General features: G+C 39.4%; 2 protein-coding genes and 1 long non-coding RNA gene across 5 annotated transcripts; 2 read left to right on the forward strand and 1 right to left on the reverse strand.

The window, feature by feature from the left end:
- The first annotated feature begins 6,918 nt into the window (after nucleotides 1–6,918).
- LOC131960657 (amphoterin-induced protein 2-like) lies at nucleotides 6,919–12,430 on the forward strand. Of its 2 annotated transcripts, none has more exons than XM_059325919.1 (2): nucleotides 6,919–6,988; nucleotides 9,177–12,430. In XM_059325919.1, the coding sequence occupies exon 2, from the start codon at nucleotides 9,260–9,262 to the stop codon at nucleotides 10,772–10,774; it is 1,515 nt and encodes a 504-aa protein (XP_059181902.1). In that variant the 5' UTR covers nucleotides 6,919–6,988; nucleotides 9,177–9,259; the 3' UTR covers nucleotides 10,775–12,430. The 2 variants fall into 2 exon arrangements, with proteins under 2 accessions (XP_059181902.1, XP_059181901.1); XM_059325918.1 differs by lacking the exon at nucleotides 6,919–6,988 and adding an exon at nucleotides 7,128–7,140.
- A 19,056-nt stretch (nucleotides 12,431–31,486) lies between these two features.
- On the reverse strand, nucleotides 31,487–99,569 carry LOC131960496 (anoctamin-4-like). 2 transcript variants are annotated; one of them, XM_059325726.1, is made up of 27 exons: nucleotides 99,517–99,569; nucleotides 74,522–74,725; nucleotides 68,678–68,826; nucleotides 68,423–68,572; nucleotides 64,229–64,329; nucleotides 61,604–61,648; nucleotides 61,384–61,515; nucleotides 61,122–61,228; nucleotides 59,710–59,765; nucleotides 59,498–59,619; nucleotides 58,871–59,005; nucleotides 57,508–57,604; nucleotides 57,226–57,286; nucleotides 47,696–47,778; nucleotides 46,769–46,909; nucleotides 45,692–45,856; nucleotides 45,552–45,588; nucleotides 45,318–45,429; nucleotides 43,542–43,599; nucleotides 42,275–42,372; nucleotides 41,896–42,038; nucleotides 39,841–39,993; nucleotides 39,598–39,745; nucleotides 38,362–38,481; nucleotides 36,432–36,537; nucleotides 35,057–35,260; nucleotides 31,487–33,137 (listed from the first exon to the last, which is right to left on the reverse strand). In XM_059325726.1, exons 2-26 carry the CDS (start codon nucleotides 74,580–74,582, stop codon nucleotides 35,069–35,071), a joined length of 2,772 nt encoding a protein of 923 aa, XP_059181709.1. In that variant the 5' UTR covers nucleotides 74,583–74,725; nucleotides 99,517–99,569; the 3' UTR covers nucleotides 31,487–33,137; nucleotides 35,057–35,068. The 2 variants fall into 2 exon arrangements, with proteins under 2 accessions (XP_059181709.1, XP_059181710.1); XM_059325727.1 differs by lacking the exon at nucleotides 61,604–61,648.
- On the forward strand, nucleotides 49,647–58,709 carry LOC131960497 (uncharacterized). The gene is made up of 4 exons (XR_009389687.1): nucleotides 49,647–49,983; nucleotides 52,785–52,886; nucleotides 54,247–54,390; nucleotides 55,546–58,709. It is a non-coding gene; the product is annotated as an uncharacterized LOC131960497 (long non-coding RNA).
- Nucleotides 99,570–129,748: the final 30,179 nt, after the last annotated feature.

The raw sequence follows: 129,748 nt of genomic DNA on the forward strand, positions 1-129,748 counted from the left end.
GTGTAAGTAAGCATAAACCTTTGGGACTTTAACTGAAACCAATGCAGAAGTGCAGGGGGCAACTCGACGGGTTGAGCAGTCCATGGCCTTCAGGTTATATAGGCTTGTAGCCGGAGAGTCGCCGGTTAAGAATCCCAGGATGGACTGAAGTGTGCAGAAATGTGCTGCCCACTACCCCTGAGCATGGTGTTTTCACTCTTCAAAAGCATTCATTTCCAACCCCTTATTACAAAAACAGAACTGATAGTGCAAAAACTTAACAGGATTTGTTTGAACGTTAGAAGTTGTTCTCTCCATTACACACTCAGACACACACACACACACACACACACACACACACACACACACACACACACACACTCACTCTCTCACTCTCTCTTTGTTGAAACACTTTGCATTGCAATTATTGCCATCATTGTAGTAAGTGCAAGTTAAATTGATTTATACACCACATTTAAACACAGCTTAAGAACTCCAGGGGCTATAAAATAACTTGAATGAAATTAAAAAGTACAACACACACAAATATATTTGCCAACACTAACTGATATGGGACAAAGCACAGAACATATACATTTTAACAGATTGAAAAATTAATGGGCCAAAAAGGGCTAGTGAATAAAAACGTGTCTTTAGTCTTGCAAACTATACCAGCCTGCTTTACTACTGTTATTAACGAGCTAACGCTAGCTTGTCAAGCTGGATAATGAGTAAACACCAGCACCAGAAGAGTGCTGATTTTTATCTTGGTAAGAACCAAATCATTTGCAGTGTGTAAACCCACTCTCTATAGTTGAGGATATTTCCGTGACTTTTACTCAAAGCCTGCTGGGGTGATAGGATGGTCTCCTCATCACCCTGAAAAGTAATAAGTGGTTAGAGCCAACAGATGGACAGATAGATGGGTCGTTGAACTGCAGCTAAACTAAAAACCATCTAGACCAGCTCTACAACCCTTATCCTCAGCCAACTCTCAGAGTCCTGCTGGCGTTTGACGTAACCATTCAATCAGAAACTGTTTTACACCTGGAATGCGAAATAGATGCAATTACTCGACCCAACTGCCAGGTAAGATCTGCAGGCAACAGTAGGTGAAGGGCTGAAATGTATTTATAGAGTATGTTCCACATTCTGCACAGTCTTATCATTGTTCATTACTTACCACGGTATCCAGAATGGGATCTGGATTGAAGGAAATGGACACATCTTGCTCCTTTCAACCCTTGCACATCAACGACACGACGGAGATGGACATGCTGGCAAAAATCCCAGGAGGACATCCCCTTTGATGGTCGGCACCATGGTAACCTACAGCCACTTGTCTGTCACCGTGTCCCGGGTGGAAACCTCATAATTACAAGTGCCTCGTGATTAGACTGAAGTCTGGATTATAAGACAACAGGCCTTATACTCACTTCGCTCACAGCTAATGGAGTTGACTCATCTTCTGTAATGAGAATTCAATTGATTTCTTTCCCCCTTTTTTGTTGGGTTCTGAATTTGCTCTATATGTGAGGATAAGTGATCGAACGAGAGAAAAAAAGGGAAAAAAACAGTTGAGCTGAGCTTCCAGCTCACAGCTTACAACCTTGACAAACTGATTAGGTAGAAGAATACTTTCATGTGGTATGAAAGACGCCATCTGCTAGCACAAACACACACACACACACACACACACAGTGGTAAACAGCTCCTGAAGCACGGATAAAAGGCATATTAGAAAATAAAGCTTCATGTCACCATAATGAGGAACACTTAAGACCAAATGTGGCCACATTAAGTGAATCAATAAGGCAGCAGACTAAATTTTGTATTCCAACACTACATGGATAAACACATGTTGAAAAATGAGGGGGATTATGTAAACCCTTTGCACAGCTTAACGCCATCTGAAATATCTGCCTCAGCAAGCAAATCCTAAAACGTTGCTCTTATTTTACAGGGAAAAATGGCAAAGGGAATTTTTGTAAGCTCTAACAGTGTTTGTTTGCTTATTTCTACAACTCAATCCGTTTTCTCTGGCACATGATTCGGCTCGTGTAGACCTTTAACAGCACATTGCACAGCAGTGCTGAAGCTTGGTGAAAATGAAAAAGACATGCTAAGGTCACAGATGTTTAATTGCAATGATGTTATCTCTAATTAAACCAAATCGTCCTTGCTGAGGCACCATTAACTGCATAATGCTGCAGTGAGGGTGGCTTGGTAATCTCTCCAGGGGTTATGAGCCATCAGCTTGCAAGAATTATATCTAAACCTTTTGAAGTGACAATATACATATACATACAGTAAATAGCAAGTTATATGATTACGTTATATAAATCAATTTGGTCAAAAAATGTTTATGAAGATGGCTGATATAAAGGGTAAACTGCAGAAGAAGGCAGATTCATCACTACATACAACTCCTATCACGTTAAGAGATTACTCCTGATAGACTTTGTTTTTTTGCAGAACAGATGAGAGGAGAGTAAAATCCTTTTTATAAATGTTATAAATCCTATTTATTTAAGACAATAATGAAAGAGTGAGCATGTACATTGACCTTCTCTGTTCAGAAATCACAAGCTGCTAGGTATGGGCTTAAATTTGTCTCATTAATACCTGTAAACGCACAGAGGGTGATCTACAAATAGTCCTTGATTTGCACACGTGTTTTGCTATCCACAAATACAAATTTCTAATTAGGGCTACGGGGCAATCGCACCGAGCACTACTGTTATACTGTGGATTTTTTCTTCTTCCTCTTCCGGACGCAATTTTGTCCCGCTACTAGTCCTACAACTTGAAGAGTTGCAGGACAAATTATGTATCAAAACGTGCGGTTTGATCGGGATCGGTGTGCTATTACTTTTCTCTACAGAATATGTTTTTCGCGACTAAAACTGAAAAAAATGAGCGAAAAAGAACAATATTTGGATATTTTTAAACGTCTACTTCTACGGCATAATTTCACCTAGAGACTCTATTTAAACTTTAAACAGTAGACACAAGTCTTGTGTATCGGTGTATTAATCCACGTTTCGATAGGTCATACAGTTTTTTATCAATCCCCTTGCTCCCTGTTCAATGACCATAATCATTTTGGAGAAACATAGAAACATAGTACATAATTTGTCTTCTCCCTCACAATCCTCTGGTAAAGCTATCAGAGTTATAGTTTGGGCGTAGCATGCACAGATGCGCCACCAACATGCACCAACAGCCTCATTGGCTCCCATATTAAATACGCAGGAAGATTTCTGAAAAAGGGATATGTAACAGTTTTTTTAGATCGCTCTAACAAAGCTATTTTTCATTTTTCTTTGAAAAAAAAAAAACAACATATGTAGACGTTCAGGAAGAACTCAGGACACTCAAAGTGAAGTCAGATCAATGATAGGTATTATGGTTTTGCCAAAAATGCTTTCTGTTCAAGGCCAGAAATTCCAGTCTGTCCACCTCTGGCTGCTGTCACTCTTCCGGAACATTCGACAGGTGGCAGTTATTTCTGTTGATTGCTCTGCTTTGATCTTACTCTGATTGCCTTTGATCTTTGATATGATTACAGTTACAGATACACACACACACACACACACACACATACGCGTAACCGTGCACACTCCTCACACATGCATACACATGCTTCAATAACATGCGCGCATACACACACACACGCACACACACACATGCACACACACACAAACACACACACACAGAAGAATCTCATCATAGTGTAACCACACCGGCAGTAGCCCCCGTGGCCCTTTCAGAATTTCCCCAGAGGAAATTTTCTAGTTTGTAACTTGTTTTTTTGTTTTTTACAAATAAGTGTGTATTTGTACATATATTGTGTATTTGTAAATACTCAATTTCCATTTGTAAAAACAAAAAAAGACATTTGTAAAACTGAAAAATCCGTTTGTGAAGTGTGACGCTGCATTAGTGAATCATCAATCACACACACGCACGTCTTTCCTCAAAGACGCATTTTTGAGACGTTCTTGACAAGATCCACACACATCCACAAACATCCACAAACAAATAGCTTGTGATTCACAAATGGCCCGCCATAGGATTTGTAACGTGTGTTGGTTTTTACAAATAAATGTGTCTTTATTTAAAAAAAAAAGGCATTTGTAAAACTGAAAATTCTGCTTGTGAAGTGTGATTCAGCATTTGTGGATTGCCAATCACACAAACTCATCTCTTTCATCAGTGACGTATTTTTGAGACATTCTTGTAAGAGAATCCACAAACAGCTGGTGATTCTCAATGGCCCGCCCTCCTCAACAGAATGTCTCAAAAATGCGCCTTTGAGGAAAAAGATGCGTGTGTGTGATTGATGATTCACAAATGCAGAGTCACACTTCACAAACAGAATTTTCAGTTGTACAAGGGTCTTTTTTGTTTTTTTACAAATTGAAAATTGGGTATTTACAAATACACAAAATATTTACAAATACACACTTATTTGTAAAAAACTAAATACAAGTTACAAATTACAAATTTGTATTTGTGGATAGCAAAACGTGTGCAAATCAAGAACTATTTGTAGATCACCCTCTGTGCGTTTACAGGTATTAATGAGACAACTGAGACAGCTGTTTGTGAACCGTGTGAAACCAAAAGTTAATGTTGATATATTTTAACATGACACATTTAATGAGCTATCTTACAAGAACGGACTTAACTTACATCATGAACATAACATAGGCTAATATACGGAACTTAAATTAGATAACAAACATGCTTCTTTTAACCTAAACCATAATCCATAAACAAACACAGAACTTTGACCACAGAGACCATTTTCTGTGTCTTGTGTGAAATCAATACCAAGATATTTTAACTTATGTACGTAAGCCAACTTAACCAACTAATTGTAACTGATTCCAAACTCTTCAAACATTGCAGCACTTCGACTAAGACAGCTGTTAGTGTCCTGTATAAAACTGAAAGTATTAACTTATGTGATGTACGTAAGTTAGGTATTTAATAAATTACATCACGTCACTTACGTTACATAACAAACAAACATTTATTCTAATTTAATCCATGCATTTAAAAAAAAATCAACCAAAAAAACGTGACTATATGACCAATTACAATAGTCACATGTTTACAATTGCAACAGTTGCATTTAGATATATGGACTTGTTAATCTCCTTCCACCGACTTGAGGTTCCTTGGGTTGGAGGACTTGTTGCACATTACATGATGTCATTTGATCTGTTGTTGATAGAAACATATTAATTAGTGCAGCTTTATTTCACTATCTGGTTAACATTTCTTTTAGTTTATTTTAAGATGTTTCTATAGCATTTTAGTAAACATATTTTCAGGTTCCCAAGATACTTTTGAAGGAGCTGAGCAGAAAGGCAAAGCTCTTAATGTACCAGTCAACCCTCCAACCCTCACCTATAGTCATGAGCTTTGGGTATTGACTGAAAGAATCAGATTGCGGATACAAGCAGCTGAAATGAGTTTCCTCCCTGGGGTCGCTGGGCTCAGCCTTAGAGATAGGGTGAGGAGCTCGGAGTAGAGCCGCTGCTTCTTTGCATTGAAAGCAGGCGTCAACCTCCGGGTCTGAGAAGGGCGGCAAACCAGGAAGTGCCTTAAGCTGCATTCGACCGAAAATTCCAGCAGGGGGCGCTGAGTTTGGCTGCAAAAAAGATCTGTCCATTCATTTCAATGCAAAATGAGAAAACTTCTGACTTGATTTATTACCTCAAAATTTTTTTTAAAGACAACAATATAGTCTCAATTGCTAGTAAAAAATCTTCTTCAAGACAATTTGATGTTAATAGTTCAAATAATGGCCCCATTTAGAAGAAAATAGAAGGTAAAGAATCGTCTGATTTGGGGCGGGGCTACCTTTGATTGACAGGTCACTAACAAGGCGAGCTGTCATCAGGAGAGAAGCAGAACAATGCGTATCCACGGCAACGTGTCAATAAAGTTATATATAACGTTATATAGATATAAAAAAGGACGTTTACCGATTTGGTCTCTTAACTTTGACCCTTTCACTGTATTTTCACTTAATGACAGTTTATTTGAACGTTTTGCTCAGCAAAAATGTCTTGTTCAGCGTTTGGTTGCACGAACAGACACTCCCAAGGATTCGCTTTTCATTTTTCTTAGGTAAGTAACATAAATTTTGTGTTTGTTTTTGCTAGCCAAAATGAACATCCCAATTAATGTTAATGTCAATTAATGTCAGTGTCGTCGGTGAACTCGAGGCTTCCGACGGGCAGTCCACAAACCAATGGGTGACGTCACAGTGACCACGTCCATTATTAATATACACTCTATGGTAGGAAGGAGCCAGCTGAGGTGGGTTGGGCATCTGGGAAGGACGCCTCCTGAGCGCCTCCCGTTAGGGGTGTTCCAGGCACTGACTGGTACGAGGCCCTGGGGTCGACCCGGAATACACTGGAGGGATTATTTATCTCATCAGGCTTAGGAAAGCCTTTGGGTCCCCCAGGAGTAAATGGAAGTCATTGCTGGGGAGAGGAACGTTTGGAATACTTTGCTTAGCCTACTGCCCCCGCGACCCGGCCCCGGATAAGCGGATGAAAATGGATGGATGGATGGATTTTCAAGGGCGACAAACACCTTTATATGACTCTCTGCCACCTAGTTTCATGATCCAGCTTTTATACTGAAGCTATAGATGTTCACAGGAGACACTATGTTCCATAACTTCTCCTAACCAAAATGTACGAGAGGAAGAATAACTAAATAAACTCAGACATATTTGAGTTATTGGTGCTGATGCTGTACCCTCTCTTCCCGCACCTTCTCCCTCTCCTCCTCTTCTTCTCCTCACAACCCCCTCTCTCATATTATTGGTGTATTGCCTGGTGATGTGTTCCGTTTTTACTCCCAGGGCAACCCCTCCCACAGCAGCATGCAACCCGACCTGCAGGTGAACAGTTCAGCTGCAGTTTCCCTGCTTCCTCCTCACTCTGGCTGGATCATTTGCTGAGGGGCGAAGTTGCCGGTAGGATTCCTTTCTTTCTCCATTTATTTATTTATTGGTTGATTTTTTGGATTCACGTACGGGACGCGGTCCTGCATCGCGTCCGGAGAGCGCGTGTTGATATGAAGGCAGACGAGCTGCTGATGTGAATGGGCAGCAGTGTGGGCGGAAAGGTGAGCTGTCGGCTGGGGTGATGTTTATTTGTTTGTTTGTCTGTTTTTCAGAAGAATTACGGGAAAACTACTGGTCTGATTTTTGTGAAACTTGACGAACGGGTGTTACGAGCGCCAAGGAAGAAGCCAGATACATTTAGGAGCGGTTGCGAATCACCGGGCGTATATATTAATTATTTTTCACACGGTAGACATGACCTCTGTGCCCTGCTAGTTCTGTTTGTGTCTTTTAAAAAGTCGTAAAATCCGTTCTGAGGCACATTATATTGGAATAGACCCCAAAGGACAAACTGGGCTAATACAAATAATATGGAATATTTAATCTATCATCCACATCCATTTTCCTACATTTTTCATTCGTTCTATTACACAGTCTGTGACTTTTTGCTACTAACGGTGCTAATTTAAAAAAATATAAATATATTATTGCTTACAGTTATTTTCCTATAATTTGCTTATTATTTTCTTGATTAATTGACTCATTGTTTGTGTCAGAAAATAGTGGAAAATGTTTGAGGAAACAGTTTGAGGTAGATTTGAATAATTCATGCTGCAGTTTTCTTGTAGAATATTTGTAATTTAGGCTGATACTACATTAAATACCACAATAGGCTGTAATATAGAGCTGCAAGTAACAATTATTTTCATTGTCAATGTATCTGTCGATTATTTTGTCAATCCACTGATAGGAATTCGGTCTGTAAAATGTAAAAAAGGAAAGAAAAGAAAAGAAAAATAGACCGCAAAGGACAAACTGGGCTAATACTAATAATATGGAATATTTAATCTGTCATCCACATACATTTTCCTACATATTCCACTCATTCTATAACACAGTCTGTGACTTTTTGCTACTAATTGTGCTAATTTAAAAAGAATATAAATATTCTTACTTATACTTACACAAATACAGTTCTTTTCCTACAATTTGCCTATTATTTTCTTGATTAATCGACTACAGAGAGTCAGAAAATAGTGGAAAATGCCCAAAGCCTTCACATTAAAGATGAGCTGCAAAAGAAAATCATTGCAGCTCCAAACATATTATTATAAGAACAGTTTGAGGTAGATTTGAATAATTCATGCTGGAGTTTTCTTGTCGAATATTTGTAATGTAGGATACTACATTAAATACTGCAACAGGCTGTAATATAGAGCTGCAAGTAACAATTATTTTCATTGTCAATTTATCTGTCGATTATTTCCTCAATCCACTGATAGCTATTCGGTCTGTTAAATGTCAAAAAAAAAGAAAAATGTCTTTCCCAAAGCCAAAGATGAAGTCCTCAGACGTCTTGTTTTGTCAATAACTCAAAGATATTCATTTTATTATTATAGAGCAGTAAAGAAACCAGATAATATTCACATTGCAGAAATTGTGATTTTTGTTCTTAAAAATATACTCGAACCAATCAATTATCAGCATAGTCAGTGATTAATTTAATAGTTCACAACTAATTGATTTGCAGCTCTACTGTGATGCCATAATTTTAATGAGAGAGATAATTAAACAGGTGATTGATGGATAGATGTATGCCAGGTGTTAGAGGAACAAACATTCTGAGTAAACAGTCAAATATAAATAATTATTAAAAGATATGCATATTAAAAGGATAAAATGACATGAAAACATTTTATTGTTGTGAGCTTGGGCAAGTACTCAGCTTGCATTGTATTGGTAGGAAATATGGAGCAAGAGTGTGCATTACTAACATGTTTGGATTAAGTTACACTTGTTCCAGAAGCTACTAACAGTTATTCTGTGCAGATGATGCAAAAGACTGTATTTGATAAGGATATATATTTTTTTAGAATAACCAATCAAAAATGGATATAATACTGTTTTGTTAATTCTTATTTTCAGTTATGATGAAAAAAGGGAATGCACCTAATGTGGAAGAAAAATGTGTTTTACTTCATGACTGTTGAACTGATTTGTTCAGCATTCATTAAAAAAAAAAAAAACTAGTCTGGAAAATAAGGAGATTAATTTCAATTCTCCCTCTTCCTTGTTTCCTCTCTCTGTGTCTCTTCAGTTCACTATGAGAGGCTTGTAAACCTGACATGTGTACACCCAGTGAGACAGTAACCTGAGCAGCCATCCTGAGGGAACACCAGGATGCGTCCTATTGCCTCCCAGCTTTTAGGCAAGACCAAGAGTGTTGGAGGCAGCCGCTGGAGCCCTGCGGCTGCCGCCCTGCTGCTCTCCCTGTGTCATGGCTTCCCTCCCTCTGTGGCCATTTGCCCACCCTGCTGCCTTTGTGCCAGTGATATAATTTCCTGCAGCGGGCACAATCTGTCTGTGCTGCCCTCTGATCTCCCGAGCTATGCCACGAGGTTGGACCTGAGCCACAATGCTCTCACTGCCCTTTCTCTGGACTGGATTTCCAGTCCGTTTGACCGGCTTGCCACACTAGTTCTCAACCGAAACTCCATTAGCCGAATTGAGGTGAATTCTTTCACTGTGGTGCCGCGTCTCCTCCACCTGGACCTCTCTTCCAACCGCCTAACAGTGCTGAACTCATCCGTCTTCACTGGGTTGAAGGAACTGAAAGAGTTGCTGCTGTTTGGCAACCAGATCGTCCAAATTAACCCAGGGGCCTTCAGCGAACTCTACAACCTGCAGAGGCTCTACCTTTCTGGGAACAGACTTACAGCTTTCCCCCTGGAGATTTATTGGGAACCTGGGGGGCCTCGTAATCTGACCTTTCTCGATCTGTCTTACAACAGGCTCTCCAAGGTGCCTGTCCAGAGCCTGCTGTCTCTCACCCGGCAAGGTGGAATTTATTTGCAGGAGAACCCTCTGGTCTGTGACTGTGCTTTACTGGCCTTGCTGGAGTACTGGATGTGGAAACAGTATCGCCCCCTGGTGGACTTCAAAGGTGAATACCCATGTCTAGACGGTTCAGGACCGGGATCTGAATGTAGCCAGCAGGTAGTTTCAGATATGCCCCTTGAGGCACAAACTTACCAAGTAGAGCCTGGTAAATGGCTCAGAGTGCCATGTCCAGGGTTGGCTTCTCCAGCCCAGGAGGGGCTGGGGGTATTCTGGGTTACCCCCAGGACTGTGGTGAATTCATCAACCGATGAGCCGAGTGCCCACCTAATGGTTTTCCCCAATGGCACCCTTGAAATTCGAGCAGCCCTGATGGAGGATTCGGGCATGTATAGGTGCGTGGCAGCCCGTGGGCGCCACTACGACCCCAACGAGTCTCTGGATGTCACTGTGATGGTCGGAAATGTAAGCACCGCCTCCGCCAGCGGCTTAGCACACGGCAGCGGTGCCGAACATTTCAACACAGCGTTCACCACCCTGGCTTCCTGCGTGATCAGCATCATACTCGTACTGCTCTACCTCTACCTCACTCCCTGTCGATGCCGGGACAACCGGGGGTCGAGAGGGTGCGGCGGACGGGCCATCATCCTCTGTTCAGACCCCAGAGAGGTAGAGTCAGGACAGCGGAGGTCAAATGGAAAGAGGGTGGCTTTCTTAGAGCCTCAGGCAGAGGACTCTGATATCAGTGGTCCGAAAACACCAGCAATGAATTTGGGTCATGTTACCACTGAGGGAATTCTCAAGAATGGAAGTAGGACATTAGGACAGACCCTCACAGACCCTGAGCATGTGGTATAACAAGACGCACATTCCTGTATTCAACCAGTCTGGACCCCTGCTTTACTCTCACTGTCTTGTTTCAGTACATAATGACAAAATCCATTTAATGTGAAAATGTACTGTGATTCTTGTGAAGTAGTTATGCACTGTAGGGTTTGTGTGTTTGGTCTGAAGCTGAAAATGCAGTCCTTTTGTAGGGAGTATTTCAATTATGTCTCGACTGTAAGTGGTGTCTGTTTTTTACATTAAAAGTTCATATGGAAATTCACTGCTAATGCGGGAAATTGTTATTGCAAAGATCACAAAGGTCGTATAGCCGTGGGTGGTGTTTTAAATTGAGCTGAGAGGAATAATCACACCTCATATGATGAGCTACTAGAGGCATTGATGGTCTTTATACAGTATGTACTTTGTGAATGACATCACAGTGACCCTTGTTATTTTTAACCACCTGTCATACTGTTGATTATTTTCAAAACATGTCTGTGATATGTGTGAAATTATCTGAACTTTGATGTTTTGCAGATCATGCAGTGTCTGCTACATGCCCTCTTCTCATAATGTAAATCAAATATGACCCTGTGAGAGTTCCTTTATTACATGCACACAAAAAAGCACTGCATGTGAGGCATACAGTAGTCAACTGTGTGACATTTAGATAGAAACCTACAAAATGTCTTTGCCATAAAGAATGCAGATTTGTGTTCACTCTGACAACAAATGCATTTGATAAACTCTAATGTTTGAGATACCAGTCTCTGAGATTTCTGTCTTCATCCCAATACAATGGAGGTAAAAGGAATTTTGTTTGTGTTGTTCCTACAGAAGCACTGAAAGTGACATTTAAAGCTGCATTAATTTTCTTCTTCTTTTTTTTTAACAAGAGCTGTGAAAGGGGTCACTCTAAGTGACAAAGAAACAAAAAAAATTATAACCCACCTCTACAGCTCCCCTCAACCCTCAAAGCATTTTAGCATACATCCCACAACTGTCAAGTTTTGGTTCAGTCCCACCACTCTTATCAGCTCGTTTCCAGCCACAGAAGGGAGCTATTTCAGTGTAACAAACCCACTGTAAAACACGGTTGCCCATTAAGTTGAAATCATTTTGTTTTCAGACACAATGCTCTGTTAATTGTGGTTTTTCATTGTGATATGTTTGGAAGAGATTGATTAATACAGTTTTGAGAAGATATACACTTTATGTGTCAAGAATAAATCTCATTGTCACAATCATTTCATGGACAGAGGTCAAAAACATTTTTATTTCAACTTTATGGTCGACCGTGTATATTTCTTTAATCAACTTAATTCAAATTTCAGTTTTTAGGTCAGTTTAATGATAATGTAAAAATGTGGAGAAACCGAAGCTGCTCTATGAATAATTTATACATTTTATCTATAATTTCATTTTGTTTAATATGTCAACTCTACTAGTCTTTTATCTTTTAGTTTTCAATTATCTTCATAACGTCTTATTAGCCACATTGCCACACCAAGTAGCTAACCATTTTCCATTACTTTTAGTTATCTGTTTTAACTACGTATCCTTTTTATTTATTCGCTAGCTATTTTAACTGTTTGTCCATTACTTTTAGCTAACTTTTTTAACTGTGTATTGGAGGAGCGTGTCTATGTTCCCCGGGTCCTATGTTCCCCTCTTTGTTTGAGACTGGGGAACATAGGACCCTTTTTCCCTGCTTTTCCCAAAAAGGGTCCTATGTTCCCCGGTCTGTTACTTTTTCAACCATTACTTACTTCAGCCTTTACTATAAGCTAACCATTTATCTTATAGTTTAAGCTAACAATTTATACTTTACTTTAAGTTAACCATTCATCCTTTAAGCAAACCATTTATCCTTTACTTTAAGCTAACCATTTACCCTTTAAGCTAACAATTTATCCTTTACTTTAAGCCAACCATTTATACTTTACTTTTAGCCATTGCTATTGTCCAGCACTTTTAGCTTATTGTTTCTCTTCACTTCTGTGCTCACTTGCTAGCACTCTTAGTTGCAACATAGTGTTCAGGTGTTATAATATATATATATATATATATATATATACACACACACACACCGTTATGTCTGTCAATTCGTGCATGGCACAAGACATTTATGGAGACAGGGATTGGATAAAGAGAGTAGTCATTTTTCATTTAATACTACCTATTTCATCAACAGGGTACCTGAAATACACAAATGCAATGTGATTGAAAACTTTGATAACTACTGAGTACATATAACATATCTGCTTTAAGATATCTCATCAGTTGTCTTTGTAATATTTTTTTTATTTGTAAAGAGCCTTTATGGACAACCTGTGGCTTAAAATAGCTATTAATAATCTTAATTAGTTTTCCTTGAAACTTTTTTCAACTGAAGTAAACAGTCCCTAAAGATACCGCGGACAGTACGTGTTGTGGATTATCTGGGGTAACATGGACACAAGTTGCTGTTGACTTTTAAAATTAATTTTTCAGTTCTGTGACTGCAAACAAAGTTCCATTTAGCATCATTGTGTTGGTGTGGAGGCAGATGAAAACTGTTTTCGGAGAGTTTTAGCCTCGACCAGCCAACCTGGGGCTGGTTTGGATTGACACTTAAGCAGGCTGGACACTTGTCAACCTGATTCTTGCTCATCCTGTCAGAAATGGACTTTTCTGCTCGCCCTCCACCTTGTTACAACAACCCACAGCTTTACAAACAGCAGATTCACTGGGGAATTGATTCTTATCGGTTCAGACAGTAGAGGAGTTTGGGCTTGGCGATGAGGCCCCTGTCAGACAGGATTAGTGTCACAGAAATCAGAAGGAGGTAGTTTGCCCCAAGCCCACCGTGACCCACATTCCTCTGTCCTCCCTTTGTTCGATTGTTTTTATAGGTGTGTGGAATAATGTCCAGGAGGCTTGTTCAGGTCTCCTTGGCCGCACATGTTCATGCTACCACTGTCTGACTTCCTGTATGTTTTCTGTCCTATTAAAAACAGAATGAATCTTATGTAGAGCAGTTAAAGCAGATAAAACTTTGTCATGACTATGACTGATATTTGCAGGTATGAAATAAAATGTTTCCATTTGATGGATGAGTGTGTTTTCTTATCCCTACAAGTGAATGTAGCAGAAATACAGATATGACTTGTGTAGTGTCTGTTTTCATCATGTTTGGCTCATCTCTGGGGGATCTGGTCAAATCTTTTTTGGTATTACTGAGCTAAAATGAAAAGAGTCAGTTTGGGTGAAAAATGAAAAGTAGTGTTGCATCAGAAGGATTTAAGGATGACAAATAACCTCTTAGTGAGTCAACAAATCGCATTTTCAAAAATCCTCTTACAAGCCTTTTCGATGGCGAGGGGGAAAAATGCAAACCACTTTTAAAGCCTTCTTTCACTTGCACTTGTTGGTCAGTACTTCCACAAGTGGGAAGACATTTGATATAAATGTACAGTAATTTAAAAGTGTGTTCATGGCTGTAAGGAGGAGCCTGTCACAACAGCGTCATGCTCTCAGACGCAACAGGCCAATGGCAGGTGTTGAAGTGTTGAATAGAGACTTCAGATAGTCATGGATCCCACCGGGACTAATTTCCTCTCAATGTGACAAGGTGCTTTCACAGGTCAAGACTGTGACATTTGGAGTGTTGCAGGTGTTTTCAGTCCAGGAGAGAAACTAGCTGTTTTTCCTCCTTTCCAGTTAGCAGCAACTTCAGTGAACAATATTGTACTGATGATGACTGCAAATCTTGCATTGATTTACCTGATGATGTCATGAAATTGGGTGAGCTTAAATGGAGAGTTCGGAATTTTGGACATTAATGCTTCCTAGACATTAGAAGACTTTGAAAATATTTGGAAAAGACTCCCGGAAAACTATCAGCTCACACCTGCTCACATTTAAAGACAAGTGTTTAGAGTTGTTAGTCCCAGCCTAGTCTCACACTGAGATTAGAACTAGATTCTTTTAGCATTTTTTTCCTATAAGGCAATTTTTTCCCCTTCATGCTCTTCATAAAAACTTGGAAAACAAAATGGAGGAAAAGCAGCTTTTGGCTCCAGCTGCTCTAGTGTGTGCAGTGGTTTGTGTTGGAAAAAAAAATAGAGGAGAAGACGCCACAAAATGCCCCCTCACAAAGCTGAAAAAGGGTTTCTGTTTTTCTGACATGAAAAGCTGACTATTTTACAGTAAAAATAGATATAAGGAAGAATAAAGGACAGGAACATTTAGAAATTAATTCATGATATACATTTATGTCCTATTTAATTATAATGTGTTTAATTGAATAATTATATGTATCAGCTCTATCAACTTTCATTTAGTTAATCATACATTAATCATCATTTATTACTTATTTATGTAGGCTATATATTTATTTATACCTTTTTACTGGGTCTCCTTACTGTTCTCTTTACTAAGAAACAGCCCCCAAAAATCTAAATATATCACTATATTTTTTATTTAGGACTGAGCTTACTAACATTATTGTGGTGTTCCTTTTTCCTGTGGAAGTGGTTTTACTGGCCGGTCTGGAACCGGGGACCTTTCCCCCGCTCATCTATTGGTTGGTGATTGTGTTACGTCACTGCGACTAGCGATCATATAAAACGTGTTTGATATGATCACAAACCCAAGACTAGGAAAAGACTGATATGAAACAGAGCAGATTACTACCTTAAACTTAATGATGGAGATGACGGGAGCGCCGTGACTCCAGTAAAACACCTAGATTTACTAAAGACAGACTTTTTAGTCTGGGACTGGGGAAATCTTTTGGTGTAAACCCAGCATAAGTTGTATGAAATATTTGCCAGTAGTGTCATGGATGCTGGCAGAGTGATGAAACTACAAGGTTTTACTCTACAAAAGTCTGTGTTCACCCATTCCACCAGAAAAAGATGGTCTTCGTGCATAACAGAAAGCAACCTCACTTGGCTTTTAGCGCACACATAGTTGTGTGGAGTAAAAACCTTGTAGTTTGGTGACCCTGCTAGCTTGCCAGAACTATCTATTCTATGATCAGAACCACCCAGACACTGGAGCTCGGCAAGTAAGCTAATAGCTTTGCATCCACTCCACTACTGGCAAGTATTTCATACAACTATCTGAACTATCAAATTATGACTTTCAAGGGGTAGGCACTTTTCTGGAAAAGGCAAAACAACAACAACAACAACAAAAACAACAAAAATCCCAGACAGTTTATTGAGAATTCTGTCTTCCTTTTTTTGAATTGCCAATTTTCTTAAATATTAAAATAACAAAACACATTGGACTCAATGTGCAAGTTTTTGTTTGTTCAAATTTTCATTGGATTGCAGATTAAAAAACATACCAAAAATATAGACTATATTGCCTTTATAACTGTGAAAATATATTTCTCTAAATAATTTTTAAAATGTTGTTGAGGTTTAATAATACTCTGTTATATAATTCTTTTGTTTAAATAACAATATGTTATTAAATTCTCCTGAACCCTGCTAAAATGTGATCAATACACAAATACAGTGTGACACCACAGAGGTATTTTATCTCCTCTGTGCCCAATATAAATGTAGTAATTTCCTGACTATCCATAATTCAAATGCTGGAGGAGTGTAATGGATGTGTGGGTTGCAGCTGAAATAGGACCATTAATATGAACACATTCCAGACAATGGAACCATTTGGAAAATTGTTTAATGAGCATGATTTTATTAATGTTGGCCTCTTAACTGCACAGTTCATCCACCACGTTCTGACAGTTGGATCCAAAGCTATGTAATGTGAAAAGAGAAGACTGTGGTCTTTACAAAATACTGGTGAACCTGCCCCCGTGCAGACCTACTGATACTTTTACTGCAAAGGTTACTCACAATAACTGATACCTTCAATTACTCTCATTTGAGATGATTGTATTAACTCTCCTTTTGAGCAAAAACTCAACTTGCAGCACATACTGTAAAAATGATGTCAAATATTCTACAACATGCATTAAAAATTCATGCAAATTGATGGAAAGTTCCTCTCCTTGCAGCACATTACGGGAGCAAAAATAATCTAGTTATAGTCTTGTAAATAGTTACCCCGAAAGATTCACAGTCTTTGTAAAATCTCAGTGTGAGACTAGGCTGGGACTAAAAACTCTAAACACTTGTCTTTAGATGTGAGCTGTTGTGAGCTGACAGTTTTCCAGGAGTCTTTTCAAAGTCTTCTAATGTATAGGTAGCATTAGTGTCCAAAATTCCAAACTCTCCATTTAAGCTCACCCAAATTCATGACGTCAATCAAATCAATGCAAGATTTGCAGTCATCATCAGTACAATATTGTTCACAGAAGTTGCTGCTAACTGGAAAGGAGGAAAAAAACAGCTAGCTTCTCTCCTGGACTGAAAACACCTGCAACACTCACAATGTCACAGCCTTGACCTGTGTCTTCTGATGTATAGGTAGCATAAGATGCTTAAGAAAAATGTTGCTGACATGCAGAAAACAATAAAAATCGTAAGAATATGCATTTGTTTAATTTTTAATAACCAATCGAACCATTAAGAGTGAAGAAACATGATTGACTCTATAAAAAATGTATCAGATAAATAATTGAAACATGCAGGTACATGAGGGGTAAAATCTATGGCATACTTGCAGTTTCTTATGCTCTGCACAGCTCGTATATTGCAGAGGAAAAAAGCATGATTGCCTGCACACTTACTCAATGCAACAAAGGTTTAATAATAACATTTTGAGCCTACTTGGATCTTCATCAGGTCAGAATTTCTCCATTGGTAGCCTTGCACCAAGATGATGTGCACATAATGACTTTCTTTCAAGAGGAAAAAGGATAACACAGAGAGAAATCCCATTACCTGAGGCATGAAAACATCATATACTGCATATCAGACCAGGTATGAGTTCTGTAATAACTGTGTAAAGCTTCTGCTCGATGATGTACTGGCTGTATCAATATGTTTCAGTTTCACAGCGAGAGAGTTTAGGACATTCTGCATTTAAAACTGACTTTCTTTGTGATATCTCACTTTATCTCATGATTTTTTTTTTAAACTGAAAAAAATCAGCTTATCATGTTTCATATAATCCTCAAAAATGTTGCAAGTTGCATTGTATTTTTTTAAATTTACCTTCATTAGTTTTTCCAGAATATAAAGATTTTCTATCATGAACCCCATGTTCAGGAAGTGGATAAATACGACCCTGATTGAAAATGTGACATGCTGTGGAGAATGTCTTTAAAACAGACCCACATTCAATACAGTACAAAGACAAGATATGGGAAATTATATCATGTGTAAATACACTACTTCACACATCTGAATTTTATCCATTCTGTTTTTGAACTTCTTTAAAATCTGGGTTGTACTGATCGTTAATTAACCGGCATCGCTTACTGTGCACAGAGTGTCTGGTGCTTGTTGTAAACAAACAGAGATCACTAAGTGAACACCTCCTGCAGCAGCAGCACATACACATTGTACTGCTACAGAGCTAACTGTTAGCCTATTAACAATTTGCAGACTGGAAGCTAAGAGCCTCCGGCTCTGCAGCTAGGAGAGACTGCTGCAGGAGGACTGTGCTGATTCGACTCGTTCTTACTCTTCAACCGGCGGCTCGTTAAGAAGAGTAAGAATGACTCTCCAATAACACCAGAAAAAGTCGCTGGATTTGTCTCCAGTCGCTTTATTGAAAAATTGTCGCTAAGGGGGTCTGAAAAGTTGCTGAGTTGGCAACAGTGCTTCGCCGGCTTTTACAAATGGCGCATGTTGTTGTCGAGTGCTACGTCACATCCCATTAAGCTATCTATCCAATCAGCAACCAGACTTTTTTCAGGGGAGAAAAAAGGCCCTGCTCTTCGACAGGGACGAAAAAGTCCAGACAAAAGTCCGCTCCGGACCGCTCGTATTCAAATTAGGGCCCTTTTGGCGGTGAGACCCGCTTCATTGAGGGTATTAGGTTGTAGTGGAAACAGCCCTTATGTGTCTGTATCTTGAGCTACTGTGACAACTAAAATTCCCCACTGCTGGATGATATAAAATCTCCTCTTATCTTATCTTACATTTGAAACATGCATGAGAAACTCATTGAAGCCTTTGGGAGGCGTTTGGTGGTAAAAAAAAAATAAATAAATAAATTAAGTAATACATTTATAAAATAATTTTTGAGTAGAAAAAATTGCTTCATGCACAATTATAAAGATAGAATTTATTGATTATAGTCAAAATATTTTCACTAAGTTACCTTCGACAAAAGTGTTGGCTGCTATGACAGGCTGTTCTCATGGTTGCTGTGATTTCCTATAAAAGTTAAAACAAGATAAATTAAAGCTGCAAGCAGCGATGAACTGGCCCAAGCAGAGTGCACTGCAAATGATTTGTCTCTTACCAAGATAAAAAACTGTAAATTTAGAAATGTTAGATAATTTATCGTGTTTTAAGAGTTAATTTCTTATGTTAAGCGTTCAACATGCTTATTTCTAGATTTAATAATCTAAATTTAAAAAATCTTGTCAAGTGAAATTATCTGTTCATGCAGCAAGATCATTTCCGTCAGATTTAGTGTTTTTATCTTGTTTTTAGGCACACCTTTTTGCAGTGTGGGACTCAGTGAAGACGTAATAAACACAGAATGCAATGACTTGCACACCCTTTGCGAACTATATTCAATTGCATATAATACAAAAACAAGATATCCAATTCTCAACCTGGGAAACTTTTGTAAATATGTATACTTACTCTGAATTGGATGCATTACACAACAGCCCAACTTGACAGTTTTCCACATGAATATGCAACCAGCAACACCAATACTCTTTTTAAGGACTTCAAGCGCTTGAACATGATTTTGCAAGCTTAGACTGATAAAGTGCTTGAGACCAGTACAGTGAGAGCTCAGGAGAGAGAACGGGTGTTTCATCAACTAATATGCTTTAGTTTATGGGGTATATGAGCGAGAGTGGAGGAGGCAGACAGAGGAGGGAATGTGATTCAGTGCTCACAGAGTGATGTGAGCTATTTGGTGGAGAGATGAGTGTTCAGCCCACAATATGATAGGGAGGAATGGTAATGTTATGACTGTAGAATAGAGCCAGAATATCCTGATGTTGCAGATACTATGTAAGGTGATCTTTCCAAAGCCACAAGAGAAAGGAGTTGGAACATGGTGGCAATGAGCTCATATCGCTCCTCATTAAAATGTGCAATTTTGAAGCCTTGTGCTGCAGGCAGAGTGTTAGAGGATTGCCTGGGATTCACAGGATACACAGCACATTACCTGTGAAATTACCAGTGAAATCTGTCTTGAAAATGACTTGAAAGAACAAACATCCACGCAACTTAAGCGGGTAAAAAACAGCACCAATCCTGCCACCATTTGGAAGACTCCATGCTAATAATGACGCAATTTAAGTTGGATTATTCATTTTCTTTCACCAAAAAAGGACTGTGAATTGATTTTTAAAGCCTGTTGCATCAAGGATTTGATCCTAATCTCGGTTTTATGAATCTGGTGTTTTCCAATAATCAAGGTAATGTGACAACACCAGGAAATTTCCTCCACGAAAAGAAAAAGGAGAAGGTCGTGTACTGGGGCTAATGACTGCCGTGAATAAAGTGAGATAATTTGCAATCAAATGCTAATGATAGCAGTGTAATGAAGTGTAAAAGAACTCAGCGGAATTTGAGGCACGGGAAGCTTGCAAGGACGGCATTAATTTAGCCCCATTTGATGTCAGGCTTGCTTGTTATAACCATAGCAGTTACCTCCCTTCCCCCGACAGGCTTTGCCAGGTCTAGGAAGGTAGGGTGTAGAATAATTGCTTGCGATTGCATGGAAATGTTTGCCAAGTAACAGACTGTGTCGAACAAACACTATCAAGGCTAAGCAGACACATCAAAAGTGTCTGGTTGTTACAAATTTCAGCAGTGAAAGGAAGATGCCAAATGTGTATTCATGCCTTACAGACGACCTGTGGCTGCTTTACATTGTCTTGATCCAAAGCTGTTGGCATTTGGAATTAAGTGGGCTTTCATGTCAGTCTGGTTTCATTACTGTCACTAAACCTTTTAACGCAGCTTTCATTTCTATTCAGCAGATGTTTGATAACTAACGTCTCGTTCTTGTCACTGAATAGAACACTGAATAGAAAGCATCATATTTGCTTATTTTTAAAGGTGGTGACCCACCTCTCTGGATTCCTGTGCTGCTCTGTTGTTTTCTTCTAACAGGAGCCTGGGTGGGTCGTCAGGGCCACGTCATTACTCTCAGCAAGTATAATAACAATAATGGCAGAATACATTGTCTCCCTACTAGGGTTGTCAAAAGTATCGATACTCAAAAAAGTATTGATACTAAAACATTGTATCCGGATACGATACTCATTTTCAAAAGTATCGATACCTTGCCAAGGAATGAACACTTAAGTCAAGTTATTGTTATTTTTTTATCAAGCTTACCTAATATTGTGCACAGCATACAACCTCAAAATATTGTTCTAATAGTTATTGTTTATTGTATTTATTTATTTTTTGCACTACCTCAGACCTGAAGGTTGTTATCATAGTTGCAGTTTCTTTTGCACAACTGTTTTTATTATAAATATTTAACCTGTGGTTCTGTTAATTTTAACATGTTGCATTTTTCTTGTTAATAAAAATATTTCTGTTAAATTTTGGGGTCTTTTGTTTTTATCCTTGTGGTATCGAAAATGGTATCGATATCGAGTTGAAAAAAATTGAAAAATTATCGTGACAACCCTACTCCCTACAAATGTTGTTCATGGCTTTGTGAGCCTACATTGGCATCCAAAAACGACATGTACAACACAATTGTTCTGCTTATCTTTAATGCTATGGACAGCGATTACATTCTTATAAACACTGAACGTAAGATGTTAATGTGAGACTTTGCTGTAAGCTAACGCAAGCCTGCTAACACTAACCCGCTAACGCAAGCCTGTATCGATAACATTGCAGTTAAACAAATAAAATCAAATAGATGATACAGGTTTTAGTTGGTCTTGCTGGTCACGATAATCCCGCCCCCCAGCCCCTGACGTAAGTGGTTAGTGGTTTGAGAACAGCAAAGAGTTGGTGCCGCTCTGGAACCAGTTTTCCTGGCTGAGAGTCGGTTCTTTGGCAGTTAAAAAGCAAATAACTGGTTCAAGATTAGGCACTGGCTCCGAACCAGTCCTGAACTGCCTTGTTCGAAAAGGGGTAAGAGTGGTTGGCTGCATTTTAGGTGGGAGTGGCCTAAAGTGTAAAAGGGCTGCTCTCCCAGGGTTTACCAAAGCAGTAACCTCCAGGTCTGAAGTGAAGCCAATGCTGAAGGGCCTTTAACCTGCATTCTCTCTAATGGCCAGCAGGGGGGGACTCCACTGGCTGAAAAAAGAAGTCAGATTGTAGAGTCAATGACAAAGTTACCGTATTTCTCACTTGATTTTTTACCTCTGTGAACATTTTCCGAATGAGTTTATAGTCTCAATCGCTAGTTTAAAGTATTCTTCAATACAGCTAATCTAATTCCTGAAGACATATTTTCTCTCATGGGTGGCCATAGTTATTTTCATAGTTTTTCTCTCTTGCTCAAACTCTTCTTCTACTGATTTCTTTCTCACATAATCTCTTGTTCTACTACTGTTTACTGACAGATTAGCAATACGTCACACTGCTATCTTCTGACGAAAGTACGTTTATGCAGCTTTGTTCATTCGATCTAAACCAGTTGATGGAAACGTCCCTTATTTGCATTTTCTTTAATGCGACTTAAAAATTTCGCTTCAAAATTCGGTTAAACTTCACTGGAAACACGGCTACTGTATGGTTTGGATCAAGCATCCACAGCTTCAGATCAATCGTCCACAAACCAACGGGTGATGTCACGGTGGCTAGGTCCATTTATTTTTTACTGTCTATGGCACCAGACACTGAATGCACAGTGCTATTATAAATGTAAGCACTGCGGCACAGACCTAATGAATAGGAGAAGACACATTTTGTGTGGCATCAAAGTGATTGTAGTTTTAATGGACCATATACTGTAGCCCAGTATTTATCTTCTATTTGAACCCTATTGTTTGTGAAAAATATATATTTATTTGACTCAGTATTATAATGTACACTGTGCACACACGCTGTTCACACTGCTGTTTTTCTTATGCATGTACGTAAGAAGGCCATATTGCCTCTCAGCAGGCAATTACAGCTACATGGTGTAAATTGCAGCATCCCCCCACTTCCTTTACTGTGATGAGACAATGAAGATGTAAAGCCTTAATACTGAAGGGACAAATGGGGAGAAATGTGGCGTCTTCAGATACGACAGCTGAAGCTGACCCAGATTCCATGGGAAAGGAGGTGAAAGGAGCATCTTATCTCCAAAGTAATTTCCTCTGTCTCTGAGGCAGGCGGTGACAGCTTTGGCCTTAAAATTGTCTGATCAAATATTTCCGTGTGGATGTCGGGTCACAGTCTGGGCGAGATGTAAGCTGCTAGCCATATCTTCAACATGTTATTAGACCTTATTATCTGGCCACTGTTTCTCATTGGGAATGTATGTGAGTATGTGCTTGTACTACCAAAGTAATGACAAATGACCTCAGAGGGGTAGAGTAAATGAGATGAACTTAGTTTCAAAAGACTTTTCCACTGTTTCTATCGAAAGTGAGCACTTTAGAGTTGGGTTAAGGACAGTCTAGGACTTCAGCCAGTGGTTAAGATAAAGATTAAGTTCTAGTTTTGGTATCTTTTAGTAATGTTCAAGTAGTTCTAATCTAAGCATTTTTTTTTTTGCTGGTTTATTTTCTTTCAGAGACTCTAACAGGCTTAATGTGAAGGCTATAGAGAAAGTACTGATACCATATAAAACTAGAAAATCTGAGGATTTTTCCCCTCAGAGGCTGTCACTGGTTCATGATATTTTAATGAAAATGGGCTCTATGGGTAGCCACAAGTCTCCTCTTTACATACATGCCTACTTAATGATGATAAATTGCAGTTGAAGGCAAAAAACACTTTTCTCATGCATTATTTCTGCCTATTGCATATGAATATATGTGCAGACTGGGTCACTAAACAGCCTGTGAATTGCCAAAATTGCATATCACTGGAAAGCTGTGGGGTACAAGGGGTGCAGCCTAATGCTAAAATCGTTTAAATTATGTTTTTGCCAATCTACACTCATTACACCATAATGAGAAGGCGGAAACAGAATTTTTGAATTTTTGAAAATGTATTAAAAGGGAAGATTGATATATTACATTGACTAAAGTAATCAGGATCGCTGGAGCTCAGCAGGAGTGACCATCATCTCTCACCAAGACCCTTATGGCAGCCAGATCTAGGAAGAGTCCTGGTTTTTCCAAACTTCTTCCATCTAAGAATAATTATTTTTATACAATAATAATTATTATAAAACTTTCGAAAAGTTTTTTTCACTTGAGGTGATTTTTTATCTTTGTCTAAAAACAAAAAACGGGAGATGGAAACCATTTTTATAAGTTCTGACGTATCGGACATTTAACTCACATGACTGATCAGCTGTTTGATCAGCCGGAAAAACCCAGGAGAAGAAGAAGACTTTTCAGCTGTCGAGGATTTCCATGCATTTTCTCTTGTGGGTGGCCAAAGTTGTCTGATTAGCAACCTTTTTTTTTTTCACTCTCTCTTCTTTTTCTACTGTTTGCTGACAGATTAGCTTACAGCAATACATTACACTGCCATCTTCTGACCAAAGTATGTTTATGCAGCTTTGTTTATTAGCTCTAAACCAGTTGATGGAAATTTCCACTTCACTTAATTTTCTCTTCTACAAAACTCCCTTCAAAATTCACTTTGACTTTAACAGAAACACAACTAATGTGATCTTTCAGTTTTTCCTTTTTTAATAATTTGCCAAACTTTCAAAAATTCTGTTTCTGCTTTGTCTTTATAGTGTGCTGAGAGAAGATTGATGAGGAGAAAAAATAAGGGACTGAATATACTGTACATACTAATTCACTGACAAACACTGTGTGTTGGAATCAAAAATGTCTTTGAAATGTGAAATAAATATAACTTTCTGCCTACTATAAGCCTATAAGCCAGAGCAAACAGCAATGATGTGTATTCTGAAGTTTAACAATCACTGAATAATTGTAACAACTGACAGACTGCAAACAGTCTCATTGTGTTGAACATATGCGTATGTGAAAGAACAGCACAGAAGGAGACACAGCCCGAAAGACAAAGAGAGGGAAAGAGAAAGACACAGAGGGAGAAAAAGAAAAAGTGTAAAGATGAGGGGAAATAGAGATGGACTTGTCAGCCGTGTCGCCCTGGCAACCACAGCCAGGAAACGGCAGGAGTGTTTTATTTTCATGTTTTGTCTTTGTTTTCCTGGCATGTGAAGCGATGATCCAGGATGTGACATCAGGGCCTCGCTCTCTAATGTCTGTGAGTGCAAACAATCTGCCAGGCAGCTTACAAGCAGTGCTCGTTATCTGAAATTTGGAGCCAGGCAGCTGGAGCCTTGATATTTAAAGGAGGCAGGCTTCTGGCACGCGGGGGCTTCATCTGAACGCCATGTAGGTTAAGAGGGGAAGGAGACACGTGCTGGCCGCCGTCGCCTTCTGTTTGCTCTGTTTAAGCCCCTGATGGAGGCAAATATTGGGAATTACAGTGTGTGTGTTTGATTTAAAGCCCAACCAGAACACTTTGCAGGAGGCTATACTTACATTTTTTATAGAACTCTTTACAAAACCAGGTTTAACATATCAAATACAATGCAAGAACTTCAACGTGCAACATACTTTGGGGAAAACTGGGGAAGATTTAAATAATTTTTTAAAAGCATAATCCAGTACTTTCCAGAAGGATGTAGCTGCATTTCCTCCTAGCTTTTGTGCAGGTCGAGCAGCTGCCTTAAGTCAAATACAATGGTCCATAAAAGAGATTCATCGATGTGGCAGCACAATGCTGATTAAGCCAGAGCCTGGGGATGTGCCACATTGATGGACGCATTAAATTAGGTTTGTTCCAAGCAGTTCAGTTGTCTGTGGCAGAGTAATGTCCTCAAAGTCTAAAATGTTCCCGTGCGGTGATTGGTTTGTGGGATCAGACGATGGTGGAATTGGGAAGTCAGCAGGTCGAGTTGGAACAGAGTTTTTGGCTGTTGTGAAGAGTAATACCTCCTGCCATTCCAAAAAAAGAAGTAGTGACTGTAATAAAGGGCTCTTTATTGGACGGCTGCTTTTTTAAGTTGATCACTCAGCCAGGTGCAGGGGTCACACATAGGAGAAAAGTAATTTAGCCAAACAGCTGGCACAGCTGGAGCAGTGTTAAACCCAGCTGATCAAAACTTCACACATTATCACCTTATAATGTTGATGTTAACAAAACAAAAAAACAGGGAAAAAGGAAAAACCGGGTAAAGGAAGTATATGCAAAAAAATTATGATTGATTTACAAATTAAATAAGAACTTCCAGTAGACACTAATGCAACTCTTTCAGTATAAAGAAAAAAACATGAAAGCGTTAATTACCATAAATTAAGTACACTAAAGCAAATAGGAACAAATAGCTCTTTATCACCCTCCTTCCAAATGGGAAGAAAAACACTACCACTCATTTTGCAACCGATACACATACACAGCTTAATGCGGCCAAATGGCCCACTGGCCTCGTCTGCTTGCATCTCCTCGCTATTTAACCATTACTTATGGTAAATATATTCGTAAACAGTTGAGTATTTATACAGCCTGCAGACACAGAGCAACATTAGCATTCATTTGGAGTTGTGTTTCTGTCAAACTGATAAACATACTAAATCCATTATTCCCACTCCTTTTAGCTCTCCATCAACAGTCTCAGGACCATGAGGACCATGGCTTAGGCTCAGTGTTGCAGACTCTCTTACAATAAAAGTAGTTGACCCTATCTCTGAAAGTCGAAAAAATTATGTTACGACCAAATGACGTTATGTGCTAGTTTTCATATCACGGTGAATTTGCAATTTCTTTACTAACTGAGCCGGGTGATGGGCTGGTTTTAGGCAGGAGGAAGTTGCTAGCAGTTGCAGACTCCTTCGCAGCACTGTGAGTTAGCAGCGGAGCTTGCGACTGCTAACTTCCTGTCTGCCAACACTTCCTGTCTGCCAACACGTCCTTCCTCCCAAAGCGTCCCCCAGGGTTCGGTTTTTGGTCGACTCCTATTCATTCTCTACATACTCCCACTCTGCAACATCATATGTTGTCATGGCCTCCACTTTCACTGTTACGCCGACGACATCCAACTCTTCATCTCCACCGAAACCATCTCCAATGCCACCCACTCCACGCTGACCAACTGCCTCACCGATATTGAAACTTGGGTACAAGAAAACTAACAACTAAACTGTGCCAAATCAGACATAATACTCAGTGGTCAAAAACTGTGATGCTGAAGTTGTAAGTGGTCCTGCACCAAAACCACTGACAACTTCAGCATCACCTTTGACAATTCCCCCCATATCTGCAACCTTGGAGATATTTTTGAGAGCAACCTCTCCTTTGAGCACCACATATCCCAAATCACAAGAACTGCCCCTTTTCACCTGAAAAAACATCGCCCGTCTCCGTTAACCGCTCTCCTTCCGCGCCACAGAAACATTGATCCACGTCTTCGTCACCTCCCGACTAGATTACTGCAATAGCATCCTGTACGGCATACCCACAAAACTACTCAACAAGCTCCAATACATTCAGAATTCTGCTGCTCGCCTACTCACTCGTACCCCTCCAGAACCTCCACTGGTTACCGGTCCAACAACGCATCCACTTCAAATTTCTCCTCCTTACCCACAAAGCCCTCCATCACCAGGTCCCCTCCTACCTCACTGACCTCCTCCATCACCACACCCCTTCCCGCAGCCTCTGTTTCTCTGAAGCAAATCTTTTTTTTTTTCTTTTTTTTTTGCTGGTCCTTTTTTTAAATTTTTTTAATTGGTGAAATGACGTAACAAGCAAGGTGACATGAGGGACAAATACACTACACCATGTGGACCACAGGTAAAGACGGTAGACATACAGCATATACAACAACAAAGAAAAACACAAATGTACAACAATGTGCACAGAGGCATCACAAGTGTATGTGTGTGTGTGTGTGTGTATGTGGATGTGGATGTGGATGAGAGGCAGATGATTTAACATATATATAAATGTATATAACATGGCTCACATATATGTATAACACAATGAAAATAAATAGGCAAACAAAGCAAGAAGCACTAACGCAAGAAGAGAAGGAAGAGGAAAGAAAAAGAGAAAATAATTAAATAATTAAATAAATAAATAAATAAATAAATAAATAAATAAATAAATAAATAAAAAAGATAATATAATTAAAAAAAAAAAGATAAAATAAAACATAAGAGACTTCTCATCCACCCACCTTCAAAAAACTTGTCAAAACCCACCTATTCACAACTGCTTTTAATGTATGACCATCCATCCATCATCCATCCATCCATTTTCTTCCGCTTATCTGGGGCCGGGTCGCGGGGGCAGCAGGCTAAGCAGGGCATTCCAAACGTCCCTCTCCCCAGCCACAACGTCCAGCTCCTCCTGGGGGACCCCGAGGCGTTCCCAGGCCAGGAGAGAGATATAATCCCTCCACCGTGTTCTGGGTCTTCCCCGGGGCCTCCTACCAATGTAATGTATGACCAGTACTGTTGATTTTAATTGTTTGTTTTTATTTGTAACTGCATTTTCACTGTGTTTTAACTGTAAAGAGCCGTGGACTGCGATTACTTGGATGAGTCAGCGCCACACATGGGTATGTATTCCGGTTTCAACATTTCCCTGATGGCCTGAAAAAGTTGCTAATTTGTTGCTAGTTACTTTTTTATAAATAAAAATTGTCTGAAAAGTCAAACAACAAAGTCTTGGCAACCGTGCTTAGGCTACCTGATAACTGACCTCAGACAGACTGCCAGATGCTCTGGGTCCATTGGATCCCAGTAGTTGTTCTGCTGCCTACCAAATCATTTGAATATTTTATTAAACAAGTGTTACAAATTTGCATTGCTGCCGGTATGAACAGTTTGATGTGAAATATTAAAAGATGAGTATTCTTTTCTTGTCATTCATTGTCACACCTTCAGTTACAGAAGACCTTGTACTGTATGTGCCAATATGGCAGCTGGATAATGAGCCAAAAAATGGCAACACAAGGTGCCTAAACATGTTTGATTTCTGTACCCAGAAATCCTGTCAAGTTCTACTGTAGAATAAAAAAAGACTCTTTTATTTTAACCTTATTCCCTCCCTTCATTTTGACTTTATCACAGCTGAAGACTGCTGGCATTTTTCTCTTTTAATGAGAGAACTTCAACTTAAATTAGAATATTAATTGTTGCCTTATTGATCATAAAACATATGTACTGCAAGTCCCAGCTGCTGAGTTGGTTTTCAGATACACATCTGTTTTATTAGTAAATCTGACTTCATCCCCACTGATTTACATGTGCAAGTATTTGCCCACTGCTAGGAAACAGGAATGAGTTTACTAATATCATGCAACTACTGGCATATTGCAGTTTTTTTATTAATGAATATTTTAAGGACATATATATGACTTTAAAGGTGAGAGGTCTGTCCATTCTACATATTTTTTCACCGTTCTACCACACCTCAGCTCTGCTGCACCGAGCTGCCAAAATGCGGGATATGAGGAAATGTCAGATGTTATCCTTACATAACTCCTGAGCGTGTGTCAGGGATAATCCTCTTTGAGAGAAGAGTTGCCTTAATAGGAAACAAAACACAGTTTGCCTCCTCTGTCCCCTGCTTTTAATAATCAAAATGGAGTTTGCGCGAAGGCCGCTGCAGCAGAGTAATCCATGCTGGAGGACAAGTCGCTACTCTAATCTATGATTATTTCTATGTTCAAACGAGCAGCTAGTGATAGATGTTGTGTAAACAGATGTGTTTGAGTATTAAAATGCATCTGCAGGAATGTCCAACACGATGTAAATCCCAACGGTATTGTGTTGTCAGACATAATCAAAAGAGGTGAAGCAATTTAATTCACATATTGAAAGACTTAATACAGATGGGTATTTACAAGCAATTAATTTTTCCTGCTCATAAAATGACCTTATTGTGAATGCAGTGTTGTGTTTCATTATAAAGTACAGAGCGATAAGGATAATTGTAAATGCTTGTTCTCTGCAGTGACGGGGATCACAAGCTGGGGAGCCTTGTAACCAGCTGCACAGAGCACAAATGTTAGTTTATATTCAGACAAACCAGGTTGAAGGACGTTCAGTAGTTGACCCTTAACACATGACTCTGTGTACAACTTGGGCAAAGCAGTGATATTATTATAAGTATTTTATTATGGGAGGTTTGACATTAAACCTATGTGAAAATATGCAGCTGCTGCAGTGTAACTCAGCACTCTAACCCCCTCTGGTGGTAGCATTAAGAATTACAGGTTTGGCCCATCAACTTTAATCTTTTACCTGGAAGCTATAATAGCTGCCCTACAAAGCCTAACTGCAGTGACTAGGCAAAGGGTCAAACTGAGAAAAATCACTTTAAACTTTAACGTGTTTTAACTGGCCAGCCAAATTACCAGTTTTAGGTAGGTAAGTGATATGACACTAATTTCTACATGTATTCATGATGTCATTTTTATGCTCAAAAAAATCATGATTTGTTTTATCTTTGACCCCAAAAATGTAGTTACTGCTCTCTGATTTTGCTGTAAGACCTGTCCGGGGTACACCCTGGACAGGGGTACACCCTGGACAGGTCTCCAGACTATCACCGGGCTGACACATAGAGACAGACAAACACGCTCTCATTCACTCCTATGGACAATTTAGAGTCAGCAATTAAACCTAAGCTGCATGTTTTTTGTCTGAGCAGGGAGGCAAACCAGGAAGTGCCTTAAGCTGCATTCTAATGAAAATTCCATCAGGGGGCGCTAAGTTTGGCTGCAAAAAAAATTTGTCCATTCATTTCAATGTAAAATTTGAAAACTTCTCACTTGATTTATTACCTCAGAAATATTTTTTAAGACAAGACTTGGGTCTCAATCACTAGTAAAAAGTCTTCTTTAATACAATTTCATGTTAATAGTTCAAATAATTGTTTATTTGAACGTTTTGTTCAGTAAAAATGTCTTATTCAGCGTTTGGTTGGACTAACAGACACTCCAAGGAGACGCTGTTCAGTTTTCTGAGGTAAGTAACATACATTTTGTTTTTTGCTAGCCAAAACTAACATCCCAGTTAATGCTCCAGTTAATGCTAACATGAATTAGCAGCGACTTCTCTCAGTCAGGCTGAGGTGTAGAGCGGCGTGTAGTCAGTGATCACATCCCTCTCGCTCCTCCACAGTCCAGATATGGTCTGCTCCCTGTATCGGAAACAAGATGGCGACACAAGATGGCGACGAGTGAAACGCTGAACTCGATGCTTCCAACAGGCCACAAACCAATGGGTGATGTCACGGTGACTACGTCCATTATTTATATACAGTCTATGGTCCTGACTAAGCTTCTGCAGATGCCATGTGACGAGGTAACGAATCTCTTGAAAATGAACTAATCACTTACTGAGACTACTGATTACTTCCCAGTCATATTAAAGATTAGTTCAAAGTGAATGAAACGTTCACAAGTGACACATCACTACTGGCAGGGCTGTTCCTAACTTGACTCCATAAGATGGTTGACATACTGAAGAAAGACACACATACTCAAGTCCAAGTCAAATTTCTTTACAATAAATAATGTTTATTACTGCAGTTATGAATCTAAATTCAAATGGAAAGCATTTCCCATTTAAGCCAACTGTAGAAGCTGCCACAGCTTTTATAGAATAGATCTCTAACTAACTGTTATTGTTGGGACTGCTGAGCAAGCAATCCCATCTACTCTCTCCTCAGTTTCTCTCTTATTGGTGGGACTGCTGGGCAATAAATGCAATCCCATTTATGTTGTTCTCCTTTTTCTTCTTCAGCACTGTTCATCTTGTATCTTTTAATACTTGTGAAATATTCAATGTTTTTCTGACCCCCCCCCCCCCATTTGAATAAATTGATGAAATGTTCAAGTTAGAGCGGGTGACATCACATGCAGAGTTGGGTTAAGATGTTAAACTTTAAAAAAAAAAATCTCTTAAATTTTTCCTTACACCCACAATTTTCTCTTCTTGTTTTTTCATCAAAACGTAGAAAAGTGTGCCCCCTTTTTCAAAAAAAGTAACTATCTACGTTAACGGATGAACACATTTTGCACAATGAGTCTCAAAGTGACAGGAGCTGGCCCATTGACTCCAATGTTAACTGAGAATAGAAATTTCAAGAGGAAAACACAAAAATATACTTTTTTTTAAAACTGGCTTTAACATTTCCCACAACACCACAAACATATCTTACAACAAGGTGCTCAGCAGAGTCCCTTCTCTCGTCATATACAAATTTGGGCAATAGGAATTACAGTCTGTGAGCTATAAACCGGAGTTTATGAGAGGTGCCTCTCAGTTTAATCTCTATTACATTAGGGTAACCAATTCAACTATTTGTATTAGGAATATTTATTTTAACGTAAACTTCTCTTTTAAAAGATTTACATACCTACACATTACAAAATAAATAATAGCCTATATTGTAAAACTTGATTTAAACCGTAGATTTCTATCTCTCCATTTAAATGCTGCTTGAAAGCAGCAGGGATAAGAAGTTCCGGTTTGTTTTCAGATTCCTTCAGCTGCTCTTCACACAGTTTAGCTCCCAGCCATTTATCAAGCGACATTGTCCTATACATGAAGCAATGCAATCCAGCTTCCAGCTTTTCAAGCAATGCGGTTTAGCTCCCGACTGTCCTTCAGTCAGATTTTCAGCAGCCAGCAATCCCACCGCAATTTCTTCAGAAATTGCATTCTCTAGTTTTTAATTGCACTACACTATAGCAGAGCAGATGGCCTGACATTCATCTAAATATCTTTATTTACAATAAAGCAATATGTGAACTCCTGAAACAAGGAGTAATGTAAACAGGGTTTGTCATTCAGTAAGCTCGGTAGAGTGATTTCTCTCGTCTAAAGCAAGAAATATGTAAAAGTTTTGCTTAAAATCTACATTCAGGATCTGAAGACATACACTGTTGAGAGTCCAAAGTGGTAGAAACTATCTGGAGAAAAAAAAAAGTAGCAAAACCCACTGCCAAATGTTCAAGAGGACATCTGTGATGAATGCAGACACATTCATAACCTGTAGTCACTGTGGTCCTGCTGGGTGCAGTTCATCAAATGTCCAGTAGGTGGTGCTGGTCTGACACGGCAGGAGGAAGGTATGAGGGTCCAGTATCATGCAGGCAACCTAGTCCTCCTCTCCTTCCTCCACTGTTCAGCAACCGGACACCAGCTGATAACCTGGGAATAAGAGAAAATACATCATAAGAAACATACAGCATTATACTTTGTATGTCTTAATTTGTATTATTTCACTGCTGAGGTTTGAGAAAGCAGCAACTCAGAATGGCATACATGAATTTTCCTTTCCCTTTCTACAATGTCATTTATTTGCCTTGTTCTAACTGGTTTTTGTCTCCTTAGAATCTATTTTAAATGCTTACAAGCGATTCTAGCATGAATTCAGTTGCTTTGATATGTTTACTAGTGTAACGTTCTTAATTTAATATCAAATTTAAACTATTTGTGGACCAAGACTGGAAAGAGTTAAAACTGCAGTCAAAACTTCTATGAAATTAACCTAAATACCTGCTACAGATCTCAATTATATAATCTTATAGTCTTGACCGTTATGTGACCGGTAATGTTATAATGTTGCAACAGAGTTCAACACGCAAACAAAGTTATTTTTAGTATGTTCTGATAGGGCTGCACAATGAATCGAATCTTAATCGTGATCATGATTTTGTCCGCCATGATTAAATCAACCTGATCGTCAGGCGAAATTTCCATTTTAAAATGCGGCTGTCCTGCATATCTAATCAAGCACTTTCTACACCAGTAGTCCACCAACCACCAGGGGGCGGGGCCGTTTTTCTCTCCTGAAAAAAGCCTGGTTGCTGATTGGATAGAACACTAAGCAGGATGTGACGTAGTACTCTATGCCACAACAACACACGCCATTTGTAAAAGCCGACGAAGCAGTGTTGCCAACTTAGCAACTTTGTTGCTATATTGAGCTGGCGGATCATTAAGAAGAGTAAGAACGAGTCGAATCAGCACATTCCTCCTGCAGCAGTCTCTCGCAGCTGCAGAGCCGAAGGGGATGTTAACCCAAGCAGCAGCTGCAAGATTATGGCCAAAATGATAATCACGATTATTTTGATCAATATTGTAATCACAATTATTAAACACGATTATTCATTGTGTTAGGGAAAACATCTGTATTTTTATTGCACTATACTTTTAAACAAACAATAGGAACAGTTCGCTAAGTGAACACCTCCTGTAGCAGCAGCACATACACACTGTACTGCTACAGAGCTAACTGTTAGCATATTAGCAATTTGCAGACTGGACGGGGTTAACATCCCCTCTGGCTCTGCAGCTGGGAAAGACTGCTGCAGGAGGACTGTGCCGCTTCAAGTCGCTCTTAACGAGCCCCGGCCCCCGCGCTCGTTAAGAACAGTTGAAACAAGTCTCCAATAACACCAGATAATGTTGCTGGATTTGTCGCCACTCCCTTTTTTTGAAAAATAGTCGCTAAGGGGGTCTAAAAAGTTGCTAAATATAGCAACAAAGTTGCTAAGTTGGAAATAGTGCTTCGCTGGCTTTTACAAATGGCGCGTGTTATTGTTGTGTAGAGTACTACGTCACATCCTGCTTATCGCTCGCCTGTTATTTACTTAGGCAGCTACATGAAACCTTAACTATGCGTTCGCCCCCTGGTGGTTGGTGGACTACTGATGTAGAAAGTGCTTATTATATTATATTATTATTTTAAAATGGAAATATCGCCGACGATCAGGTTAATTTAATGGTGGTGGCCAAAATCGTGATCACGATTAAAATTCGATTAATTGTGCAGCCCTATCAGAACATACTAAAAATAACTTTGTTCGCGTGTTGAACTCTGTTGCAACATTATAACATTACATCATAGCAGCTGTGTCTATACTCGGCTGATATTAAAATAACAAATCAATAGATTAGCTCTCTACTGTCTGTGTTGCAAAATGGCAGCAATGAAATTATATTAATGAAAAAATTATGCAGGGCAGAAAATAAACTGTATTACAGTTACTGAGAGTTAACCCCACACGCTGTGAACAGAGCTTAAAAATCTCTTGTACAAACTGTTTCTGAATCTTAGAGAGTACCAGTTGGTGCCTTCAGGGCCATTCCTTGTGATGGGTCCTGTCTTTCTTCTTCTTCTCATTTTTCTCTTTCTGCAGTCTTTCCAACTCGGCCTCATACATCATCTCCTGGATCAGGTATTTTTCTCTGCGCATTCTGTCCCGCAGGTCCTTGGGGAGGTCGGGGATCAGGTACGCGATCAGGGTTTTGATGGCAAAGACCATATGCTGTAAAAACAGAGTACGTTATCACAAACGTCAGAGCCATACAGACCAAATACTGAAGTGGGAAAGACTGAACACAACAAATTTAATCACTCACTGATTATTAATAGACAGTTATCAACTGACTTTAAAAGGGAGTTTGATTTGTTTTTCAAGTACATAGTTCTTTCTTTCTATTGTGTAATTAAAAAATGCAAGATAAGGACAATTCCTTTTCAAATGGTTGATGAAATGGGAAATGCCCCTTTGCTGTTACATTATGTCTTGAAGTGTAGTATTTTCCCCCATTGATATTATAGCACTGTTTTCTGTAGCTAGGGTTAGGGTTTGTCACAACAAACAACACCTTTGACTTTACCCACGGTTATTTAAACCATTGTCTGTGTACAATGTCCTTTTAATTGTTTTATTAAGTTGCTTTTTGTGACTTTGTGGAACACGCTAATTGAGATTAACTTGAACCACCTGTGTTAATGGCAATGTCATAGCATTTGGGCGTATGTTATGCATTTCATGAATTCTATTTCTCTTATTTTTAGTATGATTATCAAGTGTGTTTTATTGTCCATCTAATTATGCTAATTATGACATTATGTCCCTGTTTTTATATTCATTTATGCCATGTAATTTCCGTATTGGAAGGTACTTGCTGAATTCCTGTAAAGGTGTTTAAAAAATAAGCAATAAACCCTGGATACACAGACCAAGTTCATAACCCTTGTCCTGGTACCAGTTATTTTTGTCAAGCCAGCTAACACAAAGAAACCCTGGCACTGTCAAACTTTCTTCATGGTACACACCTCTGGTGTAACTAAAATACTTCTTTCAGTTATCAGTCCAGGTAATTTAAGAGTAAGATAAATCTAAGGCATTTAGAAAAAAATAATTCAAAGAGCCCTCTTGCTTTTGATGTTCAAAAGGTCGAAATCTTAGGAAGATTAGGAAGCATGTATAACAGCGGAACATTAAATATGATCAAGTAAAAGGGAAAGTAAAGTCACTTAGACTCCTTTATTTGCTGTGAACAAATTACAGAAATGTTGAATAAGATGAGGATGGGCTGTCAAGGGTTGAGACAGAAAGATAAAAAGCATTGATAAAGCAATATAAATTAATCAATTTTCAAACCCCGTCTGCTGTCTGGTGTCATGTGTCCCAGATTAAAAACACTGACCTCGAATACGATGATGAATGCGAGCCGGGCTGCCAGGACGTGCCAGAACTGTAGAGTGTATGAGTAGGGCTCAGCAGAGTCTGGAGGCTCCCTGTAGTCACGATACCTGGTGGGTCAAACAGGGTCATCACAAAGTAGCACTATTGATATCCACTCATGTTAGAGAGCCATAGTCTCAAAGAAACAATAGTTCAGCTCAGGATGCTGACACCTTCACAGATGTAATCAGCAGCATGTTGTTTTCCGTGACGTGGTGTTTATATGCGTTCCCAAGTTTCTTGCCTCTCTTCAGCTCTCCTACAGCAACAGCAGTGTGCAACATTAGCTTGCTTGCTTGCTAATGCTATTGCTAGAAAATACTATCTGATCGGCAAGCTTGCTAACCTACCTAACCGACTGTGATCACATATGCGACAGATTAAACACGGGAGACGCAACTGTGGCCGCCATCGCTAACTGTGCACAACGTCAGCAGCTGATCATAAGCAAAGCAGCATGGCTAAAACATAAACATAGTGATCATGAATTAACCGGCATCGCTAACTGTGCACAGAGTGTACGGTGCTTGTTGTAAACAAACAGAGATCGCTAAGTGAACACCTCCTGCAGCAGCAGCAGCACATAAACACTGTACTGCTACAGAGCTAACTGTTAGCCTATTAGACATTTGCAGACTGGAAGCTAAGAGGTTAACATCCCCTCCGGCTCTGCAAGTGGGAGAGACTGCTGCAGGAGGACTGTGCCGATTCGACTCGTTCTTACTCTTCTTAATGAGCCGCAGGCCTGCACGGCTCGTTAAGAAGAGTAAGAATGAGTCTCCAATAACACCAGAAAAAGTTGCTGGATTTGTCGCCAGTCGCTTTTTTGAAAAATAGTCACTAAGGCGGTCTGAAAAGTGCTAAATATAGCAATAAGTGGGGCGTCCCGGTGGCTCACACTGGTAGAGCTCTTACCATTAAGGCCGAGTCCTTGCTGCGGCAGAGCCGGGTTCGAATCCGGCCTGTGCTCCCTTTGCCGCATGTCCTCCCCTCTGTCACCCCCTTTCTATCTGTCACTTTCAATAAAAAAAGCATGAAAAAATAATCTAAAAAAAATAAATAAAAAATATAGCAATAAGTTGCTAAATTGTCAACACTGCCTCGCTGGCTTTTACAAATGGCGCTGTTGTGGCGTTGAATACTACGTCACATCCCGCTTAGCGTTCTATGCAATCAGTAACCGGCTTTTCTCAGGGGAGAAAAAAGTCTCTGCTCTTCTACAGGGACGAAAAAAGTCCCGACAACAGTCTGCTCCGGACGGCTCATATTCAAATTAGGGGCGTTTCGGCAAGTGAGACCCGTCTCATTCCGGTATTGGCCGGTGGAAACAGCCCTAATTGCTTTCTACTAGCTAAGGATGGCCTAAGCTAAGTTAAGGTTAGCCAGCTAGCTGTTACTGAGTTAGTCAGCATGGATCTTGCATGGTTGCTACATAGCGTTAGCTGATAAAGCAATTTGCAAATGGAAAGCTAGTTTGTATCATAGAGCCAATGTTTCAAATCAGTTATAGGAACATTAAAGATCAATAAATTACTCTAGACTGTTCTGGTTGATGCCTCACACTTACGGAGCTAATGCACAAGCAGTAGGCCACCAGTGTCAATAACAAAAAAAATCTGAAAATTCCACATAGGACCATAAGAACTTGTGTACTGAATATTTTATTTAGTTTAGTTGTCTTTTGTATAAAGGGAAAACTTTTGTTTTAAATTCCTTCCTGGGGTAAGACAAAAGCTCGCAGCAAATTCATTTTAAGTTTCCTGAAAGCGTTTTTTTTTCTTGTAGTGTAATAGATACCTTTGAAAACCTTAATTGTGGCTTGGCAACAGAAAAACCATAGGATGACAGTCACAGTTTATTTTTTAACATTTTGTGCTTGCAACATGCCTTACCTGCAAGACTTTACAGCTTCTCCAAACAGCTCGGAGCCATTAGTCTTGGACTGTGATCTCCTCTCAAAGTCAGATACCCGAAATATTGAGAGACTGGCGTTAACGTAACCCATCATGCACCTGAGGAATATATGGGAAAACATTTTATCCAGAACTTACAGAACCTAAAACAGGGACTTAAAAACACAGCTACACAAATTATTAAATTAAAAGAAACAAAGTCTTTACAGGATCAAGAGTCTAGCTAATTAGTAATTAATTGTATTTGCTCAAGGTAGACTCTTGATCCTGTAAGTTTCCTTTTTTTATTTGCTGAATATTTCTTCTCCAAGAATCGCCACCTTAACGCGGTGGAGGAGTTGGTCCTATCATCGATCATCGATCTTTGGCCTAGAGTTATCTGGTACCAAGTACACTTATGAGCAACTTGTATAAAGAACTTATATAGCGATTTTCTAGTCGCTTTGCGACCACTCAAAGCGATTTACACTACAGACTGCGCTCATTCACCCTGTCACACACACATTCATACTAGCAGAGGCTACCTGCCACCATTGGGCCACCATTCACATACCGATGAACACAGCATCGGGAGCAATTTTCTTGCTCAAGGATACTTCGACATGTAGGCTGCGACGGTCAGGGAACCACCAACCCTTCGGTTGGGGGCCAACCAACTCTACCAACTGAGCCACAGCCGCCCACATTATGGCCAATAACAACCACTCAGGTTTAGATCAGGCAGGCCGTTCCTCCCAATCACCTACCTCCAGGTTACACCATTGTTGCCCAGACTGGCAATGTAAAGCTGAGGCCCCTATCTGCGGGGTCTACGTCTAAATTTTTGCATGCTCAATATTTTTTGCCACTCAGTCTAAGCTGCAAATAACATTTGCTTAGCTTGTTTCTCTGGTTTCTTCCTTCGCCTGGTTCAAATACAGATGACCAAGATCCAGAAAGTGTAATTTAAAAATGTGGCTTAAAACTGGATCAGTAACTTCGGACAGACAAACACAGCACTGACACATGTCAAAGGGTATGGTGCCATTGACAGGTGACCAAATGAAATGAACTGTCATCTTGAATAAATTACATATTTCTCTGGGTTCGAAAATTTCTGGAAATCAAATTTCTTGTGATAAAGTACATACACAACTCAACAAAACATAAATCTAGTCATTTTTGTACATCTAAATCCGCAAAAGTTACTTATTATACATTTAAATCATCACTCACCCCTCCCCTGCTCGTCCCTGACCAGCACAAGGTCCATACTTGTAGGCATAAACAAGGCGAGGAATGAAGTCTGAGGTAACAGCGATGACAAAGGCATTAGTGATGACAGCCAAGATGCCGATGCCCTCTAGAATGCCATACCAGATCCCTGCCACAAACATGTACAATTAGACATGGAATTAAACCTTGAAATCATAGAACAAAGAGTTTTCTTGAGAAAAAACATAAACATATTAAATTCACCTATGTCTTTGGCTTGTGAGGGCAGAGGGCGCCGCCACTGTGTGACAAACTTGTAGGCGTCTAAACGAATCTCAATGACGTTGTTGAGCAGAGCTAAGAGCGGGGCCAGAGGGAAAGCTGCTACGAAGATGGTGGTGAAGCCAAACTGTAGAACTGAAACAGAAACCAAAAGCTTTCAGGTCCCATACTTCCTGTAGAGGTGTTAGCTACAAATTATGCATTTACAAATACAGCATGTATAGAGCGACTACATTCATTTGAGTCCTGTTCATGCCACTTGATTAATTCATTCACTCTCCTTTTAGCTTTGTTTTCCTTTCAACTATGGAAGAAAACAAAATGGTAAATGGACTGCACTTATATAGTGCTTTTATCCAAAGCACTTTACACTACACACTGAGCTCATTCACACGTTCACACACATATTCATACTGGTGGCCGAGGCTACCCTACAACAGTGCCACCTGCCACCATTGGGAGTTCATTCATACACCAATGAACACAGCATCGGAGGCAATTTGGGGTTCAGTATCTTGCCCAAGGATACTTTGACATGCAGGCTGCCATGGTTAGGGATCGAACCGACCGAACACCAACCTTCCAATCCGTGGGCGACAGCTCTACCAACTGAGCCACAGCTGTTAGCTGCGAAATGCTAAATACAAGCTAGTAGCTAACTTTGTGTATCTATGGTTTGGTGTTGAGCATGTAGTGTTGGTTTATAGGAGCCTTTTTGTTGCCTTTTGTGTCTGAAAACAACTCATAGAAGGGAGTGTGAACCAATTGAACAGTGAAGAATGAGGATAGACTGGAAAAAAGAAGAGGATGTAGCCACCAGGACTTCAGCCTTGTTTGTAGTCAGAAATGACCATGTTTGGACAAGAGGGTAGTTCTAACTAAGAGCCCAAGGACAGTTTTGTTAGTTTTCGGCGCCAAATTTGCTTGGATAGGTTTAGCCAAAAAAAAAAACCCTACTTGGTTAGATTTAGGAAAAGATCAGGGTTTGGATTACAATAAGTACCCCACACTAGAAGTTGTTTCAGGGGGCAAGTGATGTAGTAGAGTGGGTCTGTCCGGTAGTAAAGTGGGTGTGCTGTATAGGCTGCAAGACTGCAGATATGCCATTCTCCTTTAAATGTGCACAGTGCCATGTAGTGGGAATCAACAAAGGTCCTACGCTACAGTATTATTATTAAGTTACAACACAATATTATTGCGTTTTCATAAATTCTGTATTATGTTGAGTTTTTCAACAATATATATTGTGATATATTATCTTTGCCATTGATAAATATTGCTATGTCTCTATCGTGATTGACAGAAAGCTTTGGTAGTGACTACTCAATCACAAGGGAGGTACGTCCTAAAGCATACCCTGCTTTATTGTCTTTTTTTACTCTGAATGGGACCATAATTTAGAAAATTAAATTCATGCTGTTTTGAAGAACACTTGAAACTAGTGATTACGATCATAAACTTATAAGAAAAATGCTTACTGAGGAAATAAATCAAGTGAGAAATAGGGTCAATTCCTCAAAGACGTCTATACAATCTGACTTCTTTTTGTTTTTAGCTCCCACTGCTGGCTGTTAGAAATAATGCAGTTTTAGGACACTTCTGCATTGCCTTCACTTTTCTGACCAGTAGGTTACGTCCACTACTTTTATACAGTCTATGGTTGTTAGCATCTAAAAAATGGTTCAGAACACTGCACAGCGAAGTGATTCTCTTGGGGTTCATCACTCTGAGCAATCCCTTTTTTCCTATTCTTAACATAAAAATATTGATTAAGACTTAAAGGTTTAAGTTTGATCATAACCCAACCAGTCATAAATGTTACATTGGGGAGCAAAAATAAAGATGTGAGCAGGTGGAAAAGCTCACAGCCCAAATTTAATCCACAGCAAGTCAGAGTGACAGTTACATAACATGCAGCTGCTGGGACACCAAATGAACCTTAACCTTACACCTGATATCTAAGGTTGTGGCACTAACATCAGTAAGATTTTTACTGTCTATGAAAACAATGTATGCATAGCACTTGTTGCAACATACTCATTTCCAAGTATTCATCAAAGAGTCCATAGGCATTCATTGGTTGCAGGTTGTAATCTCTCTCCCACTGTGGGAAGCTGGCCTTGGCAATCTGTCCGTGCTCTCTCCTCAGCCTCCGCCGTGTCCACCAGTTCTGGATCAGTCTAGCAAAACAACAACAGAACAAACAACAACAAAGGATTGATTCAGTACGGAGATAAGTAGATCTGATTTCATGTACTATTACTCTGCAGCTAGGAAAAGAGTTGGCTCGCAATATTTTACACACACTTCCTGTTACAAACATCCCACACTGAATTGTTAATTAGTTGTGGTTTGATCAGAAACTTCTCCGTATGTCTTACATTTGAAGGTTCCGAAAACCCCCCACAACACTCACGGGTAGCCGAGCTCCATGAAATTGTTCCAGGTCTGTTTTAGCACCATGATGATCCCCATCTGCAGACAGAGGTCAATGAGACAGCCACTGGGGTGACACTACAGCAACAGGGAGACAGAGAGAAACCAATCAAACAATGGCACTCATTGCTGTGGAAGGATTTGTCATTGTTGTTTCAGGTTCTGTAAGCATCACATTTGCATTTAGAGTGTTACACTAGAAAAGTGACAAAATGAGGTATACTCAAAACGTTAGTATGCATCCTTGATTTTTGAGTGTGTTGTTCATGTACACTTTTCTCCCACAGTGCATTTCAAAGTGGCAATGGAGAAGCTACTCATAGCTGCAAAACATTATGATAAATCACAAATGATGGCAAAACATCACCAGAAAGATCTTCAAAAACAAGTATTACATTTTTGCCAAATTAAAAACCCAAAGTATGCATTAAATACATTTTCCCCAAAGGTGGTTTCTGTCATTTTTACTAGTTACTATGCTGATGTTTGCTTAAGTATTCATTTTTAAGGGTTTGAATTAGATGTGTGATGCCACAAAAAGGGAATGAGATGTCATGTTTTTATTGCAGTATTAATTCCTTCTCCATTGTTTCTGTTGTTCAGCACTGATTTTACAGTGGCTCTTTCATATTGAACTGTTTCAGAATCCTGATTAGAATCTTGTTGCTTTTGTTTTGAGTACTTCATGTGTTCTTATAATATTTTCCCTTCAGCATTATTAGAAAGCCTTGTACTGCACACAGGCATTTTTGCAAGCAAAGCAAATTAGACAGAGCAAGACTGCCAATACAAACTTATAATCAAAATGTTTTGTTGTCGGCAAGAACACCTTTCAGATGTTGCCTTGTAGCTTTTACCAGCTTTGTAAATGTTCATAAAAGCCACTAATATTTTCAAGCACCACCATGATTCTGCACGGTCACAGAAGGCTGACAATATTACTGTACATGTCACAATACAGAGATTTTTTCCATTTCCATTTCCGCAGCCATGGGAACAAGTGGGGCCACATTAGCTCAGCACCTAAAAGTGCAAGCTCAGGCCTTTAGTCCCCTTAGACCTCTTCAGTGCGTGTTATTCCCTCCATGTTCCCATAAGTACTGTTGGCAGCAGTGCTTACTGCTGAGGGGGGTTAAATGCCTGGTGGTTGGGCATACAATAATAGCTTAATGTCCAATTTAGAAATACTGGGATCCATAATGCTTTGCTGTTATTCTCCTATGGGAAGGCGGTAAGTAATTACTCACTTCTTCCAGTTTCCAGCGATTGATGAGGCGTAGATATGCACCAGGCCGGCCTGTAAATCTGTCAACCCAGGAGAAAAAAAGTCAATTTTAAAAGAAAGGTTCTTATATAAGAAGGCAGTTTTAGTTGTGTTTCACTAACATCCAAAGTCCTGTTGGTAAATGGATATGCAGCATCACAAAAAATCTGTTTAGTAGAAAAACACATCTTGATTTTGTGCACAAGTGAACCGGAATCAGCAAATCAGCTCTGCTCAAAGTTGGACTTTACAATATAACACTCTTGGGTTGAATCTTTTTAGCATATGACTGGTTTACTGTAAAATCTAAGAATACTTTTTGTGCCCTCGGGGAGTTCAAAGAGAATACAGCCAGTATTTTTGTCTATTTATCCATTTAAATATATGGTATCTGTTATGCAGATGACAAACATTTGTGTTCCATCATAAGACATCAGTAAGTTTTGTTTGGGAATTTCTCAGGGAAATCCTGGCCTTGAGTATCATATACCAATGTACAATTTGGAAAATTTCAGACCCCCTCCCAAAAACCCCAGTCTGCTCTGATTGGTCAGCATTTCTGGGTTTTACAACATCATTGCGGGGAATGAGTGTAACAGCACTGTAGCAGCACTTTCTTCCTTACTAGTATAATATAGGTGACATCACAACCCTACAGATGTCCCACTGGCTTGTTTAAAGACACAGTTCAGCCGTGTTTCCTTTAGGGGGAAGAGTGGCCACCGGGAAAGTCTCAGGCCACGCCCTCTCAAAAGTCCGCTCACTCTGCATGTTTCCATTACAAAAAGGCCCCCAGAGGGATTTACGAGACTCAGCAGGTGACGTATGGTTTTCAATCGTCACAATGGACTAAACACGGGAGATGCAACTGTGGCCGCCGTCGCTAACTGTCAATGTCAGCATCATAAACAAACCAGCATGGCTAATTATACACAGCGTCTCCGCTGATCATAAACATAGTGATGGTGAATTAACCTGCATCGCTAACTGTGCGCAGTGTCAGGTGCTTGTTGTAAACAAACAGAGATTGCTTAGTGAACACCTCCTGCAGCAGCAGCACATACACACTGTACTGCTACAGAGCTGACTGTTAGCCTATTAGCACTTTGCAGACAGGACTCTAAGGGGATTACATCCCTTCCATCTCCAGCTGGGAGAGACTGCTGCAGGAGGACTGTGCTGCTTCGACCCATTCTTACTTTTCTTAACGAGATGCCAGCCCCCACAGCTTGTTAAGAAGAGTAAGAACGAGTCTCCAAAAGTCTCCAATAACACCAGAAAAAGATGCTGGAATTGTCGCCAGTCGCTAAGGGGGTCTGAAAACTCCTAAATATAGCAACAAAGTAGCTAAGTTGGCAACAGTGCTTCGCTGGCTTTTACAAATGGCGCGTGTTGTTGCGGCATTAAGTTTTACGTCACATCCTGCTTAGCGATTTATCCAATCAGCAACCAGGCTTTTTTTTCAAGTTAAAAAAAGGACCCTGCTCTTCCACAGGGACAAAAAAAGTCCAGACAAAAGTCTGCTCCGGACTGCTCGTATTCAGACCTGCCTCATTCCGGGTATTGGGTGATAGTGGAAACAGGCCTTTTCTGAATATGTGCTGGATGCATTTCTTGGTAAGTTCAGTGTTTTGATACTATAGCACATAGACCTGCTCTATAATCAAAAAAGACACAGAAATCTCACTTTTTACTACCTTTAAGATGCAGGGCAGTTTTTTTGCAGTACTGTATTCAGAGTTGTGCATGATATTCTCACCTCCCCAAGAAGAAGGCGATATAGAACGTTGAACTGTTGAGGTTGACGAACTGAAAGAGGAACATCTTGAGGGTAAAACTGTTCTCCCACTCTGACTCTGTCCTTGGCTGTTCTGTGGCGGAATACAGATACTGTATAGTTAGTACAGAGACAAGGTCAGTGCACAGTAGTAATTATGTCTGCATCACCCTTTCAGCTTCAAGATTATTAGATCTGCTGGTGCAGTCAACTTACCTAAATTAGTAAGAAGAAGAGCAACTTTTTCATAGAGCTGGAAAAAAGTACAGTGTTTGGAGGCCATTAGTTAGGGAAGAACTTAAACTCATTATTCATGTTTTATTTTACACAGAAAGCAATGGACGGCAGATAGTCACCACGTTCAGGAGCATGATCACACAGAAGTTGATACAGACTGCCGTTCCCGTGGTCGCCACCTGAGAGTTGTTTCTGATGAGAGCCCAGCCGAAGGCGGCGAAGGTGCTGACGGTGATTACACGATAAATGACGATGCCAAACACAGCAGCAATCACCACCAGTATCTGTGAGGTCACATGACAACACCATTAATATCAAATACAAGACAAAGAACTGCGCGCCATAAAAAAGGCTTCACGATATACATAAAAAAGGAAATAGTACCTTACTGTACAAATGAGTTTAATTAGATGGAAGAATAAAATATGGCTTTTTATAATAATAACCTATATGTATATATATATATATATATATATATATATATATATATATATATATATATATATGACAGGTTTGAACAAGCCCATTATTGTAAAAAATTTGAAATATATATATCATATTCATAACAATAATGGGCTTTATTACAACAATGGGCTTGTTCAAACCTGCTAATGGAATAAAAACATATTAGTTTACATAAATAATAAAATAAAATAAAATAAAAATAATAGGCCTGGCTCTATGGAAGAAAAAAATATGGGTTTATATAAAAAAATAAACATAACAATATATTAAAAATACAACGACAAAATAAAAATGGCAGTGTTCACTGAAGTTGTTAAAAAGGGCTCCTATGGAAGAATAAAGTGTGGGTTTATATAAATGATAAATCTATATATGTATATATATATATATATATATATATATATATATATATATATATATATATATATATATATATATATATATATAATTTTATAATGTATTATCATTTATAGTATACTAAAAATACAACAACAAAATAAAAATAGTTTGTCCTATAGGCTACAAACAAGACTCATGTATAGATAAAAGTGAACCACATGCTGTCGAACTAATACATTTTTTGCTAGAGTATATTTAAATATTCAATCAAGAAATGTGGTGACACTACTTTTCATCAACATAATTAACATCAATAAGCCTCTAGACAGAGTACTTATAAAGATGAGAGTGGCACACCTGCTACTTGACATTTATTTAACCCAGAAACCCACCATGAAAAAGATTCCGGATGCTGAGACGATTAGGCGACTATATTTGTCAGTGAAAGCCTGGTAAGGCTCAGGCTTCCCAGATATGGGGTTCATCCTCTCCTTCTTGGAGTATTTGGCCTCAAACTGGGGACGTAATTCATCCTGAAACACAAAGGACAAGACACATATGACCAAAAATGTTGAAGTCAATGTAGGTATTTATAATCACTGTCTTGTCTTCTTGTCTGTGCAAAGGAGACTGAGACAATGAGTCACTTTCACACCCACAAACAGCAGTTTTTCGAGGACCACTTTTACCATTTTGTGTCTGATTGACAGACGAAGGTTGGAGTTTGATCCATATGACAGGCATGAACATTATAAAAGTTCTGACAAAACTTGGTTAAGGTATGATGACTGTGTCAGGGTCTGAGATTGGAAGAGCTTTTATTATAAAAGTGTTAATATTATACAGTTCCAGTGAGTCATGAATTGATTTGAGACCAGACTCCCTTGGTGAAGGCTCTCAGTACAGTCCCCCCTTAAAAAATACAATCCTTGCAGACTAGCGTAGACTGGAAATAAGTGTGAGTAGGCAAAGATTTCTCAAGGGCAGAGGAGATGTGAAGGAAGAAATATTCAGTGGAAACCTGTTTGTGCAAAGCCAAAGGGCATCAAGTAAGTTAGTAACTACTAAGAACGAACTCTAAACTAAAAATATAATTACAACATATACTTTAAGTATGGTAAGTAACTGGTAGGAAGTCCCGGGGAAGACACAGAACACGCTTCGGGAGTCCCCTAGGAGGAGCTTGACATTGTGGCTGGGGAGAGGGGCACCTGGAATGCCCTGCTTAGCCTGCTGCCCCCACGACCCAGCCCCGGATAAGCGGAGAAAAATGGATGGATGGACTTTAAGTAAATAATAGACCACACAAAGTAATTCACCTCCTCTTCCTCCCAGTCAATGAGGTCCCAGTCGTATGCGAGGACAGCCCTGCGTCTTTTCCAGAACTCCAGGAAGACAGTCGCTAAAAACAAATAAAGACAACCGTGTCAGTTGTTCGCATGCCACCATTTCTGTCACTCTTAAACAGTACCTGGGTTATTGGCTCCTGTTAAGGGCTGATATTATATCAGATAAATGTCTGATAAAACCAAAAAATTAGGATAGGATAGAAGCAACATCGCATTGTTGGCTTTGGTCATGTGGGTAGTCTAAAACACAATGGCGATTGTAGCTTGTTGTTATGGTGTCAACACACTTCAGTGCAGTTGTAAAGTATGTCTGCAGATTCTGAGTAGGAGACAGACATATAAATCTTTACCTGTTGATAATTTAATTCTACTATTAACTGTGTTTCGACTGTTATCGACATCATGGCAGAGTTGAAGAGACCATAGAGGACATTGACGGAGAAAACAAGAAAAGAAAAAGGAGAGTGAAAATTGTCAGATTAGCTCTGACTGGCACCCCGGCACTGTCAAACCGATACAGTACAAGAGGCCGTGGGACAAGCGTAAATCTTGTGTTACGGCCTCTGGTTGGGCCAGTGTCAGGGATATTTTTTCCCTGTGTTTGTGTGTGTGCAGGGGTGCGGCTTCCCAACTCCACCTGGTCTCCCCGCCGCAGCTGCCTGCAAACACCTCATCACCCTGCAGTATATCTACCTCGGCGCTTCATTCATTCAGCACCAGAACGTTTCACCTCTCTAGTGGTATACTCGATTGTGGTTTCTCAGATCTTTTAGTACACTCTCCGAGTACTTTTCTTGGACTAATGTTTTTTCATGTTTGCTGTTCCCAGGAGTTTTTCCCTGTTCCTGTTCCTGTCCGTGTTCTCGTCTCCTCGTCTCCGCCCCGGTTCCATTGTGGATTACCCCCTTGTGTCTATTTCCCTGCCTGTATTATCTGTTGAGATAATAAAGACTATTTCTGTTTTTTCACCCACTGTCTGCGTTTGGGTCCATTCTTCAGGGAACCTTAACATCTTGACTGGCTTTTAGGGAGCTCTGCTCTCTCTTGGGTCAAAGTCTTGTATATCTTTGACCCATCTATCTTCCCTGACATCCTCCCCTATGCGGACTTTGTTACTCATTATAATACTTCACCTGACCTGACCGATCCCTTTTACATTGCGCATACTTGATACATTTGACTCTTTTTTTGCTTGGGCAGTCCATAGCTGAGAGGTTAGGAATGAGGCCTGTAACCAGAGGGTCGCCGATTCGGTTCCAAGGTCCTAAGTGAAGGGAATCTTAATCTTTTGATAGAAAAATGTTGATTAGTGAAGCTTTAAACTGGCACAATAGCAGTACCCTGAACAAAAGGCCAGAATATGTAGTCAGATTGTTAACATTGTTGAGCATTAGAGGTTATAAATACTCTGTAACAACCACTGTAATGGTTGATAATGGGGTTTTCCTAATTTTCCTAATTTCCAATATTTGCTTACTATATTTGAATACTTCTGCATGTGGTCCCAGTGTTGCAATTGCATAAATTGAAGATGACTGGAAAGCTGAGACTCTTGTGGATTCAATTAGCCCAATTTTATTCAGTTCTGATGTATCAAATGATTTGGTCTTGTAATGTGGTATTTTGGAGGAATTTTAGATTGAAAAAAAAAAATCTCAAGTAAAACAAAAATGGTCAATTTTGCACAAAACCTGTATAACAAATGGTATCACACAATGGCTGCAACAGCTTGGTGAGCATGGGAACGGCCTTCATATACTCATATCATAATGTTCTAAACCCTTATAAACTTTAAACTTTCAACATTTAAAGAGACACCTAGACAATATTATAACTAGAAAAACTTCTAGTTATAATATTGAAAAAGATATCTAGAAAAGGCTCAATACTAACTAGTTGTAACTATTGAACCCAGCTGAGTGATCAGCCATAGAGGGTGGGTATTGCTGAACAAAGTCCTTTGGATAGATTACTTATTGGCTGCATGTATACGTGTGGATCCACTGAATACTGAAGGTCAGCCTTTAAACCAGTGCTTGTAGTTCATTTTTCTTCCTGATCGAACACAGAGCAACATGTTTTGAAGGCTCAGCTGTCTGAGAAGGGCACTGCTTCCCATGAGGAGCCAGCAGGGGAGCACACTTCTGAGGAACCTTAATGAAGGGATTTGAGCTGATTCTCTGCTACAGTTGAACACCAAAATATATTCATTTGGACAGCAACCGCAACAGCAACGTTCAAGAATCAGTTACTGTAAGGTCAGTATGTAATTACATGTATTATCTTAACTTATTTTTTAGATCTTTCTTTAAAAGCAGACTGGGCTCTGGCAGGTCTGTGCAGCTGTGAAAACAGCTTCATCTTCTACATACTCTTCTTCGAGGAAGACATGGTTTTAGTCAGAGTACTTTGTGAGACGATCTCTGTCTTATTTTTTAGTATGTCTTTGTCTTGTTTTACATTTTACTCTACTATTCATGCACTTAATTTGAAGAAACTCAGATCCCTTATGACTGATACAGTTTTCATGTTTACTCTGAAGTTTTATACATTTTTAACTTGCTGTCCTTGATGAAACTTTTTTTCAGCGGTTTTCTACATTATTTTACAGTGAATGACAAATTAAATTAACTGTGATGCTATACAACATTCTTTCAAATACAGATCATTTCAGTCATACATTTCAATAGGCCACGTGACTTCACTTTTTCACTCTGCTTAGAGGTCTGTAACTTATTAAAGGTTTTTACAATACCTATATAGACAAGATGAGAGGGATTACTCTGGTAGTTAAGTTAAACATGTGTCTTTTTCACAACAGAAAAGACATTTGAGGGCACGATGACCTGATTAAATTGTCTTTGCTGGCCAAAGTACACAAGACAGAAAAAAAAACTTTTTTTACCTGCTACACAGACAGTTTTGCAAAGAGATAATGCAGTTACTTATGCAGTGGAAGCACATATATTAACCAAGCACCGGGTTAATATCCCAATAGAGCAAGGCTATCTGGCTAAGGCTTAATTGGAGCAAGGGAAAAACTATAGACTGTATATAAATAATGGACGTAGTCACCGTGACGTCACCCATTGGTTTGTGGACTGACGGTTGGAAGCATCGAGTTCATCGTTACACTCGTCGCCATCTTGTGTCGCCGGTTTCCGATATATATATAACGTTATATATAACTTTATTGACACGTTGCCGTGGATACACATTGTTCTGCTTCTCTCCTGATGACGGCTCGCTCTGTTAGCCACCTGTCAATCAAAGGTAGCCACGCCCCAAATCAAACGATTCTTTATCTTCTATTTTCTTCTAAATGGGGCCATTATTACGTAGAACTATTAACATCAAATTGTCTTGAAAAAGATTTTTTACTAGTGATTGAGACCATAGTGTTGTCCTAAAAAAATTCTGAGGTAATAAATCAAGTGAGAAGTTTTCTCATTTTGCATTGAAATTAATGGACAGAAATGTTTCTGCAGCCAAACTTAGCTCCCCCTGCTAGAATTCTCGGTAGAATGCGGCTTAAGGCACTTCCTGGTTTGCCGCCCTGCTCAGACCCGGAGGTTGCCGCCTGGGAAAAACTGACATAGCCATTTTCAAAGTTGTCCCTTGACCTCTGACCTCACGATATCTGAATGAAAATGAATTCTTTGGGTACCCACGAGCCTCCCCTTCATGCTGATCCATGCAATTTGAGGCAGAAACCATGCAGTTTGTTTTTTTCTGCATACTGGAGTCCCTAAACAGTCTAAGAGCGGTTTGTGGATTTAATGAGCCCAACTTTATTCATGTTTGACATAGTACATTAATAGGTGTAGTCGTAGCCATTTCATTGTAGCAAGATCAATTTTTGAAACTTGACCTCACAGTATAAAATGAGCTGTTGTGAGCACGAGGATAATCACAGCCTCATGGAACTTTACAACCACAAACTACAGACCTGGAGCATTCAGATGATGGATGTCTTGTTAAATTGACAATAAGTTGGTTTCTCAGCAGTTCTCTTGATTTCTCACCATCCAATCACCGAAAATACAATTCTTGCAGAAATCTTTTTTTTTCATACCAAATCACAGCATTGATTTTTATGTGGTGTTCATCAAGGTTCCGAATCTTAAATAAAACATGATATAAATAAATCAAGGAGATTTTGCTCCAAGCACTTGAATTAGTAGAAGCAGATGGAAAAAAGTTGAGATGCCACAGGTAAAAACATTTTCACGCACTGTTACATTTTGGGTTTTTTGCTTCCATTACATGTCAAATATAGACACTTATTGGTTTATTTTATTTATCTTTTTACACTTTGTTAACTTATGTCTGTAGATTTCTCCTTAACTCCCCAAAAGTTAGTATTAGATAATGCATCATTTGCATATTCAAACATTTCATAATGTCAGTTATATGTACAACACTGTAAAAAATGTTTACCGTAAATCAAAGAATAGCACAAAACTTTTACTGTCATTAACTGTCGGAAACACACAGTTTTGCTGTAAAAATATAAAAATGTTTATTTAAAGTTAATGGAGAAATACCATAATGTCACAATGACACAATTACCCTAAAAATAACGGGAACATTCAGTCTAAATTACAGTTTTTGCTGATATTTACATTTAAATTTACAGTAGAAAACCCACTAACTGTATTTTTTACGGTGAAGTTCTGGCAACTGTGCCAGTATTTTACCGTAAATTAAACAGATTATTTTTTACAGTGTAATTCAAACATAACTGTCTGGAAGAGTTTCATAACGATATCGTTTTCTTTAAATGTTTATGATATGTATCCTTAAATTTAAAAAAAAGTGATCAGATCTCCCAAACAGGTTGTTAAACACTCAGTATTTACACAGTATGAAACATTTATTTCCATGTGCTCTTTGTGAAATTGTTGTGTTCCCTTCTCTTCACACAATGTTCTTTTCAAAACCAATTTATCACCAATTACCAGATCTAAATCAGATTAGATCCTTGTGGCATGCAGAAGAAACTTTTACTCATTACTAGGATGCAAGTAAACACAATTTCCTCTGCTCGGCTGCACAGGGACACTGTGAGGAAACAGACCGATGGAATTACTCGAGAACCAAAACATGTCCCAGCCAGAGGTCACCCAGTGGGAGTCAACACCACACCTATCTTCTGCAGGTACTGTAACATTTCCAATAGATCAGAAGAAAAAGTTTATGATTCTGTATTATTCTTTAAAAAACAGGAGATCCAGTCTCAGACAAATGATTATTCATTATGTAAACAACTGGCCTTTCAAGGGTTTAAATTCTTATAATGGATCAATATTTGACAGTTATGACCAGGTTTAACCACTGGTTAAAGATTGAACCATTATTAACTGTGAACCATTTTTAAAGAGACACACAAGAGGTAAGAACAAAATGTCCCTCTTGTGCTTTACAGTTCTTTATACAACACTTTGCTTTGGCTTTACATTAGTCCTAAATAGGGTTGCAAAGGGGTGGAAGATTTCATGTCAATTTCCGGTCAATTTCCAGAAATTTTCCATGGGAACTTAAGCTGGGGAATTTTGGAAATATTGAAAATGGAATTGTGGGGATTTATGGAAATTAACTGGAAATGGGGGGTAATTTAAACCAACTGTACACTATAAAAAAAAACAACTGTTGTTTTTACAGTAAAAAAAATGGCAGCTGGGTTCTACGGTATAACTTTTAAAAATATTACGGTAAAAAGATATTGGCACTGTTGATTTCACGTTTAAGATTTCCATTTTATTCAATTTTTTACCGTATAAATAAAAAAAATTCCATCAAAAGAAACGCTGTTCTGCCATATATTTGACAAGAAAATACTTTATAAATGCCGTATAAATTAAAGATTTTACCATTAAAAATGACAGTACATTTTTGTTAGAGATATGGTGTTTAGTACATTTAACAGTGGGAAAAGGTATTTTTTACAAAAGATAAATGCAAAAATTACAGTGGTGGCTTGTGTTTATATATATATGTATATATATATATATATATATATATATATATATATATATATATATATATATATGCAGTTTAATGCAGAGGCCTGTTAAAGGCCATCCCTCAATTTTGTACATTCTTAGTTTATTCCTGTTAATTCCCATAAATTCTTGTTAATTCCCATGGAAAGTTTCCAACTTTGAAAATTGCCAGAATTTTGCAACTCTAGTCCTATAAAATATTTATACTTGTGAAATCGATAGGGTTTCCACTGTGATGAGCTCATTGTCTGAATATGTCTGAGTGTCTGAATTATTAACAGGCACTGATGCAACAGGGCCTGCACTTCTTTCATTCGTAGCTAGACTGTAGCCACAGCACTTCAGGGATTTAATTTGTTGTGCAGTTTAAAAAGCACAAAATCTGTTTATAGAACAATGATTGCATACACCTGTAGTCTAGATGTAAAAGCCCTGACAGCATTTGTATCAGGCCTCTGCATTAAACTTCAATACAACATTCAGTGTTGTAACCCTCCTGTCCTCTACCCTCAACAGTAAACAACACTATAATCGTGCTGGGAGTGTTGACCTTTGCCCTCCAGCTGTGTTTGGTTCTGCTCTTCATGCTGAGATGTTGGAGATTTGACGGCAAAGTAACAGAGGCTCTCAAACAGCCAGAGGCGCTTAACAAAGATGTTGGTGAGCGAAAGCCACATAGCTCATATTTCATGCTTCCAGGTGTGATTGTGTAGCATTTTCTGTACCCATATCAGTGTTTCCTGATTATATATTATATATTTTCCAATGTGCAAAAATTGTAAATTTTTAAGTAAAATGCATCGATTTTGTGCACTTTGAGAGCTAAATAAGAGAAAACACCTCACATAACATTTTCACAAAAAGCCCAAATTTAGTGGCCTCTTGCAGATTCTAATGCCACTATTCCATCATATACACTGATCTTAATCATTGCATATTTGATTTAATTATTGTAAAGGAGAATAAAGGTTCTTGTATGTTTTATTTAAGGCATCTTATTTTGACAGTCTTCTTGTAAATTCTGTGGTGGGTTCTGTTTACACACTGTGCTCTTATATTGACAGTCTTCTTCTTCTTATTATTTTGAAAGTAGCATGTGTTCAGCGACAGGAAGTAATTCAGACCGTTAGGCACAGTTTAGCCTTTTGTGATTATAACAACTTTTATTATCAGCTAATGCTAACCGAGCGGTCGAATGCAGCAGTTTGTTTGGATCGGTTTAGATGACCTGTGACCGGTCGGACAAGTTGATGGTATTTCGTTCAGTAGAGATCATGCTGGAGTGGGGTGGGCAGCTCGGTAAACTCGGGATGTCTGGAAGGAGGCTGCCACAGTCTAGGTCATTAATGCGAAACCCTGGCGCACGTGTGTTTGTGTGCACGCTTTGGGGCGGAACTTCGCCGCGCACAATACAGAGAGCAGACGAGAATTGTAAACGCACAGCCATGTAAAGATAGAAATAACATGCCGTCGTGTAAATAGGATAAATGGACAAGATATATATTAAAAAGGTAACCTTAAATGACTTGTGTTATGATTTGGCGCTATATAGAAAATAAAATTAACTTGATCGTCAAGGGGGGTGGGGGGTGCCGTTGTACCAATATAATTGTAGGGGAAACACTGCATATTATTCAGGTTAAATAACACGTTGAAGGAGTAAAGTGAGAGAAGCACCACGTGAGAACTCTAACTTGGTTTGCCATGGTTTGAAAATCGTCTTGTCAATCATCTTCTTAAGTTGAAATAAGAATTTTTGTCTGGATATTTATGCTTCAAAAAAACAAACAAAAACATTCTCTTTTTATTCCTCAGAGCCCTCATCTTTTCACCGAGAGATTTATAAACAAGCCAGCTATCAACTCTGTGTCATTGGTGCTGCTGCTGCTCCACCATCTGCCGTGTCTGCAGCAGATGAAGAATATGAACCCTTCACAAGCTCCCTGCTAGCACCTTCCATACCCTGGGACCTCGTTCAGTAATGATCTGCTCACAATTCAGCAAATCTTCTCACTTCTAAAGTGCGTTTTAGCACCTTTTAGTTCACTGTTTTGGCTTAACAGCCTTTAATGTTTTGAGTCTCACAGCTGTGTTCAGTTAAAAAGCTCTGATAAACCCACTTTAAGCTACCAGCACAAAACCAAACATCAATAGCCCCTTTCATAGTGCTGTGAAAAGGGGATCACTATAACTGTGTAGCCTATTAGCACCATGCTACTGCGTAGCACTGCTCTGTCGCACGTCACTATCGTCTCCTCCCACCATCCTTGTTCCGCGACGCCAGACTGCACAATGAAAGGGCACGAATATCACGCCTTTGCGGGATTACTATAAACGCCCTAAGGTGAAAAGTCGGTAGAGATCTTTACGGCAATATATTTTGGTGGTGTTGACATTTGCAGGACCGCACTGTGAAAGGGGCTTTAGTTTGTTCTCTCCAAACAAGCAGCAACATCCGGGGGGCTTAAAAATATATATATATAATTTAAAAAAATAACCGAATTAATTAGAGGCTTTGTAATTAATTAATCGAAATTAATCACATTTTAATCGCATATAAATATTTGACCGGAGAACAGTGAGAAGTAATTTTTTTCACATGGATTTTTAGTATACCATTGAATAATGACTGAATACATAAGCTTAAGCAACGAAAATATTGTTTATTTTTGTTCAAATTCAACAGACCAGTGCAATTTTTGCCGTTAAGCGTAGCAATAGCATATTTAGAAATATAGTACATTTCAGAAATTCTATAACTTGCACACAACCATGCTCTTATCGACGCTTCCATCCGTTGGTTTTTTGTAACAAAATGTCCCATCATCCACGGGGCCAACCAAAGCGCTCTCATCAGCTTCTTCCTTCATGTTCACTGTGGTTTGTTGTTGTCTGAACTCATGAACGCTAGTTGGTGCTCCAGTATAATCGGTCCGCCTGAAACTCATCCAGTGAGAAACGTTCCGCGGTGCAAAAATAAGTGAGATTAAAATGCATCAATTTTTTTTATTTTTGTGTAATGAATTAATCTTAAGTAACGCGTTAAAGGATAATGATATACATAACCCTTACACCTCTTTTACTGACATTATCAGGCACTTCCAAGATGGCGATGGCCAGAGCCACAGGAACCACCTACTTTTAGCTTTTTTGCGGCTTTTTAGAAGCCTCTGTGTGAAGTCACGGTGACTATCTTCGTATTTTATACAATCTATGGCTCCAAGCCAGCTGATTGAAATACGCCTTAATCAAATGTATTTCTTGCAACATTTCAAAAGTTTGCTCAGAATTCATTTTCCAATTTAGTGAAAAAACGGCTTCAGTCAGCAGCTGCACGGAAACAAAACTCTAAATAAACGCTAGAATTGCTAAGTGTTAATGGGTGTAGGCAATATATATGAACTGTCTAAGGTAGTGGTTTTCTGCTTGTTGTGTGGCCCCCAATTGGCAAAAGAAATTGTGCAGAAATGTGATCTGCACTAATGTGACACTTACCCCAAACAGCCATGAATACCGCAAAGAAAACAGTTGCACCATTGTCAAAGAGATGGGTGACCTGAGTAGAAGAACACAAAATTAAATTAATGTTTTACTACACTACGTATCTAAATCAAAACCCCATAGCCAGACTTAACTGATGGCTCACTCATCCAGAGTAAAAGTTACACATTGAGACACTAAATACATTCTAATGAGTACAGAGAGTACTCTGTGAGTACAATAGCAAGTGATAACATCTTTAAGGAATAGTTTGTTTGGTTGCTAGGGCGACATTACCTTGGCGTAGATGCAGCTGTCTGACAGTCTCAGGTACGGGCAGTACTGGTCACAGATGGGGCACATGATGATGTCAGTGGACTGGCAGATTTCTTTACTGGAGAACAACAAGTTGGCCATTAAACTCTGGTATGGTTTGTTAGGGCAGCAACTAGGGTTGCACATAAACGATTCGATTCGCATCTAGATACACAGGTTACGATACGATTCAAAAACGATATACTTTTTATTAGAAACTGATTCGATTACGAATCGATATAGTGTAAGAACGATAGGATTTTATTTCATCCTACAGTTAATATTTGTTGTAGATATTTTATAATGTGTCACTCACAAGTTTTATATTTTATTTATCTCCTTTTATTCGCCATGGAGTTAAAAATCTGTTTTATTGTGGGTCTGAACAATAAAAAGACCACAAACATCTTTCTACATTTATAATAAATTAAAAGAAAGATCGTTCCACAGGCTTTTTTTGTCATTTCCATCAGTCCCACATGAGGCTGATCATTCCTGATCATTCATATCACCTAATAAAACATTGTCTGATGTTAAGTGGACACAATCATGTCTGGGATATTAAATATAGAATTTATCACCTGGATAGTCTATATACAGACACAAATAATAGGCTAATAAGTAAATAATATAATATAAAGGCATTACCAGGCCCCTGAATAGGACACAGTTAACATACAAATACAGAATGCAGGTTGTTATTCATGTGAAGGTGTTTATTAAACAGAGAAAACACTTTTTATTATTATTATTATTGTTATTATTAGTGCATGTCTACAGCTGTTAAAGTGACTGACAGCTGATCCAGCTGTGATCCGCTGCCGCCGTCATTAGAATCAGATGTCGCTTCACATGACGCTTTGAAAGGAAAGGACGTCTCAAGTCTCTTAAAACATTTCACAAGTGAAGCAAGTGAATGTGCAGGGTTTTTTTTTTGTGATTATTTTTATCTTAACTTTATAAGTTGTTTTCTTTTGCACCACTGTGTTTCAGATTGTCTTATAAAGTGATGACATGGCCTTTTTCATTTCCATCTTAAGCATTTACTTTACTAAGTCTAATTTCCTTTATTTCATTTAATGCTATATTGTGAGTTACCAGAGACAATTTCACACTTCATTGCCTTATCTGTAAAAATAAATTAGCTTTGCATTAAAAACAAAGGTATCTGACTACTTCACTAATCAACTGTCTATCTGACCTGTACTTATTGAGCACTCGTGAAGCATAAACCTGGACTTAGACTTAGACATTGACCTGTTCTTCAGTAGAAAAAGATTTTTCCAAACAACTACTAGCTCTGGGGACGCTTATATTTATCAGAAAACAGAGAAGGTGTGTTTACCTGACCTGGCAGTGCTCCAGAGTGAAGACGCCATACAGGAATACCAAGAGGCCAACCAGAGCTGCAGGAAACAGCATCCCTGTGTACCAGCCGAGCCAGGCAAAGTACAGGCCGATCTTCTCTCCAAAGTACCTCCTAAAACAACAGCAAAACCAATTAAATCAAGGTGGCAACCTCCGGGTCTGGACAGTGAGGCAAACCAGGAAGTGCCTTAAGCTGCATTCTACTGAAAATTCCAGCATGGGGCGCTGACGTGACTGCAAAAGCATTCATTTCAATACAAAATAAGAAAACTTCTCACTTGATTTATTTCCTCAGACTTTTTTTTTAGGACAACACTATGGTCCCAATCGCTAGTAAAAAATCTTTTTCAAGACAATTTGATGCCCCAAACGGGCAGTCCACAAACCAATGTGTGACGTCACGGTCATTACGTCCATTATTTATATACAGTCTATGATTAAATCACAGGGTTTTAGTATCTTACAAAAAATTCATATAAAAATATATTGTGTATCTGAGGTCTGTGGAAAGTAGCTTTTCGCATTTAACTTAGTTAGCTTGTTCTGTGTTGTGATTAAAAAATATTCTAAATTAAAACTCATTTAAAGTGTCTAAATGTTTCACCTGATGAGGTCCAGGGGTTGGTACTTGTACCAAACACCCCACCAGGCCCAGCATTCATACAGCAGGTGCCGATGGTTCTCAGCTCCATGTGTTCTGATGGAGTTTTTGCTGTGGTAGCTCCCCTGTTAAAACAGATATGGAGAATCATTTATGTATGTAGTGTTGTAATATGAAATCCAGGAACACATTATAAATGGTTGTGTGGACATTACCTCATGAAGAGGGAAAGCTGCCTCATATGAATTATTGTTCAAAAGACGATTAAGCCCTGGAATCAAAAACAAAGATTTTTTAACAAAGAGAAACAGAAGCCGGATGCCGTCAGTTGAGCAGCTGTGCAGATACTAGGGCTGCTTTTTCATTGTAAATTCAAAGTAAAATTCGTAAAATTTGAAGCTTCATTCATAATACCTGAATATTAAAATTCTAACATTGAAATGGTGCAGTAGGGTTCGTTAATGGACAAATGACATACATTTGATTTTTATTTTTTTTATTTTTTATGAAAAGTAAGTGTTTTATGGACTTGCAGACGTTGACCATAATCGCTAAATCTACTTAATCTCCCACTATACGAATACATACTTCCTACGGGCACTGCACTAGTGGTCTAAATTAAAACTCTCAACAGCAGTCTTTGTACTATGTAATCTGATGATGGGAGGATGAAAGTACTTTCAGGCTGTTAGTTTACGTTAGCTTGCGTTAGCATTGCAGGCTAATGAACAGCACAATGATAATTCTACAAAGCAGTTTAGGATAAGGGCTACATGGGTTTCACAGACTATTAGTTATTAAGATTAACTTTAGCAGAATCTCTGTTTTTGAGTTGAAGGATCTGCTCATCAGACAATATAATCAGGATCTCTCTGAGAGCACATATGAGGAGAAAAATGAGATGTCAGTTGCGGATAAATGCTTTATAGAGACTGCTTCCAGCTCAGCATTTCTTAAAGATGGCCACTATCATTTACCACTGCCTTTCCGGGATAAAGACAAGGTTATGCCTGATAACCATGGTATGGTAAAGGAAAGCACACAACATTTGAAATAAATATAAGAAAAATGAGATGTGTAGTTGGTCAAGGAAAGGGAAAAAAATGGGGTTAGGGTAATAATTGTATTGTAATTATTGTACTTTTTCATAATGACAGATCACCCTGTTCACTGTCTCCACACAGTGTTATACAGGTGCATCTCATTAAATAAGAATATGATGGAAAAGTCCTTTTCCAGTTGTTCAAGTCAAACAGCCCCAACTAAGTATTGAGTCATATAGATGGACATACTTTTCAGAGGCCAACATTTCATATTAAGCATACTTTTTAAAATTGGTCTTTGGTATTATTCAATTTTTTTGAGACACTGAAGTTTAGGTCTTCATCAAATGTAAGCGATAATCATTATAATTAGAAGAAATTAAAGAAATTAAGACATGAAATGTTTCATTCTGTGTGTAATGGATCTATATAATGTCTTATTTCAACTTTTTGAATTGAATTACTGACATAAATAAACTTTTCTATGATATTCTAGTTTATTGAGATGCACCTGTGGGCCTCCATTCTCCTCACATTTCAAGTATTTCCAAAATATTTCACAATGGCCAGGGAAAAAAACTCACCCATCTTATTTTTACCCTCCTCATATTTGACCCGCTGGAGGATGTGGTGGACGATTCGACTTCTGGTGGCGTTGTTGAAAAAAGTGTCTTTATTGTGGATGATGAAACTGCAGTGAAACAAAGATTATTACAAACCTGTCAGCTGTGAAGGATTATTATGTGTGTAAGAGTAGTGGCAAAAGTACAAAACAGGAAATGGAGAAAGGGCCAAGCACCCGAGATAAATAACAAGTTTTTAAAGGACTGTTCTGTAAAAACTCACTGATGTATCCTTGATCGACAGAAGGGGGCGGTAAAGCTCTCGTTCTCCTCCAGGTCGGGCAGAGTGTCGTTGTCAAACTTCATGGGCTTGCGGGGAAGCCAGCCGCGAAATTTGTTGATGCGCTTTTCCATCCTGAAAGTGAAATTTGTGTTAAATGGACCAGAAGAGATGTTTTACTCCATCAGCTGATCTCATGCAGCCTTTTTAACCGAGCACTCACCTGCTCATGAACTTGTGCCGTCGATGCTTGTAAAAGATTTTCCTCCTGGAATATGTAGGAATAATACACTTTGTACTTAGTACACTTCAGAGTATAATAACTGAATAAATGCTCCTCCTACAATTGATATATTTATTATTATTACTTTATGGTTACTGTTTCAGTTATACTATGTTTTACCATGACTAATTTGCTGCTAATAATGATTGTGATGATATTACAATGATGGCATAAGCATCAGGAAACGGAGATATGGTGGAGTGCAATATCTTTTAAAGGTATGCAAGATTAAAAACCACCAAGATCACAAATGCAAACTAAAAAAATTGTCTTAACAAAATAGTGTCCGACTTCCAGATCCCTGTGCTGTTAGTGAATGGGTAGAATACATTAAACAAGTGGTCCAATATTTAGTTCACAGATATATTAAGTGCTTAAAACTACGTTATCTTTGGTCATGAACAGAACATCAAAACCATGGCCTAGACTCTTTAGTGTACAGGTGCATCTCAATAAATTAGAATATGATGGAAAAGTCTATTTCCAGTATTGAGTCATATAGATGGACATACTTTTCAGAGGCCAACATTTCCATATTAAACATACTTTTTAAAAATTGGTTTTGTAATATTACATTTCTTTGAGACACTGAATTTTAGGTCTTCATTAAATGTAAGCCATAATCTATATAGTTGGAAGAAATTAAATCAATTAAGACATGAAATGTTTCATTCTCTGTGTAATGGATCTATATAATGTGTTATTTCCATGTTTTGAATTGAATTACTGACACAAATGAACTTTTCTATGATACTGTAATTTATTGAGATGCACCTGTATTCAGTTTTAAAATGGGTGTAATGGACATAACATTAACTCTCTGAACCCCTTCATAAAAACAGGCATTATCGTTGAAATTTGAACTTTCTAACAGTCCTTACATGGATAATAGGTTATGAGTTTCTGGCTGAAAACTGAACAAAACGTATTTCAAAATAAAGACTTTTTTTCAAATTGTGAAATTTCTGTCAAATTACTTCATTCGACATATTTTATTTAAAATGTCTCTAAAAAATAAATCGTTTGTAATAACTAGATCCTGTATAAAACAATAAATTCTGCTCTCCTCACTGTCAAGCCATGATTGTTTCTGCTGAGACGAACCATCACGTGACAATTATTTACTAAGATCAGACAGAACTGAACGGCTGTTTACACAGAGCTGAGAGGAGAGGACAGGAGAGGTTGTAAAAATGCAAATATAGCATGTGGAGCCCCATTTCCCCACAATATTCATGACACTTGTGGGCACTTGGAAGAGTGTTGTTTATTTTATTCCAATTAAAAAAAAAAAATTATCAGAGAAATTCTTTTTCTTTCTTTTTTTTTTGATGATTTATGGCATTATAACTAGGGATGGGTACCGAATTCGGTACTTTTATAGGTAGGCTACCGACCGAATTCCGTCGGTACTACCGAGTACCGATTCAAGTAAAATCAAACGGTACCATGTTTCGGTACCTAAACGGCGTTACCTTTAAACTGATCATTGATTTCAACCTGTTTTCATTTGACGTCTTGATTAACAAGCGTGCTGACGATCGCACTATTTTTTTATTTACCTCCTCGTCTGGTCCTGTCTGCTCACCGCGGCCACTAGCCACTAGCTGCTGCCCTCTTCCAACCCGGCGCAGAGACGAACAGCCGGCTCTAGGTGTGCTCGCCGCCAGCTGCTATCTCTCCAATGTCTCTACCCGGGCTTGGCCTTCGTCTGCCTCCAGGTTGGACCTTCCTTACTCCGTTTGCTTTCTCCATTCTTCTGTAGATCAGTCATTAACAGCTAGCAGCTAGCTGCTGCATCTCTGGTCCTCCGCTAAAACTTCGATCTTCAACTCAGGAATATTACCTGCCACTTTACTCCAAACTGCCTCGCTGAAATTAAATCCCTCAGACTCCTGCGTCATCCTCGATATGTTCACAGAGCAGCCCAACTCAACTTTGTTTATTCCAACCATGCTATGCCCACAATACTGTCTGACCGGCGCTGCGCTGCACAGCTACGACGTCATCACAACAAATCACACGTGCACTTGCAACCTTTTTTTTTTTTTTTTTTCTCCGTGCACTTGCCACCTGAGAGCGCTCCTCTGCATTCTTTGATAACACTCCAACCTTCATGTTACAAAATGCACGTTCACTCAACAATAAAGCACTGCTCATCCTGGATTTTATATTGTTTTGATATATTTTTTAAAGTTTATATTTTCAAACGCAAAAGTACCGAAAATTGGTACCGTTGAGTACCGATACCGATTCCCAGGTACCGGGTATCGGTACCGCATCGGTTCAAATGTGAACGGTACCCATCCCTAATTATAACTGTGTTATTCTGCACAAAAGTCATATATGAGTTGTTCACACTTCTAGCCATGATCGTGCTGATTCCATAGAGCTTCATGACTTTTATAGTGCAGTGAAATACAAGATCACGGTGAGTAAAATGTAAAATGAGCTAAACTACCCTGAATGGCTTGGGGTTCAGAGGGTTAATTAGTACAGAAGTAAATTCTACAGGTTACCTTTAAGTTTACTTTAAGATACTTTTAGGAATTTGTGTTGACTCACCTGAAGGGCATGCGAATGTTCATGAGCTCTGCGTAGCGACAGAGAACATCCCATGGTGCATGAACCTTCAGAAAAATCACGTCACTGTTTGTTAAAGAGGCCTGAAAAGAAAGCAAACATACACAACTCAGAAAATCAGATAGTTAAAAGAAGAGAGAACTCCATAATATCATCTTGGTGCAGGCAGCAGCATCAACATGTATTCAACATCAATATGTTTTCTGCTTTCCTTTACTGCCTTGCAGAGTGGGAGTCAGTCTAAAGGTACATGAATCAGAAGCTGACTGGAAAGAGACCTAAAAATAACATAATGACTGACTGCAAAAAACGTCTGTTGGAATAGACAAGAACTATTATTTTCCCCTGCATGTTCTAGATCAGGGGTCGGCAACACTGCAAAAAAAGGTGTGTCTAAAAACAAGATAAAAACACTAAATCTGAGGGAAATGATCTTGCTGCACGGACAGATAATTTCACTTGACAAGATTTCGTAAATTAAGATTATTAAATCTAGAAATAAGCATGTTGAATACTTAAAACAAGAAATGAACTCTTAAAACAAGATAAATTATCCAACACTTCTAAATCTAAATTCACATATATTTTTTGGGCATTTTAATGCTTTTATTGACAGTGACAGAGTGAAAGGGGGTGGCAGAGGGGAAGACATGCGGCAAAGGGAGCTCAGGCCGGATTCGAATCCGGCTCTGCCGCAGCAAGGACCCAGCCTACATGGCAAGCACTCTACCAGTGTGAGCCACCGGGACACCCCAATTTTTTTTTGTCTTGATAAGAAACAAATAATTTACAGTGCACTCTGCTCGGGCCAGTTCATCGCTGCTTGCAGCTTTAATTTATCTTGTTTTAAGAGTCAATTCCTTATTTTAAGCGTACAACATGCTTATTTCTAGATTTAATAATCTTAATTTAAGAAATCTTGTCAAGTGAAATTATCTGTTCATGCAGCAAGATCATTTCCCTCAGATTTTGTGTTTTTATCTTGTTTTTAGACACACCTTTTTCTGTAGTGAACCTTTACTAACTAAAGAGCCATTGTTGGCTAAAAAAAGAGAAAAGTATCATAATGGAGCCGCATACCTTATTTTGAGCCTTACTATGAAGATGAAACAGCCTACTAAGTCTAACTGAACCTACCCATAATACTAATAGGTCATAATGTACTGAATATACATAGGCTGAATAGCAAAATATCTTTAAAGTACCATTTGAGAATTAACTATTTAAATTTGTGAGTAGGGAATGGACTGTATGAATGTAATAATGAATGTAATACTTAATTACTTATTTGAATAATTTCTGATGATTTTTAACCCTCTGGAGTCCATCTATTTATTGAAAATACATGTTTTATTTACAGTAATAACTTTATTTATATATGATATGTAGACAAGCTGAAAAAGCCAGTTGAAAGTGCATCATAGGAGCTTTCACAGTGTGCCATTTATGTTTCTAGACCATTTTTAAAATGTTAATTTTCTTTCTACAATGAAAACTATTCCTATTTTTAATTTACATGCAAATAGACTGTCTTGTAGTTTTATTATTTATTATTTTTTCTGATGTTTTTGTGTGTATAAATGGTTTTAAAAAATGGTACATTTCCATAGACACCTGTGTCTTTTGTTTGTATTTTCGGTTCCTGGCAGCTTTATACTTTAATTAAAATAAAATTAAAAGTCAGACTGATAGCCAAGTTTGTGTTGAGAAAAAGGAGCCATGCATGTGATGTAAGGACAGACTGAAAGATGCTAAACAGAGACAGAAATGAATGCAGAGGAAATTGACAAATTTGAACCAAAATCTCCTGGACTTCAGAGTTTTAATGATGTCTACAATGTTTCATTGTTTTTACATTTAAGTATTAAGTGATTCATTTTTTTTTGGACCCCAGGAAGTCTAGCTCGTCCCATTTTGGTGACAGCTAATGGGGATCCTTTCAACAATTAACAATAAACAATAATGAGCATTTATTAGTATGATTTTGTCAGAATGCAGCCAGGACCCAGGTGCAAATCACACTAAAAATATCTCAGGAGATTTGGAATTGAAGGAAAAACTCAAAACTAGGCTTGATGTTGGCAAAATTCAGAGGTTAAGATGCAGAGCCATAGACTTTATTACTCTGGTGCACATTTTAGTTGACTAAAAATGTAAAAAAATAACATAAATGTAATGCCATACACATTTATATAATCCAGGAATACAAATTGCTTTGGGCCTACACCAACAATCAATGAAAATTTCAATGTAAATACAATAGAAAATACATTTCATTTGGTATAATGTTTTTTTGTGGCAGCCACAGGGAGCCACTGCAGACAGCCTGAAGAGCCTCATGTGGCTCCAGAGCCACAGGTTGTCTACCTCTGTTCTAGATAATGATATGATGACCTTGATTCAACTGCATTGAATCAGAAGTTAATGTACACACACGGATCAGAACATTTTACACTCTTTCATGTGAAATAAGAATTGCTAAATAAGAAGCAGCAAGGGAGAAAATTGCTATCATGTTTGTTTAGGCACTGTGATTGGTGGCTACCCAATAAGAGCCACGACAGCACTCTGCTGTCAGACTGTGTGTGACTGGGAGCATTTTAAAATTCAGCAATATGGCCATTGAGATTACACACATTATAGGACTGAGCATTAAATTGCTTTTTCATACAAATTGGTATTGATTTGGCTGGTGGTGCACACTGTGTATGCAGGTTAGCCAAAGTAATCACAGCAGCCAAGTCTCCGTCAGCACAGGAACCTACCAAGCTTCCTGTTTATTTGCTGTCATCACTTTTTTAAAGATGTGGCTATTGTTGCTCAGCAACTTGGCCAGAAATTGAAAAACTTCAAAACTTTACTGAGCAGTGGGAGCAAAATAATTTTTATCAACACAGAGACGGATGAGTCTACGGAGCCCCCAAATTGACATGAGAAATCTCGACTTTGAAACTCAAAATCTCAGCATTGCAACCTTGACATTATGTACGAGATAAACTTTGAGGCTTAATTACGCTGTTTTAAGGAAAATTGCCTGACGCACGATACAAAGGGAATGGAAGATCTGCAAATTGCAGCATAAACAAAATTATTAGTTAACTACAAATGTCTGTAAAACATAACTGGATCATATTGTGAAGAGACTGTGTGTTCCACATGGCTACTTAATATTCACATCAGATCGTTCCACATGGCGTAGGACATGTTGCAGCATTGCACTGTTCGGACGCCTTTTAGTGGAGCTCCGCCCCCTTGTGTGATAGGCCGACACCTGGTCAGTAAAGCGGGTCAAGATTTGGATTTCTTTTGTTTTTTCTCATGTGACTTCGGGGGCTCCAGGGTCTGATGTGATTAGAAAGACTCGCCACGCCCTAAAGCATACCCTGCTTTAAATTCTATTTTACTCTAAATAGGAGCAACCTTTACTAAATGCTGTGTCAAAGAAGACTTGAGACTAGTGATTGAGACCATAAATTCATTCAAAAAGTGTTTACTGAGGTATTAAATCACAGGAAAATTAGGGTAATTTTCTCATAGACTTCTGTACAATCTGTACAGACTTATATTACTTATATTTTAAACCAGTGGAGTCGTCTCCTTCTGGCCAATAGAATTGATGCAGGTTTAAGGCACTTCTGCATAGGCTTCACTTTTCAAGCCTGAAGTGGTTAAATCAATTTCCTTAACACAGGAAAATGGATAGAGAAAAGTCGAACGCAAGAGAAAAAATAGTCAAAATGAGAAAAAAAAAAGTTGAAGCCACGAAGAAAAAATCAACATGAGAAGAAAAAAGTTAGTCAAGAGAAAAAAGTCAAAATTAAAAAAAAGTCAAAATCATGAAAAAAAGGTCAAAATGAGAAGAAAAAAGTTAAAGCTACGAAGAAAAAGTCAAAATAACAAGAAAGAAGTCGAAGTCACGAGAAAGAAGTCTAAATGAAAAAAAAAAGTCAAAGTCACGAAAAAAAAGTAAAAATAAAGAGAAAATAGTCACACGTTAATCTCATATTTCCTAAAGCCATACAAATATTTTTACCAAAGCAACTGAGCTAAATATTTCTGGTCTCATGGAAACCAGACATCAAACTTCAGATATCTGTATTTTAATGTAAGGCCAGTACTGACGTGAGCTGTACCTGAACCATAATATAACAAGCAGCGAGTGTAAATGTTCTCTACCTCCTTTTCCATGTGTAAGCCCTCAGCTCGGATGTTGCGCTCAAATATCTCCCTCTTCTCTGACTGCGAGCTGGACTTCCTGTAAACCAGGATGTAGTCAATGCGACTCTTTTGATCGCTGAAGCAGAGGCCGCTGGACTTACTCCTCCCCTGACAGACAGACAGACAACAGAGAGAGTCTACTACCTTTGACATTACTTCTCATCCATTGATTATCATGGACAGGAGGCCCAGAGATGTAGTTTCACCACTGACCTCTGGGAGAGCAGAATCAGTCTTTGTGTTGTCGTCTAGGATGCTGCTGTTGGTTCCCGGGTTCAGCAGGGTGGAGTCGTCATCTCTGGACGGGCTGCTGATGCCCTCTGACCTTTCTCTCTCAAGCAGCACATTAACATCCTTCACAGCTGGAGAGAAGATTAGCAGAGTGTAAGCAGCCTAGTAATGCAGTACAGTCTGCTGAATAAAGAGCTTTAAACCGAACAGACATGGAAATGAAAACACTTATCTCTCTGGCTCACTAATTCTCCACTTTGTTCACTAGATATTCAATTGAATAGAGAAATAAAATAGTCACGTTTCAGGCCATAATATCAAAATAATGTGTGTAATACAAATAAAATCTCTCTATGAGCTGAGGGGAAGAGCAGAGTTGGTGCGTGTGTGTGTATATATATATATATATATATGGAGTATATAGAGGACAGAAGCTGCAACAATAATTAATATGCCATTAAATGTACCAATATAATATTAAAGATAAATGTAAGAATTAATTTATTGATAAACTATGAATGAATACAAACATTAAATAATAAATAAATAAATAACATACATACATACATAAAAAAGTAATTATAATAATAATAATAACGTAATAAAAATAAAAAATTGAACTAAGCCAAATAAAAAAAGAAGCAAATCATAACAGAAACAAAAGCCCACATTTATGTCTCAATACATTTTAAATATTTTTTTGTATAATTAATACAATATTAATTAATTCTTTTGGAATTTATTTTTGATTTTGGCAGCTTCTCTCCTCCATATAGGCACCGCTTTTTGCAATGAACCTAATAATTTCAGTCATTAGTCATATAAATATATAAAAATATTTATAAATGTTTAAATGTTAAAAATGATATAGGGTTCATCATTTCATTGGGATCTGTTTTTCGGGAGCCATCTAGTTTTTGGATGTCATGTTTTGATATAAAGGTAAAAATGGTGTCAGAACATGTTATTTCATCGAGGGAGAGCTATTAGCAATGAAGTAACTTTTTTTTGCATTTATCATTAGTGAGGAAAGAATTTTCCCAGCTAATGTGATGTAATGTGACTACAGAAGAAAGCCTTTTTCTGTTATTTGATGAACTTCTGAGGAGAGAGCCTGTGAGTGTATAATTATACCTGCTACATAGTGAGGACCGTAAAGTTTTTAACCAACAGAGTGAGGACATTTTTGGGGAAGTAAGGACATTTTGAGCCATTTGAGGGTTATGACTTAGTTTTAAGGTTAAGGTTACCATTAGGTTTAGGTTAGGGCAGGGGTAGGCAACCTGCGGCTCTAGAGCCACATGAGGCTCTTCAGGCCATCTGCAGTGGCTCCCTGTGACTGAGACAGAAAAAAAATTATACCAAATTAAATGTATTCTCTTTACATTTTAATTTTCATTGATTGTTGGTGTAGGCTCAAAGCAATTTGTATTCCTGAATTATATAAATTTGTTGCTTATACGGCATTACATTTGATGTTATTTTTACATTTTCAGTCAACTAAAATGTGCACCATAGAGTAACTAGAAAATTTCCTCTGGGGAAATTCTGAAAGGGCCATGGGGGCTACTGCCGGTGTGTGTACACTATGATGAGATTCTTCAGAGATGTCAAACTATGCCCTTTAACCTCAAAATGTGTGTGTATGTGTGTGTGTGTGTGTGTGTGTGTGTGTGTGTGTGTGTGTGTGTAATTAAAATCACATAAAGTTACCTGTGTGTGTGTGTGTGTGTGTGTGTGTGAGCGTGTGCGTGTGTGTTTGAAGCGTATGTATGCATGTGAGAGGAGTGTGCATGCTTACGCGCATGTGTGTGTGTGCATGTATCTGTAACTGAAATCACATCAAAGATCAAAGGCAATCAGATCAAAGCAATCAACAGATTAACTGACACCTGTTCCGGCACAGTGACAGCAGAGGTAGACAGACTGGAATTTCTGGCCTCGAACAGAAAGCATTTTTGGCAAAACCATAATACCTATCATTGATCCGACTTCACTTTGAGCGTCCTGAGTTCTTCCTGAACGTCTACATATGTTTTTTTTAAAGAAAAATGAAAAAATAGCTTTGTTAGAGTGATCTTAATAAACTGTTCCATCTCCCTCTTTCAGAAATCTTCCTGCGTTTTTAATATGGGAGCCAATGAGGCTGTTGGTGCATGTTGGTGGCGCATCTGTGCGTCCTACGCCCAAACTATAACTCTGACAGCTTTACCAGAGGATTGTGAGGGAGAAGACAAATTTTCCTACGTTTCTATGTATAAATTATTTCTGTAGAGTGGAATTTGCGGCCTGGAGCGCAGTTTTCAAATTTATTTTTTGACAATTTTTTCTCTCCCTCTACACTCTGGTGATGATGTCACACACTGTGACACGAACATTCCGTGCAATACACACCCATTATAATCTCAGAATTTCTCCAAAAATGATCAAGGTCATTGAACAGGGATTAATAAAAAACTATATGACCTATCGAAACGTGGATTAATACACCAATACACAAGACTTGTGTCTACTGTTTAAAGTTTAAATGGAGTCTCTAGGTCAAATTATGCCGGAGAAGTAGATGTCCAATTATTGTTCTTTTTCGCAAATTTTTTTTCGGCCGTCCTATTCATTTCAATGCTACGCAGCCCCTAAAGGGACATGGTGAAAATAAAAAAAACCTTTGATATCTCGTGAGCACGAGAAACATTTCTCGTGAGCACGAGATATTTTCCCGTGAGCACGAGATGCATATTGCATGTGTGCATGGTGTCTGTAAGAACACCCTCTGCATTTCAGCTTGTTTCTGTATGAAAATGACATTACAGGAGTTAGTTCGGCTATATTTTGACCTGGGGCTTCATTATAAGGACAATGCTGCTTTACTTGAAAAAAAAACGACAGTTGTTTTCCCAAGATAACGATATAATTAATTTGAGATCTTGAGAAAACAAAACAATAGTGTAGTCCAGACACGTTGCCAGTAATGTGATGTATTTGTAACCCGGCCCGTGTGGGATGAGCCTCTCCACACCCTGGGAGTCTGCGTTATGTTGTTTATGATGATGGAGGGCGGAGGAGGGACCAGTCGGACACGGGTGATCGTTATATTGCGGCTCGGACCGCGTCGTGCTTTATTTCTCACAACGGCTGGCAGCTCAACCTTAAACAGTACAAGTAAACACTGGAGTGAGACAACAGAAAGTCTAAAGGCTTGTGTTGTGTCCTTACTGGTTTCCACACTAACTGGTTGCCGTAGATCTGCGCAGTTTCTGTTACGCATGAGCTGTCCGTGGTACTGAAACAACAATCGCCCTTAATGTGATAATTTTCTGTCTGATGCAGGTCTATGTTATGCTGTACGTTAACACTTTATCGAGCCTACTGATTGGGTACATCTGTAGTTGGCACTTTGTGCAATAAAATGATTTATTGTGCCGTGCGATAGAGCCGATACGCATGTTTTGTCTTTCCTGTTGTATTGTGTCCAGCCTTTATAAAGCTCTGTTGGGAGAGCTTGTTTTATAGGCAGTGTTTTGCTGTCATTTCCTTTGGTTTGTCTATATTTGTCATTTTTATAGTTCTACATTTTTACGAGTCCTTTTTCTGGGAAAAGATGGCCCATCCACTTCTGTGCTGGCCCACCCGAAATATTATTTCTGCCTTCGCCACCGGGTGTCTCCATGGATACCAGATGATGACTGAAAGATGCAGATCAGCAGGATTGCGGGTCACTAGAAACTTTGTGTATGTAGTGCAATCCGTTTTGGACCCAGAGGGAATACTACCAGTGGCGAAGGCAGAAATAATATTTCACACAAGCTCTCCCAACAGAGCTTTATAAAGGCTGTACACAATACAACAGTAAAGACAAAACATGCGTATCGGCTCTATCGCACGGCACAATAAATAATTTTATTGCACAAAGTGCCAACTACAGATGTACCCAATCAGTAGGCTCGATAAAGTGTTAACGTACAGCATAACATAGACCTGCATCAGACATAAAATTATCACATTAACGGCGATTGTTGTTTCAGTACCACGGACAGCTCACGCGTAACAGAAACTGCGCAGATCATAGCCTACGGCACAGTTAGTGTGGAAACCAATAAGGACACAACACAAGCCTTTAATCTTTCTGTTGTCTCACGCCAGTGTTTACTTGTACTGTTTAAGGTTGAGCTGCCAGCCGTTGTGAGAAATAAAGCACGACGCGGTCCGAGCCGCAATATAACGACCACCCGTGTCCGACTGGTCCCTCCTCCGCCCTTCATCATCATAAACAACACAACGCAGAGTCCCAGGGTGTGGAGAGGCTCATCCCACACTGGCCGGGTTACAAATACATCACATTACTGGCAACGCATCTGGACTACACTATTGTTTTGTTTTCTCAAGATCTCAAATTAATTATATCGTTATCTTGGGAAAACAACTGTCGTTTTTTTTCAAGTAAAGCAGCAATGTCCTTATAATGAAGCCCCAGTTCAAAATATAGCCGAACTAACTCCTGTAATGTCATTTTCATACAGAAACAAGCTGAAATGCAGAGGGTGTTCTTACAGACACCATGCGCGCATGCAATATGCATCTCGTGCTCACGAGAAAAGTATCTCGTGCTCACGAGAAAGTATCTCGTGAGCACGAGAAATGTTTCTCGTGCTCACGAGATACCAAAGTTTTTTTTTTTTTTTCACCATGTCCCTTTAGGGGCTCCGTACAATGCAAAATTTTGGGCAGTTTTTCGCGAAAAATTCGTATTCTGTAGAGAAAAGTAATAGCACACCGATCCAGATCAAACCGCATGTTTTGATGTATAATTTGTCCTGCAACTCTTCAAGTTGTAGGACTAGTAGCGGGATGAAATTGCGTCCGGAAGAGGAAGAAGAAAAAATCCACAGTATAACAGTAGTGCGATTGCCCCGTGGCCCTAATAAAGTCTACGGCTCGGCATCTCAACCTCTGAATTCTGCCAACATCAAGCCTAGTTTTGAGTTTTTCCTTCAATTCAAAATCTCCTGAGATATTTTTGGTGTCCAGCCTCTCATTTGCACTTGGGTCCTGGCTGCATTCTGACAAAATCATACTAATAAATGCTGATTATTGTTTGTTGTTGATTGTTAAAAGAATCCCCATTAGCTGTCACCAAAATGGGACGAGCTAGTCTTCCTGGGATCCAAAAAAAATTAATCACTTCACAATAATAATGTAAAAACAATGAAACATTGTAGACATTAAAAATCATCAGAAATGATTCAAATAAGTAATTAAATTCACAAGTATTACATTCATTATTACATTCATACAGTCCATTCCCTACTCAAATGGTACTTGAAAGATATTTTGCTATTCAGTTTATGTATATTCAGTATATTATGATCTATTGGTGTTATGGGTAGGTTCATTTAGACTTAGTAGGCTGTTTCATCTTCATAGTAATGCTCAAAATAAGGTATGCGACTCAATTATGATACTTTTCTCTTTTTTTGGCCAACAATGGGTCTTTAGTTAGTAAAGGTTGCCGACCCCTGGGTTAGGGTGTGGGTTTGGGTTAGGCATTTAGTGTGATGGTTAGGGTAAGGGGTTAGAGAATGCATTAGGGCGAGAGAAAAATGTTGGCAAATAATAACAGTTATATGCAAAAGAGACCAGTAATGTTAGCACAAATATTTAACAAGTTTATGTTTTTGTAATTATGGCTGCCAGCATAACCTGCAACCACACCCAGTACAACACTGCTGTTAAAAACTGTTCATATTACACACTGCCCTGTTACACACACATGTAACTGGAAGCACAGTACATGACTGTCTCCTATCATGTTATGTTTCTGGGTCTCACCGAGCGGAGGCACATCATCTTGAGTGCTGGAGTCTGTGGCTTTAGACGAGGATTCCTCCATGATGTCTGCCTTCCCACGGGAGGAGGGGAAGGCGAGAGGTCTGTCCGCTGCCTGGTAGCCTGAGGCCGAGGGCTGCAGCGGGACTCTGCGTCGGTGGGGGCTCCGCCGCTTGGGCTCAGACCCATGTAGAGATAAACTCACACCTAAAGGACACAGAGAACATATTTAGTACATTTTGTTCCTCCATGGTTTGAAGCCTTTATAACTAAAGTACCACTCTGAAACTACTGGTCTTTGTGACCTATTTCATGCTCTCATAATAGAGATGTGGACTTGAGTCACAGTAGCCCTGTTACGCTTAAAGTCAAAACGAAATTTGAGGCGAAATTTTGAAATGTTGCATTAAAGAAAATGCGAATTAGGGACGTTTACATCAGCCAATACCTGTGGGGTGGACATGGAGGGGGTGCCAAGTTCTAAGTATCTAGGTGTAGACCTGGATAATAAGTTGGACTGGTCCCTAAACACAGACGCTCTCTACAAAAAGGGGCAGAGCTGCCTCTTTTTCTTCTTGAGGCTCAGATCTCTGAACATCTGCAGTAAGATGCTGCAGATGTTTTATCAGTCTGTGGTGGTAGTGTGTTGTTTTATGCTGCAGTCTGCTGGGGAGGCAGCATCAGACACAGAGATGCAAGGCGGTTGGACAGACTGGTCTAAAGAGCTGGTTCTGTGGTTGGAACCAGGTTGGACACACTGGAGGAGGTGGTGGAGAGATGCACTGTCAAGATGTTCCAGGCCATCTTGAAATACCCAGATCATCCGCTACACAAAACCTTTATGGACCAAAAAAACAGCAGTGGACGGCTCCTCTTGTCACAACCCCCGGTTGTGACCTGTCTGTGGCATGCATTACTGCTGGGGGGCGTGGTCTCGGCAGCTCCAGCCTTCACACCTGCAACGCATCTCATCAGTCCTGCACTCCGGTTCCTCATTCCACAATCAACACTCCTATAAAGGACCAGACCAGCCTTCCAGTCCCCGCCGGATCGTCGAATCAGTTTGTATGAGACTCACCAGCAACCTAGAAGTAACTCTGTTTTTGTGCCTGTTTTCTAAACCTTGTTTTCTCTGCCTCGCCTCAGACCATCTTGCCTCAGCCTGCACCCAGTCCAGCACACCAGCCAGCCGAGAGCTCTGGATCCGAACCCGCTCCTGAATTCCCAGCACCTCCACCTCAACCTGTTTTTCTCTGTGAACCATTTAAATAAACCACCCATATCTCTCTGATCTCTGGTCTGCGTTTGAGTTCTGGTCACCGGTCCTGACAGAACGATCCGGCCAGTATGGACTCAGCAGACCTAGAGCCCGTCCGTCACGCCGTCTCCACTCAAGGCGTCATACTGGACCAGCACAGCGCCGCGCTACAAGAGATAAGGGTAGGACTTCGTGACCTGTCGATCCGCATGGCGAATCTCCAGGGCGCACTGCAAGACCCCCCTCCAGTACCAGCCACAGCGGTACCTACCACAGCTAACCCCGGCAGAGAGCCGTGGGTCTCCCCGCCGGAGAGGTACGATGGGAATCTGGGACAATGTAAGACATTCCTCATGCAGTGTGGTCTTGTCTTTGATCTCCAGCCCCTTACATACGCTACGGAGAAGGCTAAAATCGCTTACCTGATTGGGCTGCTGCGGGGAGCGGCGCTGGACTGGGCTTCGGTGCACTGGAGGAAGCAGGATCAGTTCACCACCACTTATGCCGCTTTTACTACAGAGATGTCGAAAGTGTTCGACCACCCAGTCCAAGGTAAGGACGCTTCCATGAGGCTTTTCTCTCTCCGCCAAGGGTTTCGGAGTGTGGCCGAATATGCCATCGAGTTCCGGACCCTGGCAGTAGAGAGTGGGTGGAATGGACCGTCCCTGCAGGCTGTTTTTGTTAACGGACTATCCGAACAATTAAAGGATGAGCTTGTATCCAACCCTGAGTCCGAGGATTTGGATGAATTGATATCGTTAACTATCCGGATGGACAATCGTAGCCGTGAACGGCGAAGGGAGAAGCGGCGGACTTCGGGTTGTGACGTCACGCCTTGTCGGAGGGAGCATTCCCCAGCTCCGGTAGGCTCTCGCCCTGCTGCCAGTATTATTCCGCCACAGAGACCTGGGCCGCGAGAGGAATATTCTGAGGGCGAACCCATGCAGCTAGGACGGAACCAGCTCAGCGCGGAGGAACGGGAACGTAGGAGAGCCAATAACACCTGCCTCTACTGCGGAGGACCTGGCCATTACCTCGCCACCTGTCCCAGCAGACCGTTAAACCGGAGGGCTCGCTAGCCAGGGGAAGCATCCTAGCGAGCCGGGCTAACGTACCTTTGTCTTCCCGACCCCGAACCCAGTTACATGCCACCATCAGCTGGAAAGACCAGAAGCTAGAACTCCTAGCGCTCATTGATTCAGGAGCCGACGAGAGTTTTTTGGACACTATGTTGGTTAAACAGCTGGGGCTGCCCACTGAGCTTCTGGAAGAGCCTCTGGAAGCTAACACCCTCGACGGGAGACTACTGGCTCGAGTCACCACCCGCACCTGCCCCGTCCAGCTCCAGCTGTCAGGTAACCATTTTGAGCACATTTCTTTTTATGTTATCAACTCTCCGTTCATACCTCTGGTTTTGGGGCATTCCTGGCTAACCCAGCATAACCCAAACATTGATTGGACTACAGCTAAAATATGTAACTGGAGCCCCGCCTGTCTTGCCAGTTGTTTGCGATCTGCTCTGCCTTCCTCTGTATCCCACCAGAAACCCGAACCAGTTCCATCAGACCTGTCACTAATCCCAGCTGAGTATCATGGGATTTCGGAGGTATTTTGCAAACAGCAGGCACTCTCTCTACCCCCGCACAGACCCTACGACTGCGCAATCAACCTGCTACCTGGGTCCACATATCCCCGTAGCCGTCTTTATAACATCTCCAGGCCAGAACGGGCGGCTATGGAGGAATACATCAACAGCTCGCTGGCGGCTGGGATCATCCGTCCTTCCTCTTCACCTCTGGGAGCCGGTTTTTTCTTTGTGGGCAAGAAAGACGGGACACTCAGGCCATGCATCGACTTCAGAGGTTTGAACGAGATAACAGTGAAAAATAAGTAATCACTCCCTCTCATGAACTCAGCTTTTGAATCCCTCCAGGGAGCAACAGTATTCTCCAAGTTAGACCTGAGAAATGCATACCATCTAGTCCGGATCCGTGAGGGGGATGAATGGAAAACTGCCTTTAACACTCCCCTGGGGCATTTTGAGTACCTAGTCATGCCTTTTGGCCTCACCAACGCACCTGCAGTATTTCAATGTTTGGTAAACAATGTGTTGAGAGATATGCTGGGCAGATTTGTGTTTGTCTACCTTGATGACATTCTGATTTTCTCTCAAAATCAAGCAGAGCACATCCAGCATGTCCGCCAGGTCCTCCAGCGGCTGCTGGAGAATCGCTTATTCGTCAAAGCAGAGAAGTGTGAGTTCCACGCCTCCACTGTAACCTTTCTCGGCCACATCATTGCCAAGGGCCAGGTGAGGATGGACCCCGAGAAGGTGAGAGCTGTCTTGGACTGGCCCAAGCCAGAGAGTAGGAAGCAGCTTCAGAGGTTTTTGGGTTTTGCTAATTTCTACAGAAGATTCATTAGAAATTACAGCCGCATTGCTGCACCCTTAACCGCACTTACCTCACCTGCTAGATCGTTTCTATGGACCTCTGAGGCTGAAGGAGCCTTTTTGGAGCTGAAGAGAAGGTTCACCTCAGCCCCTATCCTCACTCAGCCCGATTCATCCCGGCAGTTTGTGGTAGAGGTAGACGCCTCGGACGTAGGAGTCGGTGCCGTCCTGTCTCAGCGGTCTCCTGAGGATAACAAACTTCACCCCTGTGCCTTCTTGTCCCACCGCTTATCTCCCACAGAGAGGAACTACGATGTCGGGAACCGGGAGCTGCTGGCGGTCAAACTGGCACTCGAAGAGTGGCGTCACTGGCTGGAGGGTGCAGAGCAGCCGTTCGTGGTTTGAACCGACCATAAGAACCTAGAATACATCCACGCAGCAAAACGCCTGAACCCTCGTCAAGCCAGGTGGGCTCTATTCTTTGGTCGTTTTAATTTTGCCCTAACTTATAGACCCGGATCTAGAAACGTGAAGCCTGATGCTCTGTCTCGGCTGTTTGAGAGAGAGGAGACAGCCGCAGAGCCTGACACCATCGTACCCAGAGCCTGTATTATTGGAGCAGCCACCTGGGAGATTGAGAAGGAGGTGAGGACTGCTCTGCAACACCAGCCGGACCCAGGTAATGGCCCCCCGGGCTGTCTGTTTGTACCTCTCTCCGTCAGACCATCCGTGTTACAGTGGGGCCATTCCTCCAAACTCTCGTGCCATCCAGGTGTTACCCGCACTCTGGCGTTCCTGCGCAGGCGGTTCTGGTGGCCAGACATGAGGAATGATGTTCAGACCTTCATTTCAGCCTGTCCCATCTGTGCCCAGAATAAGCGCTCCAACAGACCTCCTCCTGGGTTCCTACAGCCGCTACCCATACCACGTCGTCCTTGGTCTCATCTGTCTCTGGATTTTGTCTCCGGACTGCCACCCTCTAGAGGTATGACTGTTGTACTCACTGTTGTGGACCGCTTTAGTAAGTTTGCTCGATACCTGCCTCTGCCTAAACTGCCCACAGCCAAGGAAACAGCTGAGCTCCTGGTGTCGGTGGTATTCACCGTTCATGGACTGCCTTTGGACATTGTCTCAGACAGAGGTCCACAATTCACCTCGGCCGTTTGGAGGTCTTTCTGCCGTGCCATCGGCGCCACCGTAAGCCTGACCTCAGGATTCCACCCTCAGGCTAACGGTCAAGCAGAAAGGGCAAACCAGAAGCTGGAGTCCACCCTGCGCTGTTTGGCATCCTCCAACCCCGCTTCCTGGTCATCTCAACTCCCATGGGTGGAGTATGCCCACAACACCCTGCCTACATCAGCCACAGGTCTGTCACCATTCCAATGTGTTTATGGTTTTCAACCTCCACTGTTTCCTACTCAGGAGAGGGAACTGGCAGTTCCATCTGTCCAGGCCTACATCCGGAGGTGTCATCGGACCTGGCACAGAGCCCGAGCTGCCCTGCTGAGAACCTCAGCCCAGTATCAACGCCATGCAAACCGTCATCGCACCCCTGCCCCCACCTATTCCGTTGGGGACAAGGTATGGCTATCTACTAAGGATCTTCCTTTGAAAGCTGTCAATAAGAAACTGTCACCCAAATACATTGGCCCCTTTGTCATAGAGAAGGTTATCACTCCTGTGACTGTCCGTCTCCAGCTGCCCCACACTCTCAGGGTCCATCCAGCCTTTCATGTTTCCCAACTCAAACCTGTGCATATCAGTCCTCTGCTCCCTCCTCCCCCGGCCCCTCCACCCGCCCGGCTCATTGACGGCCAGTCGGCATTCACGGTGCGCCAGATTTTGGACTCCCGCCGCCGGGGTCGTGGCCTACAGTACCTGATTGACTGGGAGGGTTATGGACCTGAAGAGCGGAGCTGGGTTCCCAAGCGGCAGATTTTGGATGCTGCTCTCATCCGGGCCTTTAACCGCGACCACCCTGAGAAGCCTGGAGGACCGCCTAGGGGCGCTCGTGGAGGAGGGGGTACTGTCACAACCCCCGGTTGTGACCTGTCTGTGGCATGCATTACTGCTGGGGGGCGTGGTCTCGGCAGCTCCAGCCTTCACACCTGCAACGCATCTCATCAGTCCTGCACTCCGGTTCCTCATTCCACAATCAACACTCCTATAAAGGACCAGACCAGCCTTCCAGTCCCCGCCGGATCGTCGAATCAGTTTGTATGAGACTCACCAGCAACCTAGAAGTAACTCTGTTTTTGTGCCTGTTTTCTAAACCTTGTTTTCTCTGCCTCGCCTCAGACCATCTTGCCTCAGCCTGCACCCAGTCCAGCACACCAGCCAGCCGAGAGCTCTGGATCCGAACCCGCTCCTGAATTCCCAGCACCTCCACCTCAACCTGTTTTTCTCTGTGAACCATTTAAATAAACCACCCATATCTCTCTGATCTCTGGTCTGCGTTTGAGTTCTGGTCACCGGTCCTGACACCTCTCTCTACGTTGCAGGACGGAGAGATACAAAAGATCCTTCTCTCCTACAGCCATCAGGCTGTCTAGTTCTAACAGAGATTCTACCAGACTAATTGAATTTCCCCTCGGGGATAAATAAAGTACTTTTGATTTGATCAACTACTTTAGAGTAAAAAAACAAAGCTGCATAAACGTACTTTAGCCAGAAAATGGCAGTGTGATGTTTTAGTATAGGCTAATCTGTAAAGAGTAAAAGAAGAGGTTGAGCGAGAGAGAAAAAAAAAGAAGAAAAAAGAGGGTGCTATTTGGGCAACTTTGGCCACGCATGTTAGAAAATATGTCTTCAAGAATAAGATTCAATTGGGCAACTTATAAATGTTCTTTCATGTCAGCTCGTCTTGATTGGCAGAGTGGAAACAGCTGATCTATGGGCTGAAATATGTGCCACCAGAAACTGAATTTGAATTATTTCTATTTGAATTTGAATTGCTTAACTTGAATAATTGCATTACAAAACTGAATTTTAATCACATAATTTTAATTTGTATTGTTCAGTTTGAATCATTGCATTGAAAAACTGTATCTGAATCGTAAATTGAAATTTAATTTATTAGTTTGGAAATGAACATTCAGTTCTCACAATTCAAATTCAGTTTGCAAAATTCAATTTCAATTTTTTGCGACGAACACCCGGGGAGTTGAGGCAGAGCAATCGAGCGCAGATACACAGAGTGCCTCTTCGGCCAATCAGCACCTCCGTTTTCTACACTCAATTGCTCTGCCCCAACTACCCTGATGTCCGCTGTACATAACATTTGCAAATATTCAACCACATTCACTTCCATTCATTGTGGGCAAAGGGGACTGCTGTAGTTTGACCCATTGTTCATTTAAAAATACTGAGCTTTAAATATTTTTTTTTTTACAATTTCATATTTTCATATTTGTTTTCTCCGGTTATTTATAACTGTAGGGCACAGTCACATGTGCACAAAATAAACATTGGCACATATTCATTCACTTCCATTCTATGTGAGCCAAAGGGTCAATAAAACATTCACTTCTGGTGGCAAAGCAAATTGGCATGGAGTGAAAACTGTTGTGAACTTTGACTGGCGCAACAAAAAGCAAAGAAGTGTATATGGTTGACCCCACTTGGCCATCATTGGCATCACATCCTAGCTTGTGCTATGTTTTGTAGTTGGAAAGTAGTATGTGCTCTCTGATCCAGAGAACAGACTGACTGGGTTGAGCAACAAATGAACTTGGCCAGTAGAAGTCTGGCTCTTTATTAAGGCCAAAATCCATGTTAGCAGTAAAACCCTAGCCTAGCTAACGCCAGACTATATCACAAATGAGATAGAGTCTGGAGACCACCTACAGTACAGGCCAAAAGTTTGGACACACCTTCTCATTCAATGCGTTTCCTTTATTTTCATGACTATTTACATCGTGGATTCATCAAAACTATTAATGAACACATGTGGAATTATGTACTTAACAAAAAAGTGTGAAATAACTGAAAACATGTCTTATATTCTAGTAAGCAAAGGGTGGCTACTTTGAGGAATCTAAAATACAAGACATGTTTTCAGTTATTTCACACTTTTTTTGTTAAGTACATAATTCCATATGTGTTCCTTCATAGTTTTGATGCCTTCAGTGAGAATCTACAATGTAAATAGTCATGAAAATAAAGAAAAACGCATTGAATGAGAAGGTGTGTGTCGAAACTTTTGGCCTGTACTGTATTCATTAGAGAGGTAGAGGAGGCGTGGGTTACGATCACCGGCGTTACAGCAGTGAGCGGTAGCGGGGCTAGTTGGTAGATTAGGCTTTTGCCAAATCCTGTCGGAAGCAAGGCTAAAACATCCATTTTAGTGGTGAAACAGGAGTGTAAAGTCAAACATTGTTCTTCTTTTAAAATAAACTTTGGCTCTAAACTATCTAGAACACTGTCTACAGCTAGATCCAAAGAAAGCTTCGCGTCTGCTGCAGCCATGTTGGATCCGTAAGAAAACTACAAAACTACAAACTTCCATCTGTCCAAAAGTACGCGTCATCGTCTTGCCGTCCCTCCCCATTCTGTGATTGGATCCCTAAAACAGGGCTAAGAATCGGCCATGGACGCCAGACGCCTTCGCAGTTCGAAATGAAATTGAGCGCGCAAGCCAGTATGGGTATACCCAGGCTAGTAAAACCCAAAACTTGCTTGGAAAACTGGGCTAGATTTACACTACCACAAACTTTTTCTTGTTGTGTAAATGCAAAATTACAAAAGGTGGAATAAAAAAAAGAAGACTTTGAGACAGATGTGTGAAAGCCAAAGAGGAAAGATCCACAAAAAGTAATAAAGACAACTCAGTAACTTTTATCTTCCAAAGAGGGATTAACCTTGAAAGATCTTGAGAAAGCCCTCTAACAGGAACTCACAAGCTAATTGGGTCTATTTGTCAACCAGACTGCGTCCTTTAGGGGGCAGAAATTATTCAAAGCTTAGCAAAACAGCCTAAATCATTTATCTAAATATGTCGGTATCTCTTACTTTCAGTTCTCTGGAGAGCGGGAAGACTTCAGTGGAGGTGGGTGGCTGTCTTAGAGGTCTGCCTGCTGAATTTTCGTTTGTGACATTTAAGGTGACTCAGCTGAATTTTTCTGCTGAGCCGTAGTACCGGGGACAGAGATAGAAGTTGGGGAAGCATCTCAGCTCTTAATTGATGCTTTGGAACATTGGAGCCTATGGATGAAGCTCACAGATACGTGTTTTATACCAGTGAAAAATCAGTGCTCAGCGTCCTGTTCCTTTACTCTGAGTGGTAGTAAACACATCACTAAGCTGGGGTGTAGCTGTCCAAACAGGAGCTGCAGTGGTCAGATAGGTCGGGCATGTCTGAATTAATCCAGGGATGAAGCTGATCAAACATCCAGTAGAAATAAAAATTTTAAATAAAACCTCATGGTGATATTAAATTACAGATTTTCGCTTTGGTGCATTTCTCACATCACTATTAACATTTGCAGTTAATGCATTTCTCAAAACAATTAGTATAAACTGCAAAACCTAGTTGATAACCTGCAAAAGCGTGTCACTTGCTCAAAATGGATAGCTCATTCCTCAAAAGCAAGTATTCATGTCAAGTGTCAGTGTCATCAGGATGAAAAGTCCTGACACCATGTTTATGAACAAGATAGTCAAATGGCTCTGTCATGTTTTCATTAGGACAGTTTACTCTGTAAATGTTTTCCAATGCAAAAAAAGTCAGATCTTGGTGACATTACGTGAAAATGCTCCAGACAGCTCTATATACTATTTACACAGCGATTTAAAAAACTACAGTAAAGTTACATATTACTGTATTTAGTGAGGTAACTGAGTGCAACACACTGAATATGCATGTTTCATATATTTACTGCATATGCTCTTTGCAATTCTAATTTGTTCACAGCATTGTGCAACAGAAAAAATACACCCTTTTACAACAAATATAAAGTCCCTTTGGGTAGAGCTGTGCACAACTGTAAACAATATTGCAGTACATATTGGAACTGAACATACAACATACATAGTACTGTAAGTAATTCATGCACATCCAGATGTTCCTCTCTGTCTGGCCACATAGTTTAATCTACATCACAGCCAATATCACCTCTGGCAATGCAGCGAGGAAATTATCTCCTCGAGTTACAAATTCACCCTCTGCAGGACTCTGCTGTGATGGGGCGGCTGTGGCTCAGTTGGTAGATCAGTTGCATATAGATCGGAAGATTCACAGACCATGGCAGCCTACATGATCCTTGATCGAAGTATCCTTGGGCAAGATACTGAACCCCAAAAAGGTATGAATGAATGTACACTGTAAAAATGTCTGTAGATTTTACAGTGGAAAAACTGCTAAACCATGACAGTAAAAGACCGTAAAATGATAAATGGGTTACGGTAATTCAGTTTCAGTAACAATGAAACACCGTAAATGTATATATCAGCCGAAACATCTTTTTTTCACAGTTTAAAAAAAAAAATACATTACTCTCTTGTAAAATATACTGGCAATATACTGTGATATATATATATATATATATATATATATATATATATATATACACACACAGTATTTCCTCAAATAGTAGCCGGGGCTTCTATTAATAAAAAATCAGTTTGGGACCCGGCTAATAATAGGGGCAGGCTATTATTTGAGGGAGGCTTTTATTAAAAAACGAAAATCAGAGCAGCTCTGACCGGCACATTTTAGAGTGTTTTACACAGCGCATTGTAGCCAGTTACCTGAATGTCAGCCATATTGGAAGTACATGAACAGCACGCTGAATGTTCATTTTAAGCAGGATTTAAAATGTCTTAACTACTAAAAAGCCCAGAAGAACGTGCGTAAACGGCTTGACTTTACAGAGAAGACAGCAGGAGAAACAACCATATTTACCTTCAGTACTAACCATAGACTGTATAAAATGGTACTAACTTGTGGGGCGAAACTTCAAAATACATGTGTTGTGTCGAAATCTGTTACCCCGTCAAATGATGTTTCCTGAATGGTGTTCTCCGTAGCATCACCTCCGCGGTTGGAGTTAGGATTTAAGTTTAAGGTCAGGCCTTGTAGAGATAACTGTTTGGGGTTAAGGTAAACTTGGGGTCATGTTAACAACTTAAAAGAGGACTGGTTGGGGTCAGGGCTCAGGTTGGTGCAGGTTAAGGTAAGGGGGACACATATCGACGGGGGAACAGACTTTGACATAACACCGCGAAGACACAAAATTTGCTTGACAGATTTTGACAACTAGTTCAACAATTTTGTATGTAATGACTCAAGCAATGAAATGATGACTATTAGTTTTATATGGAATGACTATCCAGCATTCACAATTACAGTTAGTCTTGACTGACATGACATAAGATATGATAATGTTATACAAGGGTAAGGGTTAGGGTTAGAATACAATAGAGTTTTTATCCATAAATAAATGATAATTTTGAGGCCCATTCACAATTATATCACCAGTGAAAAAAATGTAAAATTCAAGTTTCATTGATTTGTCAACTTTTAAAGGTATAATCTATTATTTAATGTATTCCCATGCCCCAAGTTTGGAGGATTGCTGTTAATTTCTCTTGAAATAATATATATTTAACCCAGGGTATGTTCCCAGAATTTAGGACATTAGCCAAAATGAAATCAGTGAAATTAATAATTTATTTATTTTAATTAGGGCCTCGGGGCAAAGCACTGCTGTTATACTGTGGATTTCTTCTTGTTCCTCTTCCGGACGCAATTTCGTCCCGCTACTAGTCCTACAACTTGAAGAGTTGCAGGACAAATTATAAATCAAAACGTGCGGTTTGATCGGGATCGGTGTGCTATTACTTTTCTCTACAGAATACGAATTTTTCGCGCCGTAAGTCGCGAAAAACTGCCCAAAATTTTGCATTGAAATGAATGGGACGGCCGAAAGAAAATGAGCGAAAAAGAACAATAATTGGAGATTTTCAAACGTCGACTTCGCCGGCATAATTTCAGCTAGAGACTCCATTTAAACTTTAAACAGTAGACACAAGTCTTGTGTATCGGTGTATTACTCCAAATTGCGATAGGCCATATAGTTTTTTTATCAATCCTTGTTCAATGACCATGATCATTTTTGTAGAAATTCTGAGATTATAATGGGTGTGTATTGCACGGAATGTTCGTGTCACAGTGTGTGATGTCATCGCTCAGAGTGTAGAGAGAGAGAAAACATTGTCAAAAAATAAATTTCAAAACTGCGCTCCAGGCCGCAAATTCCACTCTACAGAAATAATTTATACATAGAAACGTAGGAAAATTTGTCTTCTCCCTCACAATCCTCTGGTAAAGCTGTCAGAGTTATAGTTTGGGCGTAGGACGCACAGATGCGCCACCAACATGCACCAACAGCCTCATTGGGTCCCATATTAAAAACGCAGGGAGATGTCGGCAAAAGGGAGATGGAACAGTTTTTTTAGATCGCTTTAACAAAGCTATTTTTTTCATTTTTCTAAAAAAAAAACATATGTAGACGTTCAGGAAGAACTCAGGACACTCAAAGTGAAGTCGGATCAATGATAGGTATTATGGTTTTGCCAAAAATGCTTTCTGTTCGAGGCCAAAAATTTCACTCTGCCCACCTCTGGCTGCTTTCACTGTGCCAGAAGATTCCACAGCTGTTAATTCTGTTGATTGCTCTGCTCTGATTGGTCGACCCCAACACTTTGATGCTTTGATGTGATTACAGTTACAGATACACGCACGCACACACACACACACACACACTGGTCATTTAATGTAATAACAGTTAAAGATACACGCACGCACACACACACTGGTCATTTAATGTAATAACAGTTAAAGATACACGCACGTACACACACACTGGTCATTTAATGTAATAACAGTTAAAGATACACGCACGCACACACACACTGGTCATTTAATGTAATAACAGTTAAAGATACACGCACGCACACACACACTGGTCATTTAATGTAATAACATTTAAAGATACACGCACGTACACACACACTGGTCATTTAATGTAATAGCAGTTAAAGATACACGCACGCACACACACACTGGTCATTTAATGTAATACCAGTTAAAGATACACGCACGCACACACACACTGGTCATTTAATGTAATAACAGTTAAAGATACACGCACGCACACACACATGCACACACACACACACATGCGCGCGTAAGCGCGCACACTCCTCCAGATACAAATGTTTCACACACACACACACACACACACACACACACACATTTTGAGGTTAAAGGGCATAGGTTGCTGTATAAATAAATACTTGAAGAGGAATGCTTGTTGTAGGTGTGCTCCTTGTATATAATATAGTATCATATTACAATATTAACATTACTAGTATTAATTGTTTGATATCTCTGAATAATCTCATCATAGTGTACACACACCGGCAGTAGCCCCCGTGGCCCTTTCAGAATTTCCCCAGAGGGAATTTTCTAGTTGTATATATGTAATTGTTAAACTGTATTATGGGTATCATCAGTGTCTTATCTGATGTGGTGGTGAGTGGTACAGGAGCTCCACAGGGGACTGTACTAACTCCTTTTCTGTTCTTGTATACACCACAGACTTTCAGTACAACTCAGAGTCAGGTTTTCTGATGACTCTTTTTGTGGAGTGGGCGGGAGCAAATCGCCTGCGGCTGAACGTGGACAAGACCAGAAATGATGATTGACCTCAGCAGGAAGGGGACAGCGCCACAGCCCCTGTGCATTCTGGGAAGGGACATTGAGATTGTGGAGGACGACATATACCTGGGAGTTAACATGGACCACAGACTGAACTGGAAGGCCAACAGCATGGCTGTATACAAGACTCCACTCCCTGAGGAATCTGAGATCTTTCAACGTGTGCAGTAGGATGTTGGAAATGTTCTATCGGTCTGCTGTGTCCAGCTTTCTGTTCTTCTCAGTGGTCTGCTGGGGGAGCAGCATCGGAGCCAGGGACACAAATCCGGCTGCCCTCCCTCGTCCCAAAGCACATACAGGAGGCACAGTCCTCCCGCAGGAGTCTCTCCCAGCCGTCATAGAGCCCGAGGGGATGTTAACCCCTTAGCGTCCAGTCTGCAAACCGCACATGCGCGAAGTCGCCGCTGTCTGGTTACAGTCAGTGTCTCTTTTGGGTCACTTTTGCCGGTCCGAGGCCGGATAAAGGAGGGTTGGAATTGTTAACCCTTTGATGCACAACATATTGACACCCCTTCTAATGCACAACATGGGTCAAAAATGACCTGCATTCATTCCTCCAGCCTCTCCTCCTCTATCTATCTCCTACAGCCTCTCCTCCTGTATCTCCTCCAGCCTCTCCTCCTCTATCTCCTCTAGCCTCTCCTCCTCTACCTCCTCCAGCCTCTCCTCCTGTTATTTAATGCTGCTGTGTGTTTGTATCCTCTATCTTTTGATATCAACTTATTTTATGATTGAATATTCCAAGGATTCTTTAAATATCTTGTTTTTGATAACGACAGATCATTTTTTCCCTTTTGCCTCTCATACTGTATGAAGAAACAATTTTTGTATTATTACATAGCTAACTAATTGGCTCAGTAGCGTGTTAAGCTTACTAAATAGCCAAGAAGTTAGCTAAGTAGTTAGCTTAGCAAGCTACTTAGCCAAGCTACTTAGCCAAGAAGTTAGCTAAGACAGCATTAAAGGGTAGAGTAGTGACACAAAATCAATCAAAATCAATCAGATCAAAATTACTTTATTCATCCCCGAGGGGAAATTCAGTTAGTCTGGTAGAACCTCTTGAAAAAGGGATTTTATTAAAAACTTGATAGAACTTGATAGAAAATGTTTTGACAAACAGAAACCACGACAAGGTTTCCAAGGTCGAGGGTGAAACAGAAGCCATTAAGCTCAAACATCGCATGTTGACTGATGAAATAGATCAGCTCAAAATGCAGTTTAGTGACCAGGACTTAAACAAGAAATACAAAGAACTAAAAGCTGAGAAAAAAGCAGCCAGTAATTTATTGGAACATGTTGAAAAGTTGGCGATAAAATACCGCGCTCAACTCGTGGATCAAATGGCCTTAGAGGAAAAAATCAGCATAACTCAAAGAGAAACCGCAGAGATCAAACAGAAAAGACGTGATCTCGAGCAAGAAATCGGCGCGGTTAACAGGAAGTTCAAGGATCGTGAAGAATTGGAGCTTGAATATAGATCGCTAAAAAATGAAAAGAAAACCTTGACAATGCTAAAATGATGTCCTGGACAAGAAGGTTAAAGACCTTTTGCAGAAAGTCCACAGTCAAGACCAGCTGGAAGAGAAAGTAAAAAAGACAAAGCAGAAGAAGGAAGCCATAATCCAACAAAATGCTTTTCTTGAACAACAGGCGATGGACCTCAAAGAAAAACTCAGAGATGACAGCAAGATGAGTAGAGAATATGGACAGCTGAAAGCTCTCAATTCAGCCAAGATGCTCTACAACAGTAAAGTCCAACGGAAAATCCAAGATCTGAAAGACAACTTTGAAACTGTAAAACCTTGGCTGGACAAATATTACAAATTGAAAGCTGAGGGGAAGCGCCTTACTGAAGAGCAGGTCCTTCTTGTGAAACGTTTCAAAGCTTGTCATTATGCCATCGGACAGGAATACTTTTTGAACATTGAGCCGATCAGCAAGGAGCTGACTGCGCTCCAGAGTAAGATGGACCATCTAGAGGCTGAATCTCTCAGAAATACAAGTGCTTGGGAGACTAAATTCAGCATTATGGAGGAAGAGCTCTCAAAGGTCCGGACTGAAAACTGCCAGAACCTTGAGGCTCTGCAGGCTGAACACGAGGAGAAGCTGAACCAGGTCATGAGAGAAGAGATGAGAGAAGGGAACAAGGAGCTCGGGGAGAGGTTAAGGAATCAGCTGGCTGAGAAGCAATGGCAGGACATTTCTCTTAACTTAGACAGGAAAAGGAAAAGCTTCTTCTTTCGCAAGAAGGTCGATGACAGAGATGCAAAGCTGCAAAAGATTAAAAGCCAAATGCAGGAGAAAGAACTGAAAAAGCAGAAGAAGCAGGAAAAGAATGGGTTTGTCTGTGACGATAAGGTGGTTGACGCCGGTTGTTTAGCTCAGGCTAGACAACAGTAGCTGTCTCTTCCTCCAGACAAACTCATGAAGGGTTTACTCCTGGTTTGATAAGGTTTTCCCGTAAATATATACATTAGAGGCAACATGATCACTCTTAACTGCCCTTAAGTATATATTTCAAAAAAACGTTGTAAATAATGTGTAAATAGTCTGTGACAATGTCATGAAGGGTTTTCTCCTGGTTCGCTCAGGTTTACCTGTAAATATATACATTCGAGGCGACGTAAATACTCTGAACTGCCCTTAAGTATATATTTTTAAAAAACGTTAATGTGTAAATAGTCTGTGACAATGTCATGTAGGGTTTTCTCCTGGTTCGCTCAGGTTTTCCCGTAAATATACAAAAGAGGCGACGTAAACACTCTGAACTGCCCTTAAGTATATATTTCAAAAAAACGTTAGTGTAAATAGTCTGTGACAATGTCATGAAGGGTTTTCTCCTGGTTTGCTCAGGTTTACCCGTAAACATATACATTAGAGGCGACGAAACACTCTTAACTGCCCTTAAGTATATATTTCAAAAAAACGTTGTAAATAATGTGTAAATAGTCTGTGACAATGTCATCTAGGGTTTTCTCCTGGTTCGCTCAGGTTTACCTGTAAATATATACATTCGAGGCGACGTAAATACTCTGAACTGCCCTTAAGTATATATTTAAAAAAAACGTTAATGTGTAAATAGTCTGTGACAATGTCATGTAGGGTTTTCTCCTGGTTCGCTCAGGTTTTCCCGTAAATATACAAAAGAGGCGACGTAAACACTCTGAACTGCCCTTAAGTATATATTTCAAAAAAACGTTAGTGTGAATAGTCTGTGACAATGTCATGAAGGGTTTTCTCCTGGTTTGCTCAGGTTTACCCGTAAACATATACATTAGAGGCGACGAAACACTCTTAACTGCCCTTAAGTATATATTTTAAAAAAACGTTAATGTGTAAATAGTCAGAGACAATGTCATGTAGGGTTTTCTCTTGGTTCGCTCAGGTTTACCCGTAAATATATACATAAGAGGCAACGTAAAAACTCTCAACTGCCCTTAAGTATATATTTTAAAAAAACGCCAAAAATATAAAAACACTTTCTGTATGGGTTTCCTCCTAGTGCCCAGGTTTCTCCCATATTTTAAAATCACTAAAATAATAAAACAAAGAACAACAGCATTCAAATAAAGCAATCTAGCCTCTGATGAGACACGCCGGTGTAGCATCAGTGCCGGTCCCAAGCCCGGGTAAATAGAGAGGGTATAATATTGTGACATGATGTTATGGTTCAAGACCAGAATAGATATTTGTTTGTGTTATACTCTCCGATGACATTTCGATAAAAGCATTTGCTAAATTAAATCGGAACATTGTAGAAAAACTCACGAGAATATTACTTTTGAGAAAAATCTATTACAAATGAATTGTATAGTTCAAGTGATGGCAAATTCAGTTAGTCACTGCGTAGGTGAGTCATTCGTGGTTCCCAGAGGATGAACCCTAATGACTCTGGTGATCCTGACTTTTTTCATCACGCTCACTCACTATATTTTCGCTTTTGGTTTAATTGAAAAGTTTTTCCAACTATTGGATATGGCTATGAAATTTGGTACGCAGGTTCACAGTATACCTTTGACTAACTTTGATTGTAGGTCAAAATTGAACTTGTATATAACTTGTATATAACGTCTTGTATATAATAATGTGTATCATTTTTGCCATAATTTTAAGATAATTTTAGCATGCTAACAAACTAAAATGAGGTGATGGTGTACAGGGTAAACATTATACGTGTTAAGATTGCATGTTAGCATTGTCATCTTTAGCATAAGCATGTTGAATTAGCATTTAGCTCAAAACTACCCTGCGTCACAGTACAGCCTTATAAAGCTGCTAGCATGGATTCAGACTCTGAGTCTCATCTTAAAGTCCCTTTCCACTCAAAAATGTTTTCTTCTTGTTCCTACAGTTGATGGTAAAGCTTTACTGTGCAGAAGGGTGTAAGAGCAGTTTAACACTATAGCTTGTTTTTACATTTGTCTGCTGAAAGTGTAAAGTTTTCCTGCTTGTTTGTATTGGTAGTACAAAAGCATACTAACTAGTAGTATCCAAAATATTCACAACATAGACACTGCCATTAACTATTCCTGGAACACAAGATTTCATTGACCAAATGCAGTCAGCTGTATACCAGGTTTTGACCAAGTCTTGTTACATTCAAATGCAGCAGGTAGATTTACCAGGCTGTGCGCACGCACACACACACACACACACACACACACACTCCACCCCACAAACTCTTTCATCTGTGGCTCTAAGCTGCTCAGAAACCAAAAAACCTCAACAGCTGAGGGGAAACCCAATTAGGACACAATTAGCTGCCATCAGATCTACCTGGGAGACGGAGGCATGCACAAAACAAAGCGACATATGGGAAGTGTTAGTGGCGGGGTGTAAGAGAAAAAAAAAACACCACTCACTCACTCACTCACTTACTCACTCACGTCCTGCAGTGTTTAAAGGCTGCTGCTAATTTCCCCACGTTTCTGATCAATGCTAAAGAGTAGTGCTAATTAGCCTCACTTCTTTACGAGCAAAAAAACATTTGTAATTTGTTGTAAGGAATGAGAAACTGCTTCTATGATGTGCACAAATGACTAAATGTTGTGGAGGTTGAACTAACTGTTGTGCAAATGTTAATAGTGCTGTGAGAAATGCACCAAAGCAACTGAGAAAAACTGTAAAACACTTAAGACAAGACGCTTATTTGGAGTGCACTTCTTACTCACACATGTGATGACTATGGGGATCAACAGCACAAGCTTGTTAACTTCACCTCCCCGAATTCAAGACGCTCATCAACACTGTTTCCTCAGCACCCACAGCGCCCTGATGGCAGTCTCATTACAGCGAGAGAGAACTGCTTACTATAAATATTGGCTCTCAAAGGACTGACACACCACATATTAGCCTACATCATGCTGCTGTGCCGAGACAGTGGCCAGTCAAACAATGTAACCATCAAACTTTAACGGCCCTATGGTACGTCTGTAACCTGAGCCACAGCCGAGGTCACACGGTGCTGAGGCTTAGGCAGCACACACATCTATTCCCTTCAGGGGAGACAGATAAATACAACTTATAGGGACAATTCAGCCCAACATCAAAAATACAAATTTTTCCTCTTACCTGTTAATAATAAAAATAATACCTTTGTTTATACAGCACCTTTAAAAACAGCGTTCAGAAAGTGCTTTGACAGAACAAGCATGGATAAAATTCCTGAAAAAATAAGAAACCAATATATATAATTATATTTATATATATATATACCACACAAGTTAGAAGGACCAGCATCACTTGAATGCAAGTCTATAAAAATGTGTTTTGAGAAGTGACTATAGTGTTGTGTATCAGTCTAGATTGTTCTGCTGTGAGATGTATGAGTTACCGGATATAATGATGTTACCTTCTCTTAAATATAATGGAACCAGATGTCACTTAGCTTGTGTTGCTTAAGGAGCAAAAATTAAATTGAAAAACTTTACAGTAATTTCTCTTTCCAGAAATTGTTTCCAAGTTTTCCAGGATAATCCACAGACCTTGTAGTGAGCAGTTTTGTGCAGGAACTATTTCTAACTTTCTCCTAAACTACACCCACCAACTATATTATCGTGCAGAAAGAAGCGTACATCTACTAATGGACCAGGGGCTTATGTCAGCACAAGATGTAAACAATAATGGTGGCCTCCTCAGCTGAGCTTTAATAACAGCTAGCTCGTTATGCAAACTTGGTTATGCACTGAAATATGGTTGGCATGTGTAGTTCGGTTTATTTACTGTTTCATTAGCTATTTGATGTTGTATTGCTTTTTTCCCCCCAAATTCCCAACACGCAACAACACTAAAAGGTAGTCAAAGCTACAAAACCAGGAGATATACAAAACTTTGTGTGTCAGCGAACGAATAGCTAACAATAGCTATAGCAATGTTAGCTAACGGTAGAGTTCATTCTATAATTGAATGAACAGAACGTCCATCCCCATTCAAATCAACATAGCAGGATGGTAAGAGTAGCGGCCATTTTTATGTTGTCATTGCGAAGAACTTTGAGAATTTCTAAATACATATATATATTTCTAAATTTCTACAAAACCAGGAGATATGCAAATAGAACGTCCATCCCCATTCAAATCAACATAGCAGGATTCTAAGGATCATTCATTTCTAAATATATATATATATTTAGAAATAGATAGATAGATAGATAGATAGATAGATAGATAGATAGATAGATAGATAGATAGATAGATAGATAGATAGATGGTATGGCGCCACCATTGCTACTGCAAACTAGAGGTAGACAAAAAAACATCAGCAGGCCAATATGTCGGGCCGATATTTGCTTTTTTTTTAAACTTGTATCAGCCAATACGTGCGTGCGTTCGCCGATCAATTAGCCCATTTCACAGAGCCAACACCAGGCAAGGCTCGGTGCAACATCTGCCATTCGCTGGTGAACTGCTGCTGATACCGGAAAAAAGAAAAACACATCAAATATGTGGATCATCTGAGGTGCCACCACCTCAAGGCCTATATCAACATACAAAAAGGAAAGGAAGATCGAGCAGAAGAATGTGTGTTTTGTTAATAAATGTTTTGTTTTTTTGTTTAAATTGAGACTTGTGTAACGTTTGTTATTGTGTCATTTTTAACATGTAAATGGAGAGAGAAAAGGCAATATCGGCTTCGAGAATCGGCCCAAAAAATCGGCAGCACATATCAGGGATCGGTTAAGACTGATGTCTTTGATTACAGCGGTTTATGGAGAAAATGCACAGGGGGATTTTTCACTGCAACCCCGCCAGTTTGTGTACTATCACTGTTGCCTTGCTGCTATAGAGGAATTGTGGGTTGCTGGATTTAATTGCTTCATATTTCTATTGTCAGTAAATCCCATTCATTAAATCATAATATATCATGAATCCATTTAATGGTATCTCCTTACAGCTCCAGTGACGTGTTGTCACCATAAGAACACATTTTTTTATTAACCAGTCAAATCACCACGACTTTATCTCTTAGGCTGCGTTCAGACTGCAGGCGACTCTGATTCAAATCAGATTCCTACTCAAATCAGATTTTTAGGGCTGACTGTCCACACTGTTTTTAGCAAGTGTCCAAATCAGATATGGCTCTGTTTCGACTGGGCCACATTATCGACTGATCTGACAGGTTGCTGTAGTAACGGTGTCAGAGCGTCTGATGTCGCAACGGCGTCAGACGCTCTGATGTCATATAATTGCGACAATTGCAAAAATCGGATTTCATGTGATTTGTGACTGTTCGGACTTCAAAAGAGCCATCCAGTTCCAATCTGGATGGGCTAAAAATCGGATTTTGGCTGGCAGTCTGAACGCGGCCTTATTCTGTTTCTTTGGGTAACTCTGACTTATCTAATTCTGACATGTTGCTGACCTTTGATGCTTCAATGTGACAGACTGGCCATCTTCCAGCACATAATCAAGCGTTAAAGGTCCCTGCAGACTCTATTATTACCTACTGGATAACCTTCTTTAGCATTTAAGTCAAAATAGCATTCTCATCCTGACATCTAGACTGAATGCAGTTTGCTTTTCCTTTGGCCAACAGTGGGACTTGGCAGCATAAGACCTATATCGGGTTTGCTGTCCAGAAAACAAAGCGCAGATTAAAGCTGCATCACTTGATTTTTCTTTCTTCTTCTTCTTCTTCTTTTGGTTTTGGTTATAACGAGGCAGATGACAGTCCTTTGCATCATTAATTTGTTTTGGCGTAACCAAACTTTTCCTCAATGTAGGTAGGCTTTTACTGATCACTTTGCTGACTTTGCCTTGCCAATGTAATTCATTAATTTACTGTGTTGTTGTTTTTTTGCAGTTCAAAAACACAGAGTGGTGGGTCTTCTAGCTGATCCCATTGTGTCCGTGTCAGAAGTCTGATTCTCCTTTCAAGTACAATATATCGTTGTCAGTAATTGAAATTCATCAACCGTGCAGTCTTGAATCAGGAGTGTTGGTATTTGGAGCAAGTAGCTCATGAAAATGAATGTGTGCAGAAGTAAGTAGGCTACGCCTGTTATTTCAGTGTGTCGGATACATATTTAATCAGCATTTCATATCTTATGCTGCTCATCTAATTTTCAGGTTGTGGCTAGGGTGTCTGTCTTCTCAGCCAACAAAATGTGATTACACATCTTGTTGAGAGTGGAGTTAGGTAGCTTCAGTTTACAAATGTTGAAAAGGATACCCAAATGAGCTGGGGGGTGAAATTATTTATTAAACAAGAATGTATAACGCTACTCAGTATTACGTGAAATAAAGGAATATGTGTAAATCCACAGCCTCGGCTGAATTGCTTTCACATTGATCACATTATCAAAAACTGGCCTGCCTGCTTGCTGATTCAGGGCTTTCAAGTTGATCCATCCATGCGATGCAGAGATCAAACAACAAATAATCACATGAAATTAAGGCAGACAGAACCAAGTTCAATTAAAATACAAAGGGAATGGTTAATATGGCTTGTAAAAGTTAGAAAGAAAAGAAAAAGTGATGATATTAACAGTCAACCAGCACCAAATGACAGAAAACTAACTTTGGACAGATGAGCAGCTCGACTGGTCCAGATGAAAACTGTCAGGGTTGTTACCAGTCCCACCCTGACACCAGCTGTACAATCAATGGCCACTTAATTATTTACACCTGTTCATGCAAATATCTACTCAGCCAATCACATGGCAGCAACTCAATGCATTTATACCTGTAGACATGGTGAAGACGAGCTGCTGAAGTTCAAAGTCAGCATCAGAATGGAGAAGAAAGGTGATTTAAGAGACTTTGAACGTGGCATGGTTGTTGGTCTGAGTATTTCACAAACTGCTGATCTACTGGGATTTTCTCTAGAGTTTATAGAGAATGGTCAGAAAAAGAGAAAATATCCAGAGAGCGTTGATGCCAGAGGTCAGAGGAGAATGGCCAGACTGGTTCAACAGTAACTCAAGTAACCACTCACTACAACCAAGTAGGGCTGGGCGATATATCGATATAAAAGATATATCGATATATTTTTAAATGTGACATGGAATTAGAACATATTGAATATATCGACAAAGTTCAAAACATTTTCTTTCTCCATAAATGCTGCACTTACTAGGGTTCATCATATTTAGTTATTTTGTAATGTTCGTTAATTCTTTTCTTATACAAATATATTTATTTCAGAAAAGGATTGGCCTATTTTATTTCATATGGTTATTTTTATTTAAGATATTTTTTTATTTAAATGTGCACTTTACAGAGCTTTGATTTGAAAAAAAAAATGTACTCCTGTTGTTATACAGTATTTATGTTCACTTAAAGAAACGGTTTCAATAAAACTACTTGTGACATGTCATATTTGACTTTGGCTGAACATTTGCTCTCACTTTGTGATAAAAATATCAGGATATATATTGTATATCGATATTCTGCCTAAATATATTGGGATATGACTTTTGGTCCATATCGCCCAGCCCTACAACCAAGGTCTTCAGAAGACCATCTCTGAATGCACAACACGTCCAACATGGAAGCAGATGAAGAACACAACGCCACTTTATTAGGCATTTATTAAGTATAAAGTGGCTGGTGAGTGTATTTTTACCACAGCAACCTGTGTTAAATGACACTATTGGGTTTGTTCTGCTGTTGTTCTTCTACATTTTTTTTAATTTTTTGGCATTTTTTATGCTTTATTGATAGTGATAGAGTGAAAGGGGGTGATAGAGGGGAAGACATACGGCAAAGGGAGCTCAGGCCGGATTCGAACCCGGCTCCACCGCAGCGAGGACTGTAGCCTCTATACATGGGGCGCCTATGTAACCCACTACGCTACGGGCCACTCCATGACAACATTTTTTAAGTATTGTTTTTCCTGCATTAAATTCTGAAAACATTTCCATATCAGTGCATTTCAGAAAGATGAAGGCCCTTCCAGATATATTTCTGATATATCATTCACCAGTTTAATAGCAGCCAATAGTATCAGCCAATTGATCGATTGATTTATCAACCAATTTATCAGTGTCTTTGGAGGAGCTACTTAGCTGATGGAAACAGTGGTTTAATGTCTTCTGTGACTCTGGAGTGAGCTTTTTAAAGTATGAGTCATTGCATAACAAGCCAATAGAAAGATGCGATTAATAGCACTCTGGTGGCTAAATGGTTGCATCTCATGCCAGCTAGCAGCAATGACCTCAGGGGGGACATTGTTTTTTTTCTGTCTGCAGACTTGGTATACTGGGTGTTTGGGATGAATAAACAAACAGTGCAGCAGTCAAATTTACTTGAATGTTGAGAGGTGAAAGTTATCTTTGCTTTCTGGTAAAGATGATCTGATAAAATATGCTGAGAGTTGCATTATGGGAAGTGTTATTCTCATTACTTTAAGTGTGATAGTTAATCACTGGAGTGTCCCTTTAAAATACTTTTTGGCTATTAATTTCTCACACAGTTAGCCTGCGGTACCACAATATAAGCAGCGAGACATTATCATGAAGATACAAATATAAGGTTAACATTGCACCAATGCCACATCAAAGTATGCTTTATGAACAACTGGTGGTTTCTTGCGTAATACAAGAGCACTTGTAGATGACAGCTCAAACTGTGAGGAGAATAAAAGATTGCAGGAGGAAAGAGAAGAAGAACGAGAGGCGGTGGGGGGGGGGGGGGGGGGGGGGTGATGTGTTGCAGAGGGGATCAGGTGTCAGTCACTTGTGAGGAGGAATGGTTCGTTCCATGTGGATGCTCCCATCATGCCCGGGGGCAGACGTGGCGGGGGGTGGGGGTGCATGTTCTCCCTGATGGCAATCAGTAGAGATTTTGTGCCTGCCAAGCTGCTACTGGTGCCCAGGTGGCATGGTCGCACATACACACACACTTCTCACAGAGGCATGACCCATTTTCATGTCTTACAACTGGTACGGCATGGACGACGAGGAAGTAGAGTGTATGAAAAAATGTAGATTTATAATCGAGAGAAGGAGGGAGAGAGAATGAGAGCGTGTGTGTGAAGGTCAAATGTTTGCATGGTCACAGGGAAGTGTGTGAAAGAGATGGAGCAGCGTAAAGAGGAGCAACACATGAGAGACAGCACTGCAGCAAAAAACATCCGCTGTGGTGAACAAGCTGCCTTTCGCTTCAAGATAACTTGACTCGACTCACCGTGTGAAGGTGGAGAGAGGCAGAGAGGCAGCTTCACCCCTCGCAGGGGGAGAGAGGGAGGGGGGGCGCCGCAGCAGACGCCAAAACAGGCAGAAGATTCTCCCCCGTACACACACACATGCAGAGCAGCGGTCACCCCTCCTCCCCCCCCGGCCCCAGCGCGCAAATGACCTCGCTGAGGAAAACAAACAAACACGACGTCCCACGAGGGAAAGCAGCATCCCCACTTTTTACTCCTCACTCCTCATCTCCGCGTCGCTCCGTCCAGCATCACTGCACCCGCACGCATACTCCCACTCTGTCATAGTGATGCTACGGGCAAAAGCTCACAAAAAGCTGTCAGAGATCTTCTCTGGAGGAAGAAACACAAGCATGAGCAGGATGTTTACAGTGAGAGAGGGAGAGGGAGAGAGACAGAGGGAGAGGAGGTGCGTGCCGTTCATCGGCATTCTTAATCAGTTTCTCTGGCAGCCAATCGGAGGTTAAGCTGCTCTGGCAGCGGCCAATCAGAAAAAAGGGCCGGCTGTGTCAGTGTTGCTGTAGCCCAAAACAATGACAGTTGGCACTGATGACAGTGTCAGTGTGTACCTTTTGATGGAGACTCAAGGGCACACACTGACTAGTGGGTATTAAAGGATAGGTTTTTTTCAAGTCTTATCCCAAAGAATACACTGCAAAAAAAGGATGTCTAAAAACAAGATAAAAACACTAAATCTGAGGGAAATGATCTTGCTGCATGGACAGATATAAGATTTCTTAAATTAAGATTGTTAAATCTAGAAATAAGCATGTTGTACGCTTAAAATAAGAAATTAACTCTTAAAACAAGATAAATTAAAGCTGCAAGCAGCAGATTATTTGTTTCTTACCAATATAAAAAAAACTTTAGATTTAGAAGTGTTAGATAATTTATCTTGTTTTAAGAGTTAATTTCTTATTTTAAGTGTACAACATGCTTATTTCTAGATTTAACAATCTTAATTTCAGAAATCTTGTCAAGTGAAATTATCTGTCCGTGCAACAAGATCATTTCCCTCAGGTTTAGTGTTTTTATCTTGTTTTTAGACACACTTTTTTTTTGCAGTGTACACAAAAGGCCATGTGCAAGTTGAAATACAGCTCTGGAATTAAGAGAAATTAAGAAGAAATTAAGAGACCACTCTCACAAATGTTTCTTAAATCAGCATCTCTATATGGCAGCCATTCCATTCCAGTGTTTGTTGGATTCCAACACAAGCCTCCTCATTCTACTTAATGAGACACTAATCAGGTGAACCAAATCTGATTTTATGAGGAAGATTATAAAAACCACTGCTGTGATTAAAGATTGAGATTATACCACCAACAATGCTTTCTAAACTGTTCCTAAGTTAAAATATTAGCGTTGTGTTGTTTAAAAGTGAATATGAATATGTTCTATTTGCATTATTCGAGGTCTGAAAACACTTCAGCATCTTTTTTTGTTATTTTGTCTGTAAAAAATAATCTATTTAATTTACGGAAAAATACCATCAGCTATGGTTGCCAGAACTTCACCGTAAAAAGTACTGTAAGTGGATTTTCTACTGTAAATTTAAATGTAAATATCAGCAAAAACTGTAATTTAGACTGAATAATCCTGTTATTTTTAGGGTAATTTTGTCATTCATTCACACATCATGGTATTTCTCCATAAATTTTGCATGAAAATGTTGTATTTTTACAGCAAAACTGTGTGTTTCTTCCAGTTCATGACAGAAAAAAGTAAAAGTTTTGTTCTATTCTTTGATTTACGGTAATTAAAAGTGTCTAATACGGTGATATACAATTTTTAATTTTACACCTTATTTCTGATGTATTTCACAGAGTTTTACTGTTATTTGTACAAACATTTTTTACATTATGAATAGTTGACATTTTCTGCCAATAAATTCTCTAAATGGCAATATTTTAATTTCAAATTAGAGAGAAATGTTGTCAGCACTTTATTGAATGAAACAGAAATGTTCATTTTACTCAAACGCATACCTGCACTGTAAATAATCGCTGTGAAATCTATTTATTAGTTATTTACTGTATTATTCACAGTTCATAACTGTGTTTGATTTTTACAGTATAGTGCTGTATAATTTACAATAAAAATTGGTCCTTGTGACAAAATTACAGTAGTCAAAGCATGACTGTAGAAAAAACACAGTAGACATGAAAAGTAAAGTAGACTACTGTATTTTCCATTGTTCATTATAATCTCATAATTTTGATCATAATCAGTCCTATACAAATGTTTAAATAATTAACTTAAATTGAAGTTTTTCATAAAAAACACTGTGTGGAAATCAATTGTAAAACAGTAAATGTATTAATATTATTTTATTTAGTGTATAGAGTAATAACTTGCAATTACTAGTTATTTCTATAAAAAATAATTATTAAATTATTATCAAATTAACAGCATTGTTTATTGTGGCGTATTGCCATTTACAGTACCATTAAAAATCACAATTTTTAAATGTTTTTTTTTATTCTTACAGTAAACAAATCAGTTGTGTAAACACAACTACAACAAATCAGTGTTTGTTTTTTTTAAAATTTACAATAAAGAAACCAGTACTGTAAATAAAACTAAAATCACAGTGTTTATTTTTTTATTTTACAGTATAAAAAAACAGTACTAAATAAAAATACAGTAGTTCTACTGTAAATAATAATGAGTAATTTACTTGTTAATTACTTGGTAAAAATCACAGTAAATTCTTTACAGTGTATAAATAGTAAAACCAGCAAAACTGATCATTTTACAGTGGTCTCTTAATTTTTTCCAGAGCTGTATATTTTTATCACTGTAATCATTCATCAATCATTCATGTTTATGCTGAAGTGATGGAGACAAAATCGACTGTGTAAAATGCATTCTTTAGTTCAGCCAAAGCTAATATACTGTTAGACATCTGAGTTACACACATAATGTGGGTGTCTCCTAAATTTAAAACCTTTTAAATACAAATTTCCTTCTGTGTTTCAGAGAGGGAACTTTGTACTACACACACCGTGACTTGGAAACATATCCACTTGATTTGACTTACACAGACTGCTGATGACTCACACAGTAATAGCTTTGGATAATTAATAATTAAATTAAATGTAATGAATATTGCACGGGGCAATGAAATGCAAATTTCTATTAAATGCATTTTAGTAAAAGATCTCTTTGGGGAAAACAACCACATCAACCTATAACTCTGGCCTGAGTTTTTCTTTGATGATATACTGATTAATGTACTTTGCAGTTGCACGTTTCTGCAGGAATAAAATGATTTATCAGAGATGCACCAATCTGATACTAAGTATTGGGAATCTGTGTGATACTGGTTCCGATATCAGAAAAAAAAAAATTCTGATATGATCCATTAGCTTAAACTACCACGTAAATGCTGAACTAAATGAGCTATATGCTAAAGGCAGATGTGTCATGAATACCACAGATGAGCAGCTGTGTGAGGTCGTTTGAATAAAAAGAAGCAGCAGTATTTTATAACTGAATCATGTGCTGGGCTATGTATTTCTTCCTCTAGGGGAGTATATTCTAGGGCTACCATCCTGTGATTTTGGTCTCATTGAGTAAGATTTCTTTATGATTCTTTCATGCTGAAGGAACTAATAAGCATCTTTCTGAAAAACACAAGATTTAAAGTGGTGCTGTTGCATGATTCTATGTGGAGAAGCTTGGTTCAAAATGCAGCAGCTAGGCTTCTTACTGGTTTTAACAGACGACAGCACATTACTCCGATTTTAGCTTCTCTTCACTGGCTTCCTGTTTGTTTTAGAATTGATTTTAAGATTTTACTGATAATGATTTTAAAGCACGTCAGGGGCTGGCTCCAAGTTACATTTCGGAGATATTAACACCTTATGGGCCAGCCTGCCGCCTCAGGTTTTTTTTTTTTTTATGTGTTTTTTTTTCTTTTTCATTGTTGGTTTCTTATTTTTGTAGAAGTTTCATTCATGCTTGTTTGTTCTGTCAAAGCACTTTGTGAACACTGTTTTAAAAGGTGCAAAATAAATAAAGGTATAATTATTATTATTATTTTACGGATCTGTTGATTAAATCAACTAATCAATTAGACCACAAAATTGTATGAGTGTTAGTCGTTGAGTTGAGTGTTTTTACATGGCTAGGTAAGATGCGAAATGCATTTATACGGATGTTTTTTTACAGCTTGGGGCTCTATGTAGATGATTTATAGAACATAGTCCAAAGTGAATTGTGCAAGTGCATTTAGGGCAGGTCCAACTCACTTTTGCTAATTACAGGGGCAAGATATGGGTGCAAAGTAAAATGCAAGAGGCAGAGGGGTTGTTTTTAGCCTCTTTTTGGTCAGAGGTGTGTGTAACACAAATTAAATCAATGTGGATGTCATCTCCCATTGTCTTTAAAAAGACTGGTGTGCCTTCACCTGGCACATTATTTACATGGCAGATTCGGCAAACTGGAGAAGCAATTGGTTTTCTGTCTCCATCTCTCTAACTCCATTTGACTGTATATATGAGCAAATTTCCTGATAACTTATTTAACTGAGGAGAAGCTGCTGGCCCTCCCTTTGTGTGTAATAGCAATGTGCGGATCAGCTTGGTCATAATCTGAATCTGCAAATTTGCACAAATAGTCCATCTGCCACCCAACCGGAACGATTAAGAGACCCACACGCACATTGATGTTTCACTCTCCCTCTATGAGTCCCTGTAGGCTATATTGCTTTTTAAATTATGTATCATATGGATGTATGAGTGGTTTGTTGAGAGGCTACTTTCAGTAATTGTTAATGTTTTCATGCACACAGTAATGCCACTGTTGCAAATATAGTGGGACATTTAATCAGTAAAACTAAAAACTGTAGTTAAAAAGTTGACAGAGGAAACAAAAGTAACCTTTTAGCTTCTAAAATAATCAATGCAGTTGGAGCTCTGCAGCTCTGCTCTGGTTTCTGCTGTTTTTACATTTGAATTATTATTTTCCTCATTAACAATGTATTATTTTTCCATGCCATAACTTATTCACTAGTAATCAGAATGCATTTTTTTTATGACCAGACACTAACTTCAGTCCCTGTTACATGAGTGTTTAACTAGCACAGTGTACACGTGTTGTAAACCCTGTGCCCCTTTACTAATAGTGGGGCGGATTAGCTCAATATTGTACAACAATCGTTCACTTTGTGATAAAAGCATGAAATTTGGTAGATGTGTTGGTGAATATGTTTCGAACAAATCTGGATATTGGGCCACCTCAAAAGCGCCCCCTAGTGGCCGTGGCAGGCATTTGTTATACGAATAAATCAATGATGAATAAAAACTGCCCTTTTAATAATACCAACTGGTGATGAATTGTATATTGTTGGAAAGCCTGATTAGTCACCTTTACAACGAGGTACAGCTTGTAAGGATCGTGCATTCATGGAATGAGCAACGGGGCTAAACGTGTGAGTAGCACCCCCCAAAAATGTGCATCCCCTGTGTAGTGGGGCAGATTAGCTGAACAATCGTTCATTTTGTGATAAAAGCATCAAATTTGGTACACTCATTGCTGAATACATGTTTAATGAATCTGGATATTGGGCCATCACAAAAAAAATTCTGATGGCTGTGGCGGCCATTTTTAAAAATGGTCATTTAAAAGCCGGTGGTTACTGGCAAGGAATGCTTTGCCTACCCTACAGCTGCTGTTTCACGTTTTCAGCACCAAAAATATATAATTTAGAGACATGTTAAAGTGACAAAAGCTTTATTACAGTCTAATAGAAAAGAACATTAACTTTGTATAACATTTTATTAGGTCTTGATATTCCCATTCACAGGCTACGGCCTCCTCTTTGGCTTGTATTCTTCTGTTGCTCCTTAAAAAGAAAAAATAATTTTCAATATTGTATGACCTGCAACAATAAAAACAAAAAACACTTTTAGACAGAGAAAAAAATCATACATTTTAAAAATTCTACTAGGGTTACTTGTAGCAGGTTACTCTTTCTGGCAAAATCCTTGTACTGAGGTGTGTGACTTAGTCAGGCGGCTTAGCTTTCCACATACTCTCTATCATTATAGGTTTCAATTTTTAGTAGGAGCCACTTCATCAAGATTGCGGTGATGGCAGCCATATAAAGTCTATGAGAAATGCTATATCTTCCAAGCCACTTAGAAGGTCAATCTTGGTGTCAAAATATACATTTTCTGGGTCCAGGAATCATTTAAAGCTATTGAGAATATCACTAGATGATTATTTGATCAAATAGATATGTTCATTTTCACTCAGACTGGGCCACTCACTTCAAGTGCTGCAGCAGGGTATCCTGAGTTGAAACTGTTTGGAATCTATGTTCACAGGAGAGTGTGGATTAGCTGCCATGTACACTGCTCAAAAAAATCAAGGGTACGCTTTCATCTCATGTCAGATCTTGATCAACAAATTATTTACAGTGAGTCATCCAGTGATATTCTCAATAGCTTTAACCCAGCTTCTTTGACCCAGAAAATGTATATTTTGACACCAAGATTGACCTTCTAAGTGGCTTGGAAGATATATTGGTTCTCATAGACTTATGGCTTATATGGCTGCCGTCTCCTATCTGCAAAATTTTGGTGCTTTTGTCCGGCGTATCCCTTTCTTCTCAAATCTGGTCCTAAGCCGCCTGACTAACTGTGATGGAGTTATAAAATACATTTAAAAAAAGAAAAAAAGAACCACATGGGCAAAGGAGACATTACATATAGTGTGTGTGTGTGTGTGCAGAGAGGCATGTCCACATTCCACAGGACATAATTTAACAGTGTCTCATTAAGCTTTCACACCCAACAGCCACTGATACATGTTCCAAGCTAACTAGCTAGCTTAAGTACCTATTTTTGCTATCTTGCTAATTTACTTTTCCGCCAAGGCCCATGATGATTTTTTTTCTCTTTAGCCTTTATGATGTTCATAGCATATTTTATTCATAATTATAACAGGTGAAATAAAATATTTAGACATACCTTGATGGACAGTTCACTGCACTGCTTGTCCCAGGAAGCAAATGCTCGATGGCTAGCCCAATTGTGGTGGGGCAGGACAAAATAACTGAAAGAGTGCTTAACTGGAGTTTTGTTAATTTAATATGTGTATTTACATTTTTTAATTTACGTTTGAATATTTAGTTTCAATTTTTAAAATATTTTAAGAAATAATTTAAATATTTTTTGTAATTTCAACGAAGAAAATGACTGCTATGGCCACTAGGGGGCGAACTTGCGATGGCCTAATATGCAGATTTGTTTGAAACATATCCACCAACACATCCACCAAATTGTGTGCTTCTATCACAAAATAAACAATTCTTGTGATTTATTGAGCTAATCCGCCCCACAGGGGATGCACATTTTTGGGGGTTGCTACCCACACGTTTAGCCCCGTTGCTCATTCCATGAATGCACGATCCTTACAAGCTGTACCTCGTTGTAAAGGTGACTAATCAAGCTTTCCAACAATATACAATTCATCACCAGTTTGTATTATTAAAAGGGCAGTTTTTATTCATCATTGATTTATTTGTATAACAAATGCCTGCCACGGCCACTAGGGGGCGCTTTTGAGGTGGCCCAATATCCAGATTTGTTTGAAACATATTCACCAACACATCTACCAAATTTCATGCTTTTATCACAAAGTGAACGATTGTTCAGCTAATCCGCCCCACTATAAGGGAAATACTGCACCATTAACTTTAGACCAGATTTCTGTTGTTCAATGGTGCAGTTGCCTTCTGCTGCCTCAAGATAGCAATGCACCAACAATGCACCTGACCACACACGCCCATGAGAGCACAAACGGTCGCAAGGACATTTGCTATGGGCATAACATGGGTGTTGAGCCCAAACAACACAATGGTATGGGCTGAAATATGTGCCACCAGGAACTGAATTTGAATTATTTATATTTGAATTTGAATTGCTTAACTTGAATAATTGCATTTAAAAAAATGAATTTGAATCACATAATTTGAATTTGTATTGTTCAATTTGAATCACTGCATTGAAAAACTTAATCTGAATTTTAATTTGAAATTTAATTTATTAGTTTGGAAGTGAACATTCAGTTCTCATAATTCAAATTCAGTTCTCAAATTTCAATTTCAATTTTCTGCAACGAACTTCCGGGTAGTTGAGGCAGAGCAATCGAGTGCAGATACACAGAGCGCCTCTTCGGCCAATCAGCACCTCCGTTTTCTTTTTTTAACATTTGTTGCCACCCGATTTGTTGCCTCAACTTTGTCGCAGAAAATTTGAATTGAATTTTGCGAATATATTATGTGATTCAAATTCAGTTTTTAATGCAATTATTCAAGTTAAGCAATTCAAATTCAAATATAAATAATTCAAATTCAGTTTCTGATGGCACATATTTCAGCCCATACAATGGCATCTCCCTGAAGTGACAAGTGTGATGCACTGTGCGCCCTTTTTGGCCAGGTGGAAGAAAGGGTCCTAGTTATTTAAGAGAGAGAAAAAGACATAAAGTATTTTATTGATTTAAATTTCAGTCTGCTGCTCCAGTAAAGCATCAACCATACTGCAATCTACGTACTTGTGCTGCTGTCACAGAGCGTCTCCTGACTGGCACTGCAGGTCGGCAGCGGGGTGATTGACAGCGACGCCGGGCAGGAAACCGGCTCAAGATACTCGCTGATGGGCGGGACGGCAGATGCCTCGGAGTGAACGCAGTCCGGACTGGGAAGATCTTGGCCACTCGCTGGGAAAGGACTCTTCCAGTGGGAGAAGCCGATGGCTACTTGACCCCCGAGGTCAAACCCTGCCGAAGGACAACGATTAGAAGAAAGAGAGATTCTAAGAAAAAACTTTTACCTTTAAACCCTAACACAAATCCATAACTATAAAACTAACATGCATTTTTTTTTTCTCCGCTGGTCACACTGAAAGATGACACTCATTGTACAGGATTTTGCTGCATCTGTTATCAGGACTCTGAACTCTTTACTGTCTCTTTGTAATGCTGATAGATCCAAAACAGTCCAAATAATCTCTTTAGCAATGTTGCCCTCTAGTGGTTAAAGTTGTCCCCATCATTAAAAAAACAATCATCAGGCTTACCCAGCATGTTACTGAGGGTTACAGCTGCAAGCAAGGTTTTTACTAGTATCTACTTTATTACTGTCCGTGCACTCCTGTTACAACTTCTACAAACATAAAACAATCATATTTTGCATGACAAGATGTATAATCTCACACCGGAAAAGCATAATCATAACAAAGCAGGTCAGAATACAAACACAGTTGGTCTGATATGACTGATAAGACAAACAGTTGGCAATATAGAAACACCTGGCCAGGGCTAAAAGCACAATAAAATGATTATATTTGTTGAATTTATGATGTAATTGTCCGTTTTATAGAATGAGGCTTGGTGGTGATTGTGGTTGTGCACAGATATGACAGGGAGTGGTTATTAGATGACAGGCAGCAAAGTTCCTCAGCATCCCTCTGACAGAAGAAGAGCAAAGAGCAGCTTTCCTTCTCTGCTTCACAAGGGCCCCAGACTGCTGAAACAGCTCGGCTCGCCTCCGGCCTTCGATTTTGTCCTCAGAAGGTTTCTCTCTCAGTTTCATGAGGCCTCTGAGACTGGTGACCCAGCTCGGCTCAGCTCCGGGCTGGCAGGTGTCTCAGCTCTGTCTCAACGGGGTTGACAGGGCCAAATAAGACTGTAAATTGTTTTTTTTATTCTTCCAAACGCATCAGGGTGAAGTGGCAAACCTTTTTCAAGTCTTTTCAAGATGGTGTTTGCTTTTATTAATCCCACTAGAGGTTTATGCATTTCAGTACATTTTTCACTGTTATGGTTGAACAGTCAGTGGGTTTTTTTTCACCTTGCATTTTTGACCACAATCTACTCCACTCTTCTAAAGTCTGAGTATCTGATACATATTGAGCCTGAAAATAGTACTTTAAGAATTGAAAAAAAAAATCCTTGAAAGATATAAATACTTACTTTTTACCTTTTTTTTGGGTTAAATTTAGAGATGTCCGATACCATTTTTTCCCTCCCGATACCGATTCTGATACTTGTGCTGTGGGTATCGGCCGATACAGAGTACGGATCCGATACCAGTATGTTATAAAAAAAACAACAACATGGAAACAACATGTGTGTATGTGTTACATAATCGATTCCTCCTCGTCCCTCTAAAACAGCAGGCTGCAGGTTGCGACACAGCGCCACTGTTTTAAGAGCGGCGAAGAAGAACTGTGCCAGAGCTTAACGGAGTGAACCAGTAAATAGTTTTCTAATTCAATAAATGATGTGGTATCGGATCGGTGCCTGGAGCAATTTCTGATACTAGAGCAACTCTAGATAAATTACTAATTCTAGGCACTCCAATAACGTAACTTTTTCATGACAGCCCAGGGGTTTTAATACTGTATGTATTATGTAAACACCCTGGCAGTGTGGTCCGTACGAGACCCATGAAATATGACCTGTCACTTTTTTAAACACACATACACTGTTTGAATGTTGTTGTTAATTTTGTGAAACAAAACTACTCTGTTAGGTTTAAGGACCAAAAGTACTTGGTTAAGGTTAAGAACGGGATTGGGACTAATTTTATACACAACTTCTGAAGGGAAACTAGCAGTGTCCTGGGTGACAGTCACAGGGGATCTATGTTCATTTTCTACTACATTGCTGCAATGTTACTGGGCAATATTTCATGGAATACATACGAATTCCAAAACATTCTATTTTTGAAGGAATACTAACCCTTCATAAGAATAGCCTTGTGTCTTTGATGCAACAGCAGCTGGAAACTGATTTTTCATCATTAATCACAGTTCTGTGTGGTTTGGTCTGAGCTAGTGGGTTTTTTTCTATACGCACACACATTTTAAATACTTAAAGAACATTGAATTGGTTCATTCTTTCACTCTCCATCTTGTGGTATACAGTCTTAAGGTGTTAAGTTGGTAGCATCTTTTAAATGATCAACAAAGAAATGTGACTAAGCAACTGAAACTTAAAAAAAGCCTGAAACCCTGAGACTGAATGAATTAACATAAACATTTGTCTGCATTTAATTACATCAAATGTACTCTAATGAATTAAAGTGGTTTTCAGTCTGGGATGCAGAGACTGCCAAAAGCTCCTGACTTCCAAAATATGCAATCTGTTGTAACTATGATTGTCCCTGAGCTACATAAACATAATGGCCTTGGATCAAAGGTGTCTGACCCCCCTTCCCCTATGTCCCAGATCTTTGTGTCGGTTTATGCTTTGATCTGCTGTCAGACTTTAGACTTCATACACTCGGCACTCATCTGTTATCTATCATATTATGTTTCTATATCTAGAAATTAATGATAAACTTTAACAATAAGTCCTTATCAACCCATGTTCTTAATCATTCTTAACAAATAATCAGATAAAATCAAAGGGCACAGAAGTCCTTACGACTTCAGATACTCGTTTGTTAAGTAGCTTTCTTTCAGATTTGGTATTCAGATTTTTTTTTCTTCAATGTGATGTTTGTCTAATTATGAATGAGAATTAAAATGTGTCAATGTCTCTCAGTGTGAGAACTGAAATAGCTAGTTTCTCTTCTCTCCTTTGATCTCAGTGTTTCACTGAGGGCAGGGCTTTACGCACACACACGGTGCAGAGCAGAGACAAAGTTGCAGTCCACGTAATTGTTGCTCTCGCTACCAGGATTAGCAGCTCTGTTTCCGCAATGAAAAAATGTGAATGCAGGCTGAAATTCAACCATACAGTTTGTTGTCTAGGCTGATTTATGCAGTGTAAAGGCTAATGCTTAAGCTACCAATGATGACAAGCAGAACCGCCACTTAAAGACATGGTAGAAATTTTGTGAAATCCACTTATTCTCTTTCTTGATCAGAGTTAGACGGGAAGGTTGATCTCACACACTAGCTTGTCATTTAACTGTATATTTCTGTTTGCGTACGGATTAAACATACAAAACATAGCATGTTTAAGGGTGCTTTAAGATGAATTTTTGAATTTTGGACAACCAAGGCTGCTCCATTAACTGGAATTAAGCTAGCATTATGTTATACACCTTTCACTGTTATTTTATCTGACAAACATTATTTGGTAACTTTGGAAACTTCAGGATCTTGTATTAAAAGTTCAAATAAAGTTTTGTGGGTCACTGTCCTTGACAGGATAATCATTATCTGAACATACAGTGCAGTATGCTGTGATTCTCCTGCTGATTTCTGCCCTTATGTAACACACCGGAGGCAGGTAGGACTAGGGAACACTCACACAACCCCCCCACCTCCTGGTTTCCTGTAAAACACAAAGCCCAGCAGATTTCGAAAGAACATCAGCAATGAACAAACACAGTCCGATCAATAGCAGAGTAGTGGAAAGGCCTGCCAGTCTCTGAGCCTCCCAGCTGGCTCCTCACGCAGCACATTCAGCTGGAGGATAAATTCTGAGCTAAATCTAAGCTATACATCTCTTCTCAGCTATTTTACAGCCTCAAATTCTCTACAGGAATAAAGGGGTTTCACACGGCGGAGCGCAACCATGTTAGGCTGGGCGTCCCCGAAAAATAATGTTTGTGCTGAAGTCAGCACTTGCAACAACTAGAACACAAGAAGGTCTTTATTGTCCCTGAGGGAAATTTGTCCAGTACAACTCCTTTTGGCAAGAAAATCTGACGTCTGCTCAGAAATTAAAGCAAAGAGGAAATGCTTTGTTGTGGGAAACTTTGTAAACCAGAAGAGGAGTACAATGAATGGTGTTTACTTTACTACACTATCCAGGCTAGAGTCACACCAGTACCTAAACATGAGAGCATAAACATGATGCCCACAACCAGGGATCAGTCATTTTTATTTCAATTATAAACAAATGCCTCAACAGCTTCTCTTCTTTGACAAAATAAGCTTGGACACTGTCAGCGTTGATTGGACATTATAGTTATGGGTATGGGTAGGTCATGGAGGTTGTTGATAAATTGATGTATAGATATATGTGACATCACAATTTACCAAATGAGTCTAGCCCACTTAAACCAGTTAGAAGAGCACAGACAAAATCTGAAATACAGAAACCACTCATGTGAAATAATCAAAACAGTTTCAACTTTGGCAGACAATGTTGTGTTAATGTAGAAGCATTATACAGAGTCGAACACTGATGGGGCCTTTAAATAGCAGTCATTAAAGGGATAGTTTGGATTTTTCTCAATCATATTCTTACACCATTCTGACCAAAACAGCTGATGAGGCATATAAGTTTGCTAATGCGTAGGAACATGGAAGATCTACGGTTGAGAAAAAGTAGTGCCAAATGAAATCGCTGTAAAGTCAAGTCAATTTTATTCATATAGCCCAAAATCACAAATCACAGATTTGCCTCAAAGGGCTTTACAGACTGTACATGGTACAACACCCTCTGTCCTTAGACCCTCACATCGGCCAAGGAAAAACTCCACAAAAAACCCTTTAAACAGGGAAAAAAGAAGAAGGCTGTGGATAGCAACAAAAGTTGTTGGACATATTCCTAAATATAGTGCACCCATAAATGGGTGTAACATTTTAAGGGTGGCCCTTGTTTTGGTGGTTAAACTACATTTTGTTGCAGTTCCCATCTGCAGCAATATATTCATTTGTTTCCTGCCTGGAGCGCACATCTGGGATTTTGCAGAGTATCAGCTAGTGCAGGTAATATATGGACTGTAGGTGAGTGCCTCATACAACCCCAGTTCAGAAAGTTGCTTCTTTTTCAACAGACCCAACAGACTTATACGTTGTAACACAATTCAAAAAAGCCATTAAGAACGACATCAAGTCCTCAACACCCCAATGAAAGTCACCTGAAATGGCGGGAGGGGCGGAGGTGGTAATCTACACCTGGCATGTATCCGAACGACCTCCAAAACTCACGGTGCGCGCAGCCTTTTTGGACATAGTGTGTTCTAAGCAATATCTATGTCGCAGTCATCAGAAAAAAGTGCCCGCGTTGCTCTCTGAGGAGAGCGAGGCCCAGATATGTAGCACTTCCACTTCCTGACACCTCAGAGGTAAAACAACAAATGCAGGTGCAGGTATCTGGGCCACACGCTGCACTGTGCAATAACAAGTTTCAGCTCAATGAGTACACTAATCATAGAGAGACTTGCCGTGGAAGTCCTTTTGGGTGCAGGACTGGCCTTCTGGAAACATAAATCTACAGTTTTTATGTTTTCATGGTGTCTGACTGAGTTTTAACACTCAATGTGAGTTGATGCAGAAGTTGCAGTTGGATTAACCCTTCGAACTCTGCAGTAAAAATGCTCTGCTGGTGCCTATATTGGTATTATTCCTCATTACTCACAATATATTTGATGTTGACTAACCCCAATGGTTACACATGTTACACATACATAAAAATACACTGTATACAATCGTATTTTTGGATTTTATGCTGATTGTGGCCATTATTTCATTTTTTTTCTTCAATTAATTTGCACTTAAAATATATTTTTTCTAAATAAGAAGAGCTGGCCTCTTTAGCATCAGTGTGGAAAAGCTGGAGCAAAGTCAAGTCTCTTAAAAATATGCTTTTTAAGGAAAGAATCTGAGACCTTTAACTGATTAAAAACCGGACAAATGTTAATAGACTTCTGTTTGATATAAAACCTAAAGTTTTTGTCAAGGGTACTTTGAAATAAAAAAGTTAATATAATGCAGAGATACTTTTCTCTGTAATCTGAACCAAGACGACAAACTTTATTCCTCCTTTCAACCCTGACAAAAGCACTGCGTAGCAGATTCACCCTATCTGTTCTTTCTTTTCACAATAAAAGCCAGAGGCATATAGTACAGTATATACTGCGTGACTGTTTACCAGAGAAATGTTAAATTCACATGTTCATAATTCCCATGCTGCAACAAGAACTGACCTATTTAGCATCAGTGTGGGATAAGCAGGAGCAAAGTCAATCCTCTGCAACATCAGCTCATTTTTAATACCAATAAAATATGTTTTGAAAACAGAAACTGAGACCTTTGGCTGATCAAATAACAGACAAATGTTGATAGACTTTTCCATGAAATCCAGAGTTTCATCATATCCTGTTGAAATTCACTGACTACACCAAATAAAGCTGAGTCAGCAGAGACACACACTCCTCCAGTACAGTTACTGGCTGAGACATTACATTTGATTATTTCCAGGGATGCTACAGAGAGTTTATATCGCTCCTGGAAATGTGTCCTCCCTAATGCCACAACATCAAATATATTACACATATTACAGTTGTCAGACTTGTCTTCACTTGACTTAAATTGAGCTCTCAATTCTATGATGTTATATAGCAGAGAGGAGTCAGTGCTGTAGAAGTTTCAGCACGGTGCGTTCGATTGTTTTTCATGTCATCCTCCACTGAATCCCTGCCTCTGGCGAAAGATTAGCTCTGTCTATCAGCTGCACGGCTGCAGTAAATTCCAACAACAATGAAGCAGGGTGGAATTAATGGAAGATTATAATCGATTAGAACTTTTAAGAACCTACGGTGATGCTGACTGGTATTTTCCTCCCGAACAAAGGCCAGGGCTTTTAAATCACAGGCGGCACACTAACTTTTTGATGTCAGAGTGCGGGGCAAGACTATAGATCTTTCCCTTTGTAAAACCAAGGGGGTGAGTCTCAATGGTCCAAAGCTCTCCCTCAGCACTTCATTATTTTTTCTATTTTTTATTTAGCACAGAGAGAGAAGAGGAACACCTGCACGCAGCCTCAGCTGAACCCAGCTGTCACAGCATCCAGCTTACAGCCTCTCACACTAACCAGGCTGTAATATTCATCGAGAAAATGTCACAGGCAAGGTCTGAATAATGCAGAAAGCAGGAGGTTGCAGTTCTGTGACAGACAGGAATATTATTTCCGACAGCTTCGTCAATAGCGCACTATTTCCTGTCAACAGCCCCTGACATACAAACAAAGTTACATGTCAGGGGAAATCTTTAATTTTCTTACTGCTTAGCAAACTCAACGTTTAAGTCCCCTTGGCATTCTGTCAGTGGGCTTCAGACAGCACCACACTGTACTGCAGTAACTTCTCAAATATGTTACTGTAATACTCACATAGAATGGATAGTGGCTGCTGATAGCACCATGCACAGTGCGTCACTTGGAACTGCTATCTGCCCATCATATGGTCAGATTCACAAGATACACTGCCATAAAGTTCTGAAACTGAGTGCAATTTGCCTCCTGTTTACACATGCATTTATCCAAGTAGCATCATATAAATGTGCTAGAGGTTAAAGTGTAAGCTCTGAATAGCTCCCAATCTGACACATACTTGGGCTGGGCATGTGCTGTTTGTGTTTTATTAAACCGGGCTCGGCTCATTTAACCGCAAAGATAAGTGTGTCTTCAGAGATAAGACACAAGGCACAGCAGCGTGTCGCCATTAATTATTTAAATCTCCAGAGTTATGCCAGCTGATCGGTCAGGACCTAATATTTTGTATTAATTAATGTTCTGTGTTTTTGTACATATGCAAAAGACACACACACACACACATACACACACAGTCCACTTTCACACAGTGAGCATATGTGAGCACATCAGCTGTGTGGACATCACGAGTCAGACTGAGCCAGAAATCTATTCATTTATTAACATTATTTTTCATTAATTTCTCAAAAATGACATGTAGTAAGGGAGCTGAGAGCGGCGTCCTGCCGCTGCCACAGGGCTGAGTAAGAGCAGAGAGAAATGACCAGTTAAAATGTTATGTTAACATATCTGTAAAACTTTTGACATATTACAGCCTGATTCCAAAGAATTTGGGGCATTTTCTAGAACTGATAAACATCTATTTTTATAAATATACACTCTGAATTCTGAATTTGATACAATCCAAAGAAGTTGGGACATAAATAAAAACATATTATGTTTTTTATTAATGTCCCAACTTCTTTGGAATTGGGGTTGTGCAAATATACTTCTACATGTACAAATTGCGCGCGCGCACGCACACACACACACACACACACACACACACAATATTAGACCACCCTTGTTTACTTTAAATATTTTCTTTGGACAAATGATAACAACAATAATAGCTAATAGCTAATAAGAGTTTAATTTAAGAGCTGATATCTTTCCATTTTCTATGGTTTTCTTGATAATGATTTTGGTTATTATCAAGAAAACCATGGAAAATGGAAAGATATCAGCTCTTAAATTAAACTCTTATTAGCTATTATTGTTGTTATCATTATATTTGTCCAAACAAATGTACCTTTAGTTGTACCAGGCATTCAAACGATCAAGAAACAGAAGAAAACAAGGGTGGTCTAATAATTTTTCCATGACTGTATATATATATATATATATAAGGAATTGTATCTCAAATAGTATTGTTACTAGTACAAATAATCCTTGTCATCTCGGTTGAGAGTTGAGTTGCACATATGCAGAATCGATCGGGCAGCACTGTCAATAGCAGCTAGTGTCGCCTCAGTGTTTCTGTTGACATTCTAGCAGTAATGTTTTCACATTTTACACAAAATTTTCAATAGTGTGTCAAGTTGCTGCAACAACCCAACAGTACATGTATGAAGTAAATGACCCATGCATCACTAGCACCAGTCTAAAGTGTCCCAACTGGAAGAAAACTACGCTGATAAAGTTATATTTATCTGACACAAAGTTCAATGATGTGTAAATCTGTTTGTCCTTTGTGAGAATCCATGCATACTGCTGTGAGGCCACAATGGTAAAATCAATGAATGACCTGCTACAATCCTCTGACACAAACCTAAATGCAACACATGCAAGAAGTAGCAACTCAATAAAGAATGCTGCCATGCACATAAAAAGAAAAAAGCACAACATATAAAGCATTTTTCTTCTTTAATAAAGGACAGTCTTACCAATGGTGATCTGACTGACACAGCTGTAGAAGGTTCCTGAAGAGGCATTGTAGCTGCTGCTGCTGGGCTCTCGGTCTGTGACGGGTGGAGAGATCACACTTAAGGTACAGTACGGTATCACATAGACTCTTTCATCCAAAGTGACTTTCAGTGCGACAAAGTGAATGATCTTTAGCACATAGCTTGTTACTTTACAGCTTTTGTAATGATGAATGTGTTTGGCAAAAAAAGTTTCTCTGTGTCCTAGAGTTCATTTCAAAATGTGTCCACTAAGCCACAAAGCCCAGCCCTGGTCCTGGGGGCTTGAGAAAAGCCATGACCCTGCAGCGTTACAGGAATGAAATCCCTAATTCTGCAATGTTAGTGTCCTGCTCCTACACAAAGGAAAAACCCTTGACATTGGCAGAGGTAAAGGAATAAAATCCATGAGTCTGGCAGCTTTAGTGCCTTAGTCTACCAATTTATGATGTGAATGAAATAATTCACTGTGAATAAAACTCAAAACACTAGCTGTGTTATAAAATTGAGCCTATAACCCTGAAGACTTACAGGAAGAAACCCCTTCACTAACTAAATGTTGAGGAAATGTCTCAAACTCTGCAGAGGTTTACTCTCTGGAATCTGAAAGCTTCCTAGTCTGCGGCTGTATCCCAATGTCAAGGATCCTTCCTTGGCAGGATCCTTCCTTAGGAGTCGGGTCCTCCAGAGACGAGTCCAGAGTCCTTCCTTTCACTGTAATAACGCACAGATGGAACAGCCTCCACTGTGCAGCTGTGCATCATTTTGGAATTGGACGTCCTGCTTAAATTCAGCTCTGCAATTTCAAAACCAGTTCAGACATGGATGTGGCTTTGGCATCAACACTCTGACACATATTTGTGGAAATGGAAGAATGGTTTAAGGTTGAATCTTCACTATTTAGCAAGTAAAAGCCACAAAGTGGATTAAACCTGAATATTTCACTGACTGAATTTGGCCGCTACTTAGTTTCAGAAAAGCAGCGGCGCAAAACTCACCATGGAGATGTGTTCTGGGTTTTTTTAAATTTTATTTTACAGTACAGTACAATAACAGTTATTTATAAATAACAATAACAGATAATAGCGGACTGTCGGTCCCTGTTAACACAATAAACATGTATACATGTATACTTTCTGAATGGCATAGCTACCTATACTTTGCCATAGTACATCATCAGACGCATATATATGAATTAACAATTAATAACTTTAGCCGACTGAAACTGCATCAATTGACTTAACCGGTAATGTATCAAGATGACGTTTATTATCTTTTAGCTAAATATTCTGGCATTTGTTTATGCATATGTTTTGCTTGACTTTGAACACAACTTTTGTAAGTGATGTGATAACAAATACTTAGTGTAAACTGAAAATACTTATATATTTAAATTCATATTGCGCCGCCAGCATCACTGTTTCTTCGCTCGCCATTTTTAAATCTCCCTCTAGACCGGTGTGCCCAGTGCTTTATGGGTACTCGGGGCGCACGGAGGATACACACATGCATCCTTGGAATCGGGCAGAAGAAGGACTCTGTCCTCTGGAGGATCCTGGACGTTGGGACAATCCTTTGGCGGATGTTGATGATGTAGAATCCTTCAAATTCAGCTGTTTGAGGATCCTTCCTTGACTTTGAGATACAGCTTGCATATCTGATGTGCAGCCTTCACAGCCTCTGTCCCTTTAATTAATGGGCTGTACCTAACATTCTCTGATGACTGTTTTCTCAGTGTGGCCATGGGCACACACCACCTGTCCTACATTAGAGCAAGACACAAAGAAACACAGTCTTTGAAGCTGTTTAGCCTCCATTTGATAGTGCTTCTCTCTGTGATTTTCTGTCTTCATGTGGTCATTTTGAGTTTCTTTTCCGTGGTTTTGATTTAATTTGTAATTGTTTTGGTGTTTTTGTTTCCAATTTTTTGTCCATGGTTATTTTTGCCACTTTTTGAAGCCATTTTGAGCATCTTTGTAGTTGGTCTGTGTCTCTTTGTTGTCGCTTTGTGTCTCTTTGTAGTTGATCTGTGCATCTTTGTTGTCGCTTTGTGTCTCTTTGTAGTTGGTCTGTGCCTCTTTGTTGTCGCTTTGTGCCTCTTTGTAGTCATATTGAGTCTCTTTGTAGTTGATTGGTGTTCTTTGTAGTGGGGGTTTCTCCTTGTTATTGCTTTGTGTCTCTTTTTAATAATTTTCAATATTTTTGTATCTCTTCATAGTCATTTTAATTCCCTTTGAAGTTGCTGTCTCTTTGTAGCAATTTTGAATCTCTTTGTAATTCTTTTTTTGTCTCTTTGTAATCATGTTTAATCTATTTGTAGTTGTTTTGTCTCCGTTTGAAGTCATTTTTAGTTTATTTTTAGTTGCTTTGTCTCTTTTTAGTTGTTTTTTTGTCTCAAACATTATAAGAATAAGATTTATCCTTTTAAAAATAACAAGTATACACAATGGTAAATGGTCAGTTATTCTCCCCTGTGGCTAGTTGGTAGCCCAATATAATAACTGGGGCTGCAACTAATAATTATTTCCCTTGTCCAAATCCTTTGCAGACCATTTTCTATATTTAAAAAAATCATTGTATGGCCGACAAAATAAGAAAATACATATTTTTAATAATGCCCATCACATTTCTTGCTGATCTTGTTTCGCATGACCAAAGAAAACAAAGAGAACTTAATGCCCTCATCAGAGGACCTGCAACCAAAGAATTTTATTCTGTTACACTCTGCTTTTACTGCATTTACTTTTTACACAGCATCCCTACTTTTTTGTAATCGGGGGTTGTATTTTGTAAGATATATGGGGGTTTTTTCATACGTTTTTGTAAGATATAACCCGTTAATGAGGATACGTCTGTTAGACGCACACACACACACACACACACACACACATTCTTGCACTTCTATCTTTGTGAGGGCCCTCATTGGAACAGTGAATTCCCTAGCAAGGTTATAATAGTTTTGGATTTTTCATTAGTTTTAGTTTTAATTTTGTTGTGAATTTTTGTAGTTTGCTAGTTTTAGTTTAGTATTTATTTTTTTGAAATGCTTTAGTTTGAGAAGTGAGGACCGGCCGAAATGTCCTCACTTTGCAAAAAATGTCCTCACTTTTTGGGTTAAATACGTGTTGTGGTCCTCACTATGTAGGAAGTAAAAGAACACACACACACACACACACACACACACAATTCCCTCATGTTTATTTCTTGCAACCTCAAAACTCTAATTTTCAGTGTATTTGTATATAAGTTGTTATTGTGATGAATTTCAGAAACTGTGTGTAAACTCACCAACAATGTACAGTAAATAAACAGTGTTTGACAATTTGAAAGACTTGATGAAAACACTGCCTGCTCTTACTGAGATTCCAGCAATAGCAGCAAACTAACAGGCTAATTTAGATCTCAGTTATCAGGGGAGATGGAGGTTAAATGATGAGTCTGTCTCAGCAGAGGAAAAGACTGTGTGACACTGCAGTCACTGCTTATAGGTACAGCCTAGCATTTTTGCTTTGGACTCACATCTGAATACAAACGCTTCTGCTCATTTAGCAATTTAGAGAGCTTTTTGTAGAAAACTCTCATTTCCTTATTCTCTAATCTAACACCTACAGCCGTGTCAGAGAAGAGCAACTGCAGCACAGCGCAGGCATTCATCACTGACTGGAGTCTTTTCAGCGTGAGCTCGCACATTTGCTGCTATGTTTGGAGATAAACCTGCAGGTATCATTTATTACTAAAGTTATGGGAAGTCAGCACATAGACAGCGATATCTGCCTCCGAGCAGCTCCCAGTCACATCCATAACTTATAATCAGATGGGGTTTGGAAAATATTACTCAAGCTTTTTCATTCACAATGAAGGTCATTCATAATCTTCAATGACCGTAACAACTTCACAGGTTGATAGATAGACTCTTGTTTTATTGAGAGCAGCAGATAAGAAGAAGCTGAAGCAGCAGCGTGACCTTTTCACCTTAAGGCTGATGTAATTTGAAAATAAAGTAAAATCCCAATAACACAACTGTACAAGGGCTCTGACTAAAAACAGAAAATGAAATCTGACTAAATGAAACTATTTCTCTTCGGACCCTGGTGCTTTCCATAAACACATTTTAAAGAATCTGCCATCCGAGCCCAAACTAGTTTATGCTAATGTATCTGGTGTCATTCATAACCCACTGATGGAGGTGCTCCATTAACCCTCTGTATGAGAATGTAGATATTTAGATAATAAAGTCTTAAATTGTCTCAAACAGTTATTTGGAGCATTTTACAGCGCCATGCCCTCATTCCAGCGCACAATCAACAGCGAAATTTAGGGTTAGGGTTAGTGTACAGATATAATAATGACAGTGATGTTTGTGTTTCTCTGCATTGAAGCATTTACCTGCGGATCCGGAGGACAGGCGCGTCGCGATGGCGCGGCGAGGACTGCGCGGACTCCCCGGACAAACCCGCACTACCTCCTCTTGACATTGCAAACATATGACCTGGTTCTCCGGGTTTTCTCCGACCTTGCTGCAGCCCATGTGCTCCCCTCCGGCCTGGATCTTCATCCCCGCGCTGATCTGACGGACCAGTCGCATGTCTGCTCCTGCCTCATGCTCCAGCATCCTCCTCACCGGCGGCGGTCACGCTTATTACGCATGGCATCAGCGTGTGAAGGCAACAAACTTCTTCAGCACCTACAGCATCCTTAAACTCCACCCCCTGCACTTGCATCTGTTTATTCAAGAGCCGCTGCTCAGCATCAGCAGCTCAACTCAGCCTCTGTAGGCTCGCGCTGTTGATCTTGCAGTCTTTACGCGCGCCTGCAGGCGTGGCTGCTTCACGTGGTTTTAGTGAGGTCGCAGTGTCAAGTTCCTGTGAGAATAAAAGTGGTACCAAGATAAAGAAGACATAAAATCAGGACTGTACAAAGCTCTACTGGGACTCTGTAAGTCCCAAAAGGATTACTACTGTAATATCAATTTAATGAAAATGCCAAAAATTAGTTTGGAGTAGCATGAAGTTTAATAACTCAGAAGACAAATACAGATACATTATATGTAGGAATGGCAAAGAATGGAAGTAACGAATTACATTTACTCTTGTTACCACTGGTGGACTCAGGGAGGGGGCAGGGGGGCAACTGCCCCCATAGGTGCACCCATGTTCAAAAAAGAAAAAGAAAAGTTACCCTCTTGTATACTCCAATGGCAGATAAAACACCCTCCTGAGGTCCCGTCGCAGAGGGAGGGGCCTCCAATACCTGGTGGACTGGGAGAGTTACGGGCCAAAGGAGAGGTCCTGGGTCCCTGCGAGGGACCCATCGTCTCGTCTGAGAGTTCCACCAGTGCCATCCAGAGAATAAACGAGAGTAAAGTCGTAAATATTTAATTAATGACAAGATTAAAGTCGTACATAATTGGTAGGTTGTTCTACTTAAAAAGGAAGTAGGTCTAAACGAAACTACAAAAGGCGAGACTGCAACAGTTAGCAGGTAAGGTTAATGTAATGCACATGTGTCAAACTGATCCAGGAAAGGGCCAAGTGGCTGCAGGTTTTTGTTCCAACCTAGCAAGAGCACACCTGATACGACAAATCAAACGAATGAAGACAGCTCAGGTGATTAGATTAGTGGAGTCATGTGTGCTCCTGCTTGGTTGGGATGAAAACTTGCACCCACTTGGCCCTTTCCTGGATCAGTTTGACACCCCTGATGTAATGCTATAGGCTATAGCCTATATAGCGTTTACTAAACATCCACTGATAGCCCTGCAGTTGACCACTTCCAGCCAGTTCCCCTTCCACAAAAGCAGAGATTTCCTCCAAGTCCGTCTGGTCCTTTAGTATCTCCTTGTTTGTGAAACCAATCTTAAAGTACATTTCTACGAAATGCTCCACAGCCCTCATTTTAACAACTCTCCTCTTCTAATCTAAAGTATCTACGACTTTAATCTTGTAATCAATTACTTTTATCTCGTTATTAATTTTTTTTCCAAATGTGGCCCTAATACTCTGTCGTAGTTATATGTTAATCATGCTATGATTATATATTTCATATATGTTATTTGAAATTGAAGTCTGAATAAAATATCATCCCTAGATTTCTTGCTTTTTGACTCGGGTTTAGCCCAATTTTCATTTAGTTTGGAGGCCAGTTTCTTTCCCTGAGCTTTTGAACCAATAATTAGTACTTCTGCTTTGTCATGGTTGAGCTGTAAAAAGTTCTGTGATATCAATGCGTTAATATCTAAAATACAATCTAATAGTGAGTTATTGGCCCAGTGTCATCAGGAGACATGGCTTTATAGAGTTGAGTATCATCAGCATAGCAAAGAGCTGCTGTGCCTCCTGATGGTACTGCACAGGGGTAGCATGTATAAATTAAAAAGTAACGGTCCTAAAATTGATCCTTGTGGTACCCCACATGTAACCTCATAATGTTTAGAGAAGTGATTATCAATAGATATAAAACATATCTTCTGGAAAGACATGAGGTGAACCAGTTTAAAACTTTTCCAGATAGGCCGATACACACTCTAAATCTATCTAAAAGAATCTGATGGTCCACAATGTCAAAAGCAGCAGTTCTGTTACTACTCTTCTCAGTGTCTCAGCGTCAGTTAGGTCAAAGCATTCATACTTAGCATCACAGTGTTCACAGGATATAGGTGAAAGTGCAGTGTGCATGTTTTATTGGAAGATACCAGACCTAATGTTAATTTTGTCCTTGAAGTAGCAGGCAAACTCTTCACATGTAGAAACTGGAAGCTCAGTGCTGTAATTTGTTGTAGGTTTTAAAAGAGAATGTATTTTACTAAAAAGCAGTTTGGGATTGTGAATATTGGTGTTAATCAGAGTAGAGAAATGCTTGCTGGGATTTTCAAGCTTCCTTGTTGCAAATTTTAAGTTTTTCAGTGAGTATGTTGTGTTTTTCGATATCTGCGACAGCCGTTCGGCACTCTCTTTTTAGTGCCATGGTGTGATTACTTTTTCCATGGAACAACCCTTTTTGCAGTTATTTCCTTTGTTTTAAATGGAGCAACTGGGACAAGCACCTTTTACTTTATGGTTTAAATCATTCACTAAGACTTCCACAGTATGATGGTAAGACTGTATTATTGAAAGCTGTAATACGTGAAGTGAAAGCTGTGTTTACTTTTGGGGAAATGAATCGTTTTCGAACAGTGCGTTCTGTAAACTGTACTTTGTAGTGAGCAATCAGATTCTGTTCTATTGTCACCATAACACCCTGCCTCCCCTACTACACTTTTTAGTTTGTATAAATGTCTCCCTTTTATCTCCCTCTTCCAATGATGCTTCCACTGATTCATTATTTCTTACCAGATTAGACATTTCCCTTCTGCTTTTGATCATTTTACTTTAATTTCCACCTCCTCTTTTTGTACTGCTTCCTTAGCCATTTTGTCTGCTTTTTCATTTCCTTTTAACTAGTGATGAGCTGGAACCCACATGAACACTATTTCCCTCCCCTGTGTCAATCTGGATGTTTTTAACAGTATTTCATGTGATATTTCCTGATGAACCTCATGACTAAACACAAGAGGTAACTTATATAGTGGGTGATCAGCCCATACCAAACACAAGAGGGGGTTGACAAACATTGAACACAAAGGACAACAGCTAATTTACCAACAAAGCAAATCAGGAAAATTAACTCATGAAAATAAACAATATATACTAAACCAAACAAAATGAATTGAAATTACTAATTGTCAAAAGAAAGTTAACAGTGAAGTACTAAATCATCATTGGCCCAATCAGCACTCTCTTCCATAAAATGAGTGAGCTTGTGGGGGCGGATCCTTTTGCCTGGCATTCCCAGGTCCCAGCAGCAGCAGCAGCAGCAGCAGCAGCAGCAACAGCACTGGTAACTCAAAAAGAACAGAAATTATGAAACTAGACTGTACAAAAGCGAACTAAATGTGCGCGCTTCAAATAGAAAACTAATGCACTGTCAAAATAATAAAGTGTGTTGTATGAAACAGAAAATGTGTGTGATTTATTTGGATAGTAAATGTTAAACCAATGTAGACTAATTACTTAACTGAATGTATAATGTGTATGAACAAAATACAACAAAATTTAACTATAGAACAAATGTATGAGTGCAGAGGGTTACCGACATTTATGGTTGTGTGGCCACGGCTGTGCTACAAAAACTCCTGAAGCTGAGCTGAGAGATCTAATAAAATAAAGTCGCTCCAAAAGGAGGAAAGGCACTGGAACCTAACTACATTAATCAAATGAACTAACAAATAAAAGCTATGAATACGGGGAATACTATCTAACCTGACGAGGGGAAAACTAACAAAAGAAAACTCTAACAAACATAAGGTGCTCCAAAAGACAGGAGCCAAACCTGATAGGGAAAAATAAAGAATCTACAAAACGCCCCGTAAAACCTGGAGAAGGGACTAAAGAGATAAAAAACAACAGAACAGAAAATCACTCCAACCGGAGGAAAACAAAACTATCTAGAAAAACTTTGAAACTAAATACTAGCGCTACGCTACTAAATTTACTAAAATTACTAAAATTACAAAGAAATATCACTCTTGCGAGGAAAACTTGAAGGCGAGGCAAGGCAAGCTGTGGCTGTGGCATAAACGAGAGTATGGGCTGGTATGGTGACGGGTCAAACACACTGGCACAAGACAAAGGAAACGCAGAATATTGGAACACATGGAGGGAAGGGAGTGCCAGGTGAACAGACTATTAGAACACATGGAGGGAAGGGAGCACAAGGTGAACACAATCAGACAGATGACACACGGGGAAGGGCAAGTGACCTGAAACGAGAGGAGAGTAACTATTTCAAAATAAAACAGGAAATAACAAGACCAGAACACAAAATAAGACACAACCTCAACGCGCTGTGACAATATTAAAACTCAAAATTAAAATTCAAAATTACTTCATTTATCCCACAGGGGAAATTTTGTATATATTTTATATAGTGCAAGTGAAAAAAAACTTGTAAACATTGTATACAATATTGTATAGTGCAGTTATCATTGAATATTGAACATTGTATTCCACATATAAGCAAGGAAGGCCAGGCTGGCGACACATGTACTTAGTTACATTACACTGCTGCATACAACAGTTCATTTCCGACTAATGAAGCTCCTGCACCAAGTGATTTTCCTACTGGTTCCCTGCTGAAATGCAACATAAAATGTAGGGAAATTGTACATTGTACAGTGACGGATTTGAGCCAAACTAAAGCAAGAGCTGGGTACAAGCTCTGGCTTCCTACAATACTGAGTACTCCGAGAGCCTCTGTAGAACAAAGTGCTTCATTTGAGGAAGGCCCTTTGGCCCTAGGGAAATAGCCCAGATCTGTCGAGTAATAACTCAGCTGCTGCAGAGATCTTTTATACTGTTCCACATTTTCAAGCTGGATGTAGACCAGACTCAGCTGAGCAAAGTCCAAACTGCTGTCTGGTAATCAAACAGTGTGTCAACTCTAGTGTGTTTAGCTTTAAATCATCTCCGACTTTAAACCTAACCCTGTCACCATCTCTTACAGCAGTCACTTGGATATTTATGTAAGGGTTGTGTGTGTGTGTGTGTGTGAACATTAAATTGCTCATGTGTATCTAATATGGATCCCAAATTCTAGTATTTAGCGCAGCCTCCCACTAGATTTTATAATGCTATTATCTTAATTTGCAATAAAGGCATAAAAGTTTCAAGGCTCAAAGGCCGAAAATTAATTTAACCCTTTCATGCATAGAGGTCACTACAGTCTACAGCTGTTAAAAAGTGTTTTTTCTCTATATATGCCTGTAATTTTTGGCACTGCTGCATATAGTCCACACTAGTGGAAGCTAATGCATCATCCCATACAAAAAATCCTATTGGCTGATCATTGCAATGGGGAAAAAGTAGTCAGTGAAACCAAGATGGCCAACAGACCGGGAGAAAGACCAAACACCTCGGCTATTTCGGTGTCTAGCTTCAATAAAAAGATACCACTGCAGGTAAAAAAAATATAATTACATCAAGTAACATCTAAGGTGACATATTATGTAAAGATTTTCCAAGTTTTGATTTTATATTTGGAGGAAATACGGATTAATCGTCTGTCCACTCAATTGTACATCATGCATCACTCGCTATATTTCAGCTTTAATGCAATGTCAATTACTACCAATGTTGTTCTTGAAAATAATTCATATCTTATAATGTTTTGGTTGTAGATCAACTTCTTTATGTCTTTTATCATGTAATTTGAGATTTTTTTATATATCCTTATATTTTGTAGAGCTCAAAAGTTGTAGTAGAGCTCGTGCTCTCATCAATGCAGGATCCATGAAGATACACACCAGAGGCAGACCCAGTGCCACTCCATCACTGGCAAAACTGAGAGCAGTGTCTTAGGCCCCCCTTAGATCTGGTTTGCCCCCAGAAACCACTGGCCAGCTCAAGGAAGCAAAAAGTGCCAGTAGATGCCAAGATGCTGCATGCACACAAAGAACCAAGTAGATCTGCGTGCAGTGTCTTGCAGCTTTGTGCCCCGGATGCTTTGGCAACTATCATAGAAAATAGTCTCTCAAAAATGAGCAACAAGCATGATTTGACAGGAAATATGATACATGCTATAAGACACTATGAGAGGATATGCTCAGTTCAGAGACTTAACAAGAATACAGTATGACATCCCTAAAGATAAATAAAACGCCTAGTGAAAAAAAAAAGTTTTATGTTTATTTAACTACTATATTTATCAATGGAGCTCAAATAGAGAGGCCTACAGAGTAGTGGAGGAACCACAATTCCAACAGAATACCATATTACAACTGTAAAACTTAATTACAACTATACCCATATAACTACCATGTTATTACATTGATGTGTTTTTACAGTACAAAACGCATGAAGTACACTTGAGTGGACAAAAAAATATTTCTTTATAGAATAAAGATAGACATTTTTTTTTTCAAACCTTGTTTTACATCCCTAATGATGTATAAAAATACTTAGTAAAAAATCCTGATTGAGTTTATCATAATTCATGCATGAGAGGGTTAAACCAGCATTCCAGTCCAATGGTTATATCTTTATGTTTCAACCTGCAGATAGCCATCATTCCTCTTGGCTATGAACACATGACTCATATAAACAACTGAATAGCCAGATGTGAAATTTAACATAGGCATGACTAATAACTTTTCACTGGAATTGCAGTACCCCAGGATTTGTTGCATAACTGACAACAATTGCACTTATATGGTTTGAGTTCCTGTCTTTAAAACCACAGCAGTGTTACACATGTAAGCACGAGCACTAGCAGCCAGCTAGTAGGAAGCACATGTACAGTGGCTGGTGGGGCACTGTACAAGCTTGATAAAATATAATTACAAGCACAACAGCAAATAGCTGGTATTGTTTTGATCTTGTGAGTCTGTGTCAAGTCAATGTAAGTCAATTTTATTTATATAGCCCAAAATCACAAATCACAGATTTGCCTCGAGGGCTTTACAGACTGTACATGGTACAACACCCTCTGTGTGTGTATGTTTGTGTGTGTGTGTTATTATGGCAGAAAGTATGCATGTCGTGACACTAAAATGATATAAAATTGACACTTAGATCATATAAAAATGACATATAAAATTACTTTAGTTAGGAGAAGTCAGACACTGCCACGATGGAGACCAGTGGCTTTCTAGAAACATATGGGTGATGTCACACAGGCGACTTCCATATTTTGCACAATCTATTGTCTAAGTGTGGTACAAACTGTCATCACAATGTCAGCGATTGTCAGCCACAATGGTAAAGTCAATAGAAAGTGAGAGTAAAAACTGGCATAGATAGCCTTACCATATTCACCACAGCTCCACACATCACACATCATAGACAACCACTATGAAGTCTGAAAATGTCTGATTGCAACAGACAAGTAAAGCTTCTACAAAAGTGAAAAGAATGGGATAGAATACAACAGTAAAATATTAAAAGGTCAAAATTTGGAAATCAGTTTGATAAAGTCAGCTGTTGCTAAAGTTAAATAATCTAAAAAATCTCAAATGAGAAGAAAAGTAAGTAGCAGAATAATAAAGAGTGAAGAAAACACAAGTCACAAGATGTGATCATGTGATTGTTAAACAGTGTATTCTTAGCCTGGCTAACACCAGACTATTCTCAAATGAGGTCTAGTCTGGCAATGACTAATGGATTTCTCCGTAGAGGAGGTGTGGTTTATGATCCTCCAGAGCCGTTTATTGGACGCTTAGAATGTCTATCAAAAGCGTCTGTAGGTAGCTCTTAGCCAATCAGAT

Source organism: Centropristis striata, chromosome 22 (assembly GCF_030273125.1).
Source record: "Centropristis striata isolate RG_2023a ecotype Rhode Island chromosome 22, C.striata_1.0, whole genome shotgun sequence".
NCBI lineage: Eukaryota > Metazoa > Chordata > Actinopteri > Perciformes > Serranidae > Centropristis > Centropristis striata.

Excerpts from the sequence above, each read along its gene's own strand:
- LOC131960657 (XM_059325919.1), top strand. The coding sequence starts at position 9,260 with ATGCGTCCTATTGCCTCCCAGCTTTTAGGCAAGACCAAGAGTGTTGGA.
- LOC131960496 (XM_059325726.1), bottom strand. The coding sequence starts at position 74,582 with ATGGAGGAATCCTCGTCTAAAGCCACAGACTCCAGCACTCAAGATGAT. Across the intron at positions 45,430-45,551 it reads TCTTCTTCTTACTAATTTAG|AACAGCCAAGGACAGAGTCA; the intron begins GTAAGTTGACTG and ends ATTCCGCCACAG. Across the intron at positions 38,482-39,597 it reads CAGGGACGAGCAGGGGAGGG|GTGCATGATGGGTTACGTTA; the intron begins GTGAGTGATGAT and ends TATATTCCTCAG.